Below are 144,179 nucleotides of genomic sequence, written 5' to 3'. Positions count from 1 at the left end.
TCGAGGTGGGTTAGTGGTTCGCAGCTGTGCTACGGAGGTAGCACAGCTGCTAATACTAGCCCCGCCCCTCAAAATGCAAATTCCAGGCGTGCTCCCCGAGGTCAGAGACTGACCCCAAGGGTGGGCGGTGGGAGGTTTGGAGGAGGGCAGACTCTTCCCCTCTAAACTGTTCAAAATCCTCTCTAGGGGGAGAGGAACAAAACACAGACTTGGGCGTGGAACGAGACTTACGAGACGGGGAAGCAGGTGTCGGGGGAAAAGGCTGACTGGAGCTATAGTGGCGAAAAATGTCCTGATAATAATTAATACTAGAATTAAAGTCATTTTTAGGTGGGTGACTGGGTTTGGGGTTACAATAATTGTCCTTGTAAATTCTTTCTAATGAAACTAGGTCCTTATGTGATATGTGATGGAATTCTGAGTCCAAAAACTCCTCGTCACTACTGTTGTCAAAAAAGAATGCAGAGAAATCTACCAAGGGGTTAACGGTGAGGTCATAGGGAAGCAGGAATGAAGTGAAGTCACGTTGAGTGACAGGGGAGGCGGAAGCTTGTGCAGGGCTAAAGGAGGTAATAGAGTGGTCGGAAATAGTAGAAGTAAACAGGCTACCAACCCTAAGTGTAGAGTCCTGGGCTGTAGCTGGAGAGTACGGGGCTAGATATGCTGCTTGGTGGGGTCGAAGCTCCGGAAGAGCCCATGCGAGGTGACGCGGTTCTGCTGGTTGGTTTTTTTTACGAGAGTGCCGCAACGTGGATGCGCGAGGAGTGCCACATCTCGATGCACGGGATCAAAACAAGCAGGAATGAAGGTAGGAACTGGTTTTAATTCGAAAATACAAAAGAACACTTGTACAAAAGGTAAAATGAAGATGTGCCTTAGCACGGACAGGGAAATGCTAATCTTTAGGAAAGGCAGAGTTCGGAGGCTAAGCTACACTTAGCAAAGAACAAACACAGAGAGACAAAACTCACGTAACTGTTGTGAGGTGCAAACAAACCAACCAGGCGGAACAAAGGTAGCAGGCGGGCTTAAATACAAAATTATAATTACGAACAGGTGTGCGCCTTGCACCAGTGCAGGTGAAAACAGATTACGAAACCATGGTGACAGAAACAAACAAGGAAATGCACAACTGAAAGATCTGCAGAGTCCCAACATGATCAAAACATATTAAAAAGCAAAACAATGAACGATCCGTGTAGCGGATCGAAACAATCCAGGCATTATTAGCCATTTTGCATGTGTGGTTTAAGAGTTATGTTTACTGTCATAATGAGTGTGACAGTTTATTGACAATATACTGTCATAGTGACTAAAACCAATTTTTTGTTAATGCAAACCTTATAAAAACAACTGATTCTAGTAAAACTCAAATAAATACAATATTACAGCCATTTTTAGGCATAATACATAACTCCAAAACTCCGTTTTGGAGTTATGTTTATGTAACCCTTGAAGCTATCCCGGGTCCGTCTAGTCCTCGGTCTCCATATAAAGTCTCTGCGTTGTGTGTTATATTTTTTTTGTGTGCGTGGGAAGACGTAGAGAAAGACCAGGCAAGGAAGCATATGATCTGGGTTGAGTCGTCTTTATTTCAAATCTTCACCTTAGAAAAGGACATGGAGTTTTCTAAATACAAAATATGTCACTCTATAACACTTTATATCTTCTAAGACAATCAACTTCTGTCATCGTGACCAGTAATATACCCAGCAGGTAATGTGTGTGTGTGTGTGCGTAAGTGTGTGTGCGTGCGTGTAGGCATAAATGACTGAGTGAGTGTATAATCATATGATAAGAACCAAAACATGTCCAAGCATAACATATTTCTGAGCTAACACACACATTGGCATAAAAAGTTGACAAAATCCTCAGTCTCTTCACAATTTACAAAACCCCCACCTTAATATAACTATTAGTCTACATATTTTGTGAATAAATCGGCTTAATAGTGCAAAACAATAACTTTTTTACATCTTTTAACTGGGGAGCCTGGTCCATTCATGCTTACCTTAGAAAAGGACGTGGAGTTGTGACCTAAGATGGCCACAACCAACAAAGAAGAACATTCACAGACAACAGTAAACGGATCACAAAGTGGCGCCCCCTGGCGGCTTCCCTGACAACTGTCACAAACTTCTGAAAGAACCTCTGCAGTTCATCTCCTTACACCCACCCCTTCTTTCTATGATGGCGTCTCAGCCATTAGATACATAACCCCTCCCTATTCCCGTGTCAACACGATACCTAGTGTTTGTGATATGAGAGGTGAAGTGCAATGTATCATGCTCAGTGTTTAAGAGCAGCCATCTTCTTTTCTTTAGCAGCCAGCCACAGTCTTCGTCCTATTTCAATCTTTTGCTTATCAGAGACAGGTTTCACAGCTACCGAATGGTAGGACAACTTCTTGGCAGGGCATCTGTGTCTCGGCGGATTTCTCCTGCTCTGCACAAGCTCTTTGGACACGACCTTCTGGTTACCGGGCTCCCTTGGTCCAGGTCCAGTTCCTACCGTCTGTCCTTGACACTTGTCCTCCTCTTCATCTGGTTCGCTTTGATCCCCTCCATCATGTATCTCCTTAGGCTGAGTTTTACTGGCAGCATTTCCAAGGTCCTGCAGCTGAACATCTTCGATATCCTCTGTATCACTGCAATCTGTGTTTACTGCTGACTCCCTCATCCCACACCACTCCTGCTGGGGATCCAAGGGGAGAAAATTGCATTGGGTCAACAGATTCTGGTGGATCACTCTCTTCTTGTCCCCCTCTTCGGTCCGGATCACGTATGTCTGGCTGTTTCTTTATGACAATGTAAGGCTGGCGCTCCCACCTATCGCCCAGCTTCTGCCGACCTTCAATGTAACACATTTTGACAAGTACCATGTCCCCGGGCGCAAATTCCTGAGGCTTCGCCTTGCGATCATATTGTTTTTTCTGTTGTTCTTTGGCATGTCTGGACATCTGGTTGGCCTTATCATGAGCGTCTCTCAGGCAATCCATGAAGGCTTGCACATATTCACTGTATTCACATGGCTCGTTGTTCTCTGGCCGCCATGTGAACCTGGGTGAATGGTTTCTTTAATTTCTGTAGAGGCTGAAACCTCCTTGTCTCCCTTGCCAGACTTTGTAGTTCCTCTTGAAGTTCACGAAAACTCATGAGCCTGGGTTTCAAGGGGGCAATTCTGAGGTACACCCCTTCATCATTTAACCCCCTCAGGAACTGACGTGTGAGTTTGGCATCACGGTCTGGGTACGGTTGGCCCCCACACTGAGACTCCTTAACTGAATGGAGGGTCGCTTCTAGCGCAATAGCATAGGAGCACGCGGTTTCTTCAGGCCGCTGGCTTCTCTCATAAAAGTCTGCCAGAGGATCCAGAGACCTTTGCATGTCTCCGTATTCGGCCCTCAGATCCTCAAATGCTCTCTCAGGATGCTGTTCTTGAAGGGGGAGATTTAGGACCAGCCTCCTGGCCTCACTGCTCAAGTGACGCACAATTGTTGCAAAACAGAGATGTGCTGGCAGCCCACCCGCTTCCAGAAGGTACTGCATATCCCATATCCAGTCTTCAATGAGGACTCTACAGTCAGGGCCTCCACTGAAGATCTGCACGTTCCTCACTTGGTGTGTCTGGGTGAACCCAACAGGTGCAGGTTGCATTGTGCTATACCTGGCCTGTCCTGTGGTGGGAAACACAGCTTGGGGCACAATTTGGTAAGTGAGCATGGATGTTGATACGGCAGGACCTGGAGCAGGCAGCAGGGGATTTGGTGGGTTATATGTGGCTGCTTGCGCAGTGTACCAATCAGGGGACCAGGAAGCATTGTTTATCCCAGTCCTAGGGGTGTGAGTGGTGGCTTGCAATTTAGGCTCTGAAATCTACGGGAATTCATGAGGGTGGGTCTGGACTAGTGGGTAGGAACTGTTCGCTTGGGGTGCATACATATTGGGAGGTTGAGCCGCATACACTCTATCATGGGGGAGGTGTGGCCCGGGTAGTGGGACGCACCTGATATCCTGTCCTGGGGTTTTGCTTATTGGGACGGGCAAGTGGGCAGCGGCCCCCTGGGCTATTGAGGCAGAGTCTAGCCATGAAATGGGGGCAGCATCATAAAAGTTGGATATGACAGGCTTGGCACAGTGGTTGGGTGGGGCTGTTTACTGGATGAATGGACATGTTCAGCAGTGGGGCGCACAGTAGTGGCAGCTGCAGGTTGCATGCTGGCTGATACCGGTGACACATAGGCAGTTTTGACTTGATGGGACTCCGTTTTTGTCGTTCTGGGCCTACCAGCCTGTTGGGGGTCCATGTCATGTTTAGAGTGGGCCATCATGTGGACAATACACTGAGGTGACACCCATTCATCAGGACCATGGTCCACTATGCCAGCATGTCAATTTAAAATCTGTGTCCCTGTGGAGTGAAATTGTGTCGGGGTTCGACTAGGGGTACCTACGTGGGGGATTTGCATCTTCAGTATTCAAAAGTGCTTCAGGCTTAGATAACTTGGGTGCATGTATTGAGGTATGTATAGTGTGTTGTGTGTGAGAGAGAGAGTATGTGTGTGTGGTGGCAGTTGTGTTGGATTGTGATTGTCTGACTGTTCTTTTTTTTTGTTTTGTTTTCTTAGAGTATGTCACATACACCATAAAACATTGTCATAAAGAATAAAAATTGAAAAAGGATATGTTTAACAGAAATGTTTTTCCTTTTTTCCCCTCTTAACTCCTTCTCCTGCCCTTGTGTGGCATCCGCAGATCCGGGTCACGGCACCAGTTGTAGCCCTTGAAGCTGGCTTCCCCTATCCCGGGTCCGTCTAGTCCTCGGTCTCCCTATAAAGTCTCTGCGTTGTGTGTTATATTGTTTTTGTGTGCGTGGGAAGACGGAGAGAAAGACCAGGCAAGGAAGCATAGAATCTGGGTTGAGTCGTCTTTATCTCAAACCTTCACCTTAGAAAAGGACATGGAGTTGTCTAAATACAAAATATGTCACACTATAACACTTTATATCTTCTAAGACAATCAACTTTTGTCATCGTGACCAGTAATATACCCAGCAGGTAACGTGTGTGTGTGTGTGTGTGCGTAAGTGCGTGCGTGTGTGCGTGCGTGTAGGCATAAATGACTAAGTGAGTGTATAATCATATGAAAAGAACCAAAACATGTCCAAGCATAACATGTTTCTGAGCTAACACACACACTTGCATAAAAAGTTAACAAAATCCCCAGTCTCTTCACAATTTACAAAACCCCCACCTTAATATAACTCTTAGTCATCATATTTTGTGAATAAATCAGCTTAATAGTGCAAAACAATAACTTTCTTACATCTTTTAACTGGGGAGCCTGGTCCCTTCATGCTTACCTTAGAAAAGGACATGGAGTTGTGACCTAAGATGGCCACAACCAACAAAGAAGAACATTCACAGACAACAGTAAACAGATCACAAAGTGGCGCCCCCTGGCGGCTTCCCTGACAACTGTCACAAACTTCTGAAAGAACCTCTGTAGACTCCCCACATCAGTTCACCTCCTTACACCCATATAACTTTCAGATTTAGTATGACAGTTATACAATCGTATTGAGTAAAAAAAACTAACTTCTGTCGTTGCAAACATTACAAAATATTTGTTTCCATTAAAACTCACATAGATACAATTATTCAGGCATTTCTAGCCATTTCGCATGTGTGGTTTAAGAGTTATGTTTAAATAACTGTCATATTGAGTGTGGCTGTATACTGTCATAGTCAGTAAAACCTGTTTTTTGTATTTGCAAACCTTACAAAAACACCTCACTCTAGTACAATCTAATAAATACTACATTACAGGCATTTTTAGACATAATGCATGTTTGGTTTTGAGGTTTTGTTTATATAACTTTCAGATTTTGTATGACAGTTATACTGTCATATCAAGTAAAAACACTAACTTGTGTCCTTGCAAACATTACAAAATATTTTTTTAGTACTAAAACTCACAAATATACATTCATCCAGGCATTATTAGCCATTTTGCATGTGTGGTTTAAGAGTTATGTTTAAATAACTGTCTTATTGAGTGTCACAGTATACTGTCATAGTGAGTAAAACCTAATTTTTGTTAATGCAGACCCTACAAAAACAACTGATTCTAGTAAAACTCACAGAGATATAATATTACAGACATTTTTAGTCATTATGCGTGTTTGGTTTTGGAGTCATGTTTATTTATGTTTCATACATAGTAGACAGTTATACTGTCATGTTGAGTAAAAAAACAAACAAAACTACATTGTGTCCTTGCAAACCTTACAAGATATTTTTTTTTCTAGTAAAACTCACAATTCTACATTTCTACAGGCATTATTAGCCATTTTACATGTGTGGTTTAGGAGTTATGTTTAAAAAAACTGTCATATTGAGTGTGGCCATATACTGTCATAGTGAGTAAATCCTGTTTTTTGTAAATGCAAACCTTACAAAAGCAACTGATTCTAGAAAAACTCACATGGATTCAATATTACATACATTTTTAGTCATAATGCATGTTTGGTTTCGGGGTTATGTTTATTTAAGTTTCATACATAGTATGACAGTTATACTGTCATATTAAGTAAACAAAAAAACCTAACTTGTGTCCTAGCAAACCATACAAAATATATGTTTTTCTAGTAAAACTCACAAAGATACATTTCTCCAGGCATTATTTGCCATTTCGCATGTTTTGTTTAGGAGTTATGTTTAAATAACTGTCATATTGAGTGGAGCAGTACATTTTCGTAGTGAGTGAAATCTATTTTTTGTATTTGCAAACCTTACAAAAACAACTGATTTCAGTAAAAACTCACAGAGATACAATAATACAGATATTTTTAGGTTTGCAAAAACAAAAGTGTTTTTTTAATCAATATGACAGTAATATTCTTAGACTCCTGAGATAATGAGAAAAAGCAATAACAATGTATTCCATTATAATTACTAAACCACTCATGCAAAATGTCTAATAAAAATTCCTCTAAAATTGTATCCATGTGTGTCACAACTTGGCTTGGACATGGATTGTTTCTTCGATGCAGATGAGGATCAACACGAGCGAGGCGTGGACGTTAGTACATAGTTGTTTATTACATAATATATACAAAATAGGGAAAACAAAAACACTTGCTCAATGGCATGAAAGCCAATTTAACTATAAACTTAAACAGCACGATGGCAAGACTAAAGACATGAAACAAAAGAGTGCACTGTGGCATAAATACATAAACTTACACGGCATGGAACTGTGGACGAGGACGTGAAGGTTTGAACAGCATGGGTAGGGTGCGTGCGAGTGTGAAAATCCCAGAATGATGAACAGAAAAAGAGTGACTTAAGTAGCTGTGATGATTAGTGAAAACAGGTGAGGCTGAGAACAGGGACGTGACATGACAGGTGAAAAGTAATGAGTTGGCATGGAAACAAACAAAACCAGGAAGTGCAAAACATGACTGAATGTCCAAAATCAAAACATAACATGACAAAACAAAACATGGTCCATAGGTGTGACAATGTGATTATTATTGGAATCTGTTGTTCTTGTAAGGTTTGCATATACAAAAAATAGGTTTTACTGCTATGACAGTATGCTGTCCCACTCACAATGACTACACATGAAAAATGGCTAGTAATGCCTGAAATAATGCATCCTTCGGAGTTTTACTCGAATCATATGCTTTTTTAAATTTTGCAAACATAGATAGTACATTTTTTACTCAATATAACAGTAATGTTCTTAGAATCCTGAGAGAATGCGAAAAAAGCAATACAAATGTATTCAAACATAACTTTTACACAACACATGAAAAATGGCTAATAATACTTGAGGACATATATCTTTGTTATTTTTCTTAGAAATGTTGCGTGCGCGACGCATTTTGGATGCGTGAGTTGTCACCCCTGGATGCTACAGGACTGGAGCAGACAGGATTGCAGGTAGGAGCTTGTTTTAATAAAAAAATATAACAAAAGAACACTTGTACAAAAGGTAAAACAAAGGTGTGCCAAATGCACGGAAAGCGAAATGCTAATAGTTAGCTAGAGTCGAGTTCAAAAGTCCACTGAAGCGCGTGCCGAGCACGCGGAAGCAAAGCTAAGACTTAGCAGAGTACATACAAAAGAGAATTATTAACGCAACTGGTGCATACAGAAAACAAAATATCCAGAAGGAACTCAGGTTGCAGGGGGGCTTAAATACAAAAGAATAATCAAAGACAGGTGTGCGACAGAAAGGCAGTGCAGGTGGAGCAAATTAAGTCGCCATGATGATGAATACCAAATAGGAAGTGCTCAAAAAAACTCAAAAATCAAAACAACAAACAATCCGTGCAGCGGAACGCAACGCAACATTAAAACGTAACTACTAAACTACACGCAAAAAATGGCTAATTATGCCTTAAAATAATGCATCCTTGTGAGTTTTTCTCGAAACATATGTTTTTTTCAGGCTTGCAAACAGAAAAAAGTATTTTTTAATCACTATGACAGAAATGTTATTAGAATCCTGGGATGATGAGAAAAAAGCAATAAAAATATATTCCATTATAATTACTAAACCGCACATGCAAATTGTCTACAAAAAAGCCTGTAATATTGAATCCTTGAGAGTTTAATTGGAATTAGTGGTTTTTGTAAGGTTTGCAAATACAAAAAATGGGTTTTACTGCTATGACAGTATACTGTCACACTCAAAACATAACTCCTAAACTGCAAATGAAAAATGGCTAATAATGCCTGAAATATTGCATATTTGGCGATTTTACTCTAAACATATGCTCTTTTAAATCTTGCAAACACAAAAAGTAGTTTTTTTTACTGAATATAACAGTAATGTTCTTAGAATCCTGAGATAATGTGAAAAAAGCACAACAAATGTATCCATCCATCCATCCATCCATTTTCTACCGCTTATTCCCTTTCGGGGTCGCGGGGGGAACTAGCGCCTATCTCAGCTACAATCGGGCAGAAGGCGGGGTACACCCTGGACAAGTCGCCACCTCATCGCAGGGCAAACACAGATAGACAGACAACATTCACACTCACATTCACACACTACGGCCAATTTAGTGTTGCCAATCAACCTATCCCCAGGTGCATGTCTTTGGAGGTGGGAGGAAGCCGGAGTACCCGGAGGGAACCCACGCATTCACGGGGAGAACATGCAAACTCCACACAGAAAGATCCCGAGCCTGGGATTGAACCCAAGACTGCAGGACCTTTGTATTGTGAGGCAGACACACTAACCCCTCTGCCACCGTGAAGCCCCACAACAAATGTATTCAAACATAATATCTACACATCTATCCATCATCCATCCATCTTTTTCCGCTCATCCGAGGTCGGGTCACTGGGCAGCAGCCTAAGCAGGGATGCCCAGACTACCCTTTCCCCAGCCACTTTGTCCAGCTCTTCTCGGGGGATCCCGAGGCATTCCCAGGCCAGCCGGAAGATATAATAAATGATGAATGTAAATGGGTTGTATTGTATCGCTTTTCTACCTTCAAGGTACTCAAAGCGCTTTGACACTACTTCCACATTTACCCATTCACACACTGTTGGAGGAAGCTGCCATGCAAGGCGCTAACCAGCACCCATCAGGAGCAAGAGTGAAGTGTCTTGCTCAGGACACAACGGATGTGACGAGGTTGGTACTAGGTGGGGATTGAACCAGGGACCCTCGGGTTGCGCACGGCCACTCTCCCACGCCGTCCCTATATAGTCTTCCCAACGTGTCTTGGGTCTTCTCCGTGGCCTCCTACCGGTCGGACGTGCTCGAAAAACACCTCCCTAGGAGGCACTCGGGTGGTATCCTGACAGATGCCCGAACCACCTCATCTGGCTCCTCTCGATGTGGAGGAGCAGCGGCTTTAATTTAAGCACCTCACGGATGACAGAGCTTCTCACCCTATCTCTAAGGGAGAGACTCGCCACCCAAAGGAGGAAACTCAATTCGGCCGCTTGTACCCGTGATCTTGTCCTTTCGGTCATGACCCAAAGCTCATGACAAAAGGTGAGGTTGGGAACGTAGATTGACTGGTAAATTGAGAGCTTTGCCTTCCGCCTCAGCTCCTTCTTCACCACAACGGATCGATACAGCGTCCGCATTACTGAAGACGCCGCACCGATCCGCCTGTCGATCTCACGATCCACTCTTCCCTCACTCGTGAACAAGACTCCGAGGTACTTCAACTCTTCTACTTGGGGCAAGATCTCCTCGCCAACCCGGAGATGGCACTCCACCCTTTTCCGGGCGACAACCATGAACTCAGACTTGGAGAAGCTGATTCTCGTCCCAGTCGCTTCACACTCGGCTGCGAACCAATCCAGTGAGAGTTGAAGATCTTGGCCGGATGAAGCCATCAGGACCACATCATCTGCAAATAGCAGAGATCTAATCCTGCAGCCACCAAAACAGATACACTCAACGCCCTGACTGCGCCCAGAAATTCTGTCCATAAAATGTATGAACAGAATCAGTGACAAAGGGCAGCCTTGGCGGAGTCCAACCCTCACTGGAAACGTGTCCGACTTACTGCCGGCAATGCGGACCAAGGTCTGACACTGATCGTACAGGGAGCGGACCACCACAATAGGACAGTCCGTTACCCCATACTCTCTGAGCACTCCCCACAGGACTTCTCCAAGTCTGCAAAGCACATGTAGACTGGTTGGGCAAACTACCATGCACCCTCAAGGACCCTGCCGAGAGTATAGAGCTGGTCCACAGTCCCACGACCAGGACGAAAACCACACTGTTCCTCCTGAATCCGACGTTCGACTATCCGGCGTAGCTTCCTCTCCAGTACACCTGAATAGACCTTACCAGGAAGGCTGAGGAGTGTGATCCCACAATGGTTGGAACACACCCTCCGGTCCCCCTTCTTAAAGAGAGGAACCACTACCCCGGTCTGCCAGTACCGATGTCCACACAATGTTGCAGAGTCTTGTCAACCAAGATAGCCCCACAGCATCCAGAGCCTTAAGGAACTCCGGGCGGATCTCATCCACCCCTGGGGCCTTGCCACCGAGGAGCTTTTTAACTACCTCGGCAACCTCAGCCCCAGAAATACGAGAGCCCACCACAGAGTCCCCAGGCATTGCTTCCTCATAGGAAGACGTGCTGGTAGGATTGAGGAGGTCTTTGAAGTATTCCCTCCACCGATCCACAACATCCGCAGTCGAGGTCAGCAGAACACCACCCCCACCACACACGGTGTTGACACTACACTGCTTCCCTTTCCTGAGGTGGCGGATGGTGGTCCAGAATCGTTTTGAAGCTGTCCGGAGGTCGTTTTCAATGGCTTCCCCGAACTCCTCCCATGTCCGAGTTTTTGCCCTTGCGACCGCTGAAGCCGCACACCACTTTGCCTGTCGGTACCTGTCTGCTGCCTCCGGAGCCCTTTGAGCCAAAAGAGCCTAATAGGACTCTTTCTTCAGCTTGAGGGCATCCCTCACCGCTGGTGTCCACCAGGGGGTTGTAGGATTACCGCCACAACAGGCATCAACCACCTTGCGGCCACAGCTCCAATCGGCCACCTCGACAATAGAGGTACGGAACATCGTCCACTTGGACTCAATGTCAAGCGCCTCCCTCGTGACATGTTTAAAGTTCTTCCGGAGGTGGGAATTGAAACTCTTTCAGACTGGAGACTCTGACAGACGTTCCCAGCAAACCCTCACCATGCGTTTAGGCCTGCCAGGTCTGTCCGGCATCCTCCCCCACCATCGCAGCCAACTCACCACCAGGTGGGGACCGGTAGAAAGCTCCGCCCCTCTCTTCACCCGAGTGTCCAAAACATGAGACCGTTAATCCGATGACACAACTACAAAGTCGATCATGGAACTGCGACCTAGGGTGTCCTAGTGCCAAGTGCACACCCTTATGTTTGAATATGGTGTTTATTATGGACAATCTGTGATGAGCACAAAAGGCCAATAATAAAACACCACTCGGGTTCAGATCCGGACGGCCATTCTTCCCAATCACGCCTCTCCAGGTTTCACTGCCGCTGCCAACATGAGCGTTGAAGTCCCCCAGTAGAACGAGGGAATCACCCGGGGGAGCACTCTTGAGTACTCCCTCAAGTTAATGCCAAAAAGGGTGGGTACTCTGAGCTGTTGTTTGGCACTTAAGCACAAACAGCAGTCAGGACCCGTTCCCCCACCCAAAAGCGAAGGGGGGTTACCCTCTCGTCCACCAGGTTGAACTCCAACTTGCAGGCTTTGAGCCAGGGGGCAACAATATTTGTAAGTTTTACTGGGAAAAAAAATATTTTCTAAGGTTTGCAAAGACACATGTTAATTTTTTTTTACTCAATATGACAATATAACTGTAATACTATATATGAAACTTATATAAACACAACTCCAAAACCAATCATGCAATCCGTTTAAAAATGCCTGTAGTATTATATCTATGCAATTTTAACAAAAATCAGTTATTTTTGTTCGGTTTGCAAATACAAAAACTAAGTTTTACTCACTATGACAGTTTACTGTCACACTCAATATGACAGTTATTTAAACATAACTCCTAAACCACATGTGCAAAAGGGCCAATAATGCCTAGAGAAATTTACTTTTGCGAGTTTTATTGGAACAAATATGAGTTGAAAAGTTTGCAAAGACACAAGCTTTTTTTTTTACTCAATACGACCGTATAACTGTCATACTAAAAATGATTTAAACATAACTCCAAAACCAAATATGCAATCAGTCTTAAAATGCTTGTAATATTGTATCTATTTGAGTTTTACTCGAATCAGGTGTTTTGGTAAGGTTTGCAAATACAAAAATTTAAGTAGGTTTTACTCATAATGACAGTATAAATGTCACACTCAATTAGACAGTTATATAAACATAACTCCTAAACCACACATACAAAATGTCTAATAATGCCAGAAGTCATATGTCTTTGTGAGTTTTATTAGAAATGTATCTTTTGTAAGATTTGCAAAGACACAACTTGTTTTTTTTAACTCAATATGATAGTATAACTGTCATACTACATATTAAAATTATATAAACATAACTCCAAAACCAAATATGCAATTTGTCTCAAAATTCCTGTGATATTGTATCTATGGGAGTTTTACAAGAATCAGTTGTTTTTGTAAGGTTTGCAAATACAAAAATTAGGTGTTCTCATTATGACTATATACTGTCACACTCATTATGAAAGTTATTTAAACATAACTCCAAAACCACACATGCAAAATGGCTAATAATGCCTGGAGAAATGTATCTTAGTGAGTTTTACTAGAACAATACCGTTTGTAAGGTTTGCAAAGACACAAGTTAGTTTTTTTTACTCAATATGACAGCGTAACCTTCATACTAAATATGAAAGTTAAGTTAGTGTGTGAGTGCTCGCGCACAGGGCGCGTGTGATGCGTCAGTGCGTTAGATTTATGGCAGAATTGCTTGTAGTTAGTGCGTGCTGAATGCTGCCCCTGCTTGCTATTCTCTGCTTCAAGCTATCGCCGCCAGCTAGCCCCTGGGTGGGTGAAAAGAGGAGCCGAGTGCGTAAACCTCCTCCTGCTGGCACCAAGCCTCTCCACCACCAAGACTCCTGTGGTGCCTTCTCGTGGCCACACACGATAAACTGTGTCTTTGCGGACACAGGCTAAATTGTAGGGGATCTCGGAGTACCAGTGGGCCCCAGAGGTGAAGTGTGCAGGCCCACTAGTGTGTGGACACGCCCTGGCGTCCGCCAACCACTGCCCCATCTATGGGTTGAATAGCCACCCCACGCGTCCTTTCCCCTTTCCACTGCCTTGTGGGTATCCTCTGGGAAGAAAAAGGCTAAGGGAGCAAACAGCCCGTCCTGGACTCCGTTAGGCAACATGTATTGTTTCTCTGTTCCTTTGGACAACGCCAGCAAGGCAGAGAGGATGGCCCTGTTACTTGGGCAACACAGGATCTCCATACACCTTGCCCAGGCTTCTTGTACCCTGGAGAGGAAACTCCAGCTTCACTGGGCAGTGAACGCACAACACGGGAGTTCAGCAGTTACCGGTTAGAAGCCCTTTTTTGTTTGGAATTGGGATGGGAGTCATGGGCTACCTCCGTCAATGGGAGAGATGTTTCATCTTACAGGACAGCTACCGCCCGCCTCAAGCTGGGCAGAACCCAGCCAATTAGGTGCTGTTCCACCACAGCCTGCCTGCTTCACTGGGTGTATGAAGCTAAGGGACTGTTCCTGACAAGTGAGTTGTACATTTTTCACCAAACAAAACAAATAAAACAAATACTCCAGCACTACGTCTGGGATGCTGGAATGTCAGAACCATGACCCCCGGACTAACTGACAACCAACTAAATATAAGTGACGCTTGCAAGACTGGAGTGCGGTCATTAACAACGAATTCCTGAAGCGATGTATAGACATCTTTACCCTTCGGACAAGTGAGGAAAGAAAACAAGTAAGTCTTACACTATTATCTCTCAGATTTAATTTGCCTAATGTATGGAGCTCGCTTTTTTTTGTTCTTTTTTTAAATACATATTTTTAACTCTGCTATCTACTGATCTGGGCTGATATCTAATTTTCCATAGTTTGAGTTGTTTGCAGAAACCTAAATACTTTTTATAGTAATATTAAAACCATATTCATTAATTGTAGTGATAACCTGTCATTCATTATTCTACTAAAATAGCAATTGCAATCATAACATCAATAAGTAGGCCCATATGCTAAACATGTGGTCCTGATATGAGGTACGCATAGATAAGTGGGTTCGGGTAGACTCTGGTGTAAACTTAAAGTAGATAGAGGAAAGAAAATTAATAGTCCCACATTGTGGCATACAATATTCAATATTTACATATACAAATATTAAATAAATAAAAATTTGAAAATATAATTTCAATCATTGACTGACATCTGTGGACTGGTTGTATGTGTATGAAAAGAGAGATATTGATCTTGACACTTCATTAACTATGTGATGTTCTCTCAACAGATGAGACATTACCTTCTTCAAAGACTTTTAGATAAAATTCAATTGGCATTTTCCACAACTCCACTAAATTTGGACTTTTTAGAATGTGTTTGTCGACAAGAGCTGTATTATCTTGATACATATTGACGATGACCCGCCCTGCTATACTTCTGATTAGCCCTCAGCTATTTTCACCTGACCAATCAGAAAGGAGGGGCCGTGTAAGAATAACCGCCCACAAAGTGCCAAAACGAAGACGGCGCGCGCGCACATAGGCACCGCGCGAACGCAAAAAGGCACTGTGCGCGCGCACAAAGACACTTCACACACGCAAAAAGGCGCCACAGGCGCGCAAAAGGTTGTCGCGCGCGCACGAAGTGGAGTATTAGCGCGCGATAACAGTTTTTATGCACTTGGATTTTTGGCACAAATGTGACGCCATACCGGCCCTCTTGATAAAGAGACAGGTGATTAGACAACTCGTTCCAGCTGAGAAATCTCCTCGCCTGTCATCCCTTCACAGTTGGCTCCTGCACAAGCCCCGCCCGCAGGGGACGCGTCAACCGCGCCCCTCCACAACAGTATAACTGTCCTACTGAATATGAAAGTAATAGACATAACTCCAAAACCAAACATCCAATATGTCTAAAAATATCTAATATTGTATGTATGTGATTTTTACAAGAATCAGGTGTTTCTGTACGGTTTACAAATAAAAAAAATTTGTTTTTACTCAACATGACAGTATAACTGTCCATGCAAAATGGCTAGTAATGCCTGAAACAATTTATCTTGAGTTTCACAAGAAAAATAAGATTTTCTAAGGTTTGCAAATACTAAATTTCGTTTTTTACTCAATATGACAGTAATATTCTTAGAAACCTGAGATAATGCAAAAAAAGCAATACAAATGTATTCAAGCATAACTTTAAAACCAAAAATGGAAAATATCTAATGTCTACAATAATGCGTCTGAGTTTTACAGAAAAAAACAATATTTTGCAAAGACATAAATTAGTTTTTAACTCAATATGATAGTATAACTGTCATACTAATTATGAAAGTTATATAGGCATTTCTCCAAAACCAAACATGCAATATCTAAAAATGTCTGTAATATTGTATGTATGTGATTTGTAAGGTTTCCAAATACAAATTGTTCGTTTTCTTACTTGATATGACGGTAATGTTCTTAGAATCCTGAGATAATGCGAAAAAAGCAATACAAATGGATTCAAACATAAATTTAAAACCAAACATGCAAAATGTGTCAGGTGGGATTTGTGACGAACCCCAAGATGCAGAGATGGTGGCAGGCATTGAGTAAGAAAAAATAATTTAATGTCCAAAAATATAAAAATGGAAGGCAAAACTTAAACCAGAAAAACAGGAGACAGGTAGCAGGAACAAGAATCGAACCAAGGAACAGCTCATAAGCGACGAGGAACCAGGGAGAACTGGAGACAGAAAGCAGTCCACGGCATAAGACAACGACAAGTCATAATGACAATAATCCAGCTCTGGCTGGAGGACAAAGCAGGTTTAAATAGGACAAGGCTGATTGACACCAGGTGTGGCCAGTTGCCAATCAGCCGCAGCTTAGGGGAAACAGCACTCAGGGAGAAAAGCAGGAAATGACCAAAATAAAAGCGCTGTTCCTGCCAGCGCTTTTATTTTGGTCATTTCCTGCAAAGACATACACAGAGGAAAAACTAAAACAAAACAAAACTGTCAGGGACAAGCCTGACAAAATGTCTAATATTGCCTGGAATAATGTCTTTGAGTTTTACTAAAAAAAATATTTTGTAAGGTCTGCAAAGACAAAAAAATATATTTTTTTACTCAACATGACAGCATAACTGTCATATTAGATATGAAAGTGATATAAACTGCTGCCCCGCATTTTACGGGCCGACATCATGAGACAGATGCATGACAGAGAGGTTGGTGGATACTTTGGGGTTGAGTGCACTGTAGCACGGCTGCAGGTTCGGTACTTCTGGTACAGAATGTGGGAGGATGTCGCTCTGGTTTAATACCTGCACCAGCTGCGCATCAGAAGCCAGGCCACGGAACACACCACAAGCCCCCATGGGTACCGTTCGAGTCGGAGCCCCTATGGAATGCATTACTTTGGATATTATGGGACCGTTGAATGAAACTGAGCGCAAAAGCAGATGTTTATTTGTGATCCAAACTATTACACAAAATGAGTCAAAGCTTTTCCCATTCGTAATGAACAAACCGTAACTGTGGCTGAAGTGCTTACCTCTGAGTGGGTGTGTCGCCATGGAGCCCCAGACACTGCAGTGAGCAAGGTAGGAACTTCGAGTTGGAGGTGTTCCAAGAAATGTGCGCGCTGTTTGGAATCGACAAAACACATAACTCCTTTTCGTCCTCAATCTGACGTACAGGTTGAAAGGTTCAATGCCACTCTTCAAAAGATCCTGGCCACGACAGCCAAGCGGTGCCACTGGGATTTAATGATTCCCTACACTGTCCTGGCCTACAGAGCAACAAAGCACTGTTCAGTTCAACTGGTTTCACTCCAAACTACATTATGTTTGGCTGGGAAGTGAGCGAGCCAGTGGACCTGGTATCCAGCCTGCCACCGACCCTGAACCAGCTCCCTCGGGCCCGGCCTTTGTCCAGCACCTTCGAGAGCAACTAGAGCTGGCGCACCAAATCACCAGAGATTCTCTCGGAGAATCTGTAATACGTGCAAAGAGACAATATGACAATAACTGTTACCACACACATAACAACATTGGTGATGCTGTGTGTTACCTCATCAAAGAAACAAGGCAATCCAAAAACAAAGTGAGGAAATTCCTTCCGTCTTACGAAGGGCCATTCTTCATGTTGGGTCAGTTGGACGACCTGGTCTAACGAATCCAGAAAGGGCCAAGAACAAAGGTAAAGGTGGTTCACCATGATCAGCTAAAGCCTTATAGCTGCCGTGACGCACTGGACAACACCTGGGTCCTGGAGCAAGCGCAGAGCTGGACAGCAATGGAAGTGTCACCCCCGGACGATGTTGATCCTGCTGACTCTTTACTGGGTCTGCCTCAGCTCTTTTTCCAGCGCCGATACTGATGACAACTGCAGCTTCCCATCATCGGATCCAGCCGTGGGTATTCCTGTGGCTTCTCACCCTTCCACCCTTCAGCTTGGCTCTCCCGTTCCGGTGGACTTAGGGGACAGTGGGAGTGGTGCAGGAGTGTCACATCCTCAAACACCTCGTTCTCAAAGGCCCCACCGTAGGCATTGATCACCAGCAAAGTTTGGTGAGTGGGTGGCTCACTGAGTGCCGAATTCATGTACAGTTAAAAAAGAGAAAAAGAAAAAGGGGGGTTGCTTATTGCCTTATGTTTTGTAATTCCCTTTTGAAGGCAAAAAGGTTTTAATGTTTTTTTTTTTTTTTACTGTATGGCCTGTTTCAAGCTAATAGTATTTGTCTATACGTTTAAAAAAAAAAAATACAACTTGACAATAGTTTGTGTATGCTCAATGGCGTAATAGGCAATTGGTGTATTTTTCTGTGAATATTTGGAGTTATTACAGGGGACTCAGTTACCGTTACTCTTAAAAATGCTAATTGTTTCTCCTCCCTAATTGTAGCCTAAGTATTGGACATTCTAATGTTTTTTTCAGGGCTGTTTCGCTGAACCGTAATGCGTGGACTAAACACATGGGCTGTTGAATTGTTGCAATTGCACTACAAAGTACATTATTGCACCCCCTTTGAGTTGACTCCTACTAGTCATGCTGCATCCTTTCAATTTTATTGAATTAAATGGAACTGTATGTCTGTATGGAAATGTTAATGTTTATTACTATGCTGGCCTGAAATTGTGTTTTATTGTGTGTGTGTGTGTGTGTGTGTGTGTGTGTGTGTGTGTGTGTGTGTGTGTGTGTGTGTGCGTGCGTGTGTGTGTGTGTGACCAGCAGGTTGAGAGCTCATGTCAAACAAACAGCACTTACTGCAGGCTCAAGCTTACTTTTCAACTTTGAAGGTTTAAACCTGTAAGTGTGTGAATGCAACATGCATGTGTATACTGTGACACACTATTTGTGCATTTTCAGTTCAAGACTTCTTTAGTAAGATATTTGTGCCTATTGTTGAAAGCTAATTACTGGCAGCATTTTGTTGATTTGCTATGGTTGATTTGCTATGTACAAATGTATGTTGTGTCCATAGATATATGCTGAATGTTTGTGTTTTTATTCAGCTTTACAAAAAACACGATTGATCCTTCGCTTAAAAGGCCTAAACTACACTCCAGACGCTTGGCACTTTTTTTTTTTAATTTCATCAAGGATTATATCGTGTTAGCTATCTGCTAAGCTAACCAACAAAAAGCAAGATCAGAATAGTTATGTTTAAATAATTTTCATATTTAGTGTGACAGTTATACTGTCATATTGAGTAAAACCCTTTTTTTTTTGTATTTACAAACCTTACAAAAACCTGATTCTAGTAAATCTTACAAATATACATAATTTCAGGCGTTTTTAGACATATTGCATGTGTGGTTTTGGAGTTTTTTTATAACTTTCATCGTTAGTATGACAGTAAATATTGTCATATAGAGTAAACAAAACTAATTTGTGTCTCTGCAATACTTATAAAAGATAATCTGTCTCTTAGGTAAAAAATGGCATTAAAAGCAATCACCAAGATCAATAATAAAACTAGATTTTTTGGCAGGATTTCTGCGTTTATCAACATGGATACACTTAAAACTCTTGCCGGTGCCGTCATACAGTGTCATTTTGACCTCATTGTTCACTGCAAACTTCCCAAAATAAGCTGGTGAGACTACTGCTCAACCTCCCACACAGGACTCACGTAACTCAAGTCCACTTTACCAAATTAGAATGGCTTGGAGTTGAGGAAAGAGTACACCAAATTGCAATGTGCCTGGTGTTTAAAATACTCAGAGAAACTGTCCCCAAAAACCTGTCAAACTACAGTTGTGATCAAAATTATTCAACCCCCACACAATTTTGGTGTTTTAGCAAGTTGGACATTTATTCCGTATTTTGTTTATAGTCATATCAAATAAAGATGTGTCAAATAGACAAATGCAACTTAAATTGTAACACTGTATTTTACAAAATACCAAAAAAGGACATTTTTCTTAATATCTCATTGACAAAATTATTCAACCCCCTAATTACATGCATCTTTAGTACTTAGTAGAACACCCTTTAGCAGTAATTACATCCTTCAAACGTGATACATAACCAGACACAAGCTTCTTGCAACAATCTACAATTTTAGCCCATTCCTCTTGGGCAAAGGCCTCCAGTTCATTCATATTCTTGGACTTGCGTGCTGCAACTGCCTTCTTCAAGTCCCACCACAGGTTTTCTATAGGATTTAGGTCTGGCGACTGTGAAGGCCACTCCAGAGTCTTCCAGCATTTTTTCTGCAACTACTCTGATGTTGATTTGGAGGTATGCTTGGGATCATTGTCCTGTTGGAAGGTCCAACGTCTCCCAAGCCTCAGCTTCGTCACTAACTTCATGACATTTGCAGCTAATATATCCTGGTAGGAAATATAATTCATAATGCCTTGAACGCGCTGGAGATTCCCGGTACCTTAGGCAGAGAAACAGCCCCAGAGCATGTCTGACCCCCCACCATGCTTAACAGTAGGCAAGGTGTTCTTCTCTTTGTAAGCTTAATTTTTTCTCCTTCAGAGATAACGTTGATTCATAGGCCCAAAGAGTTCTAGTTTTGTCTCATCACTCCATAGAACAGTTTCCCAAAACCTTTGGGGTTTGTCCAGATGATTTTTGGCATACTGGAGTCTACTTTTCTTGTGTCTGGTAGTCAGAAGTGGGGTGCGCCTGGGAGTTCTGGCATGGAGGCCTTCATCTCGTAGTGCGTGCCTTATTGTCTGGGACAAAACTTGCGTTCCCCCCTCTGCAATGTCCTGTTGTAGTTCCTCAGCTGTTACCCGGGGTTTTTTCACCACTCTACAGTTCAAATACCGGACAGCAGTTGCACACAGCATCCTCTTTCTACCACGCTCAGGTAGTGTTTCCCCTGTGCCTTTAGCTTTAAACTTGCAAATTATGATCCCAACTGTGTCTCTTGGAATGTGTAATGTCTTTGCTATTTTTTTATATCTATATCCTTTCTTATGAAGAGAAATTACCTCTTCTCTGGACTTCTTTGACCACTCCCTGGACTTCACCATGTTGCAAATACACCATTGACCATCTACAAGAAGCCGAGCGTCACAGTCTTTTTCAATCAATTTAATTGTTGCTCGTTATGGTTCTAATCACATCTACAGGTGTTTTCAACACCTGATTGAAAAGACCTTATTCAAATTCTGTTCGTAAGAGTTATGATCTTCAAGGGGTTGAATAATTTTTTCAATGAGATATTAAGAGAAATGACACTGTTTGGTATGTTACAAAATATAATGTTGTAATTCAAGTTACATTTGTATATTTTAATGCATCTTTATTTGATATGACTATAAACAAAATACGGAATAAATGTCCAACTTGCTAAAACACCAAAATTGTGTGGGGGTTGAATAATTTTGATCACAACTGTATTTCACCAAAGTAAGTGATGCTCAGAACTCCCTCTCTACACGAGAGGGAGTTCCTCAGACCTCGTCCACCCCAAATTGAAGACTCACATGGGGAAAAAATGCATTCTACTATTTTGCCACCTGCCAATGCACTACAAACAGGCCTTAAAATTCAAACTTTCCAACTAAATTTTAAAACTGCCATGGCTCAGCTCAACCCACTGGCGTTGTTAGGCCTATTTTAGGGGGGCTTTTTTTTTTACAAATACATGCCGACATTGTCATTATAAGTTGGCCGAATATGAGTGTTTAATAAATAATCATATAACTTGTCATTATTAACTCAGTTTCCCCTCACTTGATAGCGTAAGGTCGAGATCTCCTTTAGTGCGTCGGTATCCAATCCATTCGGCTTGTTCATATAGACCATGCACACATCACTCAAAATCCAGTCCACATTTTTTCTGCGACCTTGCTTGCGGTCCTGCCGGTGTGCAGCTTTGAAGCACACAGCGCTGCAGAACAACAATGTGAACGGACGCAAAATGAACATAAGCAACTTCTTCAAGAAAGTAAGTATTCATCACTGCTTGTAGTGAAATGTATTAGCTACACTTTACACCAGGTCTGTGTTTGACAAATAAAAACCTGCACGTCGTACATTTGTTGTTTTTGTAGGCAAAAGTTACATTCCCGCTCTAAAACAATGCTGCTACTTAGTTAGCTAGTTAGTCTGAAATGTATCATGAAAGTCCTGTTTTTTTATAAAGTTAAATGTGCACTCTTTATTGCCATTTGGGGTTACTTCCTTCTGTAGCATCAGCTGTGTTTCTCACTTTACACATGGAGGAGAACAGAAGCTGAGCTCATTCACATATGACTATCATCAGTAGATAATAATAATAATCACTGCACAACCGCTATTGACCTGTAGGAGTCAGGGCAGAGGAGCACAGAAAGTGAGAGGGGAGAGGCCACGACTGGAACGATGAGTAGGAGAATAATGATACATATAAATAAATATTTTAAAAACTAATTTTTAAAATGACTTATCGATAAGCCATTTATTTTATTTATTTCTGGGTGGATGATGTTGACTGTTGGTCCTCCTAATTGTCAATCATTCTGGTGATGTTACGTAAGGACATACAAATATATATATATATATTTATATTATTTATGTAATAGATTGTATTTGTCATCTACTTTACATTTGATTCCAAATCTCAAAATGCTACAGAATTACAACCATTGGCGTTGTAATAGATAAATAAATAAAAAATGGCTTATCGATAAGCCATTTGTTTTTTTTTTAGATACATATATATATATATATATATATATATATATATATATATATATATATATATATATATACACACGTAACATCACCAGAATGATTGACAATTAGTAGGACCAATAGTCAACATGATCCACAACATCCTCTGTTATGGATCATGTTGACATGTTAACATCCTATGTATATATATATATGTATATATATATATATATATATATATATATATTAAAAAACCAAGACACCATATTTGTAGTCATTTTTCTCCTAAATGGACTTTCGTCTTCCTTTACAATGAGTGAAGCTGCAGTAAACATTGTGTCTTCAATTGTAAATAATTTAGTTTTTAAGTTTTGTGTTTCTTTTAGAATCTATATAAAGTAATATACATGATCCTATTGTTAAAATAATGGAAAAAAAAACAATAAATATATTTGTTTTATTGTATTGTTACAATAATAGCTGTTGTATTATTATAGGATGGCTTGTTAAACATTTCATATGATTTTCAGAGGGAGGAGAAACCAAGACATTTAATATAAGAGTAAAATGAATAAATACATTAAAAAAAAAAGAAAAAAAATGGTTAAAAGCCATTTTCCCGGGAAGCATTTCATTTTGTCCCATACATTTTCTTTTTATCGACAGGACAACGTTAATCTCAAACCCTGGAAGTTACATTTAATTGTTTGCATTATTTGTTTTAGCATTACACTTTGAAGATGGTCCCTCAGCTCTTTGACAGCTTTGGCTCTTTTTCAGATCAGTAGACGGACTCTAAGTCTTCCTTTTTTACAGTATATATAAGCATTTCTCATTTCTATTCAGATTTCCAAATATTTATCTACAGTAATTTTCTTAACCGACTGAAATATTAAAAATAACAATGACAAATTTCTAAGTCTTTGTTAGCCGTTTGTGCTCGTGCGCTACGTTCGCTTGCATCCTGTGCATCTCCTGGGGGCTAAGCCCCCCCTTTCCTTAAAAGCTAGTGACCCACCTGGCTCAACCTCTACCTGATTTGAATCAAAATTGATCCGCAGCAACTCTTCGGAGCATCAAACAGGTTTATATGTGATTAGAGTGTATATATATTTTCTCATTCTGTTTTGCACACTCATGGAGTCAACATGTGCATAGTCATGTACATAGTGTATATACCCCCCCCCCACCCCCATTTTTGCATATATTGTTTTTCAAATCACCTGACATGTATACTGTGTATATGTACAGAATTTATACATTTTTAACATATGTTTTTTATATACATGTTCTTTTATCATTGAATGTATCAAATGTGATGAATATTTAATGTACACATTGGAAACAAGCCTTTAGGCTTTTTGTGCCATCCATTTGCCTTTTTAAAGCATTACACGAACTATATTCTTTAAGATGTCAATAAACTTCTCAATGAATCAATCAAAAACTACTACGGATAACATGAACAAAAAAATCCTCAAACAGCCCACTACCTATACTATGGGCTTTTGAAACATCAGGGGCCATGTTTATCAAGCTTCTTAGAATTACTCCTAAGAAGTCTGCTAAGAGTTGACTTATGAGGAAAGAAATTCGTCGCTGAAAGCTGCACTTAAAAGTTAGTTGTCAAGCGTCTTACTCACACTTTCAGCGAAGTGTAGGACTGAATCTTAAGTGTCACACTCAGAGCTGAATTACGACATTATGTGCCGTAAACGGAATTTTAGGTGATGTCATTTCTGCGTCCATAGAAATTACCAATCACGGATGGGAATCCCTTGGCTAAGAATAAAGAAATATCTAAGAAATATTTAAGTGGACAATGGGAGTGTATATTTAGAAAATAAACTACAAAATAATACATAACAAAATGAAAGATTCCGAGAATCCTCTCAAAGAGCTCCTAACTTATCCTAATAAAAATCTCAGAGAGAGGAGTTTTAGCACTCATTTTTTACATACCGTATTTCCTTGAATTGTCGCAGGGCATATAATATGCGCCTGCCGTGAATTACTGCCAGGTCAAACTCGCTTCGCAAAATAATTAGCGTATGCTTAGTATTACCGCCTGGTCAAACTCGTGACGGTAATTTGAAATCGCATTAAGGGAAGAAGATTAAGAGCTATTCAGTAGGATTTAAGGTCCAAGCTTACATCACACTCAAATCTACTTGTTGTACACACTTATATATTTACACTTACTTTACACACTTATATACAGTATGTGCACATAACATCCATCCATCCATTTTCTACCGCTTATTCCCTTTTTGGGGGCCCTGGCGCCTATCTCAGCTACAATTGGGGGGAAGGTGGTGTACACCCTGGACAACAGAGGCGGTTCTAGGCATGCTTATATGAGGGGGCAGTCAGAAATGTGAAGGGGGCATCATGTGTACACATCATGCTCCAGCACTTTTTTTTTGTGCTTATAGTAACGATGCTTTCTTCATTGAAATGGATCTTTAGCTATGTGTCCAACCCCAACCTGGAGTAGTGGTTTGCACTTTGTCAGGCCGCTACCTTCAGACCTGTCCAACTTGGGTGTCCCACCTGAAGACTAAGCTCCTGCTGGTATAGCTCTTACAGTCACTGAGGCACACAAACCCCCTGATTACAATAAGGTGGCAATCCCTCAGGGGGGGGAACATTAACAGCGCTGCCATATTTCTGACAGGGGAAACAGAAGCAGGCGTCTCGCACCCCAGAATACTCTAGCCATGGTCGTGTGCGGTACCAGGCAGGATTCAATGATCTTAATGTTGAACCAAATGCACGCTTTGGGTAGCCACCCAGTATTGCCTGAGATGGTGCGTTGCCATTTAAGTCACTGGGTAGCTGAGCAGGCTGCTTTGGGGGAGCGTTTGTTGGGGGGATGGAGGGAGCTTGTGCAGGAGAAATAGTGCTTGCTGGTGCTAAAGGTGCAGTATTGCTAGCTGCTGTCCCTGATGTACTAGCAGTAGCATCATTGCTACTACTACATGCAGGAGCAGGACTAGACTTTTTAAATGCTCTGAAAACTGGATGCATTACAGAGCATTAACTGTTTCTTTGTGAGCTGCTGGAAGCTGGAGCAGAAAATAAGTAAGCTTGAACAACAAAAGAAAAAACCCGCTGTGATTACATGAAGAAAAACAACGACAGTACAGGACTACAGCCTGGGGCGGGGCTTTACGTAGGGGTCTGTCAGACACAGGTCACTTGTCTTCAGTTTGTCACATGCAGTGGACGTGGGCACTCATCTGGGCACAAAATTCATTCACTCCAATGTCTTTGTGTTGCCCACTTGCTTGTAAATTGATGAAAACGGCTGTGTTTTTGTTTTTAGGTGTATTGGTCATATCAAATGAAACTTATAATTAGTTTATTACAAAATGTAGATTGAAACATTAAAGGTTGAATTACACGAAAAACAACAGAACAAGAATTCCAGCAGTCGATTGCCAGACCGTTGCTAAGTAAAACGGGCGGTTACTAGGTACTCCGCTCTGAAGAGGACAGCAGAGAAGGACTGCTAAGCAGGATATATACCTTATGTTTAATTTTTACCCTCATTAACATCATCATAAATGACTTGTAGCTTGTTACAGGGACAGAGGAGGCTCTCTGCCTTCCAAACCACTGATGCTCAGAGCCTCCGTCAACTCGTCAAGTTGTACAAAAAATAAAAAAATAAAAAGGAACTCCGTAGCACCGAAAGTCCGCGACGATAAACGTGTTTATGACAGCTAAGACTACACAAATACACCCATCCTAACAAGTATATTATAAATGTAGACAACTTTTCCTTTTCTTTTACTTTCATACTGCAACAGTGATTGGATGTTTACTGAGGGCCGAGGGGTGTGTGCGGGTGTGTGTCTGCTGCGCAGCCTGTGGAATGTTGAATACACGCACAGCGGAGGGAGGGATGAGAGGGGAGCCGACACTACTATATCGTGTGTGTCCCTTTTTCGGCGGATTTTTCCGCTAGTGCAGATCATTTTGTCAACTTGTAATGTCATCATTTTGTGAGTTTATTCAAATTTGCTTTCTCAAATTTTGATTTGAGGGGGCAAAACATTTATTTAAGGGGGCTCTGCCCCCTCTTGCCCCTGCGTAGAGCCGGCCATGCTGGACAAGTCGTCACCTCATCGCAGGGCCAACACAGACGGACAGACAACATTCACACTCACATTCACACACTAGGGCCAATTCAGTGTTGCCAATCAACCTATCCCCAGGTGCATGTCTTTGGAAGTGGGAGGAAGCCGGAGTACCCGGAGGGAACCCACGCATTCACGGGGAGAACTTGCAAACTCCACACAGGACTGGAATTGAACCCAGGACTGCAGGACCCTCGTATTGTGAGGCAGACGTACTAACCCCTCTGCCACCGTGAAGCCCGTGCACATAACATGTGCACTTTATTGGTGCAATTAACACACTTAACATGTGCGTTTAACTCCTAAAATGTCAGTGCCTAGAAGAAGTCAGTATTCAACCTTAGATTGAAAAGCCTCACAATACAAAAACAGTCCATTCTAATTTTCCAACTGAATTTTCTATCCATCCATCCATTTTCTACCGCTTATTCCCTTTCGGGGTTGCGGGGGGCGCTGGCGCCTATCTCAGCTACAATCGGGCGGAAGGCAGGGTACACCCTGGACAAGTCGCCACCTCATCGCAGGGCCAACACAGATAGACAGACAACATTCACACTCACATTCACACACTAGGGCCAATTTAGTGTTGCCAATCAACCTATCCCCAGGTGCATGTCTTTGGAGGTGGGAGGAAGCCGGAGTGGAATATTTAAAATATGTTTGATATGTTTTATATTGTTGAATGTTTTTATAAATATTGTTATAAATATAAATATAAATATCATTCCACTCCCTGAACGTTGGCGCACATCTCTCTCGCCTCAGTGCCATCCCCTGCTGGCAACTCCTAACCACATAGGACAACTCTGAAGGTCTCTTAAATATCATGGAGAGTAGGAGTGATTCTTAGACTTAAGAACGTTGATAAATAGCTTTTATTCTTAAGTTTGAGAGTAGGACTAAATTTCGCAAATTCTCAGGACTTAAGGTAAAATGGCACTTTAAGACGCTTGATAAATACGGCCCGAGGTCATTGTCTCCCAAAATGTTATTAGTTAATGAGGTAATTAGAAACAAAAATCTTAACGTCTTTGGTCTCAGCAAAACATGGCTCAAACCAGATGAATTTTTCCTGCTTAACAAGGCGTCTCCTCCTAACTATACGAATGCACATATTGCCTGTCCCCTTAAAAGGGGTGGAGGGGTCGCACTAATAACCAAAACCTTAACCTTACCTAAACCTAAATAATAAAAATAAATCATGTGAGGTGCTTACTATGAGGTCTGTGACACCACTACTTCTTTACCTTGCTGTCTATTCGGACTTAATCAGTGAATTTTTAGAGTTAGTCGCTGATCTAGTGACAGACGCAGATAATATAGTCCCATATAAGTAACTCCACCAGACCCACCGTGCGTGGCGCTCCAGAATATACTCCAGGTCTTACACAAATAATAAATTAATCTCACTGGTAATACGATAGGTCTAGTCCTTGTCCGAGGTGTCACCACCTTCAAAGTTATGATACTCCCATACAGTAAAGTAATATCTGGTTATAACCTTAAAAAATTCGAAGTTCTGGCTCATTGTCTACAAGCTACCAATAACCACTGCTTTAGAGGTCGAAAAGGTTAAGGACCCCTGGGGCCGTATTTATCAAGCGTCTTAGAGTGCCATTTTACACTTAAGTCCTGAGAATTTGCTAAATTTAGTCCTACTCTTAAACTTAAGAATAAAACCTATTTATCAACTTTCTTAAGTCTAAAAATCACACCTAGTCTCCACGATATTTAAGAGACCTTCAGAGGTGTCCTAAGTGGTTAGGAGTTGCCAGCGGGGGATGGCACTGAGGTGAGAGAGACATGCGCGAACGTTCAGGGAGCGGAAGGATGCCCTGGCTTTGTTTGATGACGAGCAGCTGATCAAACGGTATCATTTAGACAGAGCAGGTATTGTTTTTGTCACAAATTTAATAAAGGGCGTCATCTCATCAGCAACATCACGCAGCAGAGCTTTCACAGCAGAACTAAAAGTCATCACAATGCTTCAATATCTCGCCACTGGGGAAATGCAACAGTGTAACGCTGATGATTTGGGGCCATCACAACCATCAGTAAGCATAATTTTTATGGAAACAATAATGGCCCTCACTGCTCCTCACCTTGTCATGCGTTTCATTGAATTTCGAACTACACTCCGGATAATTCAGCAGAAACAAACTGGGGCTTGTATATATAGAGCCACCCACACCAGTTTCAAATTAGTTGCCTAATTAATGAATTGGAAAGAAAAGGAAACATTTATTTTTGATTCATTGCCAATATTGTTTGTTTTGTATTATTTTGTAGTTTAATGTCAAAATATACACTCCCATTGTCCACTTAAATACTTCTAAGATATTTCTTTATTCTTAGACAAGGGATTCCCTTCCGTGATTGGTCATTTCTTTGGACACAGAAATGACGTCACCTAAAATTCCGTTTACGGCACATAGTAATGTCGTAATTCAGCTCTAAATGTGACACTTAAAGGCCTACTGTAACCCACTACTACCGACCACGCAGTTTGATAGTGTATATATCAACGATGAAATATTAACATTGCAACACATGCCAATACAGCCTTTTTATTTTACTAAATTGCAATTTTAAATTTCCCGCAAAGTGTCGAGTTGAAAACGTCGCGGTATGACGACGCGTATGATGACGCGTGTGTTTGACGTCTCGGGTTGTAGCGGACATTATTTTCCAGCCCGACCCAAGCTATAAGTAGTCTGCTTTAATCGCATAATTACACAGTATTTTGGACATCTGTGTTGCTGAATCTTTTGCAATTTGTTCAATTATAAAGTAGAAAGATGGAGGTGGGAAGCTTTTAGCCTTTAGCCACACAAACACATGTCTTTCCTTGTCTTTTCCTTGTTTAAAATTCCCGAAGGTGAAGCTTTACTATGGGACAGAGCGGTCAAGCGAACATGGATCCCGACCACATTTCAATCGGCAGGTTTCGGTGACAAAATTTTGGTAATAAGTTGGCTCTTACCGTAGTTATGAGCGGAGCCTGCGTCTTCCTGCAGCTGCTGCGGACTATTACCTCCTCCCACCGGAGACACTGGCGGTCACCACACCCGTGGCCACATCCCTCCGACTTTAAAGTACTATATAATCTCACTAAAATACACAATAGGCAGATAAGGGATTTTCCAGAAATATCCTAGTAAATGCGGCTAAGAACATCTGAATCGCTCTCACTGCAATCGCCTTTTTTTTCTAGTCCTTCTCTCTCAATATCCTCATCCACGAATCTTTCATCCTCGCTCAAATTAATGGGGAACTTGTCGCTTTCTCGGTCGGTCCGAATCGCTCTAGCTGCTGGTGGCTATGATTGTAAACAATGTGAGGATGTGAGGAGCTCTACAACCTGTGACGTCACGCGCACATCGTCTGATACTTCCGGTAAAGGCCAGCCTTTTTTATTAGCAACCAAAAGTTGCAAACTTTATCGTCTATGTTCTCTACTAAATCCTTTCAACAAAAATATGGCAATATCGCAAAATTATCAAGTACGACACATAGAATGGACCTGCTATCCCCGTTTAAATAAGAACATCTCACTTCAGTAGGCCTTTAATATTCAGTCCTACACTTCGCTGAAAGTGTGAGTAAGATGCTTGATAACTAACTTATAAGTGCAGCTTTGAGCGAAGAATTTCTTTACTCATAAGTCAACTCTTAGCTGACTTCTTAGGAGTAATTCAAAGAAGCTTGCTAAATAAGGCCCCTGGTCAATAAGATAAGAGAGCTACTGTTTTAAAACCATCAGAAGAGGCCAGTGTGTGAGTTATGAACCGTTTTAACAATTTAACATTTCCAGTTCCTGACTTCCTTTTGAAGTTCCTGCAAGTCATGTTGCATCGTCAAGGTCAGTGTGACGCAACAGCTGCTGATGTGACAACCGATTCTAGAACTTCCCCTTTAAGAACACAGAACTGTTCTTCAAGCTGATTGTTGCACATGATGTTGCTAAGCAGATTTACTTCTATATCTTTTTTCCACCGAAGTTCCCTCCTTTGGTGGCCTCACAAGCAGGGTGTGAGATTTGATAAGTTCTTTAGACATGGCCATGACGATATCACGCAAAATAAAACATTTTGATTTTGGCACAGAATACGTACTGTACCTTTATTATCGAAGAAACAACCGGCTGCAGTCAATTTTGGTCACTTATGTGAGGTTTCAGGCCTGGATTTAAATACAACATTTTTTAAACTTTCAGGTACACAAATATACAAAATATTCATCTATCAATCAATCAATCAAAGTTTACTTATATATCCTTAAATTACAAGTGTCTCAAAAGGCTGCATAAGCCACAACGACAGTGTGACAGTCCAGTCCATAGTGGGGCCAGCAGGAGATAATCTTGAGTGAGACAGGTCAGCAGCGCAGAGACGTCCCCAACTGATGAATAGATGAGTGGTCCACCCTGGGTCCCGACTTTGGACAGCTCGTGCTTCATCTGTGGTCACCGAATCTGTGCCCCCCCTCTCCACAAAAGAGAGAGGAGCAGAGCAGAAAAGAGCCACCAGATCAACTGGTCTAAAAGGGGATTCTATTTAAAGGCCAGAGTATAAAAATGACTTTTGAGATGGGACTTAAATGCTTCTACTGAGGCAGCATCTCTAACAGTTACTGGGAGGGTAACAGTTAGGGTACTGGAGCCCAAAAAGAAAACACTTTATAGACCGTAGACTTTTTTTGGGCTCTGGGAATCACTAATAACCTAGAGTTCTTTTACGTGAATATACCATAATACAACATTTGATTTGACCCTGTCTAAATTCGATCGGGATGTCCTTACACCTTTCTACTTTCAATACAACACCAGTAATGGAGCTTTGAGAATTAGTCGATACCAATATTGATAAAATATAGACAGGAAACCTACTTTTTTGACTTAAACTTATATTATTCTAAATTTTGGTAATTTAGAAAAGGTTTGATAAGGTGAAATGAGTGAAAACAGACAACAGGCAGGACAAACACTAACCCAGTGGTTTTCAAACTTTAGTACCACCATAATGACTAACATTAAAATACAGTAGCACAGTAGGCCAAAGTATTCATTAAGAAGAAAGCAGAGGTTTTATTTAGCAAGAGTATTTGATATTATCTGCCTACTGTAACAATACACATAGTTTGAACAGCAACACTGTGTAAAAATATTTAATGATGGTATTACAAACCCCGTTTCCATATGAGTTGGGAAATTGTGTTTGATGTAAATATATCCGGAATACAATGATTTGCAAATCATTTTCAACCCATATTCAGTTGAATTTGCTACAAAGACAACCTATTTGATGTTCAAACTGATAAACTTTTTATTTTTTGCAAATAATCATTAACTTTAGAATTTGATGCCAGCAACACTTGACAAAGAATTTGGAAAAAGTGGCAATAAATACTGATAAAGTATCTTATTTGGAACATCCCACAGGTGTGCAGGCTAATTGGGAACAGGTGGGTGCCATGATTGGGTATAAAAAACAGCTTCCCAAAAAATGCTCAGTCTTTCACAAGAAAGGATGGGGCGAGGTACACCCCTTTGTCCACAACTGCATTAGCAAATAGTCAAACAGTTTAAGAACAACGTTTCTCAAAGTGCAATTGCAAGAAATTTAGGGATTTCAACATCTACGGTCCATAATATCATCAAAAAGTTCAGAGAATCTGGAGAAATCACTCCACGTAAGCGGCATGGCCAGAAACCAACATTGAAGACTGTGACATTTGATTCCTCAGACGGCACAGTATCAAAAACCGTCATCAATCTCTAAAGGATATCACCACATGGGCTCAGGAACACTTCAGAAAACCACTGTCACTAAATACAGTTCGCCGCTACATCTGTAAGTGCAAGTTAAAGCTCTACTGTGCAAAGCGAAAGCCATTTATCAACAACATCCAGAAACGCAGCTGGCTTCTCTGGGCCCGAGATCATCTAAGATGGACTGATGCAAAGGGGAAAAGTGTTCTTTGGACTGACGAGTCCACATTTCAAATTGTTTTAGGAAATATTCGACATAGTGTCATCCGGATCAAAGGGGAAGCGAACCAATCCAGACTGTTATCGACGCAAAGTTCAAAAGCTAGCATCTGTGATGGTATGGGGGTGGATTAGTGCCCAAGGCATGGGCAATTTACACATCTGTGAAGGGACCATATATGCTGAAAGGTACATACAGGTTTTGGAACAACACATGTTGCCATCTAACGAAGTTCCTGCAGTCCTGGGTTCAAATCCAGGCTCGGGATCTTTCTGTGTGGAGTTTGCATGTTCTCCCCGTGAATGCGTGGGTTCCCTCCGGGTACTCCGGCTTCCTCCCACCTCCAAAAACATTCACCTGGGGAGAAGTTGATTGGCAACACTAAATTGGCCCTAGTGTGTGAATGTGAGTGTGATTGTTGTCTGTCTATCTGTGTTGGCCCTGCGATGAGGTGGCGACTTGTCCAGGGTGTACCGCGCCTTCCGCCTGATTGTAGCTGAGATAGGCGCCAGCGCCCCCCGCGACCCCAAAAAAGGGAATAAGCGGTAGAAATGGATGGATGGATATGTTGCCATCTAAGCGCCGTCTTTTTCAAGGATGCCCCTGCTTATTTTAGCAAGACAATGCCAAGCCACATTGAGCATGTGTTACAAGAGCGTGGCTTTGTAAAAAAAGAGTGCGGGTACTTTCCTGGCCCGCCTGCAGTTCAGACCTGTCTCCCATCGAAAATGTGTGGTGCATTATGAAGCGTAAAATACGACAGCGGAGACCCCGGACTGTTGAACGACTGAAGCTCTACATAAAACAACAATGGGAAATAAGTCTACTTTCAAAGCTTCAACAGTTATTTTCCTCAATCCCCAAGTGTTTATTGAGTGTTGTTAAAAGAAAAGGTGATGTAACACAGTAGTTAACATGCCCTTTCCCAACTACTTTGGCACGTGTTGCAGCCATGAAATTCTAAGTTAATTATTATTTACAACAAAAAAATAAAGTTTATGAGTTTGAACATCAAATATCTTGTCTTTGTAGTGCATTCAATTGAATATGGGTTGGAAGGGATTTGCAAATCATTTTATTCCGTTTATATTGAGCTGCAACCTTATCGTGGTAGAGGAGTTTGCGTGTCCCAATGATCCTAGGAGCTATGCTGTCCGGGGGCATAAAGCCCCCTGGTAGGGTCTCCCAAGGCAAACAGGTTCTAGGTGAGGGATCAGACAAAGAGCAGCTCGAAGACCTTTATGAAGAAGAAAAATCATGGACCCAGATTTCCCTCGCCCGGACGCGGGTCACCGGGGCCCCCCTCTGGAGCCAGGCCTGGAGTTGGGGTACGATGGCGATCGCCTGGTGGCCGGGCCTGTTCCCATGGGATCCGGCCGGGCACAGCCCGAAGAGGCAACGTGGGTCACCCCTCCAATGGGCTCACCACCCATAGCAGGGGCCATAGAGGTCGGGTGCAATGTGAGCTGGGCTGCAGCCGAAGGCAGGGCACTTGGCGGTCCGATCCTCGGCTACAGAAGCTAGTTCTTGGGACGTGGAACGTCACCTCACTGGGGGGGAAAGAGCCTGAGCTAGTGCGCGAAGTCGAGAAATTCCGGCTGGATATAGTCGGACTCACTTCGACGCACAGCAAGGGCTCTGGAACCACTTCTCTCGAGAGGGATTGGACCCTCTTCCACTCTGGCGTTGCTGGCAGTGAGAGGCGAGGGGCTATGGTGGCAATTCTTGTTTCTCCCCGGCTCAAAGCCTGTACGTTGGAGTTCAACCCGGTGGACGAAAGGGTAGCCTCCCTCCGCCTTCGGGTGGGGGGGACGGGTCCTGACTGTTGTTTGTGCTTACGCACCAAACAGCAGTTCAGAGTACCCACCCTTTTTGGGAACACTCGAGGGAGTACTGGAAAGTGCTCCCCCGAGTGATTCCCTTGTCCTACTGGGAGACTTCAACTCTCACGTTGGCAACGACAGTGAAACCTGGAGAGGCGTGATTGGGAAGAATGGCCGCTCGTCACAGTTTGTCCATAACAAACACCATGTTCAAACATAAGGGTGTCCATATGTGCACTTGGCACCAGAACACCCTAGGCCGCAGTTCCATGATCGACTTTGTAGTTGTGTCATCGGATTTGCGGCCTCATGTTTTGGACACTCGGGTGAAGAGAGGGGCGGAGCTTTCTACCGATCACCACCTGGTGGTGAGTTGGCTGCGATGGTGGGGGAGGATGCCGGACAGACCTGGGAGGCCCAAACGCATTGTGATGGTCTGCTGGGAACGTCTGGCAGAGTCTCCTGTCAGACAAAGTTTCAATTCCAACCTCCGGAAGAACTTTGAACATGTCACGAGGGAGGTGCTGGACATTGAGTCCGAGTGGACCATGTTCCGCACCTCTATTGTCGAGGCGGCAGATCGGAGCTGTGGCCGCAAGGTAGTTGGTGCCTGTCGGGGCGGCAATCCTAAAACCCCTTGGTGGACACCAGCGGTGAGGGATGCCGTCAAGCTGAAGAAGGAGTCCTATCGGGTCCTTTTGGCTCATAGGACTCCGGAGGCAGTGGACAGGCCAAGCGGTGTGCAGCTTCAGCGGTCGCGGAGGCAAAAACTCGGACATGGGAGGAGTTCGGGGAAGCCATGGAAAACGACTTCCGGACGGCTTCGAAGCGATTCTGGACCACCATACGCCGCCTCAGGAAGGGGAAGCAGTGCACTATCAACACCGTGTATGGTGCGGATGGTGTTCTGCTGACCTCAACTGCGGATGTTGTGGATAGGTGGCAGGAATACTTCGAAGACCTCCTCAATCCCACCAACACGTCTTCCTATGAGGAAGCAGTGCCTGGGGACTCTGTGGTGGACTCTCCTATTTCTGGGGCTGAGGTCGCTGAGGTAGTTAAAAAGCTCCTCGGTGGCAAGGCCCCAGGGGTGGACGAGATCCGCCCGGAGTTCCTTAAGGCTCTGGATGCTGTGGGGCTGTCTTGGTTGACAAGACTTCGCAGCATCGCGTGGACATCGGGGGCGGTACCCCTGGATTGGCAGACCGGGGTGGTGGCTCCTCTCTTTAAGAAGGGGGACCGGAGGGTGTGTTCCAACTATCGTGGGATCACATTCCTCAGCCTTCCCGGTAAGGTTTATTCAGGTGTACTGGAGAGGAGGCTACGCCGGATAGTCGAACCTCGGATTCAGGAGGAACAGTGTGGTTTTCGTCCTGGTCGTGGAACTATGAACCAGCTCTATACTCTCGGCAGGGTTCTTGAGGGTGCATGGGAGTTTGCCCAACCAGTCTACATGTGCTTTGTGGACTGGTATATATATATATATATATATATATATATATATATATATATATAAATTGTGTTCTGTTTGTAGTCTTAATATGAAAAAACGCAAATAAGTTTAAGGGGTATCAATACTTTTCCCAGCTACTGTATATAAGAAACAGTTGCCAGTGTAATGCAGGGTAGTTATACATTACAACAAACCATAATAATACGCGTTTTATTTGTGCCAAAAATAGTCAACTATGGTAAAGCCGAGCAAAATATTTACTTAGTTACTACAATGGAAGGAATGTGATTCCATAAACCTTGCATACATTTTCAACTGGTTTAATAAAAATATGGTGGAAATAATATATGCCATTTGAAATATTATGGGTTACATTAGAACTAGAATACATTAGATAAAGGATCTAAATCAGTTCAGTACCAAAAATATCAAGCAGTGGTTGTCTTTAACAGCAGTTTCAGTCTTCCATTGACAGCAGCTTTTCCATGATATTCAAACAACCCAAGTTATAAATACTAGCTCACCCTTTAATAATTTGTGTAAAATAATCATCTCTGCTCAAAAAGACGACAAACACTCATGTTGATGACAAACTCCCTTAAGAATAAGGCCCTGCCTACATTAATCCGGATAACTCCTTGAACGAATAATTATTTAGCCTAAGCCCCGTGTCAGCCACACTAACCCAACATTTAAGGTTCCCCTTCTTGGATATTTTTTTACTAATTTTTTCATATTTCCTCCATATAAATTCTAATAAAACGGAAATTCTGACAATTGCTCCCGATAAAAAGATCCCCCTGATCAAGAAATTCCTTGTAGCTCTGGGTGAATCTGTTAAAAGCAGCTTCAGAAACTTTGGGGTTGTTTTTGATCAGTCAAGGTCTTTAGAGGGTCACTGCGGTCAATTTACCAAAAACTGTTTTTATCTTCTCAGAAATATTTCTAAAGCGAGAAATGTGTTGTCAAAATTGGATCTCAAAATGATCATTCTCGCGTTCATTTTGTCTCGTATTGACTATTGCAATTCTCTTTTCAGTCTTTTTCAACGCTAAAGAGACCTCTGACTGTACAAAATGCGGTTGCCAAACTTTTGACCGGTGCACCCCAGAACAGCCCATATTACCCCCATTTTATCCAGTCTTCATTGGCTTCCAGTCAAATTCCGCATTGAGTTTAAGATTTCAGTCCTGACTTTCTGTGCATTGCATGGTGGGGCCCCTCAGTACCTCACTGACTTGTTATTCATAATGCATGCAGCCTCCAGGTATTCTGGCCAGGGTCTTCTAAAGATCCCAAAAACTTGTTTTAAAACCCGTGGAGACCTGGCATTCCAGGCTATAGTTCCCAGACTCTGGAACAATTTGCACCAGTCCCTCTGTGATGTTGACTGTGTTGAAACGCTTAAGAAACATTTGAAAACTTCTCTTTTCAGTAAAACTTTCAGTTAATGCATTTTTTAACCATCAATTTGAACCCACTTTGTATCCTTTTTATGATGTTGCCCCTGTTGTTTTAATTTAATTGTTGTTTTACTTCACCTATGTTTTATACAGTGCTTTGTTATTTTATCTGTGGAAAGCGCTTAATAAATAAAATGTACTTACTTCTTACTTACACAGGTAAGTGCGCCGTGTATTTTTTGAATCTCTGGTTCTTAGCTTTGTATGTACTCATCGATCATTTACAAACTGAGTTCGGAGTGGAAGTGACACCAGAAAGGCCGCACTCAACACAGCACAGGAAGTGACGTCACAAAAACGCGCCGCAGCTAGCTTCATAACAAGCGGTATCGTAACTCAGAGGTAACAACTGAAAAGATGGAGGCGAGTCATCCAGACATGCCGGTGTTTCTCCTTCTTCCACATGTACAGACACTTGTGGAAATCACATGAATACCTTAACATGCGATTGCAGCTATTTCAGATACAACAAATCTCAGACGTAACATAGCAATGTTGAGCGACGGTTTTGGATAAGGCTTGGAAGTTCGGCAGACTGGTGGGATATGCCAGCGGAACGGCATGAAAATTGTTGAATGTCCAGCTCAGCTGTGATTGTACTTAGCTAAAAACAACGAGAATGTGGGCTCCCGTGGACGAGGGAAGACTACAGAAAACAGCGAATGCAAAGCAGACTATTAGTTATTGTCCGCGATGTATGTCGAGCGATTAATCAAAATCTAATGTTGTACTCCATAACTATTGTGAAGCCATGAAGTGGTTGCGGCCGTCAAGTACCACCGCCAATTTCAGCCTACAAACACAGTGTTCTGATCAGATATCTCAATCCCTAGATTAATTGATGTAAAATGTTCTTTATCCCATTGTTTACCTTCATACATCCATTAAAGATATGATTCATGTATGATAGCTCAGGTGTGATTCTCTACAATAGGGCCAGTTTAACGGCTGCTGATGGTGAGGCAAACACGGTTTAATGTTGAAAGAAATGTGGCAATAGACTACATTGAAACACAGGGTAAGAGTACACTTCCAGGTCAGAGGTGACTGACATGTGCATTTTTTTCCCGGACATGCGTACCAAGTCGCTTTGCGCCGGCTGACAGAGGGGCAGGGGGTCTTAAACGGTGGCATTGTGTGTGTGGACAAGGACAAGGTTAGGTGGGATATACCCTGGATAACTTTAGTGTAGAAGGGGCCTTACTTAGGCTTAAGGTAAATCTAAAACGAGTACGCTGTAAAAGTTCTCTATGATATTACCAGTGCTAAATTTTTATCCAGTGTCATCAGGCTTATAAAAATATATTCTTAAAATATAATTTCATGGTGGCCCACTTGCAACCATAAAAATAAAATGTTGTAAATGAAAAATATACATTTGAGGAAAAAAATAATATAATTTAGAAAATATGTCAATCTAGATCGCGATGTTTAAAAACCATTAATGTCAGGCACTAAAATTAGGTTGCTTGTCTTAATGACGATCGTTATCTGGTTGAAGTGATTGTATTCCTTATCAATCATTAGTGTTCAGTAGCAACAACAGCACCCTATGGTGGAGCACAGAATGTACTGTAAATGTGTACCACTGTGTAAAAAGAGATGTCAGCAGCAGACAGACCAAACCCAAGAGTGGTGTCTAATAAGCAAAATTGTAGTATTTCACTGGTTTCTTGCATAAAAAACTAATTTCTTAGCTTATAAAGTATCTGTTTAATAAATCAACTCCCATTGAATCTCAATTCTTCCATGTTAGCAAGACATTTTTGGACAGTTTAATGCTTCTCACTTTGTGGCAACTGTTTAGGCTTAAACCCAATACTGATTCCTCTGAAGTGTGGGAGTCTGTATGATTTGCAAGGATGTGTTGCGAGAAGCACTATTCCAAGAGCTTAAGAGAATGTTGGAATCAACTGCGTTGGTATTGAGTGGCCGCTGGTTCTGAACCAATAACCGACTGAGTGCGGGGCTACTTGTGTCGGTGGGGTTCAGTGGGGTGACAGTGACTGTGGGAACGGTGGTGCTTCTCTGGGTTTGGCCCAGGTGTGGATGGGTGGTTAAAAGACCAGCAAGGGGGGGCTCATTTGGCGTGCCGGTTCTCTGCTTTCGTCGCCGGTGGTGTCGAAGAAAAACAACCAGCACCACAAAGATCATGACAAGCAACAGAAGAGCGAGCAGTGGTAAAATCACCAGTAGAGGGTTGGAGCTCTTCTGTGGGTAAGACTCCACGCGAACGGGTGTGTTCATGAAGGGAAAATGATCCGTTTCTGTTGTCGGTTTGCCAAGAGTTGTTGTGAAAATGCTTGTTCTGTTGGACTTCCCCCAGCGGTTGCGTCCTTTGAATCTTTGTTGGTTTTTGCTTGGTTGCTGGGTGTAAATGACAGCTGTGGACCACTCTAGGGAAGTTGGTCCATTTCTAGAAGTCCGAATTGTTGTCATTGAGGGAGCTGATGTGGTCAGCACAGGACTCTTTGTGGTTGGAAGATCCACAGGATCATACGGTACAATGGTAAAATGGAACTCGCCTTTAGCAGGTTGGTTGTTTTCAGCTTTTAGCAGAAATGCCATTGAGTCATTTATTTCTTGAAATCCAGTCATGTTGGCATTCAACTCCAAGGCTATCTTTTCTTGTGTGATATCCTGGAAAGTGAAAGACTCAATGGTTTCAAATTTAAAAATTTTTTTTGTATTCGGTCGAACCACTTTTCCGTAATTTGGGTGGGAGATAATTTCAAATACAGGATCACAACTACAAATATCAGCCAATTTGGAAGCATCAAGGGTAGTGGAGTTAAGTTTTAAGGCAATCCCACTGGGTGCCCTCACACTTTTGCCAACATGGATCAGAGGTGTGACAGTGATGTTTAGCACCTGTGCACTCAGATTCCCCTCAGAAGTGAAGGTGGTGAACTCAAAGCTGTCTTCTGCAGAAGAAAGATTGGTCATGTGGTAAGCGAGCCGTCCAGTCTGGACATCTTCCTGTTCAAACTGTGACACCTCAAGATTGTCCAGGAGAAGTTTGCCAAACTTTGGCAGCCTTGTAATTTGGTAGTGAATAGTGGTGTTCCTCCCGTTCGTCTTGGCAGCGAGATTGTCTTGAAGAAGGCAAACGGCGGTGCTCCCCTGCTTAAGTGTTAGTCCCGTGTGATTGACCAGCGAGATAGTGATCTTTGTCACATCTAGGTTGAAGAGTTTGTATATGGGTTTATGGTGGCCATCTGTGACACTAAAGTAGAACACACCGGAAGTAGGGCTACCATCGTGAATGAAATAAACGCTTCCGTTATTGATCTGGGCTTGGGTGAAGGCTGTAATCGACTCATTCAGTTGTCCATCAAGAGAAAGGTAACCATTGTTTGGCTCGCTAATTACCGAGAAGACAATATCATCAGGTGGATTGTCCAAGTCTTCTACTTTCAGGTTCTCCGGCTTGATGGCTACTGTATCTCCTTGTACTACAGTTAGACTCGGCGCTTTAGTCTTCAACACAGGAGGCTGATCATTCACAGGCACGATCGTAATGTTGAACGATTCCTCAACAACATCGCTGTCATCTAAAGGCCGTTGAGCTGTTTTGCCCTTTGGGTTTACCCATGCGCTGAAGACAAAGGAATCCTTTGTTGTCTCCGAGTTATCATGCTTGTAGGTGATGCCGTATTTGTTGACGATGAACTGGGAAAAATTGGGCTTCTCTTTCGTGAGGTTTCGTTCACCCACTACAATGACCCCGTGTCGCGGCAGCGATGTCAGCTGGAACCAGACCTCATGGGAGCTCCTCTGTGGCGTTGGTAGCTTCGACATCAGGTTCGTGGCATCAAGCTTCGACTCGTCAATAATGACACTCTTACCTTCTGTCACTCTACCACCTGGGAACAAGAAAACATCCTGTTATAATTTTTGAATTTGATCTTAAGTTTGGAATATCATGTTTGTTACCTGTGTTTGCCAAAAGAACTGTGTTGTGTTCAGGTCCTGTATTCTCATAAGAGATATCAATTTTGAAGGTCTGACTCTCCAGAGACGAAGGTGGTGATGCCACAGAGAATGTCAGTGAATCTATGGCTTCCCAACCCACTAACTCAATCGGGTTTTGAATGTACAAAACTTCTTTCCGATTCAGCTGTGGTAGAAAAATCACAAAGAACGCATTAATGCCTCAAAAATAGTTTCTCCCAATTGCTGAAATGTGACTTTAGTCCCTTACTCACCATGTCCTGCGTGAACGTGGAGATGTCAACTGTGGAATTATCAGGATGCTTCCTTACCAAGCGTCCCAGCTTCGGATGCCGTGTCACACTGAATGTAATTGTGCGGTTAGAGATATCGCTGACGTCGTTGGTCACTACTTGTAGTTCATTACTGGAAATTGCCCTTGAAGAGCCTGAATACAATAGATCAAATTAATGACAGGAGTGTATTAACTGAGAAACTGCCTGACAAATTTATATTGAAGAAAAGAATATTGTCTTTATTTTAGATTGGACCTAATTGATCCTCTGGGCGTGTGCCTTCAGGGAAATGAATGTTCCAAAAGCAGCAACAGTAGCAATAGCAGCACAGAATACAGGGTCAATAGGTAAGAGATAAAATAGAATAATCAATTAAAGGGTTAGGCAATACAATTATATAAATTTATATTGGGATTAGAAATGTAACAATAAACGGTAAAATAATAAACCTTGGTAAAACATCTCAAAGTTCATATTATCATTTTAAATTAAAATTATGGCAAAACTGTGATTGATAACACTGACAAAATCACGGACACTGCAAATTTATCGGAGAAGCAAGTTAGTTCTAGCTCGCTTAACGTGCTAGCTAGCACGTTAAGCTAGCTGTAACATGAATAGACGAGACATAAACACTTTCCACGTTAAAAAAAAGACATTCCCAAATTTAAACTTGTATGAACACATGACGGCAGCATGGTGGAACAGGGGTTAATGCATCTGCCTCACAATACGATGGTCCTATGTAGTCTTGAGTTGAATCCCGAGCTCGGAATCTTTCTGTGTGGAGTTTGCATGTTCTCCCTGTGACTGCGTGGGTTCCCTACAGGTACTCCGACTTCCTCCCACCTCCAAAGACATGCACCTGGGGATAGGTTGATTGGCAACACTAAATTGGCACTAGTGTGTGAATGTGAGTGTGAATTTTGTCTATCTGTGTTGGCCCTGCGATGAGGTGGCGACTTGTCCAGGGTGTACGCTGCCTACCGCCCGAATGCAGCTGTGATAGGCTCCAGCGACCCCCCGTGACCCCAAAAGAGACAAGCGGTAGAAAATGGATGGATTGATGGATGAACACATGACTTTCTGAGCAATCAGGTTATTCAGTCGTGCAATTATGCAAAGTTATTTTACCCACCAAGACTAGACTGACCATACGTCCTCTTTTCCCCGGACATGTCCTCGTTTGCAGGACTGTCCAGGGTGTCTGGGCGAGGTTTCGAAATACCTCAAATGTCTGGCGTTTTGTGTAAAGGTTGCATGTATTTTCAATGTACGCACAGGGCTAAGAGGGGTTAAAAACAAAACATATTGTGAAGGTGTGAGCACCAGCAATATTCGTGAGGGATGGGCAGAGACAGAGAGAGCGAGAGAAAGAGACAGTAGAATTATTGTCAATTGAGGCATACTTGTTCAACAACCATACAGGTCACACTGAGGGTGGCCGTATAAACAACTTTAACACTGTAACAAATATACACCACACTGTGAATCCACACCAAACAAGAATGACAAACACATTTTGGAAGAACATCCGCACTGTAACACAACATAAACACAACAGATTACATACCCAGAACCCCTTGCAACACTGACTCTTCCGGGATGCCACAAAATAACCCCCCCTCGCTACCCCCAACCACTCCCCACCTCAACCCCGAATACGTCACATCAAATATTCCACTTTGAAAAATATTTTTGGTGGAATATTTTGCATATTTTGTGTGTTTGCCATGAAAAAAAACATAGTTCTGTTTGACAAAAAAGGGCGGAAAACAAACAAACAAAAAAACAACATAAAAAAAAAAACTAAAACATTTTGAAATGAGGAATAGATTGGAAGTTGATGTAGACTCTAGAGATTTAAGCCTTAAGTATAAAACGTATGTATGCCCTGGCACACCATTATCATCATTTCATCACAAAAGCAAAGCATGTTTTACACTTTTATACTGAAATAAATACACCTACCACTTATTAAATAAAAACATAGAAAAAACTACCAGCAGTGGTAAATTTTAGATCCATGAAGGAAAGAAGAAAGTGAATTAATGTTTATAACTGAATACATTTACATATGCATACAAATATGTATTCTTTTTATATTATTTCTTTTAATGAATTAAGTAACGTTTATGACAACCTTTTTCCAAAACACAGTATAAAACGTGAGATATAACAGGACAATGCATACTTTTATCAGGTTTTCAAAATGCTTACAAAAAAGTGGGAGGCCAAAAATGTATTGTGGGACCCCATTTTTATGACTTGATGGGGTCCATGGGACCCCATTTTGAAAATTCCTAGTGCCAACACTGCTGTCAACAGAGGAGAAAAAATGCTTTATTTAAATACATTTATTATTTATAAAGCAAGTTCAAGTATCAGTGGCTAATTTTAACTTAGGCGTGCTGCCCGCCTTGGCACGCATATATATGTATCCTCTTTTTGGGATTTCAGAATATGTTCAGCCTAACCAACACAATACTACACCACTTTAGAGCACACCCTTCGGAGCACTTCCTTGCACTCCTGCAAAAAAAATAGTTCTCAGGCTTCTCTGTTTACATTTTCACACTTTGCACTATTGTTTTACACTTTATTAAGCATTTCTTACTTACTCCTTATTTGCACATTCATTTTAAGAGCTTATTTTTAAGTGTTCAATGTGATTTTAGAATGTTGTTGGCATTGAGTGATTTCCATGGTTGTGTTGACATTTCCTTTTTGTTCTGCCTTGATAGCTGAGGGGACTATAATCAGAGGAAGGTTACATTAGAAATACAAACATTCACATTTTATATATTTGTTCCTAGTCCTTATTTTAGATAGTTAAAAAAACACCAATAACTATCGATATCAACTGATATAAACACTTAAATTGTAATACATTTTTCAGCCATTTTGCCTAACCCTAATGAAGTATGGATAAAATATTAAAAATTATTATATTCAAGGCAGAAAGTCATATTGCTGAACATTTTCATTTTTCATCTCCATCCGCCGCATTGTATGGCGAACAGCAGAGCTACAATTGGTCAGCATTTGCTAAAGAGGGTCCCTAAACAAAAGAAACCCCATGTTATGATTAAAAATGCACACATTATTGTTTAAGAGAAAGAACAAGGGATTATACATTTGCATGAACTTAATATCTTGATGCAATGTGTTGTTTGCAGATTGTTCGAAGTGATGCTTGACTTCCACAAAAATGTTGCACATGAATGGAAACAGGTTCTTAGCATAGCAATAACCCTATTGGGTTATTGCTATGTCGTTTTATACGCCACGACTCAATCCCAGGTTGCAGAGCTGCAACCTCACAAACTATTTGTCCTCCAGGTGTTTTTCAAAACAACATGTACCATTAACAGTCAAGTTTCTGAGCAAATAGTTCAAGCGCCAACAACAGACTGGATGTTGCTGTCATCATTGCACAGTACCACACAAGGAGGTAAATATCTAGTCAATGCCAGCTGTGGTTGCTCCTTTAGGAAACACTGTCCCTTGGCGTTTTGGCTGAGAACTGCAAGTTTCATGCTGAAGAGAGTAACTACTGTAGATCAAGACAACGTCAAAAGACTCCATACCTGGAGTGAAGAGTAATACATTTTGATGACACAGGAAATAAAACCGTTTTTAAATCTGTTGGTTTTTTCTCCATGAGAGCAGCAGTCTGTTGTTTAATTTATGTTCTGTGCTGCAGTTAAGTCAAAGCTAAGTTAACAGCAGAGAGGAATTTTGTACCGCTTAAACTGTTTAGGGGAGCAGGGAGGCTGGGGTTAAAAAAAAACTAAAAATCAGCATTCACCCTTGGTCAGTGGTCCTCAAATAAAATATTTGCTTTTCAAAAACGGAAAAGAAAAAAAAAAGGAGCAAACATTTTTCCTTTGGCCACAATTTGAACACCATTAGGTTATTATTAAGAACCACTGAAATACAAATTAGTTTAGTTTATATTCCATTTTATGTTCTGTGAGTGCTTATTTATTTAAGACATCAGTTCAGAAATGATGTGTATATTTGGTCAAAAACATTGTGCTTTGTGTCATAATGATTATGGTTAGGATGTATTTGTTTACTTTAAGGCAAATCAATTGGTCACAGTTACCCAATTCAACATACTGTATTTTCTGGACCATAGGGCGCACCGGATAATAAGGCGTACTGCCGATGAGTGGGTCTATTCATACAAAAAGCGCACCGGTTGATAAGGCGCATTAAAGGGGTCACATCATGATTTTTTTGTAAACGTAAAACACTTTCTTTTGGTCTACATTACATGTAATGGTGGTTCCTTGGTCAAAATGTGGCACAGATTATGTTTTACAGACCATCTTCAAGTTGCTTTATGACAGTCGCTTCAGGATGCGCTGTTTTGTGGGCGGTCTTATTTACGTGGCTCACCTTAGGCAGCGTCTTTTCCCTGTCGTCTTTGTTGTAGCGGTGTAGCGTGCAAGGACGGGAGTGGAAGAAGTGTCAAAAGATGGAGTTAACTGTTTTAATTACATTCAGACTTTACTTGAATCAACAACGGAGTAACATCTTCTCATTCACTAGTGCAACAACGCCGGAAAGGTGTCCCGTGAAAAAACGTCCAACCGGAGCTCTCCAATAACTAAGGCTGTGAATCTTTGGGTGTCCCATGATTCGATTCAATATCGATTCTTGGGGTCACGATTCGATAATATATCGATTTTTTCTATTCGATTCTATTCTCGATTCAAAAACAATATTTTTCCGATTCAAAACGATTCTGTATTCATTTAATACATAGGATTTCAGCAGGTTCTACCCCAGTCTGCTGACAAGCAAGCAGAGTAGTAGATTAAAAAAAAAAAAGCTTTTATAATTGTAAAGGACAATGTTTTATCAACTGATTGCAATAATGTAAATTTGTTTTAACTATTAAACAAACCAAAAATATGACTTATTTTATCTTTGTGAAAATATTGGACACTGTGTTGTCAAGCTTATGAGATGCGATGCAAGTGTAAGCCACTGTGACACTATTGTTCTTTTATTTTTATTTTTGTAAATGTCTAATGATAATGTCAATGAGGGATTTATAATCACTGCTATGCTGAAATAATAACTAATATTGATACTGTTGTTGATAGTATTAATTTTTGTTTCACTACTTTTGGTTTGTTCTGTGTCGTGTTCGTGTCTTTCTCAATAGCTCTGTTTATTGCAGTTCTGAGTGTTGCTGGGTCAGGTTTGGTTTTGGAATTGGATTTCATTGTTATGGTATTGCTGTGTAGTGGCTTGTTGGATTGATAAATAAAAAAATAAAATAAAATTTAAAAAAAAATCGATTTTTAAAAAATGAGAATCGATTCTGAATCACACAACATATTCAATTTGATTCGTATTCGAATCCATTTTTTCCCACACCCCTACTAATAACTAAAGTTCATTGGTAAAATTATGTAAACCCACTACACTGGTAGTTTTTAGCGCTTCCATAGCGAGATATAAGTTATAACTAGAGATGTCCAATAATATCGGACTGACGATATTATAAATGCTTTGAAATGTAATATTGGCAATTAGCGGTATCGGTTTCAAAAAGTAACATTTATGACGTTTTAACACGTCGCTGTACGGAGTAGTACACGGATGTAGGGAGAAGTACAGAGCGCCAATAATCCTTAAAGGCACTGCCTTTGCGTGCCAGCCAAATCACATAATATCTACGGCTTTTCACACAAGTGAATGCAAAATATACTTGGTCAACAGCCATACTGTTCACACAGAGTGTGGCCGTATAAACAACTTTAACACTGTTACAAATATGCGCCACACTGTGAACCCACACCAGACAAGAATGAAAAACACATTTTGGGAGAACATCCGCACTGTAACACAACATAAACACAACAGAACAAATACCCAGAACCCCTTACAGCACTAACTCTTCCGGGACTCTACAATATACACCCCCCCCCCAACCTCTATCTGTGATGAGGTGGCGGCTTGTCCAGGGTGTACGGCTTGTCCAGGGTGTACACCACCTTCCGCCCGATTGTAGCAGAGATAGGCATCAGTGGCCCCCGCGACCCCAAAGGGAATAAGCGGAAGAAAATGGATGGATGGATGGATGGATGTATATATAGGTATCGGTTGATCTCGGAATCGGTAATTAAGAGTTGGAAAATATTGGAATATCGGATATCGGCAAAAAAGCCATTATCGGACATCTTTAGTTAGAACTTTACACCATCAATTTCCATCCATTTTCTACTGCTTATTCCCTTTCGGGGTCGCGGGGGGTGCTGGCGCCTATCTCAGCTACAATCGGGTGGAAGGCGGGGTACACCCTGGACAAGTCGCCACCTCATCGCAGGGCCAACACAGATAGACAGACAACATTCGCACTCACATTCACACACTAGGGCCAATTTAGTGTTGCCAATCAACATATCCCCAGGTGCATGTCTTTGGAAGTGGGAGGAAGCCGGAGTACCCGGAGGGAACCCACGCATTCACGGGGAGAACATGCAAACTCCACACAGAAAGATCCCGAGCCTGGATTTGAACCCAGGACTGCAGGACCTTCGTATTGTGAGGCAGACGCACTAACCCCTCTGCCACCGTGAAGCCCAGAACTTTACAATATATATTAGAAATGGTAACAGCAGAGGGTGAATGCCACATAACAAGAAGATATTGAAAAAGAAGCTTATCAACTACGGCATCCCCAAGGACTACAGTGGCGGACTTGCGCAAATTTTCAGGATTAATGCAGATCTGAAATACACATCAACAAATACCAGAATGTAAGAAAAGTTGGTTTTGCATAATATTGTGAAACAAAACCCCGATAATGTCTGCTAATGGGTGCAATTTTGCAGTCCTAATACACAAACCATAGTAATACTTGTATCTCTGACTACGGTAGCTATAATGGGCCAACAATCCATCAAGCGGTGCAGCTTCTAAGTCATAATAAAACATTTTGACAGGTGTTTGAGTGCTTTGTGTAAAGTAATGTTATTTACTTTCAATGGAACATTTAATGTTTTAGTCTTTTGTTTTTTAAAATTGTTTCGAGGTCGGTAAGCACAACCAGAATTATTCCGTACATTGGGCGCACCGGGTTATAAGGCGCACTGTTAATTTATAAGAAAATGAAAGGATTTTATGTGTGCTTTACAGTTTGAAAAGTATGGTATGTCAAAAGGAGCATAGGATGAAGCAAACCACTTCTGTGTATTTTATTGATGAATCATTCACAACAAAACTTTGACATGTTTAATTTAGGTTTACTTTCTGTGCGAAAGAAAGGAAGGTTTTGGGAACAAAATACTAAACGTTAACACTAATTGAAAAAAAAAAAAAACAATGGCAATGTGAAATGACATTTTAAATATGAAACAAACTAGTTTTGTGCTTGCAGAGGAAAGAATGAACATAAATGAGATCATACATTCCAGCTTAAAAGCACTGTTTTTGCTGTCCACTTATTCCATAGTGTCATGTTTTTCTGTGTCCTTCGTCGATGTCCTCTTAAAGGAAGGCAGAAGTAAGAAGCGGGGACGTATCGCTCTTTTTTTTCTCTTCTAACGCTCACGTGTCTTCTTTGTCTTCCCTCTGCGTATAAATCTCACTCGTGTCCTCCTTATTTCCGTGGCTATCACGCGTGTCACTCGCTTCACTTCTCACTTGCCTGTCTCTGCATTGAGATTCGCCATGTTAACCGCCTGCAATGCACATATTGATTGAACGAGCAGTATACTCTGGGCTGGATTAACTCACAACCAATTGGTCAGTGTATTTTCTGATCCGATGAACCAGTACCGAAAAGTCTTCATAATATAAGATGCGCTTAGAAATAGAAGCACATTGTCAAAACTTCAAGTACTTCAATAGTTAATGGACTATAAATCCAGGTATGTATGAGACGGCATCTGGGTAAAGACACAGGTCCTCAAGTTGATGATCCCTGCTCTACATTTATCGCCAGTAATAGGGAATGATTTCAATTCAAACCATCTCTGATTTTTTTCAAAACAGAATCCAGCAGCAGGGGGTTGAATCATTTAGGAAGATAAGCTATTCAATGGGCAGCACGGTGGGCAGGGGTTAGTGCATCTGCCTCACAATACGAAGGTCCTGAGTTCAATCCCGGGCTCTGGATCTTTCTGTGTGGAGTTTGCATGTTCTCCCCGTGACTGCGTGGGTTCCCTCCCGGTCCTCCGGCTCCCTCCCCCCGCCAAAGACATGCACCTGGGGATAGGTTGATTGGCAACACTAAATTGGTCCAAGTGTGTGAATGTGAGTGTGAACGTTGTCTGTTTGTCTGTGTTGGCCCTGTGATGGGGTGGCGACTTGTCCAGGGTGTACGCCACCTTCCACCCTAATGCAGCTGAGATAGGCTCCAGCACCCCCCGCGACCCCGAGAGGGACATGCGGTAGAAATTGATGGATGGGAAGTTATTCAATATACCTGCGTACAGGTATGATTGATATATTAGTATTACTAGGGGTGCTCAAAAAATCGATTTACATCCAAATCGCAATTTGTATTGAATAAGATTCTAAATCGATCCATAATTTTAGAGAATCAATTTAAAAATATATATTTTTTAGAAACTAAAAAAATAAAATATGTTTGCATTGAAAGCATTAAACAACTACTGTTGATATTGATATGATGATTTTTATTGATCCCATTTCTTTTATTAATTTTTGCCTTTCCTTTTTTTTTTTTTTTAGTATTGTATTTATTTAGTATTGTATTTATACTGTTTTTTAATTTATATCCTAAATATTGTACAGCTGGGATTGGGTTGGAGTTGCTGTAATATTTTTTCATTAGCCTGATTAATATTATGTGATTTTTTTTGTAAATAAAATGGGAAAACATTTTTTTTTAAAGAGACGTTTTTCAGGCCAACACTGCACATTTAGGTCATACATCAGCAGCCAAGAGGTTTTGTAATAGGTACCTGTTTTTGAAAAGGTTTTTAATATCATTTTTTGTGGAATTGTCACCCCAAAAATCGGATTCAAATCAAATAATGAGGTGCTCGAAAATTCCCACCTCTAGTAATCAACTTATTTTGTTTTAATTCCTCAAAAACACCTAAGAAAATGTTTTATTTACCTGGAAACACCTTGAGAGGACGATTTCTCTGCAAACTGAGAACCAATGCTGTTGCGGTGATGCTGAAGATCTGTCTTGGAGAAAAATTCACACCGTCGTTAACCTGGAAATTGAACCCTCCAGACATGGCACCTGAAAGAAACCAGATCCTACAGTTACTTCCTGCTTCTTGGCACATGACTGAGTGAATGATTGTTGACACGAGCCAATCGAAAAGGCCTTCACCGTTGTGCACAAACAGCAGCTGTCCCTGGTCTATGTGGGCCTGGGTGAAATTGAGCACTGCTTTCATGGGAGCATTCTTCACGGTCAAGTGTCCAATGCTAGGGGGCGTCACCATGAAGTGGAGCTCCTCGGAGGGAGTGTCTCGGTCCATCGCCCTTAAGTTCTCCAGGCCGATCTCTGTCACTGAGGATACCCAAACCTGGTCAGGACAGGCAGAGACAAAAAAAAGGTAACCAGAATAAAAACAAAAGTCAACCTACAAAAGAACAATGTAAAATGCTTAAAATGAAAATGTTTCTCAATCAATGGCTTCAAATGTCATGAGATCATAAATCTGCAGCACTTACGCTGACTCGACACACATAAGAAACAGCTGGAGGCCAGTGGAAGCAGCTGTGTCCTTTACTCCATCACTACACACATTGGACTCATCATGCTGTGGATTTCAGTTGGGACTTAAGGGTATTTTTCTATGATGGTATCTTCTCTCCCTTAGCATTTCCCAATGCATTTCGCTCTGATAGACGAGTACAAAAGTGGTACTAGGACTCCCATGACCCTGAATGCGACATGCGTATTGAAAAGTAAATGAATGACTTAACTTATTAAGCCTTTGGTCTCTTACTGAAGAATAGATAAATAATGATAAATGGGTTGTACTTGTACGTGTACAACCCATTTATCATTTATTTACTTGTATAGCGCTTTTCTACCTTCAAGGTACTCTAAGCGCTTTAACACTAATTCCACATTTACCCATTCACACACACATTCACACACTGATGGAGGGAGCTGCCATGCAAGGCGCTAACCAGCACCCATGAGAAGCAAGGGTGAAGTGTCTTGCTCAAGGACACAACGGACGTGACAAGGTTGGTACTAGGTGGGGATTGAACCAGAGAACCTCGGGTTGCGCACGGCCACTCTCCCACTGCGCCACGCCGTCCCTTCCGCTCCTCGAGCGCAGGGGAGACACTCTGGGAGCCGGAAGCAGCAAAAGTGCAACACATGTTTGACGTGTTGACAAAAGCAGCTGCTGAACAATCTCGGCAAACCTCCGTCCTTCATTGTTGTATTGCGCAGCCAAAGTGTTCCCAAACGGGAGATCTTATCGAAGCAGGAGGGTCTTCCAGCTCTGGCTTATACATGTTGTCCTAGCCCGGTCGCTGCTAGCATGTGTACTCGTTCGGTACACCTCTGAACCGAACCAAAACCCCCGTACCGAAACGGTTCAATACAAATACACGTACTGTTACACCCCTAATATTTATATATATATATATATATATATATATATATATATATATATATATACATATATATATATATATATATATATATATATATATATATACATATATATATATATATATATATATATAAATAAATATAAATGGGTTGTACTTGTATAGTGCTTTTCTACCTTCAAGGTACTCAAAGCGCTTTGACACTACTTCCACATTTACCCATTCACACACACATTCACACACTGATGGAGGGAGCTGCTATGTAAGGCGCCAACCAGCACCCATCAGGAGCAAGGGTGAAGTGTCTTGCTCAGGACACAACGGACGTGACGAGGTTGGTACTAGGTGGGATTTGAACCAGGGACGCTCGGGTTGCGCACGGCCACTCTCCCACTGCGCCACGCCTTCGTGTGCGGCAGGTGCCGCTGGGACACGCTGCCACGGCTGTCCTTCCTAACAAGTGGAGTACATCAGTGCTCCGCTGGAACTGTCTACAAGCCGGTGCCAGTTACTATCCTCCATTGCGTCGGCACAGCGGACTGCTGGACCTCAGGGTCCCCCACTCCTCTGTGTCCATCAGCTCTGCGGCTGAATAGGGCTCGGCTCCGGCAATCCCTGTTGTGGACAAACCTGTCTCGGACGCCCCAAGGCCTGCTGTGAAGGCGGTGGACCCGAGGTCGGCTGAAGTGCCGGGGCCCATGCCTGCCACGCCAAGTGCGCGGTGCGCCATGGGCACCCAGGCCATCGTGACTAGCGTTCCAACCGGGTTCCGGCAACTCGTGCAGTTGGTATTTTGACCACGTTGTGGGCGAGCTGAAGGAAATGGACATCAGTAACAACCAGAAGGTGAAATCTTTAGCGAGAGGCAATGATGAGAGGTATAGCAGATTAGTCTCGCTTAATAAGTGGGTGGCTAGCTTTTGTAGACAACAGGGACCAACTTATATTGATAATTGGCCCTCTTTCTGGGGCGAACCTGGCTTGCTGATGAGAGACGACCTTCACCCTAACCGGGAAGGCGTTATCATCTTGTCTAGGAACATAGATTTCTCTTTGAGTCACACTTGACTAACTGCACTAGAGCAATTACAGAGACTGCTAGTCTGGGTGAGGAGTCAGTTAAATTAGAACTAGCCGGCACCAGGCTGGATAATCCTTGCACACATAGCAATTTTCTTAGAATAATACACAACTCACATAATGTTTTTTTCTGCTATGACTGTGTCAGAGTGGGCATGCGTTCTACTGAGGTGGCAAATTATGATGCGGTCAGTTTATCGCAACACCAAGCAAACAATCTGAAAATTTCCGTCATATCAATTCCTAGATATGGTCACAATTATTTTAAGTGCACTATGCATAATAAACGCAACATTATTAATATTGCTACTACTGATAATTTTTATCAAAAACTCCTTAAAACACCCACTACCTATAATATGGGCTTTTTAAACATAAGATCATTGTCTCCCAAAACGTTATTAGTTAATGAGGTCATTAGAGACAACAATCTTAACGTCATCGGTCTCAGCAAAACCTGGCTTAAACCAGACGACTTTTTTGCGCTAAATGAGGCATCTCCTCCTAACTATACGAATGCGCATATTGCCCGTCCCCTTAAAAGGGGGGGTTCGCACTAATATACAACCAAACTTTAACCTTAGTCATAACTTAAATAATAAATATAAATCATTTGAAGCGCTTACTATGAGGTCTGTCACACCGCTGCCTCTATACCTGGCTGTTATACACCGCCCCCCAGGGCCCTATTCGGACTTTATCAGTGAATTCTCAGAGTTCATTGCTGATCTATTGACGCACGCCGATAATATAATTATAATGTGGGACTTTAATATCCATATGAATACCCCATCGGACCCACCGTGCGTGGCGCTCCTGACTATAATTGATAGCTGTGGTGTCACACAAATAATAAATGAACCCACGCATCGCAACGGTAATACGATAGACCTAGCGCTTGTCAGAGGTATCACCGTTTCCAAAGTTATGATACTCCCGTACACTAAAGTAATGTCCGGTCATTACCTTATAAAATACGAAGTTCAGACTCATGTTCGGCAAGCTACTAATAATAATAATAACTGCTATAGCAGCCGTAACATTAATGCTGCCACAACGACGACCCTTGCTGGCCTACTGCCCTCGGTAATGGCCCTCGGTAATGGCACCATTCCCAAAGTATGTGGACTTTATTGATAACCTCATTAACAACTTTAACTATGCCCTGCGCGAAACCATTGATAGTATAGCACCGCTGAAGTTAAAAAAGGCTCCAAAAAGGCGTACCCCATGGTTTACAGAAGAAACTAGAGCTCAGAAATGATCATGTAGAAAGCTGGAAAGCAAATGGCGCGGGACTAAACTTGAGGTTTTCCATCAAGCATGGAGTGATAGCTGGCTCCGGTGTGAACGGGACTCTCGCTGCTGTGTTGGATTCGTTTTGGACTGGACTCTTGCGACTGTGTTGGATCCATTATGGATTGAACTTTCACAGTATCATGTTAGACCCGCTCGACATCCATTGCTTTCCTCCTCTCCAAGGTTCTCATAGTCATCATTATCACCGACGTCCCAATGGGTGTGAGTTTTCCTTGCCCTTATGTGGGCCTACCGAGGATGTCGTAGTGGTTTGTGCAGCCCTTTGAGACACTGGTGATTTAGCGCTATATGAGTAAACATTGATTGATTGATTGATTTTATTTGCGTCGCGAGCCGCAGCATGCCTGCGACGCATTAAAATATACAGGAAAGAAACTTAACTTTAACTACCATAGCAATTTCGGCAGAATATGTTATATCATATATTGCTATTCCATTTTAAAAAAATAGCCTTTTTTTACTGAATAAAAAGTTTTACTTAGTCCTATAATATCAAACGTCATTACAATCATACATAATTATGTTTGAAGTACAAAAGCGCCGATATTTACTGTGAATGTATATAGCAAGAAATTACTTACATTCGTCTCAGCAAGTCCGTCGAAGTCGATATACAGAAAGTGAATGGCTGCGCATGCGCGAACACCGGCTCACGGCCACGTAGACGGAACAGTACATCCGCTCTGTATCCAATTGGGCTAGCAGATCCTCGGGGCGGCACGAAATACAATTTTCAGAGGCAGAGTTGATCCCCTAGGAGGAGCAAATACGAATGTGACAGTTAAGCAGCCTAGGAGTTTTGAAGGCGGACCCGTATAGGAGTATCTTGCTGTGTGGGTAGTCATTTTTGCGAGGGCTGTCTCCGAAGAGTGATTTGCCCTGAAACTGGATTGAAAGGTTTCACATAGATTGTTAGACGCTAAGGGTTCATTTAGCTGCTCTGCAACAATTTTTTCAAGGATTTTCGAAATAAAGGGAAGGTGAGACGGTAGTTTACCATGAAGTCAGGATCGAGGTTAGGTCTTTTAAAGAGAGGATGAATAACTGCTTTTTTGAATGCCAGGGTAACAGTGCCCGAGGAAAGTGAGAAGTTTATAATATTTAGCACTGATGGACCTAATAATACAAAGAGCTACTTGATAAGTTTCCCAGGAAGTGGGTTAAGTAAACATGTTTGTTTTATTCCATTTACACGTTGTAACAATTCTTGTAATGTTATTTCATCAAAAAGAGAGAAACTATTTTGGAGGGCAGTATCTGCCATATATACGGTCGTATCTGTGTTAATATAACCCAGTTGTAGCTGGGACGCATTGTCTTTAATCTCCTTTCTGATGAGTTAAATGTTCTTATTAAAGAAATTCATAGTCATCGGCCGAGTGGGTGGAGCTACTGGAAGGAGTCCCTTGTTGGGTTAGCGATGCTACTATACTAAACAAAAATTTAGGATTGTTTTTATTAAGGCGGATGAGATTTGAGTAATATTTAGCTAAGGTAAGCATGCGTTTATAAGTTATTAAACCATCACTCCATGCTTGATGGTGCACCTCAAGTTTAGTCGTGCGCCATTTGCGTTCCAGCTTTCTACATAATCATTTCTGAGCTCTAGTTTCTTCTGTAAACCACGGGGTACGCTTTTTTGGAGCCTTTTTTAACTTTAGAGGTGCTATGTTATCAATGGTTTCGCACAGGGCGTCGTTAAAGTTGTTAGTGAGGTTATCAATAGAGCCCACATACTTTGGGAATGGTGCCATTACCGAGGGCAGTAGGTCAGCAAGAGTTGTCGTTGTGGCCGTATTAATGTTGCGGCTGCTACAGCAGTTATTATTATTATTAGTTTGCCGAACATGCGTCTGAACCTCGAATTTTATAAGGTAATGATCGGGCAATACTTTAGTATACGGGAGTATCGTAACTTTGGAAACGGTGATACCCCTGACAAGTACTAGGTCTATCGTATTACCGTTGCGATGCGTGGGTTCATTTATTATTTGTGTGAGACCACAGCTATCAATTATAGTCTGGAGCGCTACGCACGGTGGGTCCGATGGGGTATTCATATGGATATTAAAGTCCCCCATTATGATTATATTATCGGCGTGTGTCACTAGATCAGCAACGAACTCTGAGAATTCATTGATAAAATCCGATTAGGGCCCTGGGGGGCGGTAGATAACAGCCAGGTGTAGAGGCAGCGGTGTGACAGACCTCATAGTAAGCACCTCAAACGATTTATATTTATTATTTATGTTAGGACTAAGGTTAAAGTTTTCATTGTATATTAGTGCGACCCCCCCCCCCCCCTCCCCCTTTTAAGAGGACGGGCAATATGCGCATGTGTAAAGTTAGGAGCACATGCCTCGTTTAGCGCAAAAAAGTCGTTTGGTTTAAGCCAGGTTTCGCTAAGACCGATGACGTTAAGATTGTTGTCTCTGATGATATCATTAACTAACAACGTTTTGGGAGACAATGATCTAATGTTTAAAAAAACCTATATTATAGGTAGTGGGCTGTTTTAGGGAATTTTTGATCAAATTATCCGTAGTAGCAATATTAATAATGTTGTGTTTATTATGCCCAGTGCATTTAGTATAATTACGACCATATCTAGGAATTGATACGACGGGAATTTTCTGATTGTTTGTTTGTTGCTTTGATAAACTGCACGCATCATAGTTAGCCACCTCAGTAGAACACATGTCCAACACTGAAACACTCAAAGCAGAAAAAACTTGTTCTAATTTAACTGACTCCTTACCCAGACCGGTAGTCTCGCATCTTCCATTTAAATCCGGCTTCAGGATGGAGGGAGTGGTGTTCTGTGGGGATTAGCCTTCTGCTTTGTTTTTAGCCCCGCTCGGCATCCGCGTTTCCGATCACACCGCTGGCGTCTGCTCCGTAGACGGCCCCCGCTGCTACTATACTCCCCTGCTTCACAGGCCGCTGGATGTAGCCGTCGAAGTATTCCCGTGCTAGTTAGCAGGTCTAGCAAGCACGCGTCTATCAGTCCAAAACGGCCCGATATGTCCACATCCAGAAGTGTCTGGCGGTCGTACGTGATCACGGAGTGACCACGATGTGAGCCAGCCATAAAGTTTGTAGAATTGTCCGGTATTTCTGCCTAATGTTCCATATTTAGCAGGAGCTCCTCGAGGTCGCAGCCCTTCCGGGCGCCGACCTCTTAAATAAATAAAAAAGGAACATGCTATAGCTACAACGTGGCCCGGCTGCACGATGTCTCTCGATTCTTTTGTTTTTTTATAAACATTTAGGTTGTCGCTCTTAAAGTATTCTATAAGAATGCACACTGTCTGTGACTTGTTGATAAAGTACGGGGTTAATTTCCCGCATATGGTTGTTAAATTGTTGTAAAAAACGGACTTTTATATGCTAAATGCTGCGCACGTTGTAGCATTAAGCTAGTCCACAATTAGCTAGCTTAATGCTACATAGTATTGTTGTAAGCACAATACCATGGTGCGAAAATTTTATGTCGAATCAATACAGTGTACATCCACGACTAAACTAATACTAAAAAAAGGTATGTCTGTTATGATTTTTTTGGCATAGTTAATTGTAGAAAAAAATACAAAATTAGTTGATGTGAATGAGAAAACAGTGACAGAACAGAACAGTGACTGTTACATATATAAAGTGTCGATCTGCAATCTTTACAATTAAAATGAATGAATTACAAATTAATTATTTTAATCACTGTTTATGTCGGTTGAGACAACTAATGTATTTTGCACCTGTTTATAATTTCTTATGCTACTATATGGAACTTGCATGGTCCCGTCTTCTATTTTGTATGTTTTGCAGCATCATCTATTGCCTGGATTTTTGCCTATAATTGCTCCTGCTGTGTTCGCCTAATCAAGTAAGAGACTTTCTGGTTTGTTAAAATGTAATGTTGCTTACACATTTTTATAGCAGCTCTTGGCATATTCATGGGGCTGAATCAATTTAACGTTGCCCTATATCTCTAGTTCAAGTTACAAACTCTAATACTATAGTTGACTACCAACTTCAGACTATGACTTCCATTAGTCTGGGTAATAAAAACCTGATATATATTTATATATATGGATATATGTATGTGTATATATATATATATATATATATATATATGGATATATGTATGTGTATATGTATATATGTGTGTGTGTGTATATATATATATATATATATATATATATATATATATATATATATATATATATATATATATATATATATATATATATATATATATATATATATATATATATATATATATATATATATATATATATATATATACATAGAATTTCATGGCTGCGGCACGTGCCAAAGTAGTTGGTAAAGGGCATGTTCACCACTGTGTTACATCACCTTTTCTTTTAACAACACTCAATAAATGTTTGCGAACTGAAGAAACTAATTGTTGAAGCTTTGAAAGTGGAATTATTTCCCATTCTTGTTTTATGTAGAGTTTCATTCGTTCAAAAGTCTGTTTTTACGCTTCATGATACACCACACATTTTCGATGGGAGACACGTCTGGACTGCAGGCGGACCAGGAAAGTACCCGCACACTTTTTTACGAAGCCACGCTGTTGTGACACGTGCTGAATGAGGCTTGGCATTGTCTTGTTGACATGGGCGTCCATGAAAAAGACGGCGCTTAGATGGCAGCATATGTTGTTCCAAAACCTGCATGTACCTTTCAGCAATAATGGTGCCTTCACAGATGTGTAAGTTACCCATGCCTTTTGCACTAATGCACCGCCACACCATCACAGATGCTGGATTTTGAACTTTGCGCCTATAACAATCCGGATGGTTATTTTCCTCTTTGTTCCGGAGGACACCACGTCCACATTTCAAATATAATTTGAAATGTGGACTCGTCAGACCACAGAATACTTTTCCACTTTGCATCAGTCCATCTTAGATGAGCTAAGGCCCAGCTAAGGCAGCAGCGTTCCTGGGTGTTGTTGATAAATGGCTTTCGCTTTGCATAGTAGAGTTTTAACTTGTACTTACAGATGTAGCGACGAACTGTATTTAGTGACAGTGGTTTTCTGAAGTGTTCCTGAGCCAATGTGGTAATATCCTTTAGAGATTGATGTCGGTTTTTGATACAGTGCTGAGGGATCGAAGGTCACGGTCATTCAATGTTGGTTTCCAGCCATTCCGCTTACGTGGAGTGATTTCTCCAGATTCTCTGAACCTTTTGATGATACAATCAATCAATCAATGATTATTTATATAGCCCTAAATCACTCGTGTCTCAAAGGGCTGCACAAACCACGACATCCTCAGTAGAGCCCACATAAGGGCAAGGAAAACTCACACCCAGTGGGACATCGGTGACAATGATGACTATGAGAAACCTTGGAGAAGACCGCATATGTGGGCAACCCCCCAATCCCCCTCCCCAGGGGAACCGAAAGCAATGGATGTTGAGCGGGTCTAACATGATACCGTAAAAGTTCAAACCATTGTGGATCCAACACAACCGTGAGATTCCAGTCCAAAGTGGATCCAACAAATCCCTAAATTTCTTGCAATTGTACTTTGAGAAACGTTGTTTTTAAACTGTTTGACAGTCAGTTGTGGACAAAGGGGTGTACCTCGACCCATCCTTTCTTGTGAAAGACTGAGCCTTTTTTGGAATGCTGTTTTTATACCCAATCATGGCACCCACCTGTTCCCAATTAGCCTGAACACCTGCGGGATGTTCCAAATAAGGGTTTGATGAGCATTCCTCCATTTTATCAGTATTTATTGCCACCTTTCCCAACTTCTTTGGCATGTGTTGCTGGCATCATATTCTAAAATTAATGATTAGCCAAAAAAAAAAATGTTTATCAGTCTGAACATTAAATATGTTGTCTTTGTAGCATATTCAACTGAATATGGGTTGAAAACGATTTGCAAATCATTGCATTCTGTTCATATTTAGATCTAACACAATTTCCCAACTCATATGGAAACGGGGTTTGTATATATATATACCCGGGGGTATATATATATATATATATATATATATATATATATATATATATATATATATACATATATACACACACACATCTGGGGGTATGTATGTATGTATAAATATATATATATATATATATATACAGACATTATATATAAATATATATTATATATACATATATATACACACATACATACATATATATATATATACATCCATACATACATATATATATATATATATACACACATACATACATTTATATATATACATACATATATATATACTATACATATATATACACATAAATACACATATACATACATCCATACATATATATACACACATATATATATATATATATATATATATATATATATATATACATATATATATATACACATATATACACATATATATATATACATATATAAATATACACATACATATATATACATATATAATTATACATATATACACATATCCATCCATCCATCCATCATCTTCCGCTTATCCGAGGTCGGGTCGCGGGGGCAACAGCCTAAGCAGGGAAACCCAGACTTCCCTCTCCCCAGCCACTTCGTCTAGCTCTTCCCGGGGGATCCCGAGGCGTTCCCAGGCCAGCCGGGAGACATAGTCTTCCCAACGTGTCCTGGGTCTTCCCCGTGGCCTCCTACCGGTTGGACGTGCCCTAAACACCTCCCTAGGGAGGCGTTCGGGTGGCATCCTGACCAGATGCCCGAACCACCTCATCTGGCTCCTCTCGATGTGAAGGAGCAGCGGCTTTACTTTGAGTTCCTCCCGGATGGCAGAGCTTCTCACCCTATCTCTAAGGGAGAGACCCGCCACACGGCGGAGGAAACTAATTTCAGCCGCTTGTACCCGTGATCTTATCCTTTCGGTCATGACCCAAAGCTCATGACCATAGGTGAGGATGGGAACGTATATCGACCGGTAAATTGAGAGCTTTGCCTTCCGGCTCAGCTCCTTCTTCACCACAACGGACCGGTACAACGTCCGCATTACTGAAGACGCCGCACCGATCCGCCTGTTGATCTCACGATCCACTCTTCCCTCACTCGTGAACAAGACTCCTAGGTACTTGAACTCCTCCACTTGGGGCAGGGTCTCCTCCCCAACCCGGAGATGGCACTCCACCCTTTTCCGGGCGAGAACCATGGACTCGGACTTGGAGGTGCTGATTCTCATTCCGGTCGCTTCACACTTGGCTGCGAACCGATCCAGCGAGAGCTGAAGATCCCGGTCAGATGAAGCCATCAGGACCAGATCATCTGCAAAAAGCAGAGACCTAATCCTGCGGTTACCAAACCGGAACCCCTCAACGCCTTGACTGCGCCTAGAAATTCTGTCCATAAAAGTTATGAACAGAATCGGTGACAAAGGACAGCCTTGGCGGAGTCCAACCCTCACTGGAAATGTGTTCGACTTACTGCCGGCAATGCGGACCAAGCTCTGGCACTGATCGTACAGGGAACGGACCGCCACAATAAGACAGTCCGATACCCCATACTCTCTGAGCACTCCCCACAGGACTTCCCGAGGGACACGGTCGAATGCCTTCTCCAAGTCCACAAAGCACATGTAGACTGGTTGGGCAAACTCCCATGCACCCTCAAGAACCCTGCCGAGAGTATAGAGCTGGTCCACAGTTCCACGACCAGGACGAAAACCACACTGTTCCTGCTGAATCCGAGGTTCGACTATCCGACGTAGCCTCCTCTCCAGTACACCTGAATAAACCTTACCGGGAAGGCTGAGGAGTGTGATCCCACGATAGTTGGAACACACCCTCCGGTCCCCCTTCTTAAAGAGAGGAACCACCACCCCGGTCTGCCAATCCAGAGGTACCGCCCCCGATGTCCACGCGATGCTGCAAAGTCTTGTCAACCAAGACAGCCCCACAGCATCCAGAGCCTTAAGGAACTCCGGGCGGATCTCGTCCACCTCTGGGGCTTTGCCACCGAGGAGCTTTTTAACTACCTCAGCGACCTCAGCCCCAGAAATAGGAGAGTCCACCACAGATTCCCCAGGCACTGCTTCCTCATAGGAAGACGTGTTGGTGGGATTGAGGAGGTCTTCGAAGTATTCCTTCCACCTGTCCACAACATCCGCAGTCGAGGTCAGCAGAACACCATCCGCACCATACACGGTGTTGATAGTGCACTGCTTCCCCTTCCTGAGGCGGCGGACGGTGGTCCAGAATCGCTTCGAAGCCGTCCGGAAGTCGTTTTCCATAGCTTCCCCGAACTCTTCCCATGTCCGAGTTTTTGCCTCCGCGACCGCTGAAGCTGCACACCGCTTGGCCTGTCGGTACCTGTCCACTGCCTCCGGAGTCCTATGAGCCAAAAGGACCCGATAGGACTCCTTCTTCAGCTTGACGGCATCCCTCACCGCTGGTGTCCACCAAGGGGTTTTAGTATTGCCGCCCCGACAGGCACCAACTACCTTGCGGCCACAGCTCCGATCTGCCGCCTCGACAATAGAGGTGCGGAACATGGTCCACTCGGACTCAATGTCCAGCACCTCCCTCGTGACATGTTCAAAGTTCTTCCGGAGGTGGGAATTGAAACTTTGTCTGACAGGAGACTCTGCCAGACGTTCCCAGCAGACCCTCACAATGCGTTTGGGCCTCCCAGGTCTGTCCGGCATCCTCCCCCACCATCGCAGCCAACTCACCACCAGGTGGTGATCGGTAGAAAGCTCCGCCCCTCTCTTCACCCGAGTGTCCATAACATGAGGCCGCAAATCCGATGACAAAACTACAAAGTCGATCATGGAACTGCGGCCTAGGGTGTCCTGGTGCCAAGTGCACATATGGACACCCTTATGTTTGAACATGGTGTTTGTTATGGACAAACTGTGACGAGCACAAAAGTCCAATAACAAAACACCACTCGGGTTCAGATCCGGGCGGCCATTCTTCCCAATCACGCCTCTCCAGGTTTCACTGTCGTTGCCAACGTGAGCGTTGAAGTCTTCCAGTAGGACAAGGGAATCACCCGGGGGAGCACTTTCCAATACTCCCTCGAGCGTTCCCAAAAAGGGTGGGTACTCTGAACTGCTGTTTGGTGCATAAGCACAAACAACAGTCAGGACCCGTCCCCCCACCCGAAGGCGGAGGGAGGCTACCCTTTCGTCCACCGGGTTGAACTCCAACGTACAGGCTTTGAGCCGGGTGGAAACAAGAATTGCCACCCCAGCCCGTCGCCTCTCACTGCCGGCAACGCCAGAGTGGAAGAGGGTCCAATCCCTCTCGAGAGAAGTGGTTCCAGAGCCCTTGCTGTGCGTCGAAGTGAGTCCGACTATATCCAGCCGGAATTTTTCGACTTCGCGCACTAGCTCAGGCTCTTTCCCCCCCAGTGACGTGACGTTCCACGTCCCAAGAGCTAGCTTCTGTAGCCGAGGATCGGACCGCCAAGCGCCCTGCCTTCGGCTGTCGCCCAGCTCACAATGCACCCGACCTCTATGGCCCCTGCTATGGGTGGTGAGCCCATTGGAGGGGTGACCCACGTTGCCTCTTCGGGCTGTGCCCGGCCGGGCCCCATGGGAACAGGCCCGGCCACCAGGCGCTCGCCATCGTGCCCCACCTCCGGGCCTGGCTCCAGAGGGGGGCCCCGGTGACCCGCGTCCGGGCGAGGGAAATCTGGGTCCATATACACATATATATATACATATATACACACATATATATATACATATACACATATATATATACATATACACATATATATATATACATATACACATATATATATATGTATATATACATACATATACACACATATATATACATATACACACACATATATATACACATATATATATATACATATATTATATATATATATATATATATATATATATATATATATACATATACATATACATATACATATATATATATATATATATATATATATATATATATATATATATATATACAAACAAATATATCTAGGGCAGGGATCGGCAACCCGCGGCTGCGGAGCCGCATGCGGCTCTTTGGCGGCTCAGCTGCATAATTGCCGACCCCCCAGACGGTTACGGGGGGATTCCGGATTTCAGTGCCTCTCCCGGTCAACGTTCTCAGATTTTCGCTCGGACTACAACATTGAGGGTGTGCCGTGATGGCTGTACTTTTAACGTCCTCCACAACATATCATCGCGCCTGCCTTTCACGCAATGCTATCTGCATGCCAACCGGACGCATGCATTTCGCTGCTTCTATCGTCACATGTACGAGATTGCAGGTTATACTGAAGGTTGTGAAATAAACAACTTTAACACTCTTACTAATATGCACCACACTGTGAACCCACACCAAACAAGAATGACAAACACATTTCGGGAAAACATCCTCACAGTAACACAACATAAACGCAACACAGCAAATACCCAGAATCCTTTGCATCCATGATTCATCCTGACTATATTTTACACCACCACGTCCCCAACTCCGCCCACCTCAACCGACGCACAGGGGGGAGTTTGGTCCTAGCGGGGTGGGCAGGGCTTTGGGGGTTCCTGTCGCTGACCGACCTGACTGCGTGGGGCTGGTGGTCCCTTGTTCCCTGGGCGCCACACCTGCTGTTTCTGGGTTGGGCTCTCTGGGTGGCTGGGGCCGTACTCTGGCTCCCGCACATACTGGGAGTCCAATATATTGTACAAACAAGTACACATATATACTCCCATTCACACAGTTATTCGTACATACATAGGTACCTATGCTCCTACATACATACACAAACACAGTACATACATACACACTCAAAGTTCGTACATCCACACGCACACTCTGTGTACAAACATACATATACACATACATATACATTCACTGTACAAACATACAAATATACATACTGTACATATACATTCACTGTAAAAACATACATATACAAATACTGTACATATACAAGTACATATACTGTACATACATACATTAATGCATACAATCACATTTCATCAAACATATATTAACGTTGTTACCTTCGGGGAAACTGGGTAACACATGGCACACGGACAATGCTTAACGTATGATACTATAACAATCTACAAGGTTAATATAGTTGGCTTCTCTCTCTTCCCTTCCATTTATCTGCTTTCTTTTGTATTTCAAGTTATCATTACATGTATTGTTACATTTGAACAATTGTATGTTGATAATAGAGGTGAACTATTGTTATTATTAATTATCAATAGTCCTATTTGTATTGGTATTTGTATTGCTCCATTTGTAGTGTAGTAATGTTTATTGTCATTTCTTTATTATTTATTTCACTAACTTTTTCTTTGCTATCACTTTTACTAACATACTTGCTGATGTTGTTCTATTGTTGTTATTCTTGTGTTTGTGGTTGTTTTTGTCTCTGTGTTGCTTTTTTTTCCTTTCTATCCCCTTCTGCTCCTGCCCGGCTGCACCAAATGATAATATAAATATATTTAAGAAAGTCAAATACAAATAAGGCAAAGAGAAAAATCCCACACTTTTTATTTGTAAAGTAAATTTGTACAGCTGATATGGGTATCTACATCAACAATGTGATTACCTAAGAAGATCGACAGGACAAAAAAAAACAGTGAGCTATGGTATCCTCCTACGGTGCGTAGTGAAGCATGTTTAGCTATTCCTCGTCCTGCAAGGATGATACCTGTAAGAAACTTACTTTATTTGTCGCCATGGAGGCGCGGATTAGTGATTTAGAAGTAGCTAAAACACTGCTGACTGTGGATGGGTATTAGCGGCTAGCCAGCTAGCCATGTCTTAAAGCACCTCTTCCTGGGGGCGTTTTGGTGTTATATCTTTACCATTATCTTTAGTTTTTAGGCTAAAATGCGTCCATTCCATCCCTTTTCTGTCTCACACTGTGTCTGTTTGAAAGTACTCTGTGCTTGTGTGCTGCCGAACATGCTCCTCTGCACGTAAAACCAACAATTGACGTGACGAAGCGCCATCATGCCCGTTAAATAAACAAATAAATAAAATGGGGTACTTTTCAGTATAGTATCGATTTTGATTCATTAGTACAACGAAACTATACTAGTACCGGTATACTGTACAACCCTAGTTGCAGCCCTACTTTACAGATGTCATGTCTTCTGTGCAAGTGTGTACCAGGTCATAGTCAACCAAGATACATGGTAGGATCCTATCTGACAAGAAATTAATTAAGCGACCTACAACATCACTTTTTTACCCTAAAGGTAAAAAAATTAGGCATTCACTAGAGGTAAAATACACATCATTACATTGTAATTAATTACACATTATACAAAATAATATGATTAATATTTATTATTGTAATTATCATATTTGACCAAACAGGGAATGACAATTTAGACACAGCACACTAAAAAGTGGGACAGTGACATTCAGACAAACTTAAGATGCTCTGTTTTGGAAGGTCCAAAAGCCTCATGATGATGTGCAAGTCAAATTCCAACACAGAGGTATAGTGAAACTCAAAGCCACACAAGTCAAAACTAGTGAACTGTGCAAACAGTTGACAACAAAGGATTAACTTCTCCTCGCCATGTCAAAGTAGCCATTACGTAACCTCGCCTCAAGCACAGGTCGCAATTACCACTGACAGTTCTGGAGCGAAGATCCGGAAATTGACAGCACATTGCTTTTGTATTGCTATTGCCAAACATGGGTGTCACCTTCCCCTAAATAAAAAAAAAAGCATGAAGAGTTATGTATTATAAGGATAAAAACACAAGTGGAACTTTTGTAAAACAAACAGAGTACTAGGGCTGGGCGATATGTCCATACAAACGATAAATCGCAGGTTTGTCTTTGTGCGATATAGAAAATGACCATATCGTAATATTCGATTATGTGTTCTCACACTTGCTTTTAGCTGCGGGCGTTACATTACTGGCGTTTCTCACTCCTCCTCGTCTCTCATTCGCACAGAGACTTAAAACAAGCGCACCTTCTTACATACGTCACATACTGTCGCATGTCTAGCGTCATACGCTCTCGCCGACAGCTAACGTTAACAGCTAACGTTAGCTGAGGAGAGTCGAGTTGCTTTTACCTGCGGGCATTACATTACTGGAGCTTCTCACTCCTCCTCGTCTGTCATTTGCACAGGGACGGAAAACAAGCCCGCCTTCTTACATACGTCAAATACTGCCACGAGTGCAACATCATACATTCTCGCCGACCAGAGAGGTAGCAGCATGGCTAACGTTAGCTGAAGCAGGTCATACGAGCGGAGCGGAGCTTTTGACATTACAAGAGAGAGAATGTGCGAAACTTATCACAAATGGAGGAAGAAAAATAAAGAGCAGGGGATCCATCATCTGGCGGTGGTTTGGCTTCAAGTGGGACGATATTCAGCAGACAACCGCAATATGCAAAGTATGCAGCAGAAGTGTTACTACAAAAAGGTAGCAACACTATTAATGTGTTCTTTCCTTTAAAAGGTCACCCGTGAGAGAATGAATAGTATTTAATAAATACAGTTTTGGTCAATTGACTTAGTTGTGATTTCCGTCTCTGCATTAAAGTTTAAAAGTAGCATATATTAATGCGGTATGAGGAAGAATGTTTTAATGTAGACATAGAATCATCATACTGCTGTGACTATATGCATCAAGTGTTCATTTAAGGCCAAGGCAAAATATCGTATATCACAATATGGCATAAAAATATCGCGATATTAATAAAAACCAATATCGCCCAGCCCTACATGGTACTGTTGTTTAAATGGCACCTTTAAGTACAGGCTATGTAACTTGCTCTGTGTATAAACTGCTCTTACGGGATCATTTCTCCAATTAGCACCTGTAAGCCACCCACATGGGACATTGCACTTCCCATCAGCGCAACCATGTGTGTCGACCCACTCCGTGCATGTTAATCAAAAACACCTCAGGTATTTCGCCCCACTTCGCAGCAAGCCCCAACAGGGATCAGTCTGATGAGCGGTATCAGCGTGAGACACCAAATGTAAAGACAATGCACATGAGATCAATTTGCATACTGCGTGCTGTGCTCAATGTCTACTCTCTCGCTGTCGATGGGGTTCTTATGGATTATCAAGCTTTAGTGGGGAAGCTGACAGAGCAGAACAACTTTGATCCTTTTGTATAGAAAACCGTGTAAGACAAGAAAAGTATACATTGTTCCTTCGCTACTGCATACATTTTAAAGTGCCATCAAGATTTGAGTACCCATTAAAATTATTTTACAGTGTATAAAGTGTTTTAGGGGACAGGAAGTGTGTATAAGTAAAAAGTAAGTCAAGTAAAAATGTAAAAGCTGTCTGGAGACCTTATACCGTCATGACGTATGAGTAAGACGCACTATATTCTTTAGATGTGTAGTATTGTACAGTTCAAATACATTGGTTTTCCTGTTCAAAGCTATATGCAAGCATATTGTTTTCCCAAATTTTAAGAACATAATCAGGTATTCTCTAACTGCTGTGGTCCAAGGACCCCATAGGTTGGGGCCAGGGTCCGCATTAAGGCATATTCTCAAAAAGTGCATATCCATGAAAAGGAATCACTTGGCGAATAAAACAACCATTCCGTGTCAATAACGCCCACTTACGAAATGTTTAGTGAATTTAAAATGGACATTATTGTGACGTACTGTACCTGGTAAATCCATCACTTCCCACATTATCCATGGGTGCAAAGACAAAGGAGGAGTTTGGTTTTATTGATGACAAAATGTGTCAGTGTCTTCAGGTGCTGCTACAATGTTCAGTTCTGACCGCTGAATCTTTGTATATTATATGAAAGGGCACGTCCATATTGCTTTTTGGACTTGTGACGTCTTGCGTGCCAAATAGAAGACCATTGTTTGCACATCACTGATTTAAGAGATTGTATGGCCATACTCTCTCTGATTGGTCAAAAGCACCGCACATGACTACATGGCGGCATGTTTGGGACCAACCCTGAAACCGGGTAGGAAATACTCTTTCTATACACGATTTCGACCTGGCCGTAACTGTTCTCCACCCTGAGGGATAGAGTCCCAGGTGTGTGGAAGAATGTATGGTCCCTTGCCTCCTTGATCTACAGTATCTCTTGTATTTTTGGTTTCTGATGCTGGTGTGCAGTTATCGATTATTTTAGTAAGTGAGTCTATTGATTAGTTTGTTCGAATAATCGTATAAAATTCACTTTACAGCCTCAATGTCTATTTTAGGGGATTGTTTTTAATAAAATAATTTTCTACCTGCCATAACCTTTATTACCTTTTATTTATCTTCTGTTAATCTTACTCAGATTCTATTTAATTTCCCCCTTCTTACCTATTTCCCTTTAATTTATCTTCTTTTAGCTTCTATTTATCTTATTTAACTTCTATTTACATTTTTCTTCTTTTACCTTTAATTTACCTTATATTTACCTTCTATTTAACATCTTTTATTTAACTTTAAAACATTTTTTATCATCTTTTACCTTGTATTGAATTTTTTTTAACATTATTGTATTACATTTTTTACATATTTGACCATCTTTTACCTTCTATTTAAATTGTTTTCCTTAATGTACCTTTTATTTAATTTCTATTGGACTGTTTTACCTTATTTTATCTTGTATTTACAATTTACTTTTTATTTACCTCCTATTTACCCTTTAATAACTATTTAACTTGTTTTATCTTCGTTTACAATCTACTTATCTTTTTTCTTACCTTATTTTTCCTTCTATTGACCTTCTATTTATCTTTTACATCTTTTTAACGTGTTCTACATTCTTTTATGCGGTCTGGATTTCATACATTTTTATTAGTTACACATATTTAACTATTACGTTAGGATGAGACAATCAGAGATTACAAAGAGAAACATAGCCAGGGCTTGTAATCTCGCCAGAAAGATGTCCAGGCATCGAGTAATTGTCTCTGGCCCCCTGCCTGGGAGAGGCAATGACGAGAGGTATAGCAGATTAGTCTCTCTTAACAAGTGGCTGGATAGCTTCTGTAGACAACAGGGATTTACGTTTATTGATAATTGGCCCTCATTCTGGGGCAAACCTGGCTTGCTGAGGAGAGACGGCCTTCACCCTAACCAGGAAGGCGCTATCCTCTTGTCTCGGAACATAGATTTCGCATTGAGCCACATTTGACTAACTGCACTAGAGCAAGCCCGGTCACAGGCAATTCAGAGCCTGCTAGCCTGGGTATGGAGTCAGTTAAGTTAGAACTAGCCAGCGCCATGCTGGATGATCCCTGTACACATAGCAATTTTCGTAGAATAATACACAACTCACATAATGTTTTTTCTGCTATGACTATGACTACGTCAGAGTTAGACATGCGTTCTACTGAGGTGGCAAATTATGATGCGTTCAGTTTATCGCAGCGCCAAGTAGACAATCTGAAAATTCCCGTCATATCAATTCCTAGATATGGTCGTAATTATTTTAAGTACACTGCGCATAATAAACGCAACATTATTAATATTGCTACTACGGATAATTTTATCAACAACTCCTTAAAACAGCCCACTACCTATAATATGGGCTTTCTAAACATCAGATCTTTGTCTCCCAAAACGTTATTAGTTAATGAGGTCATTAGAAACAACAACCTTAACGTCATCGGTCTTAGCGAAACCCGGCTTACACCAGATGACTTTTTTGCGATAAATGAGGCATCCCCTCCTAACTATACGAATGCGCATATTGCCCGTCCCTTAAAAGGGGAGGGAGGTCGCACTAATATACAACGAAAACTTTAACTTTAGTCCTAACTTAAATAATAAATATAAATCGTTTGAGGTGCTTTCTAAGAAGTCTGCCACACCTCTGCCTCTGTGCCTGGCCGTTATCTACCGCCCCCCAGGGCCCTATTCGGACTTTATTAGTGAATTCTCAGAGTTTGTTGCTGATCTAGTGACGCACGCCGATAATATAATTATAATGTGGGACTTTAATATCCATTTGAATACCCCATTGGACCCACCGTGCGTGGCGCTCCAGACTATAATTGATAGCCGTGGTCTTACACAAATAATAAATGAACCGACGCATCGCAGCCGTAATACGATAGACCTAGTGCTTGTCAGAGGTATCTCTGTTTCCAAAGGTATGATACTACCGTATACTAAAGTAATGTCCGATCATGACCTTATAAAATTCGAAGTTCAGACTCATGTTCGGCAAGCTAATAATAATAATAACTGCTATAGCAGCCGCAACATTAATGCTGCCACAACGACGACTCTTGCTGACCTACTGCCCTCGGTAATGGCACCGTTCCCAAAGTATGTGGGCTCTATTGATAACCTCACTAACAACTTTAACAATGCCCTGTGCGAAACCATTGATAGTATAGCACCGCTGAAGTTAAAAAAGGCTCCAAAAAGGCGTACGCCATGGTTTACTGAAGAAACTAGAGCTCAGAAATTATTATGTAGAAAGCTGGAACGCAAATGGCGCACGACTAAACTTGAGGTGCACCATCAAGCATGGAGTGATAGTTTAATAACTTATAAACGCATGCTTACCTTAGCTAAAACTAATTATTACTCAAATCTCATCCGCATTAATAAAAACAATCCAAAATTTTTGTTTAGTACAGTAGCATCGCTAACCCAACAAGGGACTCCTTCCAGTAGCTCCACCCATTCGGCAGATGACTTTATGAAGTTCTTTAATAAGAAAATTTAACTTATTAGAAAGGAGATTAAAGACAATGCGTCCCAGCTACAACTGGGTTATAGTAACACAGATACGACTGTATATACGGCGGATACGGCAAATATCCAAAATAGTTTCTCTCGTTTTGATGAAATAACATTAGAAGAATTGTTACAACATGTAAATGGAATAAAACAAACAATATGTTTACTTGACCCACTTCCTGGGAAACTTATCAAGGAGCTTTTTGTATTATTAGGTCCATCAGTGCTAAATATTAAAAACTTATCACTTTCCTCGGGCACTGTTCCCCTAGCATTCAAAAAAGCGGTTATTCATCCTCTCCTTAAAAGACCTAACCTCGATCCTGACCTCATGGTAAACTACCTACCGGTGTCTCACCTTCCCTTTATTTCGAAAATCCTCGAAAAAATTGTTGCAGAGCAGCTAAATGAACACTTAGCGTTTAACAATCTATGTGAAACCTTTAAATCCTGTTTCAGGGCAAATCATTCGACTGAGACAGCCCTCGCAAAATTGACTAATGATCTATTGCGAACGATGGACTCTGATGCGTCATCTATTTTGCTGCTCCTCGATCTTATTGCTGCTTTCGATACCGTCGATCATAATATTTTATTAGAGTGTATCAAAACACAAATTGGTATGTCAGACTGAGCCCTGTCTTGGTTTAAATCTTATCTTACTGATAGGATGCAGTGCGGCTCCCATAACAGTGTGACCTCGGACTATGTTAAGGTAACGTGTGGAGTTCCCCAGGGTTCGGTCCTTGGCCCTGTACTCTTCAGCATCTACATGCTGCCGCTGGGTGACGTCATACGCAAATACGGTATTAGCTTTCACTGCTATGCTGATGACACCCAACTCTACATGCCCCTAAAGCTGACCAACACGCCGGACTGTAGTCAGTTGGAAGTGTGTCTTAATGAAATTAAACAATGGATGTCCACTAATTTTTTGCAACTTAACGCCAAAAAAACGGAAATGCTGATTATCGGTCCTGCTAGACACCGACCTCTATTTAATAATACAACTTTAACATTTGACAACCAAATAATAAAACAAGGTGACTCGGTAAAAAATCTGGGTATTATCTTCGACTCAACTCTCTCCTTTGAGTCACACATTAAAAGCGTTACTAAAACGGCCTTCTTTCATCTCCGTAATATCGCTAAAATTCGCTCCATTTTGTCCACTAAAGATGCTGAGATCATTATCCATACGTTTGTTACGTCTCGTCTCGATTACTATAACGTATTATTTTCGGGTCCCCCCATGTCTAGCATTAAAAGATTACAGTTGGTACAAAATGCGGCTGCTAGACTATTGACAAGAACAAGAAAGTTTGATCATATTACGCCTATACTGGCTCACCTGCACTGGCTTCCTGTGCACTTAAGATGTGACTTTAAGGTTTTACTACTTACGTATAAAATACTACACGGTCTAGCTCCATCCTATCTTGCCGATTGTATTGTACCATATGTCCCGGCAAGAAATCTGCGTTCAAAAGACTCCGGCTTATTAGTGATTCTTAAAGCCCAAAAAAAGTCTGCGGGCTGTAGAGCGTTTTCCGTTCGGGCTCCAGTACTCTGGAATGCCCTCCCGGTAACAGTTCGAGATGCTACCTCAGTAGAAGCATTTAAGTCTCACCTTAAAACTCATTTGTATACTCTAGCCTTTAAATAGACTCCCTTTTTAGACCAGTTGATCTGCCGCTTCTTTTCTTTTTCTCCTATGTCCCCCCCTCCCTTGTGGAGGGGGTCCGGTCCGTTGACCATGGATGAAGTACTGGCTGTCCAGAGTCGAGACCCAGGATGGACCGCTCGTCGGGACCCAGGATGGACCGCTCGCCTGTGTATCGGTTGGGGACATCTCTACGCTGCTGATCCGCCTCCGCTTGGGATGGTTTCCTGTGGACGGGACTCTCGCTGCTGTCTTGGATCCGCTTTGAACTGAACTCTCGCGGCTGTGTTGGAGCCACTATGGATTGAACTTTCACAGTATCATGTTAGACCCGCTCGACATCCATGGCTTTCGGTCCCCTAGAGGGGGGGGGGGGGGGGGGTTGTCAACATTTGAGGTCCTCTCCAAGGTTTCTCATAGTCAGCATTGTCACTGGTGTCCCACTGGGTGTGAATTCTGCCTGCCCACTGGGTGTGAGTATTCCTTGCCCTTTTGTGGGTTCTTCCGAGGACGTCGTAGTCGTAATGGTTTGTACAGTCCTTTGAGACATTTGTGATTTGGGGCTATATAAATAAACATTGATTGATTGATCTATTGACTGAAGCAGTGATTCTGTGGTATCTTAAGCTGATTTAAATTCTAGCAATGCATTATGTTTTTTTTTTTTCAAACTGATACACATACCATACATATTTGTATGTATCCTTTCATTAATTTAGATTTAACTGTAGTTTGTGCACATGCATCTTTTTTGCGGCTGGCTTCGAGGCAGCTTCTTTAGGCTTTCTAAACAGGGATGCGGGCGTTTCATGTGGCTGTTAAGGTTTGATCTGTTAAAGCTCAATGTTTTTTTTCTCTCCGCTCGAAATGTTTGAAGAAATTCTACTACAAGTTGCACAAAATGTCTTTCCCTGACATAGTGAAGAAGTCCGAAGAAGTTATTTTGTTTTTATGTTATCGGATTTATCAGTATGACGAAATGATTCCTCATAATGGGTAAGAATTATTAGTCTATAAGTCTATAAGTGATTATTAGTGTGATATATATCTATTGAAATGTATGGCAATTATTTTACTGTGAGAGGATTACCCAGTGGAATCCTGGCATTGTGTGTAACACACTTTTCATCCAACTATGGAAACTCAACATTGCACACATAAAAAATGTGTGACAGCGAGCAGTTAAGTGCTACTAGTAAAAAGTTTAAATATAGAGCAGCCGTGCAGACTCACCCTAAGGACCCTGTTGGCCGTAATAACAGGGGGCTCGTCATTGACAGTTTCAACTTGGATGAAGACCGTCTGTGCCCCGCTTTGCTTCCTGAGGCCTGTGTCATTGGCCACCACAGTGAAGTTGTCCGCTAACGTTTCGCTGCTGTCATGTACGTAGTAGATCAACTCGAGCTCCACCTGGTTCAGGTTAGGCAAAATCTGATGTTGACATTTTGCAGGTTCATGTAAAAACTTAGGAGTTTACAAAAGTTGCAATGGTGTTTCTTACCTGTCTCCTGGTAAAAGATGTTATGGGCACACCGGGGTGCTGAGAGTGCTCAATATGACCGTGCTGCGCGGGCTCAGTAACATTGAACAAGAAGTTGATTCCTGAAAAGTGTCGGCTGGTGACTTCAAGAACTTCCTGTGTGAGGGCCTTGTGTCCGCCCTCATCCACAATGAAATTTGAGACCTGGAGTGGGATGAGGCGAGGTATGATGTCAACCGACATCCTAATATCGCCGACGTCCGTGACCCCATTGGTGGCATCCAAGACAAAGGTGTCGTTGACTGTGTTGGGCTCCACCTGCACGTACTGGACGTTCCCACTGTTAATGTCTTTTTGGGAAAATGTCTTGATAGGTGACTCTTTGGTTCCAATGTAACCTCCTTCTTCTTCCACAAAACGTCGTAGATAGCCATGATAGGGGCCCACCTTGACTGTGAATACAATCTCAGATGGCACATTGTCCTCATGTGTGACCTGATGAGTGTAAAAAAATTGGTGGTTACATTACAGAATACAGTTTTAATTTGTTGTTACATTTTAGTTACATAACAATAAAACGTCATGTAGGATTTCAAATTATATTTACGGAATATAAGACTCGTTTTTGGAAAATGTCTTTTGGACAAAGTCCTAACTAAAATGTATCCTTTTTTTAAAATATGTTTTAATAACTGGTAGTAGCTCCTCTCTGAGCTGCCACCTTATCGTGGTAGAGGAGTTTGCGTGTCCCAATGATCCTAGGAGCTATGTTGTCCGGGGGCTTTATGCCCCCTGGTAGGGTCTCCCAAGGCAAACAGGTTCTAGGTGAGGGATCAGACAAAGAGCAGCTCGAAGACCTTTATGAAGAAGAAAAAACATTGACCCAGATTTCCCAGGCCCGGACGCGGGTCACTGGGGCCTCCCTCTGGAGCCGGGCCCAGAGGTGGGGCAAGATGGCGAGCGCCTGGTGGCCGGGCCTATTTCCCATGGGGCCCGGCCGGGCACAGCCCGAAGAGGCAACATGGGTCACCCCTCCAATGGGCTCACCACCCATAGCAGGGGCCATAGAGGTCGGGTGCAATGTGAGCTGGGCGGCAGCCGAAGGCAGGGCACTTGGCGGTCCGATCCTCGGCTACAGAAGCTAGCTCTTGGGACGTGGAACGTCACCTCACTGGGGGGGGGGGAGAGCCTGAGCTAGTGCGGGAAGTCGAGAAGTTCCGGCTGGATATAGTCGGACTCACTTCGACGCACAGCAAGGGCTCTGGAACCACTTCTCTCGAGAGGGACTGAACCCTCTTCCACTCTGGCGTTGCCGGCAGTGAAGGCAACGGGCTGGGGTGGCAATTCTTGTTGCCCCCCAGCTCAAAGCCTTCACGTTGGAGTTTAACCCGGTGGACGAAAGGGTAGCCTCCCTCCGCCTTCAGGTGGAGGGACGGGTCCTGACTGTTGTTTGTGCTTACGCACCAAACAGCAGTTCAGAGTACCCACCCTTTTTGGGAGCACTCGAGGGAGTACTGGAAAGTGCTCCCCGGGGTGAGTCCCTTGTCCTACTGGGGGACTTCAACGCTCACGTTGGCAACGACAGTGAAACCTGGAGAAGCGTGATTGGGAAGAATGGTCGCCCGGATCTGAACCCAAGTGGTGTTTTGTTATTGGACTTTTGTGCTCGTCACAGTTTGTCCATAACAAACACCATGTTCAAACATAAGGGTGTCCATATGTGCACTTGGCACCAGGACACCCCAGGCCGCAGTTCCATGATCGACTTTGTAGTTGTGTCATCGGATTTGCGGCCTCATGTTTTGGACACTCGGGTGAAGAGAGGGGCGGAGCTTTCTACCGATCACCACCTGGTGGTGAGTTGGCTGCGATGGTGGGGGAGGATGCCGGACAGACCTGGGAGGCCCAAACGCATTGTGAGGGTCTGCTGGGAACGTCTGGCAGAGTCTCCTGTCAGAGAAAGTTTCAATTCCCACCTCCGGAAGAACTTTAAACATGTCACAAGGGAGGTGCTGGCCATTGGGTCCGAGTGGACCATGTTCCGCACCTGTATTGTTGAGGCGGCTGATCGGAGCTGTGGCCGCAAGGTAGTTGGTGCTTGTTGGGGCGGCAATCCTAAAACCCCTTGGTGGACACGAGCGGTGAAGGATGCCGTCAAGCTGAAGAAGGAGTCCTATCGGGTTCTGTTGGCTCATAGGACTCTGGAGGCAGTGGACAGGTACCGACAGGCCAGGCGGTGTGCAGCTTCAGCGGTCGCGGAGGCAAAAACTCGGACATGGGAGGAGTTCGAGGAAGCCATGGAAAACGACTTCCGGACGGCTTCGAAGCGATTCTGGACCACCGTCCGCCGCCTCAGGAAGGGGTAGCAGTGCACTATCAACACCGTGTATGGTGCGGATGGTATTCTGCTGACCTCGAATGCGGATGTTGTGGATAGGTGGAAGGAATACTTCGAAGACCTCCTCAATCCCACCAACACGTCTTCCTATGAGGAAGCAGTGCCTGGGGGATCTATGGTGGACTCTCCTATTTCTGGGGCTGAGGTCGCTGAGGTAGTTAAAAAGCTCTTCGGTGGCAAGGTCCCAGGGGTGGATGAGGTCCGCCCGGAGTTCCTTAAGGCTCTGGATGCTGTGGGGCTGGTTGACAAGACTCTGCAGCATCGCGTGGACATCGGGGGCGGTACCTCTGGATTGGCAGACCGGGGTGGTGGTTCCTCTCTTTAATAAGGGGGACCGGAGTGTGTGTTCCAACTATCGTGGGATCACACTCCTCAGCCTTCCCGGTAAGGTTTATTCAGGTGTACTGGAGAGGAGGCTTCGCCGGAAAGTCGAACCTCGGATTCAGGAGGAACAGTGTGGTTTTCGTCCTGGTCGTGGAACTGCAGGGTTCTTGAGGGTGCATGGGAGTTTGCCCAACCAGTCTACATGTGCTTTGTGGGCTTGGAGAAGGCATTCGACCGTGTCCCTCGGGAAGTCCTGTGGGGAGTGCTCAGAGAGTATGGGGTATCGGACTGTCTTATTGTGGCGGTCCGCTCCCTGTACGATCAGTGCCAGAGCTTGGTCCGCATTGCCGGCAGTAAGTCGAACACATTTCCAGTGAGGGTTGGACTCCGCCAAGGCTGTCCTTTGTCACCGATTCTGTTCATAACGTTTATGGACAGAATTTCTAGGCGCAGTTAAGGCGTTGAGGGGTTCCGGTTTGGTGACCGCAGGATTAGATCTCTGCTTTTTGCAGATTATGTGGTCCTGATGGCTTTATCTGACCGGGATCTTCAGCTCTCACTGGATCGGTTCGCAGCCGAGTGTGAAGCGACCGGAATGAGAATCAGCACCTCCAAGTCCGAGTCCATGGTTTTCGCCCGGAAAAGGGTGGAATGCCATCTCCGGGTTGGGGAGGAGACCCTGCCCTAAGTGGAGGAGTTCAAGTACCTATGAGTCTTGTTCACGAGTGGGGGAAGTGTGGATCGTGAGATCGACAGGCCGATCGGTGCGGCGTCTTCAGTAGTGCGGACGTTGTACCGATCCGTTGTGGTGAAGAAGGAGCTGAGCCGGAAGGCAAAGCTCTCAATTTACCGGTCGATCTACGTTCCCATCCTGACCTATGGTCATGAGCTTTGGGTCATGACCGAAAGGATAAGATCACGGGTACAAGCGGCCGAAATGAGTTTCCTCCGCCGTGTGGCAGGGCTCTCCCTTAGAGATAGGGTGAGAAGCTCTGCCATCCGGGAGGAACTCAAAGTAAAGCCGCTGCTCCTTCACATCGAGAGGAGCCAGATGAGTTGGTCCGGGCATCTGGTCAGGATGCCACCCGAACGCCTCCCTAGGGAGGTATTTAGGGCACGTCCAACCGGTAGGAGGCCACGGGGAAGACCCAGGACACGTTGGGAAGACTATGTCTCCCGGCTGGCCTGGGAACGCCTCGGGATCCCCCGGGAAGAGCTAGACGAAGTGGCTGGGGAGAGGGAAGTCTGGGTTTCCCTGCTTAGGCTGTTTCCCCCGCGATCCAAGCTCGGATAAGCGGAAGAAGATGGATGGATGGATGGAACTGGTAGTAGATTGCAAAAATAAAAGGTATGATAGTTTGACTATTTCCTTGATTACCATTAGCTTATCATGTTATCATATCTTCATTGTTTACTAACTCGGCCAACCTTTAAGACAGTTTGTCCAATAAAAACCTACAGTGTGTTGTGAATTCATCTTTCCAAATCCGTGTTAGTGACAAAAAGAAAAGTTCGGATTTAACTGGTTTGCTTGCGTAAATCTCTAGAAAAAGTGTGTTCTTTTTGGGTCAGTATGGTATATCTCCAATTCACTCAAATAATAAAGACATTCCTATAGATTCTTATTCATCCTTGGCGTTTCAATAACTGCAGAATACCTCAGATCAAGGAAAACTTAACGACAGTTAACCAAATTAACAAACACGTAAGAAATCCTACCTCTAGTTTGGAATCATCAATCTTGACTGGTTTTCCTTCCTCTACCAGTAAGACGTTGCGATGTTGCACAATAGGCGGTCTCTGATGACTCTCCAGGTAAACCTTCACATTGATCCTTGCAGCAAGTTGCATGTGTTTAGCCATTATTGTCAAGTTGAAATGGTCGGCCAGATGTTTGCTGTCGTCATGTTGATAAGAGATGATCCCATTCTTGAGGTCAGACTTTGTGAACGACTCCACCTCTATTCCTTCTCGATAAAGAGTGCCATACTTTGGAGTCGCATTCAACTTAAATTTGATGTCTTGGTCATTTCTGATGTCCAGATTTGTAAGGAGACTAAAATTTGCTTGGGAAAAGGTAACTGATTGTCCTTTCTGCACCAATAAACCAGTGTTAGTGTCAGCTTTCAGAAAAGGGTCCTGTGCACTGATGTCTAAAAGACTTGTGACAAAGTTTTTACCATCAGAAACAAAGAGCACAAACCTGCCTACTCCTACGCCTTTGTGAATGAACAAGACTTGCTTTTCTTCTAAATCCTTTTGGCGAAACTCAAAAAGTTGATGACTCGTGTCATTAACCAGCACTAAATCTCCCATGGGGATTCCACGGCGGATGTAAATCAACTGGTTGTCATCAAAATCTGAATCTGGATCATGGTAACGCAAATCTTCAGCAGTGAGCAGCCTCTGTCCGTCTCTCACTACATTGAAAACTTTATCAATGACACGTACTGGTTTTTGATCATTGACAAGCTGAATAGTTATGTTGAACATTCCTTCTTTGGACCCATTTTCATCCTCTGCAATGAAAGATTTAAAAACTTGGGTGGTTGAGGCAACAAAAGTGAACTCATCCTGGCTTGTTTCACTGTTGTCGTGGATGTACATTATCCTGTCCTCTAAGATATCATGATTACTGAAGGTTAAGATGTTGCTGTAGCTAGAATTTGAATTTGAACGATTGATGCGAACAAGCTTTCCATGTTTTGGACTGCTTATCAAAGTGTAGTACATAACCTGTGTAAGCAACGTTTCCGCAAACAGTTCATTTTTTGTGATCAATTTACTTTCTCCTTCCTGAAGAACTAGTCCACCATTCTTGATAAAAACACTGTTGACATCCGCTTTGATTGAAAACTGGAAATCATAGTTCTGAGACTGAGCATGGCTGGAAAACATGTGAAATTTAAACCTGTCATGCGTGTCTTTGTGAGGTCGGTCAACAAGTTCATAATGGACTTTGAAATTTGTGACATCTTTTTGACTAAATGTTGAGTTCTTTGTCATGATTGTGGTGGCCAGTAAAAGTTTTCCTTTTTTTGGTGTGGTGAGAACCCTAAAATAGAGATCCTCCTCAGATAGAGTCACACCCTCAGCTGTGGCAAAGAGATACTCTGAGTCCAGTGTCACCTTTCTGACTTTATCCAGGTTCATCACTACATTTTTTATCAAACTGTACCTCACCCACTTCACAGTGATTGGGAAAAGTATTTCTGTCACTGCCCTTGAGGCAACATGGACCTTACATTTAAAATAATCAGTGGCATTGGATGTCTGGATCTCCTGAAATGTGCTAATATACCTTAGCCTCTCTTTTTCTAGAAGCCTTTGAGAAAAGGAGTCTGTGGGCCTCCATTCTCCACTTGAGTGAAGTCTCTGGAGTTCTCCATACTGTGGTTGTTCTGTGATGTCATAACGGATGTCAATCACTTGTTTCACAGCATTGGTTTCCACAGACAATTGTTTTGAACTAATTATGGCTCTCTCTCCTTGGATGATATTAAGACCGTTGTTGGCAACCTTATAAACAAGTGTGACAGCCATTACCCTTAACACTACAGTGTTGCTAACCTTCTCCCCATCACTGACTCTAAGCACTATCCTCGAGTTTCTAACCCCTGTGTGGACATAATATACTCTTGATTGTTGCAAGTCTGAGTGAGAGAATGAGGTCACCGCTGTTCTTGGGTTGTTTTCGATTTCCAAAAATCCGGCGTCTGCATTCAGGTTCCCGAGCACAGTAAATACAAGATTGCTGTAGTTGCTGTCAATGTCTGTGGCCTTCAGTATGTCCGTAGTCAGACGTTTTTTTGAGTTTTCCAACACGACAAAAAGATTTCCTTCTGGCAGACTTAATTCAGGTGCATCATTGGTGGGTGTTACTGTGATGTTGAAGCGGTATAATTTATTACCCCTTAGATAATCTGGAACTTCCTTCCGACTGCTGGAATAAATGGAGATCATGAAAAAATCAACTGGATCTTCAGAGCCTCCATGGATATACATGACTCGTTCATGCCAAAGGTCCAACATGCTGAACGAATTTTGTGGTTGGTCCTGATCAACATCAAGTCTTATTTGACCATGCATTGGTTGTTCCTGAACTCGGAACATGATCTGAGACTGACGAATACCAAGCGTCTTGAAGTCTAAGAGTACCTTGATGTGTTTGGCTTCAAGAGTTGCTCGGCCCCCTTCTTCAACTATAAGGGATTTTAACTGCACAAAGTTTGAGCCATACCTTCTGTCCAAGCCCCTTGCAAGTGTTGACATGTGTACTGAAGGCGTTGGGGTCACCAAGAAAAACAGGGATTCCGATGCACTTGTTGGAATCACAGTGGTTAATGGTACTGGTTCTTTCTCTGGTTCACAGCCAACAGAAATATCCTTAGTGACAACGGCATTAGAAAGACCCGTCTTCACTCCATTCATTTCAATATTCTTCAGACATCCTTTAAACGAGCCCCCACGCATATGTTTTCCCGACACAGATAACAACCCAACCTTTCGGGCTTCTGATCTTGTGCTGTCGTCAATGCCTCCAATGAAAATGTAGCCTTTAAACTGCAGCCCTTTGGAACGTGAGCCAGTGCTGCTTTTTACCACTTCTCCATCGACAGTTAGTTCAAGCATTTTAGAACTGAAGCGCACCTTGACAGCATGCCACTTTCTGTCATTAATAAATGTTTGTGAACACAGCTCAGTTTTGGTACCACCTTTTTCAATAATAGCCGCAAGTAAGCCTTCTTGAATCTCCAATGCCACAAAGTCCCCTTCTCTGGCAGAGTTGTAGAGGATTATGCCTTCTTTGGCCGAAGTGTGCACAACACATTCAAAAACAGCTTCTTGCTGGCCATTACACTGTGGAAGAGAAATGTAGGCCCTGGAGCTAAAGAAGCTAATTGGATCCTCTTCAGTAGCAAAAAACTGAGGATTACAACCTAAAGACACCTCATGGACAGTCTTGAATCCGGTGTAAGGCCTGAGCGATGACAAAAGGTTATGTTCATTGAAGACAACATCTTCAATGCAGCCTCGAAAGCCAATGGCGTCTCTTGGAATGTAAGGTCTGTCAAGGCCAATCGAACCTCCAATAAACAGACCATCCAAGATGTTGAGAACATAATGAGCGCCAAGGATTTCTGCACTTGTGTGAGAGTTCTTGTCTACTGTCATCGTCACATTGCTCTTCCAATGGGTGACGTCCACAGAGTGCCAGGCAAGGTCATTGAGCTGTGTGCCTCTTTCCGACTGCAATACTTGCTCCCCAGATCCTAGGTCCAGTTTCAACTGGTAAAAGAAAGCATGACACATCATGTAAGAATTTCACACTTTGTACGGTGCGACAAAGTATACGACTGATTTCAAAGAAGCATTATTACAACAACATGGGCCATTGGACACCTGTGTCAGTAAACTAGCATGTGGTTAGTTAGTTTCTGGACAAAAAACTCCGTAATAAACATCATATTTTACCAAAAAGTAAACTCAGTAATGTATATGACAAGGCTTTAGGACATTACTATCCAACTGGTAGCCCGCGGCCACATCCGGCCCACCAAAGCTTTCTATTTGGTCTGCCAAACATCGGCCAAATAGGCTTGATGAAACCACTAAAACCAGGGTTGATCATGTATGCAGTACTCCCGCCACTCCACAGGGGAAAACAGCAAGGCATATATGTCACAATGAAACAGCAGTGGGTTAAGTAAAATAAGACTACTCATTTAACCTTGAAAAATATCTAAATACATTACAAAAAACTGACTTTGTAGCTGAGATAGGCACCAGCGCCCCCCGCGACCCCAAAGGGAATAAAGCGGTAGAATATGGATGGATGGATGACTTTTAACAACGACTGGACAAGAAAGTATAAATGTTCTGCCCCGAGCAAGTGCTCAAGTCATTGTTTTCTGGCAGACCTTTGAAACGACGGACACATTGATCTAGACAAGCAGCAACAATGATACAAATCCCAGTGTGTAAGCTTCATCACAAAATTGGCTCAAACATTGGAAGTAGATATTGTGCGTAAAGATATTTAGTTTGTTTTGTAAAGAAATTGCTGACTTTGGGATGTCTTTAATATTTGTGGCCGTGTTATTTTTTTGCGAGTAACTCTGCAAATTAAAGCTTGTTTGATATACAGTACATCCCAAAAGTTTGGACACACTTTCTCATTCAATGTGTTTTCTTTATTTTCATGACTATTTATTTACATTGTAGATTGTCACTGAAGGCATCAAAACTATAAATTAACACATGTAGTTACGTACTTAACAAAAAAAGGTGAAATAACTGAAAACTTGTTTTATATTCTAGTTTCTTCAAAATAACCACCTTTTGCTCTAATACTTTTTCGCACACTCTTGGCATTCTTTCGATGAGCATCATGATTTTTACTTCACAGGTGTGTTTGATCGAGAGAATGCCAAGCGTGTGCAAAGCAGTAAGCAGAGCAAAGGGGGGCTATTTTGAATAAACTAGAATATAAAACACAGATAGACAGACAACATTCACACTCACATTCACACACTAGGGCCAATTTAGTGTTGCCAATCAACCTATCCCCACCTCATGTGGCGACTTGTCCAGGGTGTACCCTGCCTTCCGCCCGATTGTAGCTGAGATAGGCGCCAGCGCCCCCCGCGACCCCGAAAGGCAATAAGCGGTAGGAAATGGATGGATGGATAGAATATAAAACATGGTTTCAGTTATTTCACCTTTTTTTCTTAAGTACATAAGTCCATGTGTTCATTCATAGTGCAGATGCCTTCAGTGACAATCTACAATGTAAATAGTCCTGAAAATAAAGAAAACGCATTGAATGAGGACGTGTGTCCAAAAACTTGGCCTGTACTGTATGAAGTGCTTAATTTGACCAGTAGGAGGAATAACGCTACACCTCGCAGTAGGTGTAATAAGTGGCGTCGCCAGACAGATTTCACTGGGGCATGTGCCCCAGTGTTGATCTGCAGTGCCCCAGAAAAATTCCCCCAATAAAAAAAAAAACGCTTCAGGGTTTTAAGTCTACATAACATAGACAACAGCGCACATATTACTTAGTATGGTAACTGATTGCTATATGTATTCACTCCACGTAACAATGAGCACATGACTAATTAATATGCTAATTTATTCACGTGTGGATCGAGAATTCAGTTGAGAGAGAGAGAGAGAGAGAGAGAGAGAGAGAGAGAGAGAGAGAGAGAGAGAGAGAGAGAGAGAGGGGATGCGAATCACTGCTGAGGTAGGTAACGTTAGCCAACAACAATTTGTTAATTATATTATTTTGATTTTGATTTGACTCAAACTGTAACTCCTAGATGGATATCAGAAAGTTATTCGCCCGCAGCAGGGAGGAAGCAGCGAGGAATGAGAGATGTAAGTGAAGTCCTAGTTAGCTAGGCAACATCATTGTCTTAAGTTGATGCTAAGTTAGCTAACGTTATTCCTTGTATCAAGACAAACATATTCATTTGCTGTACGAGCTGTCGGGGGAATTTCCAATGAACATGAAACATAATGTTGGTTATTGTCTGCTGGTTCTGCATCAATGATGACTTGGAGTAAGCATGTGTGAGTTGAGTGCTTCTCAAATGGTTTATCTTCAGGAAGAAAAACATTTTTCCATATCATTAAGTCGTGAGCCAAATTCTAAAATCATTCAAGTTTATTTCACAAAAAAATAGCACAGTAGACTTGTCTTGTTAATCGGTGTTACTTTAACTAAAATAATCTTGTTTTGTCACCAGAAAAATGGCTAGAGCTAAAGCATCTGGTTTTGTTTCCAGAAAAAATAGTAACATTTCTGTATTTGTTTTCAGAAAGATGGCTGAAAATATCGGGTTTTGTTGCCCCATTTAGATTTTTAAAAAATATATTTCCATGTCTGTCCTGAGTCCTCCTCCAACTTGTTAGTCGGTTTGCGTTTTTCTAAAATACTCACTAATAGTCACTAGAAAAATGGCTAAAAATATCGGGTTTTGTTGCCACAATTTGATTTTTTCCTCCCTAAATTTTTTTTTTTCATGCACACATCTGACTGCGACTCACTGAAAATGACACACAATCCACTTTCATGTCACGACCCACCAGTTGGGAACCACTGGTCAACTGAATAACAGTTACTGTAATATTTCAATGTCTGTCCAGAGCGATTGAACACTTTGCAAAAATGAAAACGAGACGTTACAGTTTATTTCTCAGAAAATGATTCCCTGAACAGACACACAACAGTTGTTCATTTATTCTACTACTGTGGCTTTATTGTTTTGTGTATATTTTATAGTTTTGTGTATCTGAAATAGGATTAGCCACATTGCCATAAATTGAAATTAAATAATGTAAAATAACCCAAAGATGTAGGGGTGCTTTATTTTTTGTTTTACTTTTGTAGATGTTAAATTTGCAGATGATTACTGCAATATATATTTAAAAAAGATGCATTGCTCTTCCTTTTTGCTTTTACCAGTAGCAGTTTAGAAGTCCGGAGTAAAAAAGTGCACAAGTAGGTCAAATGCATTAGTTAATTTCAGGTGGTTAATCAAAGATCCATACAACATAACCTGATATGATTTCATAGTTTAAAGCAACATTTATGTACTTTTTATGAAAAATAAGTGCTAAAAATGTTTTTACTTGAGCGCTTTGCACGCTCACATGAATTATTTGTGCCCCAGGTGTGCCCCAGTACAGTATTAGGTCTAGTGACGCTCCTGGGTGTAATTGTGATAAGTCACATATACTGTATGCAATGTTTGGTTTTTGAATGTTTAATTTCTTCATGCGTTAACACCTGTAGTTTATTGTATGAATGTATTAACACTAAACCTTTTATTTCATTTTTGTAAAATATATAATGGAGATTATTTATGTAAAATATACAATGGATGTTATACTTTAGTAATATTTATTTTTTTGTTTACATTTTTAGTCTTACAAACCTAAATGAAGGAAGAAATGTAAATAAACAAAAAGAAAGGTAAATCATTCAAAATAAGTTACATCAAACCTCAACAAAACCTCTGGAGTTTCTGTTACTTCATGCTTTTAACGAGCTATACACGCTGGAAACGAGTAGTTAGGGCAGAATAATTAATTTAAAAGTCAGTGCAGTGTGAAAGACGATGTGTTTACTTTTACTAAACGCAGTCTCTAAGAAATATAACCTGTGGAGGCACTTGCTGACGAAACATCCACATTTCGATGTCCTGCCACCTGAACGTTATGAAGTTGAATAGCCCTACTTTATGACATCCATCCAACCATCCATCCATTTCTACCGCTAATTAGATGTTTATATAAAGCATTTATGTAAAATATGACCCTCTGGACAGTGTATTTTAGGGAAGTCACAATCCTTCGGTCGCTCATGTTAGGCCAGGGGACGTCACCTGTTATAGTGGTGGAATTTGTCTCAGATTCCAAGCAGGAAGAGCACGATTCGCTCTTTGCCTTCAGCTATCCTGGGAGCTTCATGTCACCTTTTCAAATAATATGAATGACACACTTGTCAAGGCTTGCTGTTTAGTCCCTGCTAATCGTGCACATGCTTCCAGGATGGGAGGCTCATCCCTGACTCACAATGAATGAGTACAACTTGTGCCAGTGAAAGCAACTGTTATTTACAGGCCTGTGCCAGTTGAAGAAAAAAATGATGAGCAGCAGGGACAGCAATGAAAAGTAGTTTTTAGTGTGTTCCAACACAATTATAATCTTGGTCCCAACAATCATTTAAGTGTGTCAAAAGATAACCAGCATTCCTCAGGAATTATTATTTTGCTAAATGTGTTACCTACAGCACACAATGCATGCCTAATTTGTATGCAGATGCAGGTTGGTAGAGGTGCTTACGGTGCACTTCAGAACCAGAATTAAAATCAGGAAGGAATAAGTAAATTTCCCCCCTAAAGACTGCAGCTAAGTCAGCATTTAAGAATTAGCTTTCGGTGTGTCTTGATTACTCTTTGGATTTTTGTGAATCCCAATTCGCCCCCTTTCCCCTTGTCTTATCTCCTGGCCCCCGGGTTTGGGAGTCATTACAAGAAATTGAGGTCCCAATTCTCCAATAAGGTTAAGGTAAGGGCTGAGTGCCCCTAAAGTGTGGTCCCGATCACAATTGTGTTATGAGAAAAAGGCTGAGCAGAAAACACTTGGTACTTTTTTGGACCCTACCGAATCCTGACGGTCCTATCGGGCACGATTCACGTACAATCCAACGGTGCCATGTTTTGGAACGTGGGTTGTGTGTGACGTCAGGCCCGGTTGCTGACTCAGTTGATTCTTTGCATCTCGTCACTTTACTTCAGCAGCACTGACAGCGGACTCAACCAAACTACCTCTAACGTTACGGTAACGTTGCAATTTTCATTGCCATCAAAAAAATGTACTCAAAAAAACGATGTAAGTCGGGGTGTAACGATTAGTCAACATTGTTGATAAATTATACAATAAAATTTGTCGCCGACAATTATGTTCATCGACAATAGTTGTGACGTCATTACTTGTTAATTGTAAGCTGGGCGGCAGCCGAAGGCAGGGCACTTGGCAGTCTGATCATCGGCTACATAAGCTAGCTCCTGGGACGTGGAACGTCACCTCACTGGGGGGGAAGGAGCCTGAGCTAGTGCGCGAGGTAGAAAAGTTCCGGCTGGATATAGTTGGACTCACCTCAACGCACAGCAAAGGGCTCTGGAACCAATTCCCTCCAGAGGGGCTGGACTCTCTTCCACTCTGGCGTTGCACACAGTGAGAGGCGACGAGCTGGGGTAAAAATTATTGTTGCCCCCCGGCTCAAAGCCTACACGTTGGAGTTCCACCCAGTGGACGAGAGAGTATCCTCCCTCCGCCTTCGGGTGGAGGGACGGATCCTGACTGTTGTTTGTCCTTACGCACCAAACAGCAGTTCAGAGTACAGTAGGGCTGGGCGATATATCGTTATATACGATATATCACGGGTTTGTCTGTGCGATATGGAAAATGAATATATCGTAATATTCGAGTATAGGTTCTCACGCAGGACTTTTTGCTGCGGGCGTACTTTTCAGGCTCACCTTGCTCTTTCCCGTGTCTCCTTCTCGCAGACAAGCAGGCGCACATTCTTACATACGTCACAAACTGTCACGTCATATAAACGCCCTTGCAGAGCAGAGAGGTAGCGGCGTGGCTAACGTTAGCTGCTAACGTAGCTGTACGAGAGAAAGATGGTGCGGATCTGGTAACAAATGAAGGAAGAATTACATTAATTCCCAATAAAAACAGCAGGGTTTCCATCGTCTGGCGGTGGTTCGGCTTCAAGTGGGAATATGTCGAACAGACAACCGTAATTTGTCAAGTGTGGGGGGAAAAAACATTTCTATAAAAAGTAGCACTACTGCTAATATGCAGCATCATTTGAAAAGTCACTCGCTAGAGTATGAAGAGAATTTCATAACCTTATTAACATACCACATTGTGGAGGACAAATACTATTTGATTTCCTATTATGCAGCTCATTTTTATTTGATATTTAAAATGTCTCTGACAATCTTGCAATTTATGTTTTGGAAATGACTTGAATGTTTGTGCCATTTCTTAATAACTTTAATATATACACTTAGTTGTGATTACCTTCTCTGCATGAAAGTTTAAAAGAAGCATATATTAATGCAGTATGAAGAAGAATGTTTTAATTTATACACATAGAATCATCATACTGCTATGATAATATGCATCTAGTGTTCATTCAAGGCAAAGGCAAAATATCGTAATATATATCGTATATCGCGAACCCAAGTGGTGTTTTGTTATTGGACTTTTGTGCTCGTCACAGATTGTCCATAACAAACACCATGTTTAAACATAAGGGTGTCCATATGTCCACTTGGCACCAGGAAACCCTAGGCCACAGTTCCATGATCGACTTTGTAGTTGTGTTATTGGATTTGCGGCATCATGTTTTGGACACTCGGGTTAAGAGAGGGGCGGAGCTTTCTACCGATCACCACCTGGTGGTGAGTTGGCTGCGATGGTGGGGGAGGATGCCGGACGGACCTGGCAGGCCCAAACGCATTGTTAGGGTCTGCTGGGAACATCTGGCAGAGTCTCTTGTCATAGAGAGTTTCAATTCCCACCTCCAGAAGAACTTTGAACATGTCACGAGGGAGGTGCTGGACATTAAGTCCGAGTGGACCATGTTCCGCACCTCTATTATCGAGGCAGCTGATTTGAGCTATGGCCGCAAGGTAATTGGTGCCTGTCATAGAGGTAATCCTAGAAGCGGTTGGTGGACACCAGCAGTGAGGTATGCCGTCAAGCCGAAGAAGGAGTCCTATCGGATTCTTTTGGCTCATAGGACTCCAGAGGCAGCGGACAGGTACCGACAGGCCAAGCGGTGTGCAGCTTCAGCGGTCGTGGGGGCAAAAACTCGGATATGGGAAAAGTTTGGGGAAGCCATGGAAAACGACTTCCGGGCGGCTTCGAAGCGGTTCTGGACCACCATCCACCGCCTCAGGAAGGGGCAGCAGTGCACTGTCACACTGTGTATGGTGCAGATGGTGTTCTGCTGACCTTGACTGCGGATGTTGTGGATCGGTGAAGGGAATACTTCAAAGACCTCCTCAATCCCACCAACGCGTCTTCCTATGAGGAAGCAGTGCCTGCGGAATCTGTGATGGGCTCTCCTATTTCTGGGGCTTAGGTTGCTGAGGTAGTTAAAAAGCTCCTCGATGGCAAGGCCCCGGGGTTGGATGAGATCAGATCCACTGTCTTGGTTGACAAGACTCTGCAGCATCGCGTGGACATCGGGGGCGGTACCTCTGGATTGGCGGACCGGGGTGGTGGTTCCTCTCTTTAAGAAGGGGAACCGGAGGGTGTGTCGCAACTATCGTGGGATCACACTCCTCAGCCTTCCCGGTAAGGTTTATGCAGGTGTACTGGACAGTAGGCTAGTCGAACCTCGGACTCATGAGGAACAGTGTGGTTTTGGTCCTGGTCGTGGAACTGTGGACTAGCTCTATACTCTCAGCAGGGTCCTTCACCATTACGATCAGTGTCCTAGCTTGGTCCGCATTGCCGGCAGTAAGTCGGACCCGTTACTAGCTAGGGTTGGACACCGCCAAGGCTGCCCTTTTTCACCGATTCTGTTCATAACTTTTATGGACAGAATTTCTAGGCGCAGTCAAGGCGTTTGGTGGCTGCAGGATTAGGTCTCAGCTTTTTTTAGATGGTGTGGTCCTGATGGCTTCATCTAGCCAGGATCTCCAGGTTTGAAGCAGAGTGTGAAGCGACTGGGATGAGAATCAGCACCTCCAAGTCTGAGTCCATGGTTCTCGCCTGGAAAAGGGTGCAGTGCCATCTCCAGGTTGGGGAGGAGACCCTGCCCCAAGTGGAGGAGTTCAAGTACCGAGGAGTGTTGTTCACATGTGAGTGAAGAGTGGATCGTGAGATCGACAGGCGGATCGGTGCGCCGTCGTAGGTAATGCGGATGCTGTATCGATCCGTTGTGGTGAAGAAGGAGCTGAGCCGGAAGGCAAAGCTCTCAATTTACCGCTCGATCTACGTTCACATCCTCACCTACGGTCATGAGCTTTGGGTTATGACCGAAAGGACAAGATCTCGGGTACAAGCGGTCGAAATGTGTTTCCTCTGCCGGGTGGCAGGGCTCTCCCTTAGAGATAGGGTGATAAGCTCTGCCATCCGGGGGGAACTCAAAGTAAAGCCGCTGCTCCTCCACATCGAGAGGTGCCAGATGAGGTGGTTACGGCATCGGGTCAGGATGCCACCCGAACGCCTCCCTAGGGAGGTGTTTAGGGCACGTCCAACCGGTAGGAGACCGGTAGAAGGCCACGGGGAAGACCCAGGACACGTTGGGAAGATTATGTCTCCCAGCTGGCCTGGGAACGCCTCGGGATCCCTAGGGAAGAGCTGGACGAAGTGGCTGGGGAGAGGAAAGTCTGGGTTTTCCTGCTTAGGCTGCCGCCCCCGAGACCCGACCTCGGATAAGCGGAAGAAGATGGATGAATGGATGGATGGATGGATGGATGGATTACTTGTGTTTTTCTGGGCGCTGGCACTCGCAAAAACATCGCCGGTGAAAACATTTAGTGTGACATTTCTTCCTATTCTTGTTAATGAAAACTACAACGAAGATGCAAGTTACAATCAAGCAGCTGGTGCGTAATAAGTATTACAGTATTAACACTTTCTAGGTGCAACAAAAGACTACCAAAAAGACTTGGTACAGTTGAGTATAAATATCATTCCCAAGCACCAGGAATATGTATGGTATTGGTTCGATTGTCAAATGTGACATTTTTATAATTAAATTTAACTCTAGAAAGCACATAAATGTTAAGTAATGTTATGTATTATTGTTTTTTTTTTTATGTAATGACAGTGTTTCATCAGGTATTCAATCACTTGCTATGTCACGTAAATATTGCCATGTTCTATGTTTTATTTATTTTTGACACTTGTATGGCAGTTAATATAAAAATGTAAAACAAATCTTAACAGAGTTCAACCAAGTTTTGTACAGTGGTTTCATGACCTATTTCTATTATCTTTTAAAAAAATGTACACGTTATCATAATTAAAGGACAATATTGGTCAATGTGAACGGCACTTTTTGCCTTCCGAATCTACAACTGTGACAGAGGGAATGGTGTGGCGCTGAAACTCAGCGTGTATCACGCAGACTTGTCTGCTTGTGTTACTGGGTCGAGAGACTGACACTGTCAGTAGGGGCCGCAGTCATCGCTCCGGGTTGGTCAGCGATGGTGAGAGCGTGACTTTGTGCAGAGGCATGCATGTGTGTGCTCATGCTATATATGCATAAGCACATATGCTCATGTGTGGGGGGTCCATGAATGTACCCACCTGCAGGCGACCAGCGTGAAGCTCTAGCAGGAAGTGTACGGCCTGGCCGGCGGCGAGGAACAGCAAGCCATTGGTACTGGATGTGCGGAAGCGAACATGAAGCCTGTTATGGTCGGACGACTTTGTTGCCTTCAGCTGTACAAAGCCATCGCCATAAAAAGACGCTGGAGAATTAAGGCGGAAAGGACAAAGACAAAAGAAGACACCATTTATTTTTATACATATTTTTTGCACCAAGCTGTAACAATCACTTTAAGCTTGTTGGCAATGAGGAAAGAAAAACATATGGAGCAAATACAGCAAATCAAAGCAAGTCAAGCGTTGTAGGTCTACTATAGCAAACATGTGACATTTAAATGTAAAAGAGCTAAATATCATTCTGGTCTTCACAAGACCACACACATCACTAGACACAATGTGGGTACATTTGTTTCTGCGGGGCTTTTTCCAACCTTCATTTTTAACCTTAACTCCAAACTTTCCTTGACCTTAAGCAATTTTGCATCTAAAAATATATTTAACAATACGCAGACCTGTTTTATTTCAATAAAGTGAAATAAAGGCTCAATGACAGCGTATACCTTATGTGCTAAGACAAAATCATTTATAGTCCAGTCCTACAAAAAGAAAAATACTTCAGTTTGTGTAATATATAATAATTGTAGCTTTAAAAGAAAACTGCTCTAAAATTTCAGCGTGATATACAAATATTGAAGATATTTGACCTAAATGTTTCGAGAGCAATGCACAAACGGAAGGTATGGATATGTCGAGGCAGGTTTAGGCCTGTCGTTCTCGGACGGAAACACTCAACTTGAACATAAAAGGTTCCGAAATCCCAACATTTTCTAAGGTCGCATGTTCTAGAAATGGTGTAAAAAAACAAGGACGGATCCATCTGTTCTTTCGAGCTCGACTACCTGCCATTTAACATCAGTCTGTAATCTGGCCTAAAGTTTTCCGGAGATGTCCAATTCAAGTCTTCATGCCCAGGCACCACCCACATGCTTTTTTAATCAAAGCAAACATGTTTGCTCCTGTAAACTAAACCCATCTATTTGCCTGACTGAGGTAAAGATAGCTTGATTTAATGTATTTTTCTCTCTCTGGTCAAATTAGCGCATTAAACCATGAACCTGTGTTACTCAACCCTGTGGCCATCAAACGATACAGTCATCTCACAAGTTTGTGTGTAATTATTGGATGTACAGTAGAATGACTGAGATCTAACATGGAAAGCGGGTCTACGTCTAATTCCATTGGATTTTGAGACCCTTTTTCCCTTAGGAAATGTATTTAATATAATTTAGGGTTAACTGTCTCCATCATTAGACCATTAAACAATGTGCAGTGGTTTTAAATATTCTTCAAAGACTTAGAAAAATATTAAATCCCTGTTTTTATTGGTTTTGATCAGTGCTTCAATTAGACTCTATGTGGTGTACAATCAATCTTTCCAATCTTTAACGAAGAAAAAGGGCTGCGCAACCAATGCATTAACTCGAAATCTATCCATAGGCAAGGCAAGGCAAGGCAAATGTATTTATAGAGCACAAGTCATACACAAGACAAACTCCAAGTGCTTTACAGATAATTAAAAGGAGGTAAAAACAAAATATTTCCAATTAAAATTTGAAAATACAATCATAAAAACAATCAGAATTAATTGAAACTAAAACCAAAGACTGCAGATAAAATACTTTCAGTTGTCATATGCACAATTAAATAAACGTGTTTTTAGCCTGGATTCGATCATTGCCAACATTGAGGCCTGTCTCACATCTTCAGAAGACTCTTTCAGATTTCAGGAGCCTAAAACTGAAACGCAGCCCTCACCATGTTTAGTCCTGACTCTAAGCACTAGCTGAAGACCACTCCCTGAGGTTTTGCGAGCTTGAGATGGGTCATACAGTTCTAACACATCAGAGATGTACTTTGGCACAAGACCATGAATATACTTGTACACAAGCACAGCTGTTTTGAAGTATATTCTCTGAGCAACAGGAACCAGTGCAGTGACCTAAGCACAAGACTAATCTGGTCATATTTCCTGGTTTTAGTTAGGAATTGAACAGCAGCATTTTAGATGGGCTGCAGCTGGCATCTTTATAGCTCGTTTAGAAAGCCAAAAAGTGAGTAGGCCATTACAGTAGTCTAAACTGCTTGAGACAAAGGCATGGATTAATCTTTATAATTTTCTGATTTAGACATTATTCCTCTGATTTTGACAATTTTTTCAGGTAGTAGAAAGCGGCTGATGTTATTGACTTAATGTGGCTCTTAACATTAATGTCTAAGTCCATTATTATTACCCAAATATTTTTAACCCGATTATTAGGTTTGAGTGAGAGAGTCTCAAGGTGAGGAATAATAGTTTTTCTTTGGGGTTTTGTAAGAGAATGATTTCAGTTTTGTCTGAATTTAGCTGAAGAAAATAGTTTTGTATCCACGCACTGAACTGTTCGATGCAGCCAGAAAGTGAATAAACGGACGGACGTTCAACTACCGTCAGTGACACGTCCAATGTAATCTACCATTTTTATGCAGACGACACCATTATTTATTGCTGTTCAACCTCCATCACTCAGGCTTTTGAATTTCTACATGCTGCTTTTGATGTCATCCAGGCTCGCTTATTTGATCTGAAATTGGTTTCAAATACAGATAAAAGCAAGCTAATGGTTTACTCTAATTCAAGGGTGCTACTGGAAAATATTTCAAATATTGTAACATCAAATGGAAACCCTATAGAGCAGATCTTAAATTACAAGTACTTTGGTTTTACTCTTGATCGGGAACTTTCATTTAAAGCCCATATTAACAACTTGGTCTCTAAGCTTAGGGTAAAGCTTAGTTTATTTTAAAAAAATAAAAAACGCTTCTCTCTTAAAGCCAGGAAGAAATTGGTGACAGCAACTATCCTGCCCATAGTTGATTATGGAGACATGCTTTATTTTAGTGCTTAATTTAAATGCCTCCAGTCCTCGGACACTGTTTTTTACTGAGCACTAAGATTTGTTACTGATTGTCGTAGGCTCACCCACCACTGTCAACTGTATATGAAATTAGACTTATCTTCATTGACTGCACTCAGGGACACACATTGGATAGACAAGCAAGAGACGTTTGCACAGTGCCTGTGTTTTTAAAAGGTGTAAATCTTTATTGTTCGACAGTTTCTATTATGCATGTTAAAATGTATGTCTTGATGTATTACTACTCAGTGGCCTAGTGGTTAGAGGGTCCGCCCTGAGATCGGTAGGTTGTGAGTTCAAACCCCGGCCGAGTCATACCAAAGACTATAAAAATGGGACCCATTGCCTCCCTGCTTGGCACTCAGCATCAAGGGTTGGAATTGGGGGTTAAATCACCAGAAATTATTCCCGGGCGTGGCGCCGCTGCTGCCCACTGCTCCCCTCGCTTCCAAGAGGGTGATCAAGGGGATGGGTCAAGGTCACCCTTGTGAAAGAGATCTTGATCTCAAAGGGTTTCTTATCTCGCTAAATAAAAGTTGTAATTTGGAGCCGATATTCATTTGCAGTAGAAGTTATTTAAACATGAATAGTATGTCAGTAAAGAGATGACAAGGCTCAAAGCTGTTGTTTTTTTAACTTTATTTTTTAGGAAATGTTGGACCGGTAGCAACATAATGTTTTATACAGAATCAGAATCTTTATTAATCCCCGAGGGGAAATTGAAATTTACAGCTCACGGCGCTAATGTTGTGAATAATTTAGCACCAAAAACATTAGGGGATTTCACAAACATCTTTATTACAAGTTTCCCATTATGTGGGTCAGAAGAGCATTAACATTTGCAATTCAAAATATAGAATATCTCCTGGAAAAACTGTTAAAACTATGGGATTTCTCTACATCACAATAATTCACCATCTGCTCAATTTTATAAAATTGTATGGCAGCTTATGGATGTCTGATAATATCGGACTGCCGATATTATCGGTCAATAAATGCTTTAAAATGTAATATCGGAAATTATCGCTATCGGTTTCATAATTATCGCTATCGGTTTCAAAAAGTAAAATTTACGACTTTTTTAAACGCCACTGTGTACAGTACACGGACGTCAAGAGAGGTACAGAGCGCTTATAAACCCTAAAGGCGCTTCCTTTGCGTGCCGGCCCAGCATACTTGCCAATTTTGAGACCTCTGATTTCGGGGGGGGGGGCATGGTTGGGGGCGGGGCGTGGTTAAGAGGGGAGGAGTATTGTTACATATGCATGATTGATTGATTGAAACTTTTATTAGTAGATTGCACAGTTCAGTACATATTCCGTACAATTGACCACTAAATGGTAACACCCAAATACGTTTTTCAACTTGTTTAAGTCGGGTCCACGTAAATCAATTCATGGTATAAATATATACTATCAGCATAATACAGTCATCACACAAGTTAATCATCATAGTATATACATTGAATTATTTACATTATTTACAATCCGGGGGGTGGGATGAGGAGCTTTGGTTGATATCAGTACTTCAGTCATCAACAGAGAAATGGACATTGAAACCGTGTAGGTCTTACTTAGTAGGATATGTACAGCGAGCAGAGAACATAGTAAGTTCATTAGAAATGCATTGGATAATTTACATTAGGTTATTTACACTCCGGGGAGATGGGATGTGAATGGAGGAGCGTATTAGTAAAGGGGTTGAAGTTGCCTGGAGGTGTTGTGGTGCATGTACAGTAGATGGCAGTATTGTCCTGTTTAAGAATGTCACAACATTGCTGTTTACGGCAGATGGACTGCTTTACGGTAGACGAAAACGTGACTACTGTTGTTGTGTGTTGTTACCGCGCGCTGGGAGGCTGTTAATGAAACTGCCTAACAATAAACCCACATAAGAAACCAAGAACTCGCCCTCGATCATTCTACAGTTATAACGTCATTGGGCAGACACGCTGTTTGTATCGTGGGAAAGCGGACGTGAAAACAGGCTGTCCTCACTCAGGTCCGCTGTGAACTGGCGGGGGCGTGGCCTCCAGCTCCGCCTGAATTTCAGGAGAGGCGCTGAATTTCGGGAGTCTCCTGGAAAATCCGGGAGCGTTGGCAAGTATGCGGCCCAGCCACATAATATCTACGGCTTTTCACACACACAAGTGAATGCAAGTCATACTTAGTCAACAGCCACACAGGTCACACTGAGGGTGGCCGTATAAACAACTTTAACACTGTTACAAATATGCGCCACACTGTGAACCCACATTAAACAAGAATGACAAACACATTTCGGGAGAACATCCGCACTCTAACACAACAGAACAAACACCCAAAACCCCTTGCAGCACTAACTCTTCCGGGACGCTACAATATACACCCTCCGCTACCCCCGAGAAAACCCGCCCACCTCAACCTCGTCATGCATGTCCCAAATTTCAAACTGCTGTTTTGAGGCATGTTAAAAAAAATGCCAACATGGCATTGCCATGTTGGCATTTTATTCCATAACTTCAGTTGATTTATTTTGGAAAACCTTGTTACATTGTTTAATGCATCCAGCAGGGCATTACAACAAAATTAGGCATAATAATGTGTTAATTCCACGACCGTATATCGGTATCGGTTGAGATCGGTATCGTTAATGGACAATATCGGAATGTCGCATATAGGTTAAAAAGCCATTATCGGACATCTCCAGATTTAATACATTGTTTGGGTTTCCGCGTGAGAATCCATGAAAATATTGCAAACATTTAAATGAAAATATCATGGGCTCCTTCATAAAGAATATAGTTGAGACATTTTACAAGCTTGCTGACATAATTTTTACCAGGATGCTACAGAAAGTGTGAGAATACGTGAGCTGCTGCCTGCTATTCTTTACCTGTATAATAAGTCTCCTATTTGTCAAGGTATTTACACAAAGTTGGGATTTTTTTGTCATCTTGATGACCATTCATGTCTGTCACCTTATTTGATTGAATCAAGGAACATGAAACTCCCTGCGCTCCTTTAATGAGCCTTGCTTGTGGAGGATTGTTTGTTGCAGTTCGAGACACACAAACCGGAAGACAAGGAAAGACAAAAATTGGATTTCCTGGAAAAAAATGGAAGTTTTGATAATTAAGCAGCAGAGATATACTGTGTACAAACGACCAAAATTGCAAGAGGCAGAGAAAGTGAGGGGGTGATGTGTGGCTGCGGGCTTGTAGTTGTCAAAAAAAAAAGCGAAATAAAAGACTAATACCGATAAAGAGGCTTTTGACGATATCAGTCAACATCTTCTTTTTCACCTACAATATATGGTCCAAGTGTGTGAATATGAGTGTTGTCTGTCTATCTGTGTTGGCTCTGCGACGAGGTGGAGACTTGTTCAGGGTCTGCCCCGCTTTCCGCCTAAATGTAGCTGAGATAGGCTCCAGCACCCCCCGCCACACCAAAAGGGACAAGCGATAGAAAATGGATGGATTGAATTTATATAGTGCTTTTCTAGACACTAAAAGCGCTTCACAGAGAAGTGAGAACCCATCATTCATTCACAAGTAGTGGTGGTGGTAAGCTACTTTTATAGCCACAGGTGCCCTGGGGTAGACTGACAGAAGCTTGGCTGCCACTTTGCGCCTACGGCCCCTCCAACCACCACCTATCATTCATCATTCATTCACCAGAGTGAGCGGCAATGGGGCAAAGGGTGAAGTGTCCTGCCCAAAGACAAAACGGCAGCGATTAGGATGTCAAGCGGTGGGGAGTGAACCTGCAACCCTCGGGTTTCTCGCACGGTTAGCTTCTGACTACACCATGCCGCCCCAAATATACACATTTGAGACCAGTATTTCGTATTAAAAACTGTGATAAGTACAGAGTAATTTAGTAGCAATAACCAGCTACGGCTCAGACACACAGCATGCTTTGACCAAGTCTGTTTTGGCTTGGAACACTCGAGACGAATATGGCGCGCTTTATTACCTCCGCCACAGAGGTTATGTTTTTGCCAGGGTTTGTTTGTCTGTTTGTTAGCAACATAACTCAAACAGTTATTAGGATTTTGACCAAAACAATTCCTCGTATCTAGTACAAAGAGGAACACACTTCACTTCCTGCTTTCCTCTTTCTCCACACTTTACGGTGCTCCAGGCCCCCACATTGCGGTCCCGCGGTGCGCAAAGGATTATGGGAGATTTTTTTCCAGACTTGCCAAAGCAAAAGCGGCAGAAAAAAAACTACACTCTGTAAATTTTCATTTTATACCGTCGAGGCATTGTTGATAAGATTTAGAAAACACAGTATCCACAATATTGTTACATCCATACTATTCAAGTTTGCTAAACTTTAGTGCAAATGAATATAGTTTCCAAATATCGGTTTACCTCCTTGACTGCTAATAATCCATATCGGTCAAACTCGAGTTAAAATTCCAAATATCGCCGTCGTTAATCGGCCTGGCTGACAATCGGCCTTTGTTTGTGTACAATTAGTTGCTGATGCAAGTTAAGTTTTTTTTTCTGCATAGCTGCATGTGGGTAAGTATAATTATCAGTCATTACCTGATGAGCCGGTCCAAAATTTTAACTGTCATTCAGGAATCGCTTTCGCACACAATTCTTTAGAAGACACGGCCAGAGCGTGCTTTAACATTTAGTCACCCATTTTATCGCACATTCCCTATTTATTGTTCAGCTGTCTCAGTGTGTAGGGAAGAATGTTGACAAATACAAGATTCAGTGACATGTTCCACTTGTTTAACTGACAAGGATGAATATGAACGCTCAAATGCATTTTGGTGTTATCTCAATGATGTTTCATATAACTGACTGAGTGTCACATTCCGTTAAAAACACAGGTCTTCCCTCAAAAAACACTTGGCGATGCATTCTTTGCAATTCTTAGAAAGACAGACACTGATTAGGGTTTTTATGGAGAAAAGGCGGTGACAGCTGTTGTAGCAAAGATGTTTCAGTCAATGACAGAGGGGTGAAAATAACCATGTTCCGTCATCTGCAGAGTGAAGGGATACAAACCGCTCTGCAAACAACAAAGGCAGTCTTTGTAGTCAATTAGAGAGGCAAGACCAGAGCTTGTCGCTGCTTGTGTGCCAAAGTTTATCCAAAAAATCGGAGATGCAACTTGACTGAAGTGTCTCCTTTTATTTGTCAAAACCCTCCATGTAGCACAGGCTTCCTACAGAAAACTCTTGCCATCTTTATAGGCACAAAGCGGAAGTCAGAGCATGCCGATGAATAATTTTCTATTTTCAATGCAGGATGAAGTAAGTGAGTTATCGGAAAAAATTATTCCTGATTATCCCGCACAGGCGGGGGATGAGTGAAGCCTACGGAATTTACTTGACCGGGATGAAATCAAGCAGACAAGGCTAATGAATGCATATATGAGCGCGAAGACTAGCTATAAAGTAAATAACACACACACACACACACACAAAGTACCCTTTTTCTTTAGAACTGGAGCTATACACCTTAAACACTGCAGTATTTGTGACGTCATGTCTGCATGCGGGTCAGTTTGCGTTTACATTAGGCATCGCATTTTATTTGTAATGTGAACAACTACACAAAAAAATCTGATTTGACAAAAAAAAAAAACTGATTTTGACATCCTACCCTGCAGTGTGACTGTAGCCAAAATGTCATACACATTCACATACAGCAGCATGGTCGACTAATAGTTAGTAGGTCTGCTTCACAGTCATGAGTTTCAGGTTTGAATCTCCGATTGGAGACTAAGTTGTCCTCTTAGTTGTTTTTTAATATCATCCGATCTTGATTAATATAATTTTACTATATTGTTTTCAAACAAACTACAGATTAGTTCAAACAGGGTCTTTGCACGTACCAGAAAATCTGATTTAATGCTTTTTTCTCCTTTTTTTAATACCACATAAATACATTTAACGCCCATGTTCTTCGCCATATTGTTACTATAAATAGTCAAAGCTTACAATTGTCTGTATAGACAAAATTGTAAGCATTAGAATTGTCTCACAAGACTCCTTAATGTGAGTGTTTTTTTCTATTTATTTTATACAGCAGAAGTTGCTGTGTTGGTCACAAATATGGCGCCGTTTATTGTTGCCTGCCTTTAATGGCCGACTTGTGATTAGCTAATAGCATGTGTGATTTCACTGCAAAGTTTGGAGATCTTTTTGCACACGGTCCAGAACGTCTCTCTGGGTTTACACGATCGACGACCTTTAAGCAACCTTTACTGATGATGACTAAGAAGACAAAAAAGGTAATGAAACCTTCCCACATCCTAAAAGACATTATAAAGACCAATTCCATCAATGACAAAACCAAAACATGTTTTATAAAAAGCTATTGGCTTTGTTTTTCAATTTTATTTTCTTATGCCTTGCACTTGTTTCATGTTTCTTTTGTTTATTCTTTCCTTATGGTAGTTTTGTTTCAATGTCTTAATTACCATTTAAAAAATATAGAGACAAATGACTTCAATATAAATATTTTTTTAAAATATCTAGAAAGATGTTTACTTCTATGTTCTAATTGTTTGAATTGTGTGTGTCATATTGTTGTTGAAAGAAAGTTAGTGGGGAAAAAAGAAGCTGTGATTGGTCAGCTTGTTATGACAATTTCCGGGGTTTGCACAGCCCACCTTCGCAAACGTCTTCTCCTGTAGTTTTGAAAAGAGGTGCACATTCAAAGTGACCGTTGATTCAAAATGATTAGTTCCAGCTACAGCATTCACAAGGTTTCCATGCTCTAAATTAGTCAGATTTTCTATTTCTACTAACTATTTTTTCAAATAAATTGTCGTTTTGTATTTGTACACCTATGTGTGAAATAACAGTGTCCATGCACTCGCTCTAATGTGCCTCCCGTACACTGGGGGGGTGCAATTTCCATTTTAGCACGGATACATGTATTGCTTTTCCGGTTGACCTATGACATCACACTAGGCATCGGCAACTCCTTACAAGTTACCTGTATAGAGCTCTGTTGTACCTGATGTCCGCTGTAATGTTGGCACAGATAACAAACATTAAGTTTCTCATGGCTATGTTGAAGTTAAATATCAGACAGCATTAAGAAATTGTCTTAGATTGCGCTACAAACATGACGCTACCAAGAATGTCTCGGAGTGGAGCAGCTCCAAAGCAAAGAAAGAATGGCAACAGAGAGTTTTTTCAAATACATTTTGGACAGAGAATCATGGAAACAAAACTTTCGATTGTCTCGGAGCTCATTCATAAAGCTCTGTAGACTGACGCTAGGAGTTTTAAATCCGAAGGAAAAGACAGATGAGGGTTATTATTGTTTTGGACTAGATTGCCAGTTCTGTAGAATAACCAGTTTGGAGCGCACAAATACAGCGTGAAGAGGTTTGTGTATGCTTTATTATTTGCCTTGTCATATATATATACCTGCTTCTTTCTCTTTCCACTCATTTGTATTTCGTTCGGGAGTCTGAACTAAGCCAGCATTGATCCTTAGCTACCTTCTAAAATAAATCTGTTTGTTTTTCTCACCCATCAATGCATTTCATAATATGTTGTTCTTTTAATTTGTGAGGCAAATAAACATTCTATTCTTACAAAGGACTTAAAGTTAGTATTATTTGCAGATGATACAACTGTGTTTTGTATAGGAGAGAACACACAAAAGCTAATATAAATAATAACAGAAGAAATGAATTAATTAAAAAGATAGTTTGACAAAAACACACTACCTTTAAATCTAAGTAAAACTAAAATAAGGCTATTTGGTAACAGTAGAAGGGAAAGTCAAACACATATATAAATAGACAGAGTAGACATTAAAAGTGTAAAAAAAACAACACATTTTAGGGTGCACTAATAGAGAAAAAAATGAACTGGAAATCACATGTGTAAAATATGCAACACAACGTAGCAGGAAACACGTCAATAATGAATAAAGCAAAATTTGTTCTGGACCAAAAACCACTCCATATTCTCTATTGCTTTCTAATGTTACCATATCTGAGTTACAACAATTATTTTTAACAAAAGACGACAAATATTGACTTTAGAGGACAATCTAATTTAAAACATTTGTATGCGCCTACAGCACTTAAAACCTTTAGCATATCCATATGTGGAATTAAATTTTGGAATGGATTAACCAAATAAATCAAACAAAGCACCAATATGATTCAGTTCAAAAGACTGTTCAAACTACAAGAGTTCACAGAGTAGAACAATTACGATGGACATCTTGAACTTTTTTGGGGGGGATATAATGATTATTTACGTATTTAATATTTATTTACTTGCCATGATATATTATTTATTTATTACATATGTATTCACTGTTGTGTCACAATCAGAGAACAACAAAATGGGATACAACTGCTATGGTATGATTCTCCTTACTCCTTTTCGGACACTCTGTAATAAAACAATCGGAAATATGCGATGCATTACATTGTATCGTATTCATGTTCGGAATAAACTGAAACTGAACTTAACTGAATTGAACGGTTTGCTTCCGGGTTACATCCTGTGCGTTGAACCTGGCGCATGTGCGATACAAAGGTTCCCCTCCGGGGCACACATACCCTCAAGAGATCTGGTTTCCAATTGCAAAATCCAGGAATGTTAGTCCGACTTTTGCAAAAACCAAACACGATTGAATTAGGGTGTTTACATGGGTTGTAGAATGCTTATTTAGAGAGCCGTACTATTTGAGAAATCTGACTAAATTAGTGCAAGAAAACGTACCGACTAAAGTGAGCATCGCTTCAGATGCCATTGTTTAATACAACCACTACTACACAGGTGGTTGACAATTGCAATATAGGTCCTGCCTACTCATACCGAAACAAAGATTGTGGATGACTGACAAGAGGCTCACTCTGTTCATGTAAATCCACTGTGTAATAAACGTGTTCAGGTGCTGAGAGCGATGCATGGAGTGAGACCTCTTGTATCCAGTTTAAAAGCCAGAGTCGAAGAAGAAAACACACGGACATAGCAATTTATCGATGACGGCAGAGTTATTAAGTTCATTTTCATCTTTCATTCCATGAATTGACTTAATGACTATCAGCCACTGCCTACAATTGTAAGAAATGTTTTAATGCCTCCAGACATCAAATGTAATTATTTTAAAAACCATTAAAGGCCTTAATTTTTGTACTCTATTCAATGACTTTAATGCTTTTTAATGACCTCCGGAAACCCTGTCAAACTGTTATCAACATCCATCCATCCATCTATTTTCTACCGCTTGTCCCTTTTGTACTGAGTAAAAGTTTTATTCACCAGTAAAACAAACTGCTAATGCTACGTCTGCTGTTAGCGGTGGCCAGTGGTGCAGATTACACTTGCATTTTCACGTGTTCTCTATAATCACTTGGGTGGTACATTTTCAAATGAACATACAAATCAAGCCCATGTACTTTGTACTTGGGATTGCCAGCCAACCAACGATGAAATAGCTTCTTTTTTTTGAACCAAATCAAAGCCCTCATCTTCGGTAGATAACTTGACATTCAGTCCACAGCCCTCAGCTGCCCGTTTAGCACCAAGTTTGCTCATTCTGTTTTACTTGTGCGGTACCTTAGAACTAGAAGTGGCATGGGAAAAGGCCAACTCTGGTGGGCGGTTGTCGCTGACATTTCTGCCATGTTTAATCGAGATCACCATAACTGAATTTAAATGTATCACGATCATTGATTCCAATGTTTTAATCGCCCAGCCCAAACCTGCTTTTTGTCCAAAGTAAGTAGGGATAGCTGAAACATTAGTATAACACGTTACTGTTAACTAGAGCTGCAGCTATCAAATATTTTAGTAATCTAGTATTCTATTGAATATCCCGATATCGAATAAATCATATTTATTTTTTGCTTATTTATTTTTTTCTGTCCTGTCCAGCTTCTCAGGCAAATCATATTGTTGATGTAGAGGCCCATATCGGCTGTACAAATTTACTTTACAAAAGAGAAGTATGGTATACTTCTCTTGTTGCCTTATTTATTAGGAGCGGCATTACGCAGTGCGTCTAGCGGCCGCGCCAGAAACCTGAGGGTTGCAGGTTCGCTCTCCTTTTCAACCTATATTCAATTGAATGCACTACAAAGACAAGATATTTGACGTTCAAACTCACTGCGCCACACTGTGGCGCAGTGGGAGAGTAGCCGTACGCAACCCGAGGGTCCCTGGTTAAATCCCCACCTAGTACCAACCTAGTCACGTCCGTTGTGTCCTGAGCAAGACACTTCACCCTTGCTCCTGATGGGTGCTGGTTAGCGCCTTGCATGGCAGCTCCCTCCATCAGTGTGTGAATGGGTAAATATGGAAATAGTGTCAAAGCGCTTTGAGTACCTTGAATGTAGAAAAGCGCTATACAAGTACAACCCATTTATCATTTATAAACTTTTTTTTTTTTTGCAAATAATAATTAACTAAAACTTCATGGCTGCAACACGTGCCAAAGTAGTCGGAAAAGGGCATGTTCACCACTGTGCTACATCACCTTTTCTTTTAACAACACTCAAACGTTTGGGAACTGAGGAAAGTAATTGTTGAGGCTGTGAAAGTGGAATTCTTTACCATTCTTGTTTAATGCAGAGCTTTAGTTGTTCAACAGTCCGGGGTCTCCGCTGTCATATTTTACGCTTCATAATGCGCCACACATTTTCGATGGGAGACAGGTCTATACTGTAGGTGGGCCAAGAAAGTACCCACACTCTTTTTTTACCAAGCCAGATGGCAGCATATGTTGTTCCAAAACCTGTATGTACCTTTCAGCATTAATGGCGCATTAGTGCCCATGCCTTGGGCAATAATGCACCCCCATACCATCACAGATGCTGGCTTTTGAACTTTGCCTCGATAACAGTCTGGATAGTTCGCTTCCTCTTTGGTCCGGATGACACTATGTCGAATATTTCCAAAAACAATTTGAAATGTGGACTCGTCAAACCAAAGAACACTTTTCCACTTTGCATCAGTCCATCTTAGATGATCTCGGGCCCAGAGAAGCCGGCAGCGTTTCTGGATGTTGTTGATAAATGACTTTCGCTTTGCATAGTAGAGCTTTAACTTGCACTTACAGATGTAGCAACGGACTGTATTTAGTGACAGTGGTTTTCTGATGTGTTCCTGAGCCCATGTGGTGTTATCCTTTAGAGATTGATGTCGGTTTTTGATCCATCGCCGTCTGAGGGATCGAAGGTCACGGTCATTAAATGTTGTTTTCCAGCTTACATGGAGCGATTTCTCCAGATTTTCTGAAACTTTTGATGATATTATAGACCGTAGATGTTGAAATCCCTAAATTTCTTGCAATTGCACTTAGAGAAACGTTGTTCTTAAACTGTTTCACTATTTGCTCACACAGTTGATGACAAAGGGGTGCCCCATCCTTTCTTGTGAGAAAGACTGAGCATGTTTTGGGAAGGTGTTTTTATACCTAATCATGGCACCCACCTGTTCCCAATTAGCCTGCTCACCTGTGGGATGTTCCAAATAAGTGTTTGATGAGCATTCCTCAACTTTATCAGTATGTATTGCTACTTTTTTCAACTTCTCTGTCACGTGTTGCTGGCATCAAATTCTAAAGTTGATTTTTTGCACACAAAAAAAAAGTTTATCAGTTTGAACTTCAAATATGTTGTCTTTGTAGCATATTCAACTGAATATGGGTTGAAAATTATTTGCAAATCATTGTATTCCGTTTATAATTACATTTAACACAATTTCCTAACTCATATGGAAACGGGGTTTGTAAATGAATGATGGGTTCTCACTTCTCTGTGAAGCGCCTAGAGTGTCTAAAAAAGCGCTATTTAAATCTAATGCATTATTATTTGTATTTTGACTTTATTAAATAGATTTATATTATTATTATTTGGTGCAGCCAAGCAGGATCAATATGTTTGCTTAATTGAGGATTAATTATACATGATAAAATGTGCCCTCAATTATTGTATTTGGCCTAATTGTCTTTTATTTTCTTAACGCCTGTTTTCATTATTGAAGGCTCAGCTGAAATGTGACTGTGGTTGATTGTGCCAATTTGGGTGTGCTGTGTGGTGTGACCGCATAAACAAAGTTCTTGTCTTTCGTATGTTTTTGACGATTATTATACGGCGCCGTTTAATGATGTTTTCTCCGTGCAAATCCGCTGAGTTGATTTAAACCTGCCAACAATATATAAACAATATAAAAAGACAAACCACTTAATGACGACAACAGTTTTAAGAATGCAATACAGTTCATTGCATTCTTTGCATGCAAAATAGTAATCAATGTTCATTTTGTCATCATAACATGTTTGAGATGAAAACACATGTACAGGACTGTCTCAGAAAAATAGAATATTGTGATGAAGTCCTTTATTTTCTGTAATGCAACCATGTCATACATTCTGGATTCATTACACATCAACTGAAATATTGCAAGCCTTTTATTATTTTAATGTTGCTGATTATGGCATACAGCTTAAGAAAACTCAATAATCCTTCCATCCATCCATCATCTTCCGCTTATCCGAGGTCGGGTCGCGGGGGCAGCAGCCTAAGCAGGGAAGCCCAGACTTCCCTATCTCCAGCCACTTCGTCTAGCTCTTCCCGGGGGATCCCGAGGCGTTCCCAGGCCAGCCGGGAGACATAGTCTTTCCAACGTGTCCTGGGTCTTCCCCGTGGCCTCCTACCAGCTGGACGTGCCCTAAACACATCCCTAGGGAGGCGTTCGGGTGGCATCCTGACCAGATGCCCGAACCACCTCATCTGGCTCCTCTCGATGTGGAGGAGCAGCGGCTTCACGTTGAGCTCCTCCCGGATGGCAGAGCTTCTCACCCTATCTCTAAGGGAGAGCCCCGCCACCCGGCGGAGGAAACTCATTTCGGCCGCTTGTACCCGTGATCTTATCCTTTCGGTCATGACCCAAAGCTCATGACCATAGGTGAGGATGGGAACGTAGATCGACCGGTAAATTGAGAGCTTTGCCTTCCGGCTCAGCTCCTTCTTCACCACAACGGATCGATACAACGTCCGCATTACTGAAGACGCCGCACCGATCCGCCTGTCGATCTCACGATCCACTCTTCCCCCACTCGTGAACAAGACTCCTAGGTACTTGAACTCCTCCACTTGGGGCAGGGTCTCCTCCCCAACCCGGAGATGGCACTCCACCCTTTTCCGGGCGAGAACCATGGACTCGGACTTGGAGGTGCTGATTCTCATTCCGGTCGCTTCACACTCGGCTGCGAACCGATCCAGTGAGAGCTGAAGATCCCGGCCAGATGAAGCCATCAGGACTACATCATCTGCAAAAAGCAGAGACCTAATCCCGTGGCCACCAAACCGGAACCCCTCAACGCCTTGACTGCGCCTAGAAATTCTGTCCATAAAAGTTATGAACAGAATCGGTGACAAAGGACAGCCTTGGCGGAGTCCAACCTTCACTGGAAACGTGTCCGACTTACTGCCAGCAATGCGGACCAAGCTCTGACACTGATCATACAGGGAGCGGACTGCCACAATAAGACATTCCGATACCCCATACTCTCTGAGCACTCCCCACAGGACTTCCCGAGGGACACGGTCGAATGCCTTCTCCAAGTCCACAAAGCACATGTAGACTGGTTGGGCAAACTCCCATGCACCCTCAAGAACCCTGCCGAGAGTATAGAGCTGGTCCACAGTTCCACGACCAGGACGAAAACCACACTGTTCCTCCTGAATCCGAGGTTCGACTATCCGGCGAAGCCTCCTCTCCAGTACACCTGAATAAACCTTACCGGGAAGGCTGAGGAGTGTGATCCCACGATAGTTGGAACACACCCTCCGGTCCCCCTTCTTAAAGAGAGGAACCACTACCCCGGTCTGCCAATCCAGAGGTACCGCCCCCGATGTCCACGCGATGCTGCAGAGTCTTGTCAACCAAGACAGCCCCACAGCATCCAGAGCCTTAAGGAACTCCGGGCGGATCTCATCCACCCCCGGGGCCTTGCCGCCGAGGAGCTTTTTAACTACCTCAGCGACCTCAGCCCCAGAAATAGGAGAGTCCACTACAGATTCCCCAGGCACCGCTTCCTCAAAGAAAGACGTGTTGGTGGGATTGAGGAGGTCTTCGAAGTATTCCCTCCACCGATCCACAACATCCGCAGTCGAAGTCAGCAGAACACCATCCGCACCATACACGGTGTTGATAGTGCACTGCTTCCCCTTCCTGAGGCGCCGTATGGTGGTCCAGAATCGCTTCGAAGCCGTCCGGAAGTCGTTTTCCATGGCTTCCCCGAACTCTTCCCATGTCCGAGTTTTTGCCTCCGCGACCGCTAAAGCTGCACACCGCTTGGCCCGTCGGTACCCGTCCACTGCCTCCGGAGTCCTATGAGCCAAAAGAACCCGGTAGGACTCCTTCTTCAGCTTGACGGCATCCCTCACTGCTGGTGTCCACCAACGGGTTCTGGGATTACCGCCACGACAGGCACCAACAACCTTGCGGCCACAGCTCCAATCAGCCGCCTCGACAATAGAGGTTCGGAACATGGTCCACTCGGACTCAATGTCCCGCACCTCCCTCGTGACATGTTCAAAGTTCTCCCGGAGGTGTGAATTGAAACTCTCTCTGACAGGAGACTCTGCCAGACGTTCCCAGCAGACCCTCACAATGCGCTTGGGCCTGCCAGGTCTGTCCGGCATCCTCCCCCACCACCGCAGCCAACTCACCACCAGGTGGTGATCGGTAGAAAGCTCCGCCCCTCTCTTCACCCGAGTGTCCAAAACATGAGGCCGCAAATCCGATGACACAACTACAAAGTCGATCATGGAACCGCGGCCTAGGGTGTCCTGGTGCCAAGTGCACATATGGACACCCTTATGTTTGAACATGGTGTTTGTTATCGACAAACTGTGACGAGCACAAAAGTCCAATAACAAAACACCACTCGGGTTTAGATCCGGGCGACCATTCTTCCTAAACACGCCTCTCCAGGTTTCACTGTCGTTGCCAACATGAGCGTTGAAGTCTCCCAGTAGGACAAGGGAATCACCCGGAGGAGCACTTTCCAGTACTCCCTCGAGTGTACCCAAAAAGGGTGGGTATTCTGAACTGCTGTTTGGTGCGTAAGCACAAACAACAGTCAGGACCCGTCCCCCCACCCGAAGGCGAAGGGAAGCTACCCTCTCGTCCACTAGATTGAACTCAAACGTACAGGCTTTGAGCCGGGGGGCAACCAGAATTGCCACCCCAGCCCGTCGCCTCTCACTGCCGGCAACGCCAGAGTGGAAGAGGGTCCAGTCCCTCTCGAGAGAACTGGTTCCAGAGCCCTTGCTGTGCGTCGAGGTGAGTCCGACTATATCCAGCCGGAACTTCTCTACCTCGCGCACTAGCTCAGGCTCCTTCCCCCCCAGTGAGGTGACGTTCCACGTCCCAAGAGCTAGCTTCTGTAGCCGAGGATCGGACCGCCAAGTGCCCTGCCTTCGGCTGCCGCCCAGCTCACAATGCACCCGACCTCTATGGCCCCTCCTATGAGTGGTGAGCCCATTGGAGGGATGACCCACGTTGCCTCTTCGGGCTGTGCCCGGCCGGGCCCCATGGGAACAGGCCCGACCACCAGGCGCTCGCCATCGTGCCCCAACTCCGGGCCTGGCTCCAGAGCGGGGCCCCGGTGACCCACGTCCGGGCGAGGGAAATCTGGGTTCATTTCGTTGTAATTCCATAGAAGTCTTTGAGCTGCTCTTTGTCTGATCACTCACCTAGGACCTGTTTGTCTTGGGAGACCCTACCAGGGGGCATGAAAACCCCCAGACAACATAGCTCCTAGGATCATTGGGACACGCAAACTCCTCTACCACGGTAAGGTAGCAGCTCAGAGAGGAGCAATAATCCTATCTGAAAAAATTTAGAATATTTCCTCAGACGAAGTAAAAAAGCTGCATGCCATAATCAACAATATTAAAAAAATAAAAGGCTTGCAATTTTTCAGTTGATGTGTAATAAATCCAGAATGTATGACATTTTCATGTTTTTAGTTGCATTACAGAAAATAAAGGACTTGATCACAATATTCAAATTTTCTGAGACAGTCCTGTATTTAAAATTAGTTCAAAATTAATATTCCCTGAGAAGGTTCAAATAAAACTATATTCTTAGTATCACAAATTAAACAATAAGAACAGTTTTCATTATCCATCCATCTATTTCCTACCGCTTGTCCCTTTTGGGGTTGCGGGGTGTGCTGGAGCCTATCTCAGCTGCATTCGGGCGGAAGACGGGGGAAACCCTGGACAAGTTGCCACCTCATTACAGGGCCAACACAGAGTTTTCATTATATCAAACATAAAAAGTGGCTTAGGTAGTGCCTTTAATACAGCATTTGAAATGTGCAACCAGTGGTGTGTCACCACCAAGTAAAAACGGCGCATGCTTAGAAAAGTAGCGTCAGATTTACCGCCCGTCCAAGCACCCATTGGCAGAAATGTAGATCAGCGCCTATGCTATAGAGACTATAGTGGATGCAAGGGCAAGCTATCCAAGTAGCATGGGGTTGCATGGCTTAAATCAGTGGTCCCCAACCACCGGGCCGCGGACTGGGCCGTGGCTCGATTGGTACCGGGCCGCAGAAGAATGTTTTATTCATTCAAAAAAATATATATATTTTTTTTAAATCATCATAAAATGCACCTACAATTAGTGCACCAACCCAAAAAACCTCCCTTTTTCATGACAAAAAAATGTAAAAAAATAAATAAATAAAAAGAAAATATATATATATATATATCCCTAATCAAAAGGTAATTGAACCCGACAGCTCTGCTGGCGTTGTTGTTTTTCAACACCTTTTGGCAGCATTTGATGATACCGCGGGTGTGAGAAAACACATGCTGGTTATCATAATGAATAACATTTTTTTTACTAACAAATTTTGCGTTTGGATAATAGATGACTTACCTCGCCTCCGGACGTCCCTCAAATCGGATGCTTTCTCAACAGGTGCTACAGCATCGAACTTGTGCTATTGTGGTGTGCGAGCTCCACGTTTCAATGTTTGCATACTACTGCGTTTTCCTTCGATTTCAGTGTGAAGTGTTTCCACACTTTTGACAACTTTTGTCGCTTTCTAATTCCCTCATTTTGCTATGACTCTTGCCCATTACTTTCTGCGGCGTCTGCCATTGCGAGTTATATCGGCAAAAAGGTTTTCTAAATTCAAGCGTATTTAAAAGAGCGGTATCGTGCAGTGCAGGGGGCATCTGATTTGTGATGTAAACACGCTGTGCAATACCTAAACAGTCCGTGCGAAACTTGAGCTTCGACTACTGTTTACTAACGAGGCAAAATGCCGTAAAAAAAACTTAGCGACGCCACGAGGCAGCAAAAATTCCTCAAATATATTTTGTAATCGAATTACTCAAGATACTCAAGGAATGGTTTCAGCTCTACTATTAACTACAACCAAATCAATATATGCATTTGTTTAATGAGTAAAATACGCGGACATTGTATACGCAAGACCACTCCAATAATTGCTGATGTGGATGGTGTGCGTTTGTGGGGGACGGGACCAGCAAACTGCTGATAAAGACAAATCGCTCCAAAAAATCAACGACAGTGTGAAAAGAACGCAAATGGCCCAGAGCAGACGAGAAAGAGGTTTTTCGCTCGTTTTAAATTGAAAAAGACACATTGTTGTGAAATATATGTACTGCATTGAAAAAAGTGACTTTTTGGAGCTGTAAACTCTATTAGAGTAACTGTCATAATTTATACCTAATATTTTTAACATTCAGTAAGAACTAGAGTTTCTTAAGTAAAATTAAACATTTTATTAACGTAATACATGAATTATGGGGGAAGAGTAAGTTTTACTTATGTTTCCTCATACTATTTAAATGTTTAATAGTTGTACGTACATAAACCTAAAAATATTACATAAACTTTACTCTGAAAATCTAGTGTTTTGAAACGCATGCACGACAACGCATGCGCACAGCACAACAGGCTCTGGCCGACTGGCTCTGCTCCGGCCGTTTGGATCACTTAACAGAGCTCTGCAAGGTGGCAATTCTTGTAAGAGTGAGCGCGATGACATGCTGAAGAGCAACAGTCCCCAACCACCGTGCCGCGGCCACAGAATATTTTATTTTTAAAGTACTCTAATCACACGCCATTGATAAGTGTAGGAGTGAGAAGAGGTTGTAAAATAATTAGCGCTCCGACGGTTATACAAGGAAATATGGTCTATAAAATCTACTTTAAATTTTAAGTAAAATTACGTTCACCCTGATGAAAAACAAGTAGACTTTACTTAATTTGTTTAAATAAAAAAAACTTAAAACTTGGATGTATTTAGGTAACTGTTACTTAATATCTTCACAACTGTTATGTCATATGGTAAGTAGAATTTACTTGATACTAGCAAAGTGAGTGTTACCTGATATTGCAGCATTAAATTTTACTTAAATCAATTGCGTGCAAATACTTACAATAATTTTTTAAAGTAAATCTTATGAGTTATTTTTTTCAGTGTGTCTAACCAAGCTACCGTTTTACAATAGCCCTACAACGATGATGCAGCACATTGCCAGAAGGCACCTTTAATATATAAAAGTAGCAAACAAGGAGAGACAAGGTAAACGTCTATGTTGGCAGCTAACACTATCTTATGTTTGACTTACATGACAATTGTTTTATTCACACACATGGGAAGACATTTTAAGTTGACGAAAGTTACGAATTGTTAAGAAAATTAAGCTTCACTCCAATAAATACATTTTCAAATATGTACTATACTGTAAAATAAATTCTCACCCAATTCATATTTATTTCAGTCTTTTTTTGTCTAGTTTGGTAGGGGTAGGTATATAGTAGGGGTGTCAAAAAAATTGACTGATTCACTGATTTTTGAATGAATCGCAATTCCTTTTTGTAACGATACTTTATCGATTAAAAAAAAATCAGAAATTGATGTCTAAAATTGTTTTTATTTATTTTGTTTATTTTAAAAAGGGGGGGCACCCGAAGTTCCTGTTTTTTTAGCAATTGAACATGCACACAATAGCCAAAAAAGCATTATTTAAATATGTTTTAGTGTTTAAAGAATTAAAAAAGGGATCAACAGAGTTGACATAAATACATACCCCATTCATCCAAATGAATCATTATGTCTGTTTCATTCATTCTTTTATTTTATTTAGTCACTATAGTAATTACAACTTGTGTTCGCATCCACAAGAACCACATCGATTAGCCTACTCTATACAGTATTTACAACCTCACTAGTGTTCACTTCACAGCCACAGATGGTTCATCTAGTTATTCATTATTTACACATTACTTTGATTTGTTCACACATTACTTTGATGGCTCTGACATGAGAATTATTGGCAAATTTCTGAGCACCTTGCATTTTCCTTTTTGTTCCTACTTTAGTGAACTCTGCCTTGGATTTTATAGCCAATTTATGTCTCTTCGACTCCCTTTCCACATCTAACTGCTCCAAATGAAAAAATCATGCAAAAATCACAGAGTACACACAATATTTATTCTATTAGCTAACTTCCTTTATCAGAATAGCCATGTGTGATTTATAGCATTAAATATAGGAATATCTTGCAGTAATGTTGCTTATGTTTCAAAATGATTCAACTATTCAATGTCAAAATATAAACAGTAGAAATAATGAACATGTCAGCTACTGTCTTGTACTAAAACTCCAATGAAAATAAAATGTAGCATTTAGGCAGGCTATACTGTAGCAAAATTCTGCCACAAACATGTGTGTTCTTAAATGTGTATTCCACGTATTCAATGTCGAGAGCAGTTTTGATTTGGGCTTACATGGTAAACTAAAATTAATGTGTTGGGCATTGTTTTATCCAGACGCATACATTTGTCCAAATGTGGCCAAGTAGACGCATTGTGGGTTTCCTGGACGCCGTCTAGATCGCTAAAAGGTAACTCTAAGGAAGAAGATTCCTCCACCATATTCCACAATTTTTTTTTTTGTTATATATATATATATAAAAATCGCCCGCTCGAATATTTTCTCTTCTCTGACTCTCTCGAAGTCATTGGGGATGTCTGTTGTGATTTCCCTTCCTGGTTCGATGACTTGCCCTATCTTGCCTCTGATTGGCCTGTCCGTAATGTTTTGCCCTAATCCAAACCAATCGTGACTCGAAGAGTTATTGGTGCCAAAAGGAGGGAAATTAAACTCCTTTATTTGGATTAAAAAAGTTAAGATAACGATCAAACAACCTTAGGCTAATCTGCAAAACAACAAATCAATATCAATGTCATTAAAAGGGAAATGCATTTTTTCTTAAAAATTGCCTTTCTTTTCACAATCCCTAATTGTGTTAAAAAAAAATGTTATGCATTCTAAGTAGGGCTGGGCGATATGGCCTTTTTTTAATATCTCGATATTTTTAGCCCATATCGCGATACACAATATCTTGATATTTTGCCTTAGCCTTGAATTAACACTTGATGCATATAATCACAGCAGTATGATGATTCTATGTGTCTACATTAAAACATTCTTGTTCATACTGCATTAATATATGCTCATTTTAAACTTTCATGCAGAGAGGGAAATCACAACCAAGTCAATTGACCAAAACTGTATTTGTTAAACATTAATTAAGCAGTGGCCCAAGCATCCATGTCATTTCAAAACCGAAAGTGCAAGATTGTCAGAGACATTTTAAAGTGCACTTTTGTGCGTGATGTCACTAAGATGACATAAAAACAACACTAAAATAAAGTGCACTTTAATGGGCGTGTGGCACCGAATGGAAATGTTGAAATGCGGGGTAAGCACTCTTCATTCTCTAGCAAGGGACTTTTCAAATGATCCAATACCATGCCATACCAACTTTAAAAACAAGCACAGTTGAAGAACACAGGGCTGTACACCACAAAGAAATAGAGGCAAAGGACAGACTAAAAAAATAAAATTTAAAACAGAAGTAAAAAACACATTGAAATAGCAAATACAAATTACCCTAAGAACAATTTGTTAGATAAAAAGCAGTTAAAAAGTTAAAAACGGTTAAAAAAGTTAAAAGTTAAAAACAGTTTAAAGTCTCATACTGGGTTAAAAGCCAGTGAATAAAAATGGGTTTTAAGAAGGGTCTTAGCCAAAGAAGGGGCCTGTCTCACATGGAGAGTGAGATCGTTCTAGAGTTTGGGACCCGCAACAGAGAATGCTCTGTCCCCTCTGAGCTTGCGCTTTGATTTGGGTACCTCCAGGATCAGCTGATCAGCTGACCTGAGGGACCGAGTGAGGGCATAGAGGTGGAGCAGCTCAGAGAGGTATGGTGGGAAAAGACCATGATTTAAAAAAAGAGTAAGATAATTTTAAAATGGACTCTGAAAGACACATGCAGCCAGTGGAGGGAGGCTAAAACAGGAGTAATGTGCTCTATTTTTCTTGTGCTGGTTAAAAGTCTGCATTTTGGGCCAGCTGCAGACTTGGGAGGGAAGATTGATTAATTCCAAAATACAAAGAGTTACAGTAATCCAGCCGAGATGTGATAAAGGCATGGATTACTGTCTCAAACTGTCGCCTATAAAGAAGGTTTTTAACCATGGCCAGCTGACGTAAATAAAAAAAAGCTGGCTTTCACCACTGTGCCAATCTGACGGTCCAATTTAAAATCACTGTCAATACGAAAGCCCAAGTTGGTGACCATGGGCTTAACGTGCAAAGCCAAGGGGCAAAAGTCAACAGGGGGGAGCTCACAGGTACCACTAGGTCCAAACACTATTACTTCTGTCTTCTTTTCACAAAAATTTAAAAAGTTTAGTGCCACCCAGGCCTTGATATATTTTCAAGGCAAGCAAGTAGTGGCTGCATTGAAGAGGCATGATTTCTCTTTAACGAAAAATAAATGTGTGTGTCATCAGCATAACAATGAAAACTAATATCATGCTTTCTTAGGATTGAGCGAAGAGGAAGTAAATAAATAGAAAAGAGCAGTGGTCCTAAAACTGAGCCCTGTGGGTAAGGCTGAGCGATATGACTAAAAAATGTATCACGATATAAGTGTTTCATATCAGTCGATATCGATAATTATTGATAATTTAAAAAAATATATATTCTAAATATGTGACCACGTCCGTGTGTGGGGCCAGACACAAACTGTGTCAAATGAAAAGAGTCTATAAGGTTTAAAAAAATCCTTCACCAGTGTCTTGACGGGAAAGCATACATGGATATTAAAATCTTCAACAATGAGGACACGATCATAATTTCCTGCGTAAAAGTCCGAAACGTCATTGATGAAGTCCTTATTGTATTTGGGCGGGTGGTAAATGACAGCGCACAGCACCGCGTCAGCGCGACACACCTCAAATAAAGTCATTTCAAAGCTGGCGAAAAATGACGAAGGAAAGCATTGCTTACATTTATTTTCATTTTTATAAAGTGTCACCGTTTATCCTCCACAGCCTGAGGTACGAGGAGAGTTAAAGGGGAACATTATCACAATTTCAGAAGGGTTAAAACCAATAAAAATCAGTTCCCAGTGGCTTATTTTATTTTTCGAAGTTTTTTCAAAATGTTACCCATCATGGAATATCCCGAAAAAATACTTTAAAGTGCCTGATTTTCGCTATCTGTAAATCCACCGTCCAATTTCCTGTGACATCATCTTGTGATGCCAATACAAACAACATGGCGGATAGCACAGCAAGATATAGCTATATTAGCTCGGATTCAGACTCGGATTTCAGCTGCTTAAGTGATTCAAGAGATTACGCATGTATTGAATTGGATGGTTGGAGTATGGAGGCAGATAGCGAAAACGAAATTGAAGAAGAAACAGAAGCTATTGAGCGAATAGCTATTGAAGCTATTCGGCGATCGCCTTCTAACCAACGATTGAGTGTCGCCGGGTATCCATACATCTCTGTGCCATGTCTGTCGTAGCATCGCCGGTAAAATATGCAGACCAAACGAGGGACTTTGGCTGATAAAACAATCATGATGAGTTTCCTGGATAACTTGAAATTTCCATCCATAACTACTACTCAAGAGAGCGCTTTGGATCAACCTTTAGTGATCCGGGAAATTGTACATTCAATTAAACTAATGCAGAGCGGCAAGGCCCCTGGCCCAGATGGCTATCCTATAGACTTCTATAAAAAATTCTCATATAAACTGACTCCTCTCCTTTTATATATGTACAATGGCTCTCTGGACCGGGGTACCTTGCCTCGAACTCTCACCGAAACGTCAATAACTTTATTATTAACCCCGGGCAAAACAGACTGTGATTGTAGTTCTTACCGTCCCATCTCGCTCTTAAACGCTGATTATAAGATTTTAGCTAAAGCACTGGCCCTTCGCCTTGAATCAATTTTACCAAACATCATATCACCTGACCAAACTGGGTTTATGAAAAACCGGCACTCTTTTTCCAACATTCTTCTTAACATTATTTTCTCTCCAGCATCCGAGGAGACGCCAGAAGTGGTGGTCTCTTTGGATGCGGAGAAAGCTTTCGACAGGGTGGAACGGGGATATTTATTAGAGGTCTTAAAGAGGTTTAACATTGGGTCCAAATATATATCTTGGATAGCTCTTCTATACTCTTCTCCTAGAGCTACCGTAAGCACAAATGGGATGTTATCCCAATTTTTCACACTTGGCAGAGGCACACGCCAGGGGTGCCCTCTAAGCCCATTATTATTCGTTACTGTAATCGAACCCTTGTCCATTGCTCTTAAATTGGCTGGTATCAGTAAAGGAATCCATAGATGATGTCTAGAACTCACACATTCTCTACACGCGGATGATTTACTATTGTTTATATCTGATCCAATCTCTACCGTTCCAAATATTATTGAATTGCTGAACAATTTTGGATCATTCTCTGGCTATAAATTGAATTTCGCTAAGAGTGAATGCTTCCCTGTGAATAATTTGGCCCTTGAGATCCCTGATGGATATTTCCCATTCAAGATGTTCAGGAACAGCTTCAAGTACTTAGGTGTACATATTTGTCGTAAGCTACCAGCTCTCTACAAGGACAATTTTCCACCCTTAATCGACAAACTTAAATTAGATTTGAAAAGGTGGAATGATTTACACATAACTATAGCTGGCAGGGTAAACTGCGTCAAAATGAATGTGCGTCCTCGATTTTTGTATCTCTTTCAATGTTTGCCTATCTTTTAACCCAAATCCTTTTTTTGCATAATAAACAAACTAATTTCATCCTTTATATGAAAAGGCAAGACTCCCAGGATTAGGAGAGAATTCCTCCAAAGGCATAGGTCCGTAGGTGGTTTCTCACTCCCTAATCTAAAACACTACTATTGGGCAGCTAACATACACAAAGTGACTCTCTGGATCCAAGAACCTGAATTAATCTGGTGCAAATCTGAAGCTAGTTCCTGTTCTACCTCACTCTTGGATCTGCTTACATCAAAATTACCTTATCGACCATCCCAATTTACTTGTAGTCCAATTGTCATTTCTACCCTTAGAATCTGGTCTCAATTTACAAATACTTTCGGCCTGCAGGGCTTATCGAACCACAGCCCCATTCATAATAACCACCTCTTCCTCCCTCCTAGCACAGATGTAGCGTTTTCTCTATGAAAGCAGTCAAACCTTAGCAGGCTAAAAGACTTATATATTGGTGATGTTTTCGCTAGTTTCAGTGAACTGTGTGAAAAATTTGACCTACCAAAATCTCACCTATTTCGATACTTACAGGTTCGTAATTTTGTTAAATCAAATAGTCTCTTTCCCTAATACTCCACAAAATTCGCTAACTGATTCAATTTTAGATATTCCCACATATCAGAAAGGCCAATTTTCCTAAATCTACACCTTAATCTCCCAGTTTAGTAAAACATCTCTTGATAAAATCAGAGGGAATTGGGAAGAAGAGCTTGGCAGATCCATAGCTGATGGAGATAGGGATTTTGCCTTAACCCAAATTAACAACAGTACATCCTGTTCAAGGCTTAATTTAATACAATTTAAGGTTGTCCACCGTATTTATTTCACTAATTCCAAACTTTCCAAAATATATCCCAATATCTCGGATACTTGTAACAGATGTCACATGTCACCTGCAAACATGACGCACATGTTTTGGTCTTGTCCCCATTTGCTGGATTATTGGACAACTATTTTCAAACACCTTGCTAAGGCACTGGATTTAAATCTGACACCATGTGCAGAAATGGCTATTTTTGGGACGGTATTAGATCCCCAAATAAGGAGAAAATTTAAGGATAGTATCGCCTTTGCATCATTATTAGCACGTAGGAGAATTTTGCTGGAGTGGAAGTCACCTTTCTGCCCCAAAGCATCCTTATGGCTTAAATACCTTATGATGCATTTAGATGTGGAAAAAATTAAGTTAGGGGGGCACCTGAGAAGTTTTATTTTGTTTGGGGCTGTATGGTTGACTACATAGCTAAATTAAAGACGCTACAGGACACATGAAAAGTTCACCTTCCATAAACCAGCTTCTTTTTATTTATTTTTTTATATTTATTCCGGGTGTATATTTACTATCTGCCTATGTTGAGAAGAAAGTGATGTACTAATTATTTTCCATTTGTTACTGTACCTTTAACTTATGTAGGACCTGGGGGGAGGGGGGTTTATGTGTGTATGGGGTATGGGTTGGGTTGTTGTTCTTGGAAGTGGGTGGGAAAAAAAGGGGAAAATGTGTTGACTGTTCTATTGTACATTGTAATACCTGTCAAATTCAATAAAAACATTTAAAAAAAAAAGATTTAATTAAGGATTTTTTTAATTAAGGATTTTTATACTCGATTCCCAGACAAGCAATATTTACTCTTCCTCTCATTCCACAGTATGGAGTGCAGCTGGCGCTGGGCAGACACACACCTGAGGTTGATTAAGGGTGGCCTATATAATCTGGGTGCTGACGGGCTGTCAGCGCCAGAACTTTTGTGTTCACTGCAGTTGCTACTCGCCTGCGTCCGTGTACTCATCTCACTAGCAGACTCTCTAGTCTGTCTTATGCATCTCACAGGTTTGCCTGTTATTCCTAGCCTTGCCTAGCGCCTTTAGTTTATATTTAGTTTATCTGTTTCACTTCATTTATGAAGTATTTTTCCAAGCATCGTTTAGCGTTTTTATTTTTAGTACTTAGAACCTCTGTTTTGCATTTTCCCAGACAGTATTATTCCTAGCCTTGTCTAGCGCTTTTTGTTCAGTTTTGGTTATTCGTTATTGTAGTTCTTCATGGTGTGTTTTTGTGTTTTCACCATCGCCTTTTGTTTTGGCTACGTCCACCTTCCGCCAAAATAAAGGAATAACTTTTTACTACTACCAAAACGTCTCTGCATCCTTGGGATCCACCTTATCAGTTCGCAACAAATACCCTGTTTTTTAATTGTCTTGTCCTTTATACAGATCAAATACAGTAAATGCTTTTAAATAAAAGGAAACATTATAAAATAATTTGGCATGCGAATATATATATAATGATTAAAAAATACTAAATCTTGACATACAGTCTTGGTCAAAAGTTTACGTACACTTGTAAATAACATGTCATGGCTGTCTTAAGTTTATAATAATATCAACAACTCTTATTTTTTTGTGATAGGTGATTGGAGCACATACTTGTTGGTCACAAAAAACATTCATAAACTTTAGTTATTGTATGAATGTTACCAAATCTGCTGGGTCAAGAGTATACATACAGCAATGTTAATATTTGGTTACATGTCACTTGGCGAGTTTTACTGCAATAAGGCGCTTTTGATAGCCATCCCCAAGCTTCTGGTTGAATTTTGACAAAAATGGTGCAGTTTAGCTAAATTTGTTGGTTTTCTGACATAGACTTGTTTCTTCAGCATTGTCCACACATTTATGTCAGAACTTTGGGTAGGCCATTCTAAAACCTTAATTGAAGCTTATTTAGCTGTTCCTTTACCACTTTTGACATGTGTTTGGGGTCATTGCCCTGCTGGAACACCTAACTGCGCCCAAGACCCAACCTCCGGGCTGATGATTTTAGGTTGTCCTGGTAATCCTCCTTTTCATTGTCCCATTTACTCTCTGTAAAGCACCAGTTCCATTGGCAGCAAAACAGGCCTAGAGCATAATACAAACCCTGTTTCCATATGAGTTGGGAAATTGTGTTAGATGTAAATATAAACGAAATACAATAATTTGCGAATTCTTTATAACCCATATTCAACTGAATGCACTGCAAAAACAAGATATTTGACGTTCAAACTCATAAACTAAATTTGTTTTTTGCAAATAATAATTTACTTTGAATTTCATGGCTGCAACACGTGCCAAAGTAATTGGGAAAGGGCATGTTCACCACGGTGTTACATCACAACACTCAATAAACGTTTGGGAACTGAGGAAACTAATTGTTGACGTTTTGAAAGTGGAATGCTTTACCATTCTTGTTTTGAATGTGGAATTCTTTCCCATTATGGTTTTATGTAGAGCTTCAGTCGTTCAACAATCTCCGCTGTCGTATTTTACGCTTCATAATGCGCCACACATTTTTGATGGGAAACAGGTCTGGACAGCAGGCGGGCCAGGAAAGTACCCACACTCTTTTTTTACGAAGCCACACTGTTGTAACACGTGCTGAATGTGGCTTGGCATTGCCTTGCTGAAATAAGCAGCAGCGTCCATGAAAAAGACGGCGCTTAGATGGCCCCATATGTTGTTCCAAAACCTGTATGTACCTTTCAGCAATAATGGTGCCTTCACAGATGTGTAAGTTACCCATTACTTGGGCACTAATGCAACCCCATACCATCACAGATGCTGGCTTTTGAACTGTGCGTCGATAACAGTCTGGATGGTTTGCTTCCCCTTCCCTCGATGTCGAATATTTCCAAAAACAATTTGAGATGTGGACGCGTCAGACCACAGAACACTTTTCCACTTTGCATCAGTCCATCTTAGATGATCTCGGGCCCAGAGAAGCCGATGGCGTTTCTGGATGTTGTTGATAAATGGCTTTCGATTTGCATAGTAAAGCTTTAACTTGCACTTACAGATGTAGCGACAAACTGTTTTGCGTGACAGTGGTTTTCTTAAGTGTTCCTGAGCCCATGTAGTGATATCCTTTAGATATTGATGTCGGTTTTTGATACAGTGCCGTCTGAGGGATCGAAAGTCATTCAATGTTGGTTTCCGGCCATGCCGCTTACGAGGAGTGATTTCTCCAGATTCTCTGAAAAGTTTGATGATATTATTGACTGTAGATGTTGAAATACCTGAATTTCTTGCGATTGCACTTTGAGAAACGTTGTTCTTAAACTGTTTGACTATTTGCTCACGCAGTTGTGGACAAAGGGGTGTACCTCGCCCCATCCTTTCTTGTGAAAGACTGAACATTTTTTGGGAAGCTGATTTTATACCCAATCATGGCACCTGCCTGTTCCCAATTAGCCTGCACACCTGTGGGATGTTCCAAATAAGTGTTTGATGATCATTCCTCGACCTTATCAGTATTTATTGCCACCTTTCCCAACTTCTTTGTCACGTGTTGCTGGCATCAAATTCTAAAGTTAATGATTATTTGCAAAAAAAAAAAAAAAAGTTTATCAGTTTGAACATCAAATATGTTGTCTTTGTAGCATATTCAACTGAATATGGGTTGAACATGATTTGCAAATCATTGTATTCCGTTTATATTTACATCTAAAACAATTTCGTATGGAAACTGGGTTTGTACTACCACCACGATGCTTGACGGTAAGAATGGTGTTCCTGGGATTAAAGGCCTCATTTTTTCTCCTCCAGACATATTGCTGGGTATTGTGGCCAAACAGCTTAATTTTTGTTTCATCTGACAACAAACACAAAAATGTAGCTGTTTGGCCACAATACCCAGCAAGAGGAGTGGTCAAAAACTCAACCAGACGCTTGCCAGAAGCTTGGGGATGGCTACCAAAAGCACCTTATTGCAGTCAAACTTGCCAAGGGACAAGTAACCAAATATTAACATTGCTGTATGTATACTTTTGACCCAGCAGGTTTGATTACATTTTCTGTAGACTCATAATAAATTCATAAGAGAACCAAACTTCATAAATGTTTTTTGTGACAAACAAGTATGTGCTCCAATCACTCTATCACAAAAGAAATAAGAGTTGTAGAAATTATTGGAAACTCAAGACAGCCATGGCATTATGTTGACGACAACTGTATATTGATATTGGGATATTAAATAACCGATATTGGGGTTTTTTTTCATTCGATTGCATGGACCGTGCCAAGTGCACTTTTTCGAGGCACAACCACATCATTGCACTCAAATATTATCGATTTAATTTGCGCACTCGAGATCGAGCTCTTACGATTAGTTAGGGACTTAATTTGTGCCACATTGCCTAACAATAAATCAATACAACAAACTGGTCAAGTGCCATAAGAGGTGCCCTATGAAGCCTTTCAAACAGAGCTGTGAAAAGTCGTTTTCACTGAGGACCACATCGCAGTTCTGTTTGGCCTCAGAGGGCCGTGTCTAACAGTGAATACTATTATTACACTGTTTTTTAATGCATTTTATTAGTAAACATATGGAACGTTGCCATAATTTCACCTGAAAATTTAGTGTATATTACTGTAAATGGAAAAACAGTGCTGTTGTTATTATTGTAAAAAAAAAAAAAGGCAGCTCATGTGCCAGAATTTGACTGTAAAATTTACAATTGTCTTTTCTACTGTAAATTTAAAAAAAAACACAATTTTACAGTAAAATTTTGGCAACTGAGCTGCCAGTTTTTTTGCTGTTTCTTTTTACCGCAAATCAACAATTGTAGATTGTTTGGTGTTTAAGTGTGAATGCCAAAACGGCACCACAGTTTATTATAAGTAAAAAAAAAGTATTTTTTTTGTCATTTAGAGAAAAATGTTGTAAAAACTACAGTAATTTTTTTAATTGTACCATTAAATCTATTGCTACTTTTACATTGCAAAATTTGATGGTTAACTTGCTTTGAAATCATTATTATTAGTATTTATTACTATTTAAAAAAAATGATTTGAATGATTGATAATATATTTTTGCATAATTGGACAATATTTTAACTAACATATTTTGGGATTACATGGAGTACATATATTTTGTTCTCCCAAAATGCAAAGAAATAATACGTTTAGTAAGACAAGTTACAGTACTTTATTGATCCATATTATTTCCAGGCTTTTGATGGCCAAATAAAATTAAATGGCGGGCCACATCTGGCCCCCGGGCCTTGAGTTTGACATAGGTGCTTTACAACAACGAATTAATGTAATAGCTGACCCGGATAAGAAGTATAGAGGGTAAATAACCAGAATGTATATTAAATTAAAGAAGTTAAGTTTATGCGGAGATGAAGTGTAAAAATAGCAGCAGTTACCTCCCGACGTTAGCTGGAGCAGGATCGACCACCACAGAAGACTGCAGACCCCAAACAACTTCTTCTTCGGAGCTTTTTTCTCAAAGGAGGACATCTTCCCTCGCTAAAAATGGACAACTTACATACCTGCACACTTCTTTTCTTCCTTCTTCGGCGTTAGGTCCCACACAGTGTTACAGTTGGCTCGTGTTTTATGTTTAAAAGAAACTGGACACAATCGCACGACTCGCGGATCGAGACACTGGAGAAACTCCGCCTCCTGAGCGCGCGAGCTCGTTCTCGTGAACGCGTTTACCAAAGTAAAAGCCCCCAAAAAAAGAAACATTTTAAAGCGGAAGATCGATTTGGTGAAGTGTACGTTTAATAGCAGGGGTGTCTAAAGTGCGGCTATTTTAAAAATACTATTACAAAAAAACACAACAAATTAAAATTATGAGAGCAAAAAAATGTAGATTTGTAACGAGAAAAGTTGTGCTAAACCCGGGGTGTCAAACTCATCTTCATTGAGAGCCACATAGCAGTAATGGCTGCTTTCAGAGGGCCGGTTTTTAAAAGGTAATTTACATTATGCACCCCGGTAATAACCTGTGATGGATCATGATTAAGCGAAATGCAAATGCATTAGATCATTGGTTGTTTTTTTTTTATTTATAACTTGCTTTAAAATCTTAAAGGTGACAAGCAGATATTTAACTATATATTTTCATCTCATAAAAATAGTTTTACAATACAGTATAGAATAATATAATTGGCATGATCAGACAATATTTAAATTTAAAATATGCATTTTTTTCTGTCAAAATTTGAAGAACGAATGCATTTAGTAAAAAAAAAAAAAAAAAAAATGTTTTATTGAAATCCATTTTTCCAAGCTTTCCCGGGCCACATACAATGATGTGGCGGGCCAGAACTGGCCCCCGGGCCTTGAATTCGATATCAGTGCGCTAAACCATCCATCCATTTTCTACCGCTTATCCCTCACTGGGTCGCGGGGGCTGCTGGAGTCTCTCCCAGCAGCACACAAGCAGAAGGCAGGGTAGACCCTGCTTCTCAATTATTTTCTGTTATGCCCCCCGTAGGCAAAAGTAAATATTCCATTCCACTCTACACCACGACTATAAAAAGTTTCATTTTTCTATAAAATTGTTATAGGTACACTTCTGCATACCATTGTATCTCTATCAACATTAAAACAAACAACACACCAGTTTTTACCCACCATAGTCACAGTAAAGCCAAGGGCTACATATGTTTCGTCATATGGCAAAAAAAATGTTTCCCTGAGGCCCTCCCTTTAAGTGTGCTAAACTCATTGTTCAAAAAATAATTAATCAAAAGTGATGTTGTGTGAATGATGTACCTATTTAGGGTTTCAATTACCTCACAAGAAATACTACATTTTGAAAAATGTTTTGGGGAAAATATTTCATATGTTGTGTTTTGCCATAAAAAGGAGTAAAAAAGACATAAAACATTAAAAAAAATATGGCAAAGGATATCAGACTCCAACGTCATAATAGAAACACAATCAAATACAGTACATAAAACCAAAGAAAAGCATAAAAGGCGTTTTATCACATATTATTATAAAGAAGTCCTTTTTTATATCCAGTAAAAAAAACATCTAATAAATAAGAACAGCAAGGATAGGGCATAGAACATTCACCAAAATTGAGGGAAGCCGTACTGGTTTTGAAAATGAAAAAATATCAAAATGGCCCCCCGCCATGTTTATTTTTCAGTGTGAGGCCCTCAGTGGAAAAGGTGATATAACACCCCTGTGTAATATGACAAACATATAAATCTTAACAGATTTTAACGATTAAATGAATCAATCAAAATAATCGTATCATTCCTCGCGGATCATAAAGTCCTCTGCTCTGGCTTTTTAGCCTTACCAAATACCAGAACTAAGACCCATGGTGAGGCGCCATTTAGCCACTATGGCCCCCACCTGTGGAACAGCCAGCCAGAGAGACTCAGGACTGCAGAGTGTTGACATTTTAAAAAAAAAGGCAATCTGTTTCATCTGTTTTTTTGTTAGTTGTTTCCCCCTAATTATTAATATTTCTATTATTATCTCAGTTATGTTTGTATTAACTTAATAATATAATATTTATATTTAATATATATTGTATTGCTCTTCTCTGAGCTGCCACCTTACTGTGGTAGAGGAGTTTACATGTCCCAATGATCCTAGGAGATACCCCATAGCAAAAATGTGCTTGCTCATCTGTTGCTTGATCTCGTATCTTGAGAAAATGTTGAGCTTCTCATATCTGTCTAATTCTGTGATCAATTGTTTCTCTTTTATTGCTCCTAAGGGACCCTTAGGAGCAATGAATGAGCTAAAATGAAACAAGACATCACTGAGACAATGGAGGTTGAGTTGAGACAACCATTTGAGCAATATTTGAGAAGTGAGATACACTGAGGAGAGCTCATAAATGTATGCCACTGATCTCAATTATGTCTTATTTATTTTGAAGGACCATAAAAAGAGAAATAAATGAGATGTATGAGCAATAACAGAGATCTCTTAAATGTCTTATATCTCAAATTTGAGAATCATGAGAACAAATTGAGAGTGCAATTTAAATACTCATCATCTGACTTAATTAGAAATAACACTAAACAAATACTTAAATATTGAAAGGTGTATCACTTTATTTGACAACACAAAAATACAAAATATAATATGTAAAAATAGATAAAATACAAAAATGTAAATGTAGTTAATTAGGACATACATAATGTACATTTTGAGATTCATAATACTTAAAACAATGTAGAAAACAATATACAAAAAATAAAACAAATACAAAAATAAATGAATTTAACCTTAAGTACTCACTTTGTCATTGTGAAAAAGTCAGGTGTAGTTTTTTTTAACTCCTTGTTGAGCAAACCATGTACCTTAGTTAAAAAAAACACTTGACTTCATCTCAGTAACAAAATTTCCATTTTTGAAATATTCCAAGCAAAAACTGAAATACATTTATACAATTCTAACCGTGCTGTCTGGAATTGGTCTCCAAACAAAAAATAATCACATATTGAAAACCAGGGATACTTAACATTTTTTACCTTAGGGCACGACCAACTTTTCCACTACGGAGGGGTCTGGGGGCAACTCAAATATAAACACTGAATTAGTCATCTTACACTAAAGTGTATTACAACCGAGTACCATTGCGGCCCATATGGACGGACCACAGCTAAGAAACAGATATGTATTGGCGGCTTCCAAGGGGTACTCGCAGCCAAAGAGTGGGCCCCAGCCCTATGATTAAGAAACACTGTTGTAAACAATAGAACTGCCTCCTGCGATAACAATATAACATTTGGTACACAAATGATCATTGAAACATTTTGAAAATGGTTACAAAAGCTACTAATATACCTGATTATGTAAGCAGTAACATACTGCGTCATTTCCAGTCGTATTATTTTTTTTATTTGGAAACAACTTTGCACTGTGAAGGGATATTAGCTGCTAGCTTGTTAGTGAGGTTGCATCAGTGCCAAATTTGCTTGACACAGCACAGCTCAATATGCATTGTCACAGTATAACGTGGTACTAAAAGCTACATCATAGGGCACTTTTTTACAATATATACTGCGGAAACCTAGACAAAAATGTTTAAGATGTTTGCCAAGGAAATATCCTACCCCAGAATGAACTTGACAGGTACAAGGGCCTACTTAAAACTGGCTATGGCCTGACATTTGTTTACCAAAGCTTTCTTGAGCTTGGCCCCATCAATATTGTCCCAATCAGGAAGGGTACCACATCTCAGGACATACGCTGCAAGGCAAGAACATAATAATCAGCCATTCTTAATTTTGCCACATCAGTTTTAACAGGTATCAAGTCTATGCAATGCAATGCAATAACAATAATAATGCAATTTAAATGTAATGCTTTTTAATGCCATTTTTTGGTACTTAAAAAAATGTAATGCCCATGTGCGACTGCATATAGTTTTTTTTATATATATAGTCAAAAGCTTAAAATTATCCGTATAGACACAGTTGTAAGCATTAGACAAGTTAATTAGTTGAAAAGTTTACATGAATTGTTACTATCTAGTGTAGTGGTTCTTAACCTGGGTTCGATCGTGTACATAAAAACTTCTCCCTATCGACGTGTTATGGATACCCCCAAACAATGTCCCCTCTAATTTTCCATACACGTGAGCAAAGGTAAAAACTCCTTGAGCATTCAGTGGAGCACATGTAAGCGACGTCAGACGTGCACATGCACTGTGCCCACACCAGCAGCACACCTGTCCCGAACCTGACTAAATAACAAGTGAAATGTTTTATTATTATAATCAAATTACAGCAGTCATTTCCATGAGGTAGGGTTCCTGCTTTGGAAATAATTTGTACCCCTTTCAGATAACGCATTTAGTTGCCACTAAAACATTCACATGTTGCACATCCATCCATCCCTCCGTCTTCTTCCGCTTATCCGAGGTCGGGTCGCGGGGGAAACAGCCTAAGCAGGGAAACCCAGACTTCCCTCTCCCCAGCCACTTCGTCTAGCTCTTCCCGGGGGATCCCGAGGCATTCCCAGGCCAGCCGAGAGACATAGTCTTCCCAACGTGTCCTGGGTCTTCCCCGTGGCCTCCTACCGGTTGGACGTGCCCTAAACACCTCCCTAGGGAGGCGTTCGGGTGGCATCCTGACCAGATGCCCGAACCACCTCATTGGCTCCTCTCGATGTGGAGGAGCAGCGGCTTTACTTTGAGCTCCTCCCGGATGGCAGAGCTTCTCAACCTATCTCTAAGGGAGAGCCCCGCCACACGGCGGAGAAAACTCATTTCGGCCGCTTGTACCCGTGATTTTGTCCTTTCGTTCATAACCCAAAGCTCATGACCATAGGTGAGGATGGGAACGTAGATCGACCGGTAAATTGAGAGCTTTGCCTTCCAGCTCAGCTCCTTCTTCACCACAACGGATCGATACAGCGTCCCTATTACCGATCCACCTGTCGATCTCACGATCCACTCTTCCCTCACTCATGAACAACACTCCGAGGTACTTGAACTCCTCCACTTGGAGCAAGATCTCCTCCCCAACCTGGAGATGGCACTCCACCCTTTTCTGGGCGAGAACCATGGACTTGGACTTGCAGGGGCTGATTCTCATCGCGGTTGCTTCACACTCGGCTGCGAACCGATCCAGTGAGAGCTGAAGATCTTGGCCAGATGAAGCCATCAGGACCACATCCTCTGCAAATAGCAGAGATCTAATCCCGCAGTCACCAAACCAGATACCCTCAACGCCTTGACTGCTCCTAGAAATTCAGTCCATAAAACTTATGAACAGAATAGTGACAAAGGGCAGCCTTGGCGTAGTCCAACCCTCACTGGAAAAGGGGTCCGTCTTACTGTCGGCAATGCAGACCAAGCTCTGGCACTGATTATACAGGGAGCGGACCGCCACAATAAGATCGTTACCCCATACTCTTTTGAGCACTTCCCACAGGACACGGTCGAATGCCTTCTCCAAGTTTACAAAGCTCATGTAGACTGTTTGGGCAAATTCCCATGCAACCTCATCCCCAGAAATAGGAGAGCCCACCACAGATTCCCCAGGCACTTTTTCCTCATAGGAAGACGTGCTGGAAGGATTGAGTAGGCCTTTGAAGTATTCCCTCCACCGATCCACAACATCCGCAGTCGAGGTGAGCAGAACACCATCCCCACCATATACCATACAAATAATCATTAACTTTGGAATTTGATGCCAGCAATACGTAAATTGGGAAAGGTGGCAATAAATACGGATAATGTTGAGGAATGCTCATCAAACGCTGATTTGGAACATCCCACAGGTGTGCAGGCTAATTGGGAACAGGTGGGTGCCATGATTGGGTATGAAAACAGCTTTCCAAAAAATGCTCAGTCTTTCACAAGAAAGGATGGGGCGAGGTACACCCCTTTGTCCACAACTGCGTGAGCAAATAGTCAAACAGTTCAAGAACAACGTTTCTCAAAGTGCAATTTCAAGAAATTTAGGGATTTCAACATCTACGGTCCATAATATCATCAAAAGGTTCAGAAAATCTGGATAAATCACTCCACGTAAGCGGCATGGCCGGAAACCAATATTGAAGGACCATGACCTTCGATCCCTCAGACGGCACTGTATCAAAAAACGATATCATTTTCTAAGGATATGGGCTCAGGAACACTTCAGAAAAACCACTGTCACTTAATACAGTTTGTCGTTACATCTGTAAGTGAAAGTTAAAGCTGTCACGATCCGCTACACGAATCGTTTATTGTTTTGCTTTGGATATGTTTTGATCACGTTTGGACTCTGCCGATCCCTTCAGTTGAACACTTCCTTGTTTACATTCGTCACCATGGCTACTTAATTACGCCTCCTGCACGCACTCCCGAAGCACACCTGTTTTGATTTATTGTGTTGTATTTAGGACCGCCTGCTACCTCAGTGCCTCGTCGCCAGTTTGTTTGCACCACGCAACAGTTACGTTAGGTTTGTCTGTTTGTATTCTCTCTGCTAAGTGTAGCTTATCCTCCGCGCGCTTGGCTCGCGCTTCATGGACTTTTTGAACTCTGCCTCTTTTTTCTTACGTTCTGTAGTCGGTTTCGGTGCTAAGGCACGCCTTTGATTTGCTCGTTTGTACAAGTGTTCTTTTGTTGTATTTTTTTATTAAAACTTGTTCTTACCTTCACTTCTGCCTGCTGTGATCCCGTGCATCGAGAGGTGACACTCCCTGCACATCCACGATGCGGCGCAAACGTAACAAAAGCTCTACTATGCATAGCGAAAGCAATTTATCAACAACATCCAGAAACGCCGTCGGCTTCTCTGGGCCCGAGATCATCTAAGATGGACTGAAGCAAAGTGGAAAAGTGTTTTGTGGTCTGACGAGTCCACATTTCAAATTGTTTTTGGAAATATTCGACATTGTGTCATCCGGACCAAAGAGGAAGCGAACCATTCAGACTGTTATCGACGCAAAGTTCAAAAGCCAGCATCTGTGATGGAATGGGGGTGCATTAGTGCCCAAGGCATAGGTAACTTACACATCCGTGAAGGCACCATTAATGCTGAAAGGTACATATAGGTTTTGGAACAACATATGCTGCCATCCAAGCACAATCTTTTTCATGGACGCCCCTGCTTATTTCAACGAGACAATGCCAAGCCACATTCAGCATGTGTTACAACAGCGTGGCTTCGTGAAAAAAGAGTGCGGGTACTTTCCTGGCCCGCCTGCTGTTCAGACCTGTTTCCCATCGAAGATGTGTGGCGCATTATGAAGCGTAAATTACGACAGCGGAGACCCGGACTGTTGAACGATTGAAGCTCTACATAAAACAAGAATGGGAAAGAATTCCACTTTCAAAGCTTCAACATTTTGTTTCCTCAGTTCCCAAACATTTATTGAGTGTTGTTAAAAGAAAGGGTGACCATGCCCTTTCCCAACTTCTTTGGCATGTGTTGCAGCCATGTAATTCTAAGTTAATTATTATTTGCATATTCAATTGAATATGGGTTGGAAAGGATTTGCAAATCATTGTATTCCGTTTATATTTACATCTCCACAATTTCTCAACTCATATGGAAACGGGGTTTGTACTTGCTCAGCGCTTTTCTACCCTTTTTAAGGAACTCAAAGCTCTTTGACTCTATTTCCACATTCACCCATTCACACACACATATTCACACATTCACACACTGATGGTGGGAGCTGCCATGCACAGCGCTAACCAGGGCCCATCAGGAGCAAAGGTGAAGTGTCTTGCTCAAGGACACAATGGACGGGACAAGGATGGTAGAAGGTGGGGATTGAACCAGTAACCCTCAGATCGCTGGCACTGCTAATCTCTCCCAACTTCACCGCGGGGGTTGTCTGAAGTGTTCCTGAGCCCATGTGGTGACATCATTCACACACTGATGTCGCTTTTTGATGCGGTACCGGGCCTTCAATGTTAGTTTTCGGCCTTGCCGCTCACGTGCAGCGATTTCTCCAGATTCTCTAAACCTTTTGATTATATTACAGACCGTAAATGGTGAAATCCTTAAATTCCTTGCAATAGCTCATTGAGAACACAAAGGGGTGACCCTCCCCCCCATCCTTGTTTGTGAATGACTGAGCATTTCATGGAAGCTGTTTCATAACCCAATCATGGCACCAACATGTTCCCAATTAGCCTGCTCACCTGAAGGGTTTTGTTGCAAGCATCAAATTCCAAACAAGCTAATAACAAAGTTGACCAGTTAGAACATTAAGTATCTTGTCTTTGCAGTCTATTCAATTAAATAGAGGTTAAAATGGATTTGCCAATCATTGTTTTCTGTTTTTATTTGCGATTTACACAACTTGCCAACTTCACTTGTTTTTGGTTTTGTAATTAGTATTGACGATTTTGGAAATTCACATGTATCGCAATCAACTTTTTAAATTCTGGTATCATGACATCCCTATTTTAGATGATGGACTGTATCTCAAAAATGTCACACAAATAGGATATTTTTTAGATGTAGTTCATTTGTTCAGGATTAACCGTATCAACTAAATGTGCTCCTTACCGATAACTTCTTTGATCGCTGACGTTAGTTCCCGCTGCTTGTTGACAGCAATGCACAGCTCTTCTCTTGCCTCATTGAGAAACAGCGTGTTCAGTGTGCACAAAAGTGCACCACACGAATGGGCGATTAAAACGATCTTGTCCTGCAAAATACGGAAGGAACGTACATTCTTGTTGTACAAACAAACCCCATAAAAACTCATAGACTGTCTACTTAGAGCCACACAATGACAAGCAAAGGATGTGGCGACAATTTTGATGTTTTCACCTTCAAAACCAGTGCAATATATAGATTTTTTTCAAAGGACGAGAACATGCAATTTTGGTTACGCGTGAATGTTGATGAACCAAAACTAAAATGAACAGCTAACAGTTAGCACGCTGACCTTATTGGGTCAAGAAACAAAAATAATGACTCACAGGTGTATAGAAGCAAAATGAACTAAAACAAAATAGCACGCTAACAGTACCATGCTAACATGCAAACAATATCATGCTTTTACAATTAGCATTAGTGAAATACTAAAATATATGAAACCTGCTAAATCAGCTTAAAGCAGGTCATTTTAAAGTGCAAACTGTAACATGTGTCAAGTACCACAATATGTTACTCTGAAGTGCACATCGGAGAAAAAAAAATGTTAAAAATGCTTAGCATGCATTAAGTACCGAAATATGACTCAAGCGTATACCTACAAATTTAGCTAAAATATACAGCATACTAACGTTAGCATTCTAACAGGTGACATTCGTCAAGTAGCAAAACATTTTGACGCTGGGTTACTACCTGCAAAATTGGCAAAAAAGCTATCATGCTAATATTAGAATGCTAACAATTGCGTCCCAGCTACTGGCCGCAAATGGCCCCCGGGCTGCACTTTGGACACTCCTGGTATACTCAGGACTGTTATGTGTGCAGGGGGGAGTTGACGGCACAGACAGAAGGGGGCAGTAAACTCTATGATTTATTATATGTATGTATATATATATATATATATATATATATATATATATATATATATATATATATATATATATATATATATATATATATATATATATATATATATACACACATAATAATATTATAATATACATAATAATGAAACAATAGTAATAAATAAACTATAGAATGGTGTGTGACGAAATCCAAGTGTGTGTGTGTGAGGCTGTGGGTGTGATTAGCTGTAGCGTGTGTTACCTAGTGTTGGATTGAGAGAAGGGACAAGACAAAAAGGCAGTCCGTGGGGCAAGCAGATGGTCAGGGGGCTAAGCAAGGCATAGGAGGTCCGTGTCCAAGCGGGAGGTTGAGGTACGCAGGAGGCAGTCCGGAATCCAAAGGGAAACAGACAAGAAATCACAGGGAGACAACAAGAGGCCCAGCTCGTCACAAAGGCAGACTGCAGGAAGGATGACAAGGAAGACAACGAGACTAAGTAAACATGACGGTGGAGAACACAGAGAGCGAGACAAGTTGCATAAAGCTTGACGTGACCTACTGTACATGACAGATGATTACGTTCTGGTGACGGATAGCAGGCTGAGCAGGCTCTTGAAGGCAGGACCTCTCATTAGCGCCAGGTGCGCAGATTACCGGTGAATGAGTGCAGCTGCCGGCTGCTGCAGGGCGGAGATGCGCCCGGCGCATCCCTGGAAATGCACGGCCATGGGTGCATCCCGAGGCGCGCTCCCGGAGGCGCATCAAGCAAAGTGCAAAGATCAGGGCGTTATGGAATGCGCCGTGGCCGTGACAAGGATGACTTTTTAGTTGTGAAATATGCAAAACAAATCTCGGAAAACCAACCCGATCTGCACGCTTATTGTTGATTTGTTTTGACATGCACCAGTCACAACTGTATAGCTAATTGGCTTTGATGAGAGCACTAATTGGAGAGAACCACTGAGACATGACTGAAGATGGGGATGAATGTGGAGCAGATGAATTAAGGCATTTTTGCTGGCATTCCACTGTAATACATTCAATGTGTCTATTGTCACCGACATCCCACTGGGTGTGAGTTTTCCTTGCCCTTATGTGGGCCTACCGAGGATGTCGTAGTGGTTTGTGCAGCCCTTTGAAACACTAGTGATTTAGGGCTATATAAGTAAACATTGATTGATTGATTGATATTGTGTTCAGTCTTTTCCACAGAACTACAAACGGTACAATCTGTTTATGATAGTGTTGGTTTCAAGGGCTCAGCAAGGTGGCACAGGCGTTAGATAGATAGTACTTTATTGATTCCTTCAGGGGAGTTCCCTCAGGAAGATTAAAAGTAGTTAGTTTGTGTGCATCACAATACAAAGGTCCAGGGTTCGATACTGGGCTCGAGACCTTTCTGTGTGGAGTTTGCATGTTCTCCCCGGGACTGTCTGGGTTTTCTCCGGGCACTCCAGCTTCCTCCCACCTCCAAAGACATGCACCTGGGGATGGATTGATTGGCAACACTAAATTGGCCTTAGTGTGTGAATGTGAGTGTGAATGTTGTCTATCTGTGTTGGCCCTGCGATAAGGTGGTGACTTGTCCAGGTTTTACCCCACCTTCCGCCGGTGTGCAAGCGGTAGAAAAGCGATGGTTGGATGGATGGTTTAAGGGGAGGTAGTTGTCAAACTTGCATGATTGACCGTGACTCATTTGCAAAAACTGAGTTCAAAGTATTAAAGAAACCAGGCATAAACGTTCTTCTTTCGCTTATTTTTGTCATTTTGTTGTCACAACGTAAGAGTGTAACAACATGGACATTTCTTATCACAGTTATCATTATTAGCGTATTGTTGAATGTACTAAAAAATAACTGATGCGCATATTAAAATCTTCTTTAATGTAAAACGATGAACAAAAAACATAGACATTGTTTAGTTTCTTTGCAGAAAAAACATTAAATATTGTTCAAACAATTCGTGTCCCAAAAGCCACCCATAGCTTGCTAACTGCCGATGCAGACGGACGGAGGGAAGACTACGCTGTAAAGCCCACATCTAACCTAAAGACAAGACAAGCCAAGATAATAATGAGTGTGCATGTGAGCTGTGTGTTTGGTATTTTTATGTATTTTATGTATTTTTATCTATCTACCTATCTATGCTTGTATGTTTTTACGTGTTATGAATTTGCACTAAATTAGTTTTGCTTACAATTTCGTTGTACAATGTACACTGACAATAAAGATAATGGGGGCGGTATACATATAAATAAATATATATATACTACTCCTCTCTGAGCTGCCACTTAACGTGGTAGAGGAGTTTGCGTGTCCCAATTATCCTAGGAGCTATGTTGTCCGGGGGCTTTATGCCCCCTGGTAGGGTGTCCCAAGGCAAACTGGTCCGAGGTGAGGGATCAGCCAAAGAGCAGCTCGAAGACCTGCATGAAAAATAAAAACAAAGGACTCAGATTTCCCTCGCCCGGACGCGGGTCACCGGGGGCCCCCCTCTGGAGCCAGGCCGGAGGTGGGGAACGATGGCGAGCGCCTGGTGGCCGGGCCTGTTCCCATGGGGCTCAGCCGGGCACAGCCCGAAGAGGCAATGTGTGTCCCCCCTCCAATGGGCTCACCACCCATAGCAGGGGCCATAGAGGTCGGGTGCAATGTGAGCTGGGCAGCAGCCGAAGGCAGGGCACTTGGCGGTCCGATCCTCGGCTACATGAGCTAGCTCTTGGGACGTGGAACGTCACCTCTCTGGAGGAAAAGGAGCCTGAGCTAGTACGCGAAGTGGAGAAGTTCTGGCTAGATATATATATATATATATATATATATATATATATATATATATATATATATATATATATACAGTATATATATATATATATATATATATATATATACAGTCGTGGTCAAAACTTTACATACACCTAAATTAAATGAAACAAAAATTAAGCTGTTTGGCCACTATATATATATATATATATATATATATATATATATATACGAAATTTTTGTGTACCGTTACACCCCTAATATATATACTGTATATTAGGGGTGTAACGGTACACAAAAATTTCGTACCTCGGTTCAGAGGTCACGGTTCGGTTTATTTTCGGTACAGTAAGAAAAAAAACAAAATATAATTTTTGGGGTTATTTATTTACCAAATTTGCAAAATCTTTCACCAAAAATATTTTTCTTACTAGAATATTTTATTTGAAGTAATGGGAACCTTGGTCAATAATTGGCACCGCTGCTACCCACTGCCCCCCTCACCTCCCAGGGGGTGAACAAGGGGATGGGTCAAATGCAGAGGTCAAATTTCGCTTCACCTAGTGTGTGTGTGACAATAATTGGTACTTTACTTTAATTCATAATAACATTGATTTTGATTCAATATTATGTTTTGAGCAATGACATTTTGAAAGAAAAAAACCTTGCTTTGTTTTATAATTCAACATTTCAACTTTTTCTAAATTACATTTAACGTTCAAGCTTTTTTATTTCACTTTTGATATGATATTGATATCTTGTTGTTTATTTCAATTGTATTTTTAGAATGTGCCGTAGGCCTTTAAAACATTAGCATGCCTCTGGGGCACACTTTTGACACCCCTGCTATAGATAAAAAAAAAATTATCTGATTAATCAATTGATAAAAAGCAGAGCCTGGCGACGCATGCGCATTTATTATAACTCTCTCTGTCTCTGACCCTCCCTCACAAATGTTGCTGTGCGCACAATTTTTTTTTCAACCCCTTCTTAACCTTGAACGTACATTGTTAATACACGCAACCATAACTCAAAATGCCGGACATTTGAGGCATTTAAGGAACTCTGTGTCCTCTTTTGCTAGCACGCTAGCAGCGACTGGGCTAGGATAGACTGACCGTACGTCCTCTTTTCACCGGACATGTCCTCTTTTGCGGGGCTGTCAGGGAAGAGTTTTTTAAATGCCTCCAATGTCCAGCATTTTGAGTATTGTTTACGCTACTTAATATGTCCGTGTGGAAACTGGTTCGGTACGCCTACGCACCGAACCGAAACCCCCGTACCGAAACGGTTCAATAAAAATACACGTACCATTACACCCCTAATGTATAAATATATATATATATATATATACATATATATATATATATATATATATATGTATATATATATATATATTTATATATATATATGTATATATATATATATATATATATATATATGTATATATATATATATATATATATATATATATATATATATATATATATATATATATATATATATATATATATATAACTTTATTGATCCACAATGAAATTGTTCCACACTGTCGCTCAGTTACAAAGGATGGAAATGATAATCATGGAAAAGATAATGCACACAAGGGCACAAAAAGAGGGTGAAAACAAAAGCTATAAAGTAGACTAAAAATGTACCATAGTAGCAATATAAAATATAACATATATGTAATATTTACATATTATATATACAGTATAATATATATATATTCATATATTGTATTGTTCTATTATATTATATTTTTATATAATATATACAATATATAACAAATCCCAATCACCATGTACAATGTCTATATACTGAGGTGTTTTTTATTTTGTGCTCAAAATATATACATAAATTGTTTAGCATATATTCCTAATAACCTAAAACATGTTAAACATGTGTCCAAATAACTTTAGGTGTGAGTCAGATAGTATTGAACATTTTTGCAAAGACAAAAATAATGTTAATTGCATGACTAAACTGCATTTATACATTACAATGTGATACATTTTGGGATTATAGCGTACATTATTGTGTTAACTTTAAAAGTCCTGATAAGTAAACCTACTCAGTGGCCTAGTGGTTAGAGTGTCCGCCCTAACATCGGTAGGTTGTGAGTTCAAACCCCGGCCGAGTCATACCAAAGACTATGAAAAAATGGGACCCATTGCCCCCCCTGCTGGACACTCAGCATCAACGGTTGGAATTGTGGGTTAAATCACCATAAATGATTCCCGGGCATGGCACCGCTGCTGCCTACTGCTCCCCTCACTTCCCGGGGGGATCAAGGGGAAGGGTCAAATACGAGGACAAATTTCACCACACCTAGTATGTGTGTGACAATCATTGGTACTTTAACTTTAACTTAAATGCCAACAGTTGGATTATAGAAATTCTTTTTTAGAATGTTTTTTTTTCATGGGAAAATTGACCTGTCTTAAATCAGATTCCACTGTAATTATAGCAGTGCTTGCATTATTTTGAGTCAAAAGGTTGGTGGAACAGTAATTCCTCAACTTCCCTCAAGGTGGTGCAACTACACTATACTACACATTGGCCAAATTTTGTTTTGCATTGTTAGTACAAAAAATCTGCGCCCCCTGGGATACATTGCGGATGTCTCCGACTATTCACTTAACTTTTTCCACAAATTTACTACCACAGAAAAAAACATATTTGGGAAACAACGGTCAGGCTGTGGCAATAAGATTGGTGTAAGAATGATTGTTACTTGGTCAAAGTGGTATTTTGCTCCATTCTCTCGGGCCCATAATAGACAGTCTGCAATATGTTGCAGCATCCCTAACACAGTCATACGGCAATCAGAAAAAAAACTGTAATCAGTAACATGACAAGTCATGGTTCAACTCCGACAGTAGTATCTTTGTGTAACGTGGAGAATGTTTTGTGTCAGTAACCTTTGGAAAGAGGCTGTAGTCGAGACATTTGACAGTTGCATTCAGTTTTATTGTCATGTGTCGACCCAGCAGACAGTAATTGGCTCGTTGTCCAGAGCCCCAAGCACCACCAAAGACAAGAACCACAAGTTTTGAAGCTGATCAATGCAAAAAAGCTCCCAACCTGGGGTCGCGGTACAGGTTAAGCTTGTTCCTACGGCGACCAAATGTAGTATAAATTAATAAAGGATAAAACACTTATTTTTTTGTTGCAACATTTCCTAATGACAACTTCAAGGCAAAAAGTAATGGAGGGACAAAAACACAGATTAATTGTCTCATCTGAAGCCATGTACTTTAAAATGTACTGTATTTTCCAGATCATAAGGCACACAGGATTATAAGGCGCACTGCCGATGAGAGGGCCTGGTCAGGTCTATTTTCGTACAGAAGGCGCACCTGATTATAGGGTGCCTTAAAGGGGTAATTTTTTTTTTGTAAAGTGAAATCACTTCCTTGTGGTCTACATAACATGTAATGGTGGTTATTTGTTCAAAATGTTGCACATGATTATGTTTTGCAGATCATCTTCAAGCCGCTTTCTCACAGTCGCTGTAGGATACGCCGCTTTGTGGGCAGTCTTTTTTACGTGGCTACCCTTGGCAGCGTCTTTTCTCCGTCATCTTTGTTGTAGCGGTGTAGCGTGCAAGGAGCCCAAAAAGAAAAAGTATTACATCGGCGTACACTTGCGCAAATATTTCACATCATTAAATATGACTTATCATTTTTACAAATTTAGTTTTGAAAAATACACAGTTGCATATGCTTAATACATTTTAAATTGGGATATTGGATCAGTGTACTAATGCTTAATGGGGTTTATTATTATTATTATAAATCAGTCAACCTAGAGAAATCAGTCATATTCATTTTGCAGTTGTCCACTGCCACGTGTGTGTGTGTGTGTGTGTGTGTGTGTGTGTGTGTGTGTGTGTGTGTGTGTGTGTGTGTGCGTGTGTGTGTGTGCGTGTGTGTGTGTGAGTGTGTGTGTTGGGTGGCGGAGGGAATTACCTTTGGTCCTTTCTCAGACTCAAAACTAAATCTGAAGGAAGATGCTCTTCCAGACGATCGTAAACGTATAAGGTGTCAAACAACAATCAAACCGTGTCCGAAACCTTGGATGTTCAAATGATCGTTGTCGGTCAGATGTAGGTCATACGCTGGCCAGATGTGATTCTCAAGCATCATTGTGTGTGTGTGTGTGCCTGCGTGTTACGCTATTGACTGTCAGGCATAGCAAATCTTGATTTTTTAATGATGTATTTTTGTTAATGGAAGTACGTTTGGTTTAAAGCCACTAACATGCATCAAATTGTTTCAAAATGTTGTTTTTGTACCAACGTCCTCCAAATGTATAAGCAAAGCTTATATAAGCCAACCCCTTTCCCACTTCAGAGCGTTTACAAATACATATATAAATTTACTCACTTCTTTTGTAGCACAATGACATCCGTGAGTGATTAATACAGCAGTTTTTGTAATAAATAATCGTCGGTCATGAATATCTCATTTTCAATATGGTTGACAGTGTTTGTTATCAGGATTAATTTGAACAACTTCTGAACCTGGATCATAGCAGAACATTGTTTAACTTCTTTGGTTAATCCATTCCATAATATAATTCCACGTACTGATATTCTAAAGGTTTTTAGTGTTGTACGAGCATACAAATGTTTGAATTTAGATTTTCCTCTGAGGTTATATTTCTCATCATAAGTTGAGATGAATTGTTGTACATTCTTGGGTAGCAGGTTATAGTTTGCTTTGTACATAATTTTAGCTGTTCGCAATTTTACCACATCATCAAACTTCAATATTTTTGACTCAATAAATAAAGGGTTTATATGTTCTCTATATCCAACATTATGTATCAGTCTAATCATTCTTTTTTGTAACATAGTTAACGAATGAAGCGCTTATTTGTATATATTTCCCCATATTTCTACACTAGAACTCAGATATGGTAACACTAGCGAGCAGTAAAAAATATGAAGTGATTTTTGACCCAGATTAAAATGTTTACAATATAAAATACTGCAAGTTTTGAGCAAAAAAAAAAAAGAAATGACGTGCACTCAAGTAATTTTAAAAATCAACAATTTTTGTGTATGACATTCTGAGAATGAAATTGCAGTTCTGATGTATGCAAAGATGGTGGTCCCCAACCTTTTTCGACCCACAGAGCAGTTTGACTACTGACAGTACAGTAATCTAAAGTTGTTTATTTTTTTCTTGGTTATGTGTTAAAACAGGTACAGCATCAAACTAAAAACACAGAATAGGTATGGGCTTGGAGTTTGAAGATGATAACATTATTTGATGTGTGGGTGACAGCCAGAGTGTTTTTAGCGTTCATTGTTTGGTAGTCGCCGAACAT

General features: G+C 41.6%; 1 protein-coding gene across 2 annotated transcripts; it reads right to left on the bottom strand.

Moving 5' to 3' along the window:
* Nucleotides 1-36,399: 36,399 nt before the first annotated feature.
* cspg4ba (chondroitin sulfate proteoglycan 4ba) lies at nt 36,400-126,849 on the bottom strand. Of its 2 annotated transcripts, XM_061906166.1 has the most exons (10): nt 126,568-126,849; nt 93,266-93,429; nt 80,126-83,695; nt 75,706-76,179; nt 75,438-75,614; nt 51,235-51,433; nt 51,010-51,141; nt 41,877-42,049; nt 41,605-41,788; nt 36,400-41,534 (listed from the first exon to the last, which is right to left on the bottom strand). In XM_061906166.1, exons 1-10 carry the CDS (start codon nt 126,659-126,661, stop codon nt 39,478-39,480), a joined length of 7,224 nt encoding a protein of 2,407 aa, XP_061762150.1. In that variant the 5' UTR covers nt 126,662-126,849; the 3' UTR covers nt 36,400-39,477. The 2 variants fall into 2 exon arrangements, with proteins under 2 accessions (XP_061762150.1, XP_061762152.1); XM_061906168.1 differs by lacking the exon at nt 93,266-93,429 and having other exon boundaries at nt 126,568-126,845.
* Nucleotides 126,850-144,179: the final 17,330 nt, after the last annotated feature.

The sequence above is a fragment of the Nerophis ophidion genome, linkage group LG07 (assembly GCF_033978795.1).
Source record: "Nerophis ophidion isolate RoL-2023_Sa linkage group LG07, RoL_Noph_v1.0, whole genome shotgun sequence".
Classification (NCBI taxonomy): Eukaryota; Metazoa; Chordata; class Actinopteri; order Syngnathiformes; family Syngnathidae; genus Nerophis; species Nerophis ophidion.
Note: the sequence above shows the minus strand (reverse complement) of the source record. Positions and strands in the feature narration are given on the sequence as shown.

What these genes read in the sequence shown, in the direction of transcription:
- cspg4ba (XM_061906166.1), bottom strand. Translation starts at nt 126,661, where the DNA reads ATGTCCTCCTTTGAGAAAAAAGCTCCGAAGAAGAAGTTGTTTGGGGTC. An exon ending in CATCTTTTACCAGGAGACAG is followed by an intron (nt 75,615 to 75,705) that starts GTAAGAAACACC and finishes AACCTGAACCAG; the next exon opens with GTGGAGCTCGAGTTGATCTA. An exon ending in AGTTCTTTTGGCAAACACAG is followed by an intron (nt 41,535 to 41,604) that starts GTAACAAACATG and finishes TCTTGTTCCCAG; the next exon opens with GTGGTAGAGTGACAGAAGGT.